This window comes from Alnus glutinosa, chromosome 1 (genome assembly GCF_958979055.1).
Source record: "Alnus glutinosa chromosome 1, dhAlnGlut1.1, whole genome shotgun sequence".
In the NCBI taxonomy this organism is placed as follows: Eukaryota; Viridiplantae; Streptophyta; class Magnoliopsida; order Fagales; family Betulaceae; genus Alnus; species Alnus glutinosa.
Window position 1 is genome coordinate 31919440 of NC_084886.1, and position 144179 is coordinate 32063618.

The window sequence follows — 144179 nt, forward strand, 5'->3', positions numbered from 1 at the left end:
AATCTTCTCAAACTTTAAATAGTGTCCGGACGAATGCAACCTTGAACAGTTCGAAGCTTTTGGACACAGATGGCAGTCTAGACGGTATTGACACTTCGTCTGGACGGATGTTGCTGACTGATGAACGTCCAGACGCTTTATTGAGTCGTCCGGATGAAAGCTTGGGATCCGACTTCTCTGAGTTGGAATCTGAGCAGAATCTTCCTTGAACACTGAAATAGCCTTCTTGCAGCTTGTGACACTAGAACTTGTCATAATAACGCTCTTTCCACATTAGAGAAATAAAATCTGAATATCTGAAGACTCTAAAATATACTGCATCCCTATGAAACCAGCAACATTACATAATAATGATTTTGTCAACAGAATGCAACCAATCAAAAACTAATAAACTCTCCATTTGTCCATTCTAGGACAAAAATCACTAGACCAGTTAAAAATACATTCCCAGTCCAAAAACTAACATACTCCCCCTTTTTGTCTCAAAAAGACAAAGGGTAAACAGAGTATAGAAAGACCACAGTAACAAAAGACTCCCCCTAGATGTCTCAATAGAACGAGGGTAAACAAAGTATGTAAAATCCACAGACAAAAAAGTTCTAAAATCCAAAACAATAGGAAACTAGAGAAGAGTTTGCAAGTGGCCCAAAAAAGAGGAACAAAAATCCTCCAAGTACCAAATCCTACTGATCCACTAAAATCAAGTAATGGAGAGAAAGCCGTACAAAAGGCTGGATTTGAACTACTTCGGCTTCTAGCTTCGGAAGCCGGGAACCATGGACTGAAAAACCTTCAGTCGCTTGATTTTGCAAAGCCTGAACTTGGTTATCTGCAGATTGACATCCTCTAAGCAACTGGTTTGTAAGATAAATGAGGAGATTCACCATTGAACCTCTAACTGATACAGATCTGAGGGAGATGCTACAGAAGGCTCTACATGAGTGGGGGAAAAGCTCATCTAAAACCTGAGACCTTTGGAAATATGAACAAAGGACTTCAACAACAGTTTGTTTTCCAAAAGATCCATCTGTCAAACACTATGCTGGGAGCCGCTGGATGACATATTCCTAAACCAAGATTAAATAAAAATATCTCCAAAAATACCATTACCAAGAAAAATCAGATCCTGTTAGTTCCAAAAACAATGTGGTATTTATGACGGATGTCAAATGAAAGCCAAAGGAAAATATAAGCAATGCAGCAATTCATAAGGCAAAAATCAAGATCAACCTAGCACACAGACATAATAGGTTTTTCATGCACAATATCTCAAGAAAATATTCCAATCAACAAATATTATTTTTATTATATATATGCCAAGGTATCCATCCAACAAGTCACCCAACTTCACCCAAAACATTGACGAATACACAATCAGGTTCATATATCATAGCTCACAAATTATATGCTAATGTGCTTGTGATAGTTTAGATTGAAACAAATGAATCCTTAGATGCCAAAGTAAGTAGTAGGACTTTAGAATCAATTTCAAATGATCATGTGTTCAACATTCTAAGCTCACCAATGAACTTTAAATCACAATTTTTTTAGATCAACCAAAGTCTTAAAAATAACATGAACAAGCAATTTCAATTGTTTTTTTTTTCTTATTTTTTTTTTAAACAAAAAGTGTGTGTGTCTCATACCCCAAAACTTAAATTACACATTGTCCTCAATGTGTAGATAGAATGGAAAGATCATACCCGAGAGATAAGAAAACTGGGTGGACTAGGAATGGCTTGTAGCATACCCCCAAACTTGAATGTAGACACCATTTTCCTGAAAAACAACACTAGAAAAACAAAACCAAGGAAAGGAAAACTAAAAAGTAAAAAAGAATATAAACTAAAGTTAACCACAATAAAACTAAAATTAACCAAATAAAATGAACTATAATAAAAAACAAACCAGAATTCTTTAAAGGATATAGATTTTTAGTGCATGCAATGGCCTCAGTACCACTAATCTGGGAAGATGTGCTTGAGCTCCTTGACTGCTCGAGCACTTTTGGTAGTAGCTTTTGAGTTTAAACTTAAAGCACCAATCTTTTCTTCTCTTGGACCATAGAAAGCGAATTCTACCTACAGAAAGGTAGTTCCTAATTTTCACAGACCGGGGTAGATCACTCTGAGAATTCTCAAACAGTTTCTCATCCGGAAGGGAATAATGAACTAGAATACTATGAAGAGAATACTTAGAGAGTTTTTCTACTTTGATGACTTCAGTTTGCTTGTCTAATAGCAGTAACAAATTATTCTCATGGCCTCTTGGTAATTCGGGAATAAGAGTTGATGCTGAAGAAGCCTTAGTGCTCACTTCGTTGCCTTTTTCCCAATGTGGATCCTGTGTGACCTCAATTTGCTCCTCCTTCCCCTCTTCCTCATGATTTTCGACCGCTTCTTCACTCCTCAATGTTGTGATAGCTTGCTCATGATAGGAAGAACTCCAATCCTCCATGTAATATCCACTAGGATTACCCACTAACTGACTTTGAAGCTCTTCTTCTCTTTCTCTTTTGAGGTGGTTGATGATTTGTTCACAGTCAGCTTCCATTGGGAATTCGCCCATTTTTCTCTCAGTTAATTCTTTGGCCAACTACCCCACTTGTGTTACCAATCTTTGGATAGCTTGACTTGTAGTAGGCTCCAATTTTTGAATAGCTTGACTGTTCTGAGTATTGCTCAGTTGTTGTACAATCATAAATTGGAGTAGAGCACTTTCGAGGTCATTCTTCTTTGGCTCTGGATTTGGTTGGACCGCTTGTGGTGGAGCTTGATAGTTATTTCCTTGCTGGAAATTTCTTTGCTGCCCTTGTGGATTCTACGCATTCTGATTGTTACTCCATGAAAAATTGAGGTGGTTTCGCGACCCTGCATTGTAAGTCTTGGAGTATGGATTGTTCTTTTTGGAGGGTAATTATTCTGGCCCACATAATTTTCTTGCTCCTGATCTGTAGATGAAGACATGGGGCAAGTCTTAGTGGTGTGGTCAAACTGGGAACATATGGCACATACCTCCATTTGTGCAATCTGTTGAATGGAAGAGATGTTATGAGTAGTCATGACTTTCACTAGCATATCCAGTTTCCTCTCCATGGTAGCCATCTGAGTTTGAACTCCATTATTGTCATTCACTTCATAGACGCCTTTTTCTTTGAGTCCCTGCCTCAAGAAATTAGACTGTTGGCTCCATGCCGGGTTATAGGAATCAGAGTTGAAGTCATTACCCGGTCTAAAGAACGATGTGTTCATATGCTCATAATGATAATTAGAAAATCGTCTCATTTCAGGACAATATCTAACATGATGATAAGGATTAAAGCAATATGAATATGGTCCATGGGGTGTAGAAATATCTCCCCATATGAATAAAATAACAAAAGGAACACAAAAATTAAAAATTAAAATTAAAGGAAAAGAAATCTTTTTTATTTTTATTTTTTTAAGATTATCATAAACAGAAATAACTAAAATAAAAAGAAAAACTTTAAAAACACAATTAACACAATACCCGGCAACGGTGCCAAAAACTTGTTGTGCAAATATCTACCTAAATAAATAGGCAAATACTTGTACAACAAGTTTTTGCCTATTTATTTAGGTAGATATTTGCACAACAAGTTTTTTCAAAAGTGAGTTTGCTGACTTTGTTAGAATCTTGGAATTTGATGGATTTTTTTTCCAAAACCTGTAAAATACAAGAAAACACAAAAACAACACAAAACATCAAACAATAACAAAACTAAGAGCTTAACATATATAAATTAAGGGGCTTGAATGTGTAACATTCAGCACTTATCACACCCCTAAACTTACATATTGCTAGTACCTTAGTAATGCAAAACTTAAAATGAAAGGAAAACTAAAAGAATAACTACTCTACCTCCTCTGTCGCAGGAAACACGATTGCATTTATCCACCTAAATAAAATAGATAAATATTTGTACGTTTTACTCGCAAGTGCGCAAGATCAAAACGATAGTATAGTAGGCAAATACAAGATCATTCCCACAAGAATTGGTAAATTATGCTTAAAAATAGTTCCTAAATAATTATGATGAGTGAAAATAAATAAAAATATTTATAAGATCTAATAAAAGAAAAGAGACAAAAATATTGTGGAAATATAATAGGAGATAATGTAGGGCTTCGATATCCACCGCTAAGCATACTCAATTAAGATTCATAATGACATTGCTACCATCATAACTTAATACTTAATGCTTACCAGCCACAAAGGAATGGTATCTTCTAACTCTTTTCTAGAGCAATGAGTTAGGCATGGTATCTATTCTAACTCTTTTCTTCCTTGAAGGATTTAGCATAGTATCTACTAAGTTGTTCTTCAAGAAAGCATAAATCTATAGAAACCGGCAAACACACACAGATTGGAACATGGTATCTATTCCAGTTGTCTTTATGTTGATTAATCAAAGGACCTGTGATAAGGTTCTTTTGTTACTTTATTATGCCCAGTACTCGGTCATCCAAATTGACATAAATAACAAATACATACCACATGCATATGATGATCAATCATAAACATGAGAGGAATTCAAGAAAGTAGGAAATAATCAAGTTAAGCATCAATATATGAATTGTAGCAAAGGCGCCAATTGAAAACCTTAACGAGACATAATTAGGGCCTCAATCGAGCCCTAACTAAAGTATTAGTTACAACTAAAATAAACTAAAATTATATACATACAGAAAATAAATAAAGGAAGAAAGAAAATAAAAACTAGAAGAACCTCCTTCTTGATGTAGCCTTTGATTCTTCCTCAAAGCTTGTGTGTCTTTTTCTTCAAAGGTCAGAGTCCTATTTATAAGGATTAGAGAAGTTTTAAAAGATATAGAAATCCTAGAAAAATTACAAATAGGTCTCCTAGTCTGAATAGAATAAGTACAAGTCTTTTCCTTTTCTTAAAAGGATTCCAAAATTTGTACAGATTTGAGATTCTTTATTGAGGGGCGATTTTGGCATGGTAAACTTCTAAATTAGGAAAAACCTATTTTTGACATATTTGTTTCATTTTGTCTTATCTTTCCAACGCCACTAATTTTGTTGCAATCCAATACTTGACCCGAAAGTTATGATTAAATTTTTGAGACATGCTCATTCTGAATTCTTTCCAAAAATAACGAATTTTTGCCGACTTCTCTTTCCTTAAATTCAAAATTGATTTGGAGTTGAATCTTTCCAAAAGTGAGTTTGCCAACTTTGTTATAATCTTGGAATTTGATGGATTTTCTTCCAAAACCTGTAAAATACAAGAAAACACAAAAACAACACAAAACATCAAACTATAACAAAACTAAGAGCTTAACATATGTAAATTAAGAGGCTTGAATGTATAACATTCAGCACTTATCACTTCTTCTTTTTTTTTAACACATACTTAAAAACTCACACACAACTTACTGACCACTCACGTGCACAACACATTCACTCTTACATCTTAATCAAACACACACACAAAGCACCCGTACGCAACATATATATATATATATATATATATATTTCTATTTTCATGGCTATAACTCTCTCACAAGAAGAAGAGAAGCAGAGCATGATTTCAAAGGAAATGTATATTGAATTCTAGAGAGTACAAAGGAAGGATTTACTCACTGGAATTCGCACACAGCAATCTAGAGAAGAGAGAGAGAACGGGTCCAAAACAGGACACTTAAAAGTGAGTTGAAAATTGCTGGTTTTTGGATTAAAAACAAGGAAGGATTTTTGCTGTTTGTTTTCTAACGTTTTGCTGGAAAAAGAGAAGTGATTGAAGGCTTTATTTTTGGTTTCATGAGTGCTGGAAACATAGAGAAATCAAGAGAATTCTACCACTCAAATTTCTGCACTAACAGGAAATAAAACGGAGGATGATATTCACATAGAAGCCTTGTTGAATTTTTCTTGTTTCTTCATGAAAACCGATTGTCCAAGGCTCCCTTATATAATGATCTTGAATGGTTGAGATTATACCCGTATATATTCCTTCAATGGCTAGATTTATGATAGCTAGATTGAGAAAATCTTCAACAATCTTACATAATATATTATGTAAGATTACATATCATATTTTACGTAATAATTACACTGTACAACCAAATTTAGTTCCTTTTGAATCAAACTGAGTTAACTAAACTAATTAGATAGATTTTACTCATTTGGAACCGATTACATGAAATGGGTTCAAAAATTAAAGGACACTTGTAGCTTAAACGTAAACTGTATCGCACTGGATAATAAAATCGCTTAATCAACTTCAATCCCCAACATCGCTTGATCGACTCTAAATTGCTCGATCAACATCGAACATCGACTCCAAAATCGCTCGATCGACTATGAAGTCGCTCGATCGATTTTGGCAGAATTAATAATGCTTAAACGACTTATGTATGTATGTGTGTGTGTGTGTGTGTGTGGGATTCTATTTAATCTATAACTAAAATAATTAAATCCTATACTCATGCACACATATGCATATATTTATATTTATGCATTATTAACCTAGGCATGCTATTCCCTGGGTGTTACAGCATGTCATTAGATATCTGAATCTTTTGACTCGGTCTGTTGGATTTGAGAGACATCACTTGTTTGAATTATTTATCACAAGCACATTAGCATTGGTTCTGTGAGGTATGAGATTTGAATTGAGGAATGCGTCTCTTAACATTTGTAGGATGATTTGTTAATGAAACCTTGGCTTAAATTCTGAAAAACAAATAAAAAAATAAAAAAAATAAAAAAAAAAATTGAAGAAAAAAAATAATATAATCAGTTTGAGTTCTTATTAAGTAACCGGACCTCTTGCCTCACTAAGTGTTGAGCGTTGGAGTAAAAAGATGAGAAATTCAATTTGGTTGATTGTATGGCTAGTTTGACTTCGTAATCTTTTTGACTTGAGTAATTAAGCCATTAGGGATGTCTCTATATTTAGTCCCCCAAAACCATCTGGTTTGGGAGTCACTGGTCCAACACTCGTTACATAGGTCAATTAGAAAATTTAAGGGAGTCAAGCATTGCATAGAGGCACAGACAAAAAAAAAAAAAAAAATTTAAGCCTTGTTTGTTTTCATTTGGCAAGAATTCTTATGAATTTTGGGGTAAACAAGCTTTGAGAAAAAATTGAAACCTTATGAGTCTATGTTAATCTCATTTTACACTTATTTGAGCATGTGTTGTCTCAATTTTTCAGCTATGAGTTGATTGATTTTTTATGTCCTGGTGATAATGTGATGTTCACCTTGTTAAACTTGCTCATGGTGTCTGAACCATGTGTTGGTGTGGAAGTCTTTGTTTGACAACAACATAGTTCTTTAAAATGTTTGTGCATATCATTTCTGGCAAACCCTCACGAGACTTCATTCGTTCTCTAGGGAGTCCTAGAAGTTTAAAAGGCTTGTTGTATATGCTAAATGCAATCGTCTTTCCCACAACAACGGACTTATGTTTCATACTTTGATTTTGTTTTTCACTTTGTTTTGCTAAGGGACTAGCAAAATGTAACTTTGGGAGTATTTGATAAGTGTCAAATATTATATATTTAGACCCCTTAATTTGCATTTGCTAAACCTTTAGCTTTGCTATTTTCTGACATTTTTTGTTAGTTTTGGTGTTTTAGTATTTTGCAGGTTATGGAGAAAAAATAGCGGTATTTTTTGTGAAATTGCAAAGAAGCGGGAAAATAAATTTTTAGAGCCCATATATGCTAGCACGACTGGATGTCAAGATCGAAATTGAGTGCATGGCAAAAACATTTTCAATGGCTGGGATTAAAAAAATGAGAGAGTCATTTTCAATAGAGACACGCGTGCAGTGCGCGAGTCATCGCGATGTCGCTTGAGCGCACTTACAAGTAACTCGAGCGCAATCGCGTAGGCGAAGACAAAGACGAACTTCTTCTCCTAACGGCTGCTGACACCCTAAACCTTTGCATTTTTTCTCTCGTGTTAGGGTTTTGAGGGGAAAATGCGCCATTATGAAAATATGGCCATAAATCCTAGCATTCTTTTCTCCTATTAGGGTTTTGAGTAGATGTGCCATTTTGAAAATATGGGGTTTAACCTAATGTTTTGCTATAAAAACCCCATGATAGACACAACTTTTTTATTCAGAACATTGTATATACACATCATTTTTCAATAGCATGTTTTTAACTCTTTTCTTTCTTTTGTAATTTAGTTTAATTTCTGTCTTTTTATCATCTCCATTTCTTTAAGTTTCTTTTATTTTTATGTTTTCATAACAAGTTTGTCCGATGGTTTTTATCATATGTAGCTAAATTCTCAACTAAGGTTGAGGATGAAACCTTATCATTGATTAGCAACAACATTTTCATGCAAGTTTATATTATCCGATTTTATGCGTTTTTGGTTTCTAATTGTTTTTCTTCAAGTCAATTATTAAGATGATTCCTAGATATCTATTGTGATTTCTGAATACATGTAATGATTTAGGATAGTTTTATTTAATTGATTGCTTGAGTTTTTATTTATCAAATCGTTAGATATTCATTGTGTTTCGTTCTACAGATACATTTGATGATTTGGTTTAAACTAGATATCTTCTGTGATTTGTGCAAAGAACGGAATTATTAAATGATTTAATTAATTTTTGAAGCAAAGTAGAACATATATAAGATTTGTATGGTGAAAACTTCGGATATGTATTTGATGAACATGAGAATATGTTGCTATGATTTGGTGAATGTGAATTCTAAAACCTTAGTACATTTTCTTTTGTTTTACTTTATTTTATTTTATTTTTTCTTTTATTCATAAAAACCCCAAAAATTGGAACTAGGTTAAAATAAGATTAGTTTAAATAGAGATTAATTTTCGCAACACAATTCCATGTGGATTCGACCTCGCACTTGCACACACACTATATTGCAAACGATTCGTGCGCTTACGAGTACTTTTAAAACTCACAACAGTACACAAACTTTCAAACTTCGCTTGACGAACATTTGCGAATGGACAAATTCAGTTGATCCTTATCCACTCCAACTTTTCTCTTATAAATACCTCCACCCTCCCACTTTTCACCTCATTTCCGCCTATTTATTCAGTGTAATCCTAGAGGAAGAGTGAGAGAGTGTTTTCGGGAGAGAGAGAATGAGCTCTCTTGGTTTTAGATCTTCAGGGGAGGTAACGGTCTTTAACTAACTCGTTTGCGTTCCCAATTCCCTTGCGTTTTCAACATAACAAATCAAGGACCAAAACAATAAAGAGAGGAAAAAATTATAAAACTTTTGAGAAGACAAGCAGTGTCTTTTTTATAAACAACAAATTTATGAACTTTGATAGATATATAAAATAAAAGATAAAAAATAAAAAATCATCAATGAGAATCCATGCAGAACACGAGACAAAAGATCGTTTAAATTTCTCCCCCATGTAGAGAGGTACATTAAAAAAGGATCATGTAAATTTCTCCCCCGTTGAGATGTACATTAAAAAAGGATCATGGAAACATATGCTCTCTCTCTTGTTTTAAGAGAGAAGCTCCTCTAGAAGATTTTCTTCAGTCTCTTCTGAGACAACTACTCATCCGTGAATTTTCTAAGGGAGGAGATATGGAACTTGTCTCCATACTCCTCGCTTCCCTCTTCTTTCTCATTTTTTCATATCTCCTTGCTTTCTGTTGTTTTTCTCCGTTTTTCTTGAGGTTTTCCCTAAAACAGTAGAACCCAACTTTGGTTATGCCGTTCCCTTCTCCTCTCCGGCATAGATCCACCGTCCTCCTCTAGTAGCCCACCGTCATGTACATCCTCGGTTTGGACGGCTTTCATGGACCTGGTTCTTTCATAGCCATATCTGCTCATCTTCGCCACTCCAGTCCCCCTACAAGCCTCACCAACATCTCCACCAGTTGTTCGGCCTTCACGCACCTTCTTGCTACCACTCTCCAGCATGTTGAATTTTTCTATGTTTACCTGTTGTATTTTTAGATTTTCTATATTTCTTTTTTCTTTGTGTGGCTTATTGTCTCGTTAGTTCTTGTTGTTTTATCTTGTGGTGGAGGCTTCTGTTCCTAGAGTGTTTTACTCCTTAACAGTAAACTTTGTTCTAATTTCAACAGTACTTTCTCCCCCTCAACCTCTATTAGGAGGTTGTTGTAATTTCAGCCTTAACAGAGGTTTGGGTAGGGTGAAAAGCTCTCTCTCAATGGTCATGCCCTTATCTTTCTCTGCTTTGGTGCTTATACCGCTTTATGCGGCCTATTCCTTGGCTTTTGCACAAGCTATAGAGGACGGGGAGATTTATGACCTCTTCAGGGTCATAAAAACATCCATTTCCTGTTTCCTGTTTACAAACTTGGCATTGTTTCTTTGGTTTGGGTGTTGTTGTTGGGGAGCCCACCCCTTTTGAACTTTTTGTTGTTGCTTGTAACCCTTCTCTTTTAATGTATGAGATGTATTTTATTTTATATTTTTTTAAAGAGAAAAAAAGAAAAGAAAAAAAGATCATGTAGATCTGCTTTTAAGAACTATAGATTCATTTGAAGATGCTTTGTAAGTGCTAGGAGAAGAGGTACACAACAAAATTGGCAAAGTCCGCAAGTGTGAGAATACTGCTTGCAAAACTTCTCTTAACTAAAATACCTATGAGCCAAAATAATGAAAACCAAAGAGACAAAATACAACATATAAAAAGGGGACGTAATTCAATAACACCAAGAGTACACAGTACTTATCCGGCATCAGTATCAGAGTCCAATTGCTTACAGCTTACACGAATACCTTGATCCCAAATCTCAAGAGACCTGTAAATATGCAGATTGATAAGACAATGGATCACTTAACAGGAATTCCTAGTCCGTAGAGGAGCACAAGACTACTGAAAAAAAAAAAAAAAGTGAGCTGGAAAGCTGTTTTTGCAAACACAGACCTTGTCCCATTGATATCGATACAAAGGAATTGGCCATGTCGCCATCCATCTTGGAAATGGCCAAAAAAGACATCACCAGACTTCGAATAGAAACGGCCTTCACCATTGGCCTTTCCCTTCCAAAAATTTGCAAACCATCGATCCCCCGTGTGAAAATAAAACCAACCCTACATAAGTGCAGAAATTTACATTCTTAGGATAACCCATAAAGAATTATTCAAGGTACAAAATCTACTTATGCTGGCAACCTCTGGTAAAGATAGGAAAACAATACTCTATTTTTCATCTCCAGCAGTGAATAGGATGCATAGCTCATGATGTTTATTTCCACCAACTATAGAACCAATAAATGCACCGGTTTGAAATATGTATGGCTTGTGGACCTCATGAATAGACCAAAAGAAATATCCTTCTGGTAAACAGAAGTATAATAAGGATAGAACATGTACGCTGGTTATGCATGTCAACATGCCATGAATGCTGAAAGGAAATAAAAGAAAATTTTCATGGACAAACATAATTCACACCAAAGCAACGGTGGTGTAAGCAGCCAAGGCAGACATCTGGAAGACAAATAGGATAAATTTTTATTCTTTAGGTTGAAATGTTCACAGGGGTTCCACTTCACCTAGTATTGACCACAAAAAGTACTACAAAAATCCTAATGATTTATGTGCTTCAGCTCCATTTAGCATGTATTTGCAACTGAGATAGAACAGTTTTAGGAAAATTTCAAAGTCCCATTCCAGTTAGGGCCACTTCAACAAGTTCAAAAGAATGTTACATTTTTATGAATTCTGGTCAACCAATCTTGCTCAATTCTCACCATGATTAATATTTCATTTCATTGTCTCCTAATCAATTTCAATTAATTTCTCATTAGTGATCACTTGAGTAATAGGCAGGGATGAAAGCATTTGAACCCGTGACATGTTTGTATTAAGGTCACAAAATATTTATGAAGCTCTCTTTGTTTAACCAATTGTTGTAGGCTTAATCCTATAGAGCGTGATTCCATTCTTGTTCTTCTAAGTATGCATAAACTTTACAGAATGAGCTGCATACCATATATTTGAACTCAAATCCATAGCTACATGTCCAGATCATGTGAGTCCAAAAAGTAATCAAAAACCACCTAATTAGAATTTATGGTGCTAGCAAGCAATCTATCTTACAATCTCCATCATACTGTTTGATTACTGTGCCAAACATGCATTGACTATCAATAAGACAGATTCTTTGTCTCCAGTTCTAGACTAGTATTAGTCATTACTTGGAATAGTTTCATGGTAACAGTCGTGCCTTTCAATGTGATCAGAAAGAAATGCTTATTACATAATCTGTAAATAAATTGCTAGGCCTACCTTTGCATTTAAATAGGTGTTTCTTTCATGATCCAGGCATTCATTTCAACACTTCATAATCAAATTCCAAAACATTTCCAATATTTACATTTCTGAATTCACTTGCTGAAACCAGATATGACCAAAAAAACTGATTTAATGGAAATATGATATGCAGTAGTGGAGTGGAACTTATCCTATCGCCCAGAAGGTGGTCTCTCAAGTCAGAAATCAACTTTATTTTGAAAAGAAAAAGACAAACCTTCCCATGCATAACATCTTCCCTCCATGAGCCCTGGAACACATCCCCGTTACTGAAGTAGAATGTACCTAGACCTGATCTCTTACCATAGTGCCAGATACCATCATATATGCTTCCATCTCCAAGAACCAGACGTCCCTGTGTAATTTCACTCATAAACTGAGATTACATTCCCTTCGTACAATGCAACAAACATAATCAAGAAATGGAGTTTTACAGCACCTTTCCTTCAGGAAGACCTCCTTGACATCGCCCCCTGTAAAACCCTCCTCTATATGGCATCTCTACAATAGGACTCCACTTTTTCGGTGAATCTCTTTCAGCTTCCTGTATGAAAAGCATTCAATCAGAACTGAAAAATAATTGTTGTTTTGGAGAGCATAGGAACAGGTCAACTTAAGATTGAAGGATGGACTCGTACTACACTTAAATCACCTTAAAGATATATGGGAACGATTTTTTATCATTTCCAGAAAGTACAGCAAGAGATCATTGAAATTTTCAGTTTCTTATGCTGTCACCATAATATACAGATTATATTAGTGGGACTAAGGTTTCAGTTCCAGAGGTGAACCATCAACCCCCGAGACTGACCCTGCTCTTTTTCTTTCTAATGCTGTATAAAGCATGGTACAGCACATGATTATAATAAAGAACAAGTCCCAAACTTCCCTCTTCAGAAGTCCTTGGATATGAGGATTCACAGCAGCAAACTAAAATAAATAATGCAGCATACCAGTAAATTATTGGAAGTGGTTGACAGCCATGGAACCATTTCACTTTGCATACACGAGAAACATATGACTTCTGTTAAACACTATTCCACAAATTGCACATTATTCATATTCCCAATTCAAAATTAAACTGCAACTGTACATTACTTAAAAACAGTAAATATGATTTTGCCCATGCTTTAGTATTCTAAGTATTTTCTTCGTTAAATTCTAAAATACAAACATACACTTATTTTCCCCTTTTAGGTTTGAACTCAGTTATAACCATTTTTCATTTTCAGATGCATCATCTGACTTTGTGGACTGGTCATTAACAAATACTAATCTAGAAGGATGATCAATTCCGAGGTTCAACCAAAATAAAACAAATAAACACAACGCTCGGCATAGAAACAGAGAACTTTCCAGAAAATTATAGTATGGCTTGCAACTTGAACAAAGCCTGTAGAACAATATTCATGAGTAGCATATTACCAACATAGATGCTGCACGAACAGAGAGATCTCCTTGCTTCTTTGTAATATCAACATAATTTCCCTTAAATGAAGTAAATGTGTTATTACAAAAGTCCTTCACTGCTTCAAAGCCTGCATCAGTCAATTCACTCCATGAAGAAATGCTTGAATTAACAACTGGTTCTGTTTTTGCATCACCCTCAGTTTCTGGATCAAGGGTTTGTGTTGTAAGTGAGATATTGGCATTGTCCTTTAACTCCTCTGAAGGTCGTACACCAACTGGAAGGTGGAGGATGCTGAGGTTATCATGCAATGGACTAGTTCCAGTCTCAGCAGCTCTTTCTTTGGCCCACTCCTTCGCAACCTCATACGCAAGCCCCAAGTTCCAACTCATGAGTGGCTCCCTTTGGAAAGCAGGAGTTCCTAGACAATGAAATTTAAAAATGATTACTCGGGGACAAAAAAAAAAAAAAAAAACTAGGTGAGCACAACTCCTTCAAACTGTAAATTAAGTGATTCGCGTCTAAAAATGATAAAGAACCTAAGGTGTGCTACCTTCAGTAATTGCATTGTAAAATCTGGAAGACTTGGCACTGGTTTCTGATAAACCAACCTCACTTTCTTCAGATTCACAATCACAATTCCTACAGAAGCAGAAGAAAAAAAGAAAAAAGAAAAAAAGAAAAAGACAAGGTTTAGATCTTTATATCATAAGTGAAATAAAGCAAGGGGGGGGGGGGGGGGGGGGGGGGAAGCCCGGGGGGGAGGGGGGGAGAATCAAACCTTGAAGAATAGAACAAACTGTCATTGCTGCTGCTCCCCACTGTTTGGAAATCTTCAGGGTGCTGATCGTTATCTTCAGCTATATTGTTTACATCAGTACCATTTCCTCCGTCATGAGAGTCTCCTGAATCTATCTCTTCATAAAGAAATGCATTTTCATGTAAATGGTTTCCCTCAGTGCCATTCAACTGCGGATGGTGTCTCCTTAGAAGATCAAAAACGAAAGGGATATGCCGGGCCAGTGCAGACAATATGCTGCTTTTCTGAGAGGACTGTTGCCTGGTATCGCTGGTAATCACATGAATCATACCTCAGAATTTTGAAAATAAAAGTTGATTAGCAGGGAAAAATTCGAGGCATAGCCTTGATTAAACAAATAGCATTTACTATATGAGGCACATGTTCCAAGAAACCCCAAGCACGCAAAAGATTACAACTAAAATATAGCAGGCAGTATGAAAATTCCAGCAAAGCCTGTATTTCATGAGGAAATTATTTATTTATTAAAAGAAAAGCATCCTCCGTATTCTCATCCACAAATAGAGATAAACTTCACACATTCACAATATTTTATGGCAGGGAAATGGAGTAAGCTGGTAGTTAATATCCAAGACCACTAGTAAGTTAGTCTAGTTGTCATCTGGATATCCCCACTCTCAAGGCCATACTCAGATTAAAAGCCACTGGCTGCAATGTATTGGATTCCCCAGAAAATCTCCAAAACCACTTGCAACAGAGCCTTTATTATATTATCCCCAAGGGCCAAGGCACCAAGCTACATAAGCCTTTATCCTTGGCACTTCCAGAGAAAATCCATTTGATGCTCTTCTTTAGGTGAACCACTTTGATCACATTTAAACAAGGAAAGACAGTAAACTAGAAATTTATTTGAGATGCGTATAACGAGATAAGTCCCTCTCCTTGAGGCAACAGAGAGTTAGATATTAGAGGGGCAAGCCAACCATTATGCAACCAAACATCCTAGATAATAGACCAAAATCTCTCATCATCAACATTTATCCTTGCTGCAATACACATCATCCCAAACAGAAAAAACATATTGGAGCATGGGACATATTCTGTTGAACATAATTGAAACTCAAAAAGAAGGAAGCTAGACCCTGGATAGAAAATCTTCTACACCAACAGATATTGCTCTGGTAGTATATAAACAAGAGTTTACACTACAAGCTCCTATCATAAACAGTAATTCTGCTCCGTGATCACGAAAATTGGATGAATCTAAATATATTTTGGATGTTATTAGAAGAGATTGTTATGGTTAGAAGAATCTGTTGCTGATTACTTACAGGGGTATTTTGGTCATTGTTATGAGTTTAACAATATATATAAAAGAGGTGAGAGAGGCTACGTATGTGTTCAAGCCTCCTCTATCTCTATTTGCTTCCATTGGAAATTAAATTTTATCCATGGAGCGTCCACATGGGTTAATGGAGCCACAATTCAAATTAGGATAATCTTTTAGAGGTTATCAAGTAGTGGGTGGGTGTTAGGGATAATGCCCTAAAACACCAATTAGTTCATAACATATTTTAATTTAAATTTAAATTAAATAAAGTTATTTATTTACTAATATATTTATTGAGCATTGATCATAAAACTTTATTTAAATGCATTTTCTTTATCATTATTATTTATCATATGCGTGTAAATGGTCCTTAGATTACATTAAATATAGTCTATAGTTGGAGTAATGAGATTATCAAACTGAAAATCTTAGACCATAAATCTTGTAGTCTAAAACCTTATGTTCTCAATCATTAATGGAATTGAGCATTCCATTGGATAAGACTGTAACAAATCAATCATGATGATCTATCTTGCTCATGTGAGGTGTTGACTTCCGATTGATGTGTCGGTACGGATACAATGTGTAGTACCCCAATTATTAATTAGAGTTAAGTGAGCTTTAATTAAATTAATGGTATTGTTAGGGTTTGTTAAGAGGGAGTATTTTGATTTTCTGTCCCAGCCGAATGTTCAAATGAGGAAGCCAAACGTTCGATCAGAATAGTACACCAAACATTCGACCTATGTTGTGTAGCACAGCCCAGACGTTTTAGACCGTAACGTCAGAACAATACACCGAACGTTCGATCTGAAACCCTAAGACTATTGGTTAAACAGTGCACTGAACATGCAAAAGAGCAAACCAAACTTTCGATGTCTGGCTGTGCTGAAAAGGAACGCCTCAGACTTATCCATACTACTTTTTGAGCCTATAAATACCCCCTCTGGCTTGCCCTTCAATTTATTCGGCCCTTTTGTTCAACCTCTTCTGTCTGAACGTTCGAAGGTCAGGTAGAAAACCTATTTTGAGCATATTATGCTTTAGGGCCGGTTTTAGCTCGGGTTTATCAAGGTTGTGGAGCCTTAGGTGGATTTTGTGGAAGAACCCTACAATGTGAGTGAGTAAAAACTCACATAGATACTTGTTATTATTTTTTCCGCATAGCATGATTATTTTACATACCAAACATGCATGTTTACTACTCACACGAAATATATTTTTGATTACTGTGTACTCTATTTTGTGAAAAAGAGTGAAGAATAACAAGATAACGAAAATAATGAGTTTATAAAAGCATGCATATAAAAGATGGTGAATGTTAAATTGCATCGTATGACATGATACACTAATACGTGCAGGATAACGACTATGGGCTTACTATTATATGGGTTAGCCCTATGGTCAAAGAGATTTACTTTTATGTTTGAACTATAATCTAATGGTTCTTTGTGACCGGCACACTATATACGGATGGGGTTACCATTACACATTTGCTAGTAGCATAGGCTACCTGAGGTCGGACTCGGTTGGGCTGCTAGAATTATTTGTATCCGGGGCACTGGTATTGTACTACGGGTCTCTCGGGACAGCACCAACCATACCAAGAAGGGGTTAAGGACTTGGATAGACCATATGGAATTGAATTATGACATGATTCTCATACTACAACATATATTATATCTATAGTACTTTCATGATATTGTCAAATGATCTAACATTACAGCATGTGATTTATAAATATTTGAGTTCACCATATAATAACACGTACATCATGATGTTATGTCCACCTAGAAGACATAATTCAAATCATTTTTTAGGAGCTAGATCCTGTGTGGTTGAAGACCATGTGGGATGGTGATGAGGACACCCACCACGATATGATCGAGATCATACATTTACTTTATCTTCTTAAGACTATGCCTTGATATTGATGATGACTCTTAGATTTAGCTTGTAATATTTATGTTAAGTTAATGACTGGTCTTTGACCGTAACATTTAGAGAGAATTATCTATGTTATGATGTGTTAGTTTTGTTCTGGTTGTTTTTGAGATTGTGGTTTTAAATTAGTTGCTATCTCTGTAAGTAAATGAAAAGTCTTCCGCTACAGGCTCTCTACGAAGAGTGATATCCTTGGGTCTTATTCCTTATAAAATGTGGCTGGAAGGCGAACCATGAAATTAATTATTAGTTAATTAATTTTAATGGGGCATTACACAATGCACTGAATACGACCACCGGAGTTGTCATTCCTTCAAAACACTGTCGAAAGGTTATGATGAAAAACTCCAAGGTTTCTTGTGATATTGATTCTAAATCCTGAGAGATTCGCGGACTCAAATGTGAAGTGAAGGTCACTAGAGGCATTTAGGAGTGAGACATTATGCGATAAACAATCTTGGCACGTTGGGTGGTCACACATAGCATTGTGGGAACTCTATGTTCAAGAAGGAATCCAAGTCCATTGATTAATTCAAATAGACAAGAAATCATCCTCTTGAGGTTTAATGGATTATTTTCTTCGTCCCTAACAAGGAAATTTTAGTAAGAGATACTAAAAATACTTTTTCTTGGTGAAATTTAATTTCACAAGAGAGAGAGAGAGAGAGAGAGAATAAATATGAGATTAAATTGGGTACTCAAGGATAAGAGCTAGTCAATTAAAGTGACAATCTAATTGACTTTAATTCTACTAAGGAATATTTCATGGAGGAATTAAATATCAAAATAAGAATTGCCTTAGGATTAATTGATTAATTCAAAATATTTATTAGAGTGCAATTACCATTATTTTGTATTTTTTTTTTAATAAGTAATAAAATTTTATTGAAAAAAATGTAAAACGCCCTTAAGTAAACAGGAAGTATACACATGAATAACCAAACCAACCCACAAAAAGAAACCTAACAAGCTCGAAGGACCTAAAGCCCTCAAAACCGAAACTTACAACGGGCACTCAACGCTACAGCACATGAGCCTTGCATTTCCCTTGCCGAGAGGATACACTTGCATCGCCGTACAGCTCCCTTCTACCTTTGGTCTTTGGACGCGCAACCTTTACTTCCCGATGAAAATCTTCAATGGCATCCAAAATCGCCAAGGACAGATCCTTTTCCTCGTCACCATCCAACACCCAATCCAAGGGCATGTCCGGAGGAAAAACACCTAAAGGGTAAGGGGAGTTTCCATCCTCCCCTTCCTAAACTTCGTCGCTCTGATCCCACACAACAATCTCCCCAGACCGACCAAAACCTACCGGCCACTTTTGAGATTTGATCAAACCATTCAACCTGAAACTCTAACCCTTTTCAGCGGTTGGAATGACGCAACCACCCAAAAGGGAGGGAGCCCCTTCCACCCGATCTTCCTTTACAACTAGAGTCGACGATGACGCGACCGACACTTTAGGGGAGAGATGAGGAATAACTTCCACTTCCGGACTCGGTTTGAGAAGCTCCCACCATAGGAAATCCCTCACCGGAGTAGAATGTTTAACAACAGCATTCACTGAAAGCGCAGCAGCCAACGATACGTCCTTAGCAAGACAATCTTCCACCTTCGAGAGCTGCAATGGCTTAGTCTCCATCGGGATCAAGGGTTCCAAACCAACCTCTCCAAAGTCTGAGCAGGAAATTGGCGGAAGCAAAAATTGGAAGTAGTTTTCACAAACTGCGACACAGTCGAAAACTAGAGCATCGACTCTGTCGCAAAGGCATCGCCCCAGAGAGCAATCTAAGAGACCCCACCAGCGATATCTGTCCTCATCGATGCCACAGAGAGGAATTAGTGAAATTAATTGTAACCTATATTAGACCAGATATATCTTTACCTTCGGATAAAGATAAATCTATCCAGAATTAAAGGATTTGTTTTATCTTATTATCTTTTGGCTAGATTATCAGCAATCACCTAGTACAAGTTGTATAGCTTTAGGAAGTAGTATAGCTTTAGGTTTATTCTTCTTTGCTAGTGATACGCTTAAGTCTTGTACAGTCCTACTAAAGGACTAACTCTATTGTTGTTATAAATATAGCATCACTGCCATACAGTTTAAGTAGGTAGATTATCAAAATAATATAAATCCTATATGGTATCAGAGTCATCTCAAGACTAACGTCTATGGCCAATCCAACCACTGAAACCGACTCCTCCACTCAAACCTCACCCCCTCTTTCGATCCTTACCCTTTCCGCTACACCAATAGCACTTCAAAATGTGCATCATCATATTTCTGAAAAACTCAACCAAGATAACTACATCTTATGGCACTTTCTTATGGTCCCCTTCTTAGAAAGACAAAATCTTTTGGGGTATGTCGATGGAACGCATCCACGACCCCCTTAGCTTACTCTCGACTCCACCGCCGACCTCCTTGTTGCAAATCCAGCTTCTCAAACCTGGTATCATCAAGACAAAATGATCTTAAGTGCCATCATCTCCATCTTATCCGTTGAAGCCCTACCCCATGTCATTGGTCTTTCCACTTACCGGCAAGTATGGCTCACCTTAGAGACTCGTTTCTCCGCCCAATCTCAATCTCGAATCCCGCAACTCAAGCAACAATTGGCCACCTTAAAGAAATGAGCCCTATCAATCTCCGCTTATTAGCAAAAAGCGCAGGAATTCTCCCATCTCTTGGCTGCAATTGGAAAACCCATTGAAGCTTCAATCCTTGCTGGTCTTGGTCCAGAATTTGATCCTCTTGTCACCTCTGTGACCACACGCCAAGACTCCATCTCTCTCAATGAACTCTGGTTTTATGCTCTATTATGAGATGCGTTTAGAGCAACACAAATCAGCAATTGATTTGTCGATCTCCACTGCCAATATTGCCCAACGACAGAACCCGTCCTATCCACATAACAACCGTGGCTACAACCGTGGCTACAACACTGGCCAGCGCAACACAAATTTTTCCCGCGGTAGAGGCCATGGCCGAGGAAGAGGACCATCTCAGAACTTCTCATTCTCTGGCCTGGCCAATCTCAGCGTCCTACTTGTCAGATTTGCCCAAAACGAGGTCACACTGCAGCAACATGTTGGTTCCGACTTGAGCAAGGATATCAATCTGATTCTTCTCTGCTGCATGCAAACATCGCCTCTGCCTCCTTTGCATCTGATTCTTCGTGACGTCTGGATACTGGCTCCAATGTCCATCTCACTAATGACCTATCCAATCTCAACTTGAATGCTGACGAATACACTAGATTCGAGTAGGAAACGGCCAAGGTATGGAAATCTTACATTCTAGTCGTGGTATATTGCCTACACCTTCACACACTTTTCATTTATTTTCACTCTTCCATGTTCTTGAAATCCAGAAAAATCTTATATCTATAAACCAATTTCCTCGTGACAATCACGTTTTCATTGAATTTCATCCTAATTTTTTCTGTGTTAAGGACCTTCAAACCCGCCAGCTGCTCCTCCATGGCCCGAGTAGTTTCGGCCTCTATCCATGGCCCTCCTCCCATGCTCCTTCTTCCAAGTCTCTTGCTGCCTACATTGGTGAAAAAGTATCCTTGCATAAATGGCATCTCCTGTTGGGTCATTCATCTTCTCCAATTGTTAGTCACGTCGTCAAGTCAAATAAATTGCCCGTGGTTTCCTCCAAGTTATCCTCAATTTGTTCTTCATGTCAACAGGGCAAGAGTCATCATCTTCATTTCAATTTCAGTCCTATTTCTCGTAATCTTTTGCAATTGCTTTTCATTGATGCATGGGTCCTGGCTCCAATAACTTTTGTAAACAATAATCGTTTCTATCTAAGCATTGTGGATGATTTTAGCAAATATACTTGGCTCTATCCTCTGCGATTAAAATCTGATGTTTGTGCTACCTTTCTCCGTTTCAAGCAACTTGTTGAAACATATTGTGATACAAAAATTATGTCAGTCCAAAGTGACAATGGGGATGAATTTCGCCCTCTTCAAACCTCCCTCACTGCCATGAGAGTGTCCTATCGTCTAAGTTGTCCACATACTCATCATCAAATGGGATCTATCGAAAGAAAGCATCGCCACATTGTTGAAACAGGCCTCACCCTCCTTGTCACTTCCACTGTACCATTCACATTTTGGGACTCGGCTTTTGATACTGCAACTTATCTCATAAATCGGCTCCCATCAAAATCTCACCTAATTACAAATTTCTAAAAAAATTTGGCTGAGTGCTGGCCATTCCTCCACCTTTATAATTCCACCTAACTTGCTTTCCAATCTCGGTCTTGGGTCCTCATTGGATATAGCAAGAATCATCTTGGATACAAGTGCCTTCATACTCCATCTGGCAGGATTTACATTGCTCGGCATGTAATCTTCAATGAACAAAACTTTCCTTTCTCCAAATCAGTTCCCAACCGATCATCCACTCCTTCTCTCATTCATCCCTCCATGTCTATCCCTCTTGTTGTACCATCAAACAACTAAACTAATGACAACAACAGCCTCTCTCTAGAGCCCCATCCAACTACATTCACTCCCTCACCATCCACAGCAACAAACACAGACACTTCAGATAACCATGCTCTAGTTCCTTTAGATTCTCTACTCATCTCCCAGCCCCCCCCCCCCCCCCCCCCCCCCCCCCCAACCACCAATAGTGCATGGCATGACCACCCGATCATAGAATCAAATTTTCAAGCAAACAAAATTTACAGATGGCCGAATCCGATATCCACCTCCTCAAGCACTCACGGCACTACTCCAAGGACAGGAAATTGAGCCAACCTGCTACACTCAAGCAAACAAGCACGCTGAATGGCACAAGGCAATGAATGAAGAGTTCAACGCCCTTCTCAAGAATGGCACTTAGTCCCCTGTCTCCCATCCCCAACTATGAACATAGTTGGGTGCAAATGAGTTTTCCAAATAAAGAAAAAGGTTGATGGTACAATTGAGTGGTATAAGGCTTGTTTAGTAGCCAAAGGGTCCCATCAACAACCCGGAATTGATTTTTCAGAAACTTATAGCCCTGTCATTAAGCCTATAACTATTAGAACAGTGCTCTCCATTGCTGTTTTTGCAAGTTGGGCCATCCATCAAGTTGATGTAAGCAATGCCTTCCTCCATGGCAACCTCCAAGAAACCGTGAATATGGCACAACCTCCCGGTTTTTAACATCCTTCACACCCTACGGCTGTTTGCAAATTGCACAAAGCCTTATATGGCTTAAAACAGGTGCCAAGAGCATGGTTCTCAAGACTAAGTACAGGGCTTCTAGAACTGCATTTCAAAAGCTCCAAGGCTGATTCATCCCTATTTATCTACAATGCTCATGGGATTCAAATTTTTGTGTTGATTTATATTGATGATATAATCATCACAAGTTCACACACGAGCCATTTCTAGACTTATTCATTCATGATCTAAATTCATCATTTGCTCTCAAAGACCTTGGACCTCTACATTTCTTTTTAGGTGTTGAAGCCACTTGGTCCTTAGATGGCCTCCATCTCTCTCAACAAAGATACATCCTTGATATTCTGAAGAAGACCAATATAAAGCTTGCCAAACCTGTTTCTACTCCAATGTCCTCCTCTACAATTCTCAGCAAGTTTGAAGGCTCTACAATTACAAATACTACACTCTATCGCAGAACTATTCGATCACTTCAATACTTGTCTCTTACTCGTCCAAACATTGCTTTTGCTGTCAACAAGGTATCTCAGCTTATGCACGATCCAAGAGAACCTCACTGGTCTGCTGTCAAGCGCATCCTGTGCTCTTAAAGGCCACAGTTGACTACACCTTTTGCATCCACAAACTCTCATCACATCAACTCATTGCATTCTCGAATTCTGATTGGGATGGTTGTCCAGATGATAAAAAATCAACATCTAGATATTGTGTTTTTCTTGGTAAAAATTTGATCTCCTGGAGTTCCAAGAAGCAGCCCACTGTGTCACATTCAAGCACGGATTCCGAGTACAAAGCACTTGCAAATGCCTTTGCTAAATTGATTTGGATTCACTCTCTCTTAAGTGAACTTCGGGTTTCTCTTCCACGTGCACCAATCTTATATTGTGGTAACATTGGTGCAACCTATCTCACTTCCAATCCAATCTATCATGCACGTACAAAGCGCAATGAGATAGACTATCACTTTGTTCGGGATCAAGTTGCAGATATGTATCTCGAGGTTCGGTTTATTTCTGGGAAAAATCAGCTTGCGGATGTACTAACAAAGCCTCTTCCCTCAAGCAGATTTCTTCAGCTTAGTTTGAACCTCAACATCAAGTTGCCTACGTCAAGTTTGAGGGGGCGTATTATACCAAATATATCTTTACCTTCTGATAAAAATAAATCTATCCAGAATTAAAGCATTTGTTTTATCTTATTCTTGGCTAGATTATCTCGGCAATCACCTAGTACAAGTTGTATAGCTTTAGGAAATTGTATAGCTTTAGGTTTATTCTTCTCTACTAGTGATAAGCTTAAGTCTTGTACAGTCCTACTAAAGGACTAACTCTATTGTTGTTATAAATATAGCATCATTGCCATACGGATTAAGTAGGCAGATTATCAAAATAACTCTAAATCCTATAACCTATGACAAGTCATGAGATGAAAAGTGTCACATTCCTATTTGAGCTAGAAATATTTTTCTTTTGGGTCCCTCTTCAAGTTGATGTAGTTGGGTCATGTTTTATTTTAAAACATGGATCACTGTGAGGCAGTGGTTTAGGCTTGTGTGAGACACAATCTAAGTGGAGATTAAAAGGATTGGGCATAGGATAAGAATTGGACGTATCTTGTAAGACAAGCAAGAGATCCGACTTGTGGAAGATCTGCTCGGAGTGAGATGTTGAATAACTTTCCATTAACATTGGTATCAGAGCTTTATGTGCTTGTTTTCGCCCTTATGAAGGTGATTTTATAGTATCTAATGTGTTCGAATGGGTACATATCTACGAAAGAGATAATATGCCCTTTTTTCTTTCCAAAATCGGATTTAATTCTGGAGGCTATGTTACAACATGTATTCGTTTTTTACATGAATATGTTTCTTATGATGTCTGTAACATGATCCTTAAATATGGTAAAGTTGTGGCATGTATAGAGTATTTTGAAACCCAAGTTTTGTATGTTTATGTTAGGGCCAAACCTTTCAGCTTAATTTAGACTCATTAAACGTTATTTTCCGGAAATAAAATCTATATTGTTAGATACTTGGTTTCATAAGCTTTAAAATGACATATTACACACCTAATTTCGACTTAAAATGAGTGAGATATGGCTAATGAAATTTTAAGGGTCGAAAATCATGAAAAAGCCAGAAAATAGAGCTAGAGGTTGAATACGATGAACAGTGCTCAACGAAACCCACTCCCAGTAGAGGCGCGTGTGTCACTACACCACTTGCTGCTCAATCTGAGCTTTGGTTTAGCCTCAAAACGTCCCAGTAAGTGATTTGAGTGGGTCCAGAGTTGTCAGAGGACAGAAATAGGGCAGCGGTGTAATATGTTGAAGATATGCAGCTCATATGATTCAGATTTTATTTTATTCCAAGATTTGATTTTTCCAGATTCACCTTTCCATTATCTCATTTATTGTAATTCCATATCAGTTTGTGTTGCTTCTATTTGGCGTAGATGTATCATTGAATAATCGAGAAATAGTAAGATCGAATTCTTCCTTCCTATCTTTCAACTATTCAACTTCGTATCCGAGTGTTTTGTTCCTTTCGTTTTGCATCTGTGTCCTTGCCACGATAACAGATCCTTTTTGTCCTGCGGTTGTTACCATCGCAGACCCATCCTCACAACTGTTCAGGAAGTCTGAAGTTTTGCTTTATGTGGGTCTATGCCAGCAGCGCACCTGGGCTATCGATGTCCCTGTGCCGATCAACTACCACTCTTCCCAATCGGTGTGGGTGGATGACAAATGATCATATGAGGGTAAAAATAATTATCTTTAGTGCTTAGAAAACAAGCAAGTAATTATCTTGGGGCTTTAGGAATATCACCTTATAGCTTGGCTAACGTGAGACTTATAAGAGTCGCACATTAAGTTTTTACACAACTTTATGAAGCTTGAATAAAGCCAAATGTGGGATCTTTAACAGGCGCTCGACAAGCAACTATACTAAGAAACTCAAGTTAGGGCGCCTTTACGTCATGAAGTGGATACTCGATGTCACTACTTTAGCATGTTATCTTTCTTAGGACCATGACTAATACAGTCATGCGGAGCATGTATATGAAAACAGTCGGGTCTATATGAATTAAAATTAGGATTAGGGTGGATTATTTAAAAATACACCTTTATTTTATGGCTCATAACCAGCAATTATGTCCCATTTGTATGTGATATAATAATGAGCATATTAAATGGTATGAGGTCAAGCATTGCTTTGAGCGGTAAACTCGTGAAGGATTTTTTTTTTATAAGTAATTTCAAATTCATCAATAAAGCGCAGAGGGGCGCAACCTTAATACACGGGAAGTATACAAGAACGCCCCTAAAAGGGAGGAACAGGTAATAAATTTAGAAAGTCTACAAAACTAAAAACACCTAGGTGGCAAAGACTGGACGCTAACCAAAGAAATAGCGTGTTAAGCACATGCTTCCTTAACACTACCATTACAGTCTCTACATCTTCAAAAAGCCTCGCATTCCGCTCCCGCTAAATGCTCCACAAAACACAGTGAGGAACTAACCGCCAAGCTTTTTTAGCTAGGCCATGCCCAAAAGACGCACCCCAAGTAGTCAACAAATCCAGCACCGTTTGTGGCATGACCCACTCAACTCCAAATAAAGAAAACATAAAGCTCCAAAGCTCACGGGCGGTGTCGCAGTGAAGTAACAGATGATCAATAGCCTCCCCCTTCTTTTTACACATACAACACCACTCAATAACCACAATATTCCTCTTTCGCAGATTGTCATGGGTCAGTATTTTTCCTAAAGCTACAGACCATACAAAGAACGCCACCCTTGTCGGAGCCTTAGCACACCATATATTCTTCCACGGAAATGAAGGGCCTTCTTTCCTACTAAGCACTTCATAATAGGAACTTACTTCAAATAAGCCCCTTGTAGAGGGATTCCAAACTAACCTATCACCCTCTCCTTGTCGAATCGAAGTGGAGTACAACCGCTCGAAGAAGGAAAGCACCATCTCCATCTCCCAGTCCTGGAGTTGCCGCGTAAAAAGAACATTCCAATGAATATTTCCATTATGAACTGCCAAGTTATCCACCAACATTGCAGCTTTGTTCCTCACAATACTATACAGAACTGGATAACAGTGCTTCAAAGATCTCTCTCCACACCACCAATCATACCAGAAACTGATATGTGACCCATCCCCTACCGCAAACCAAACAGAATTGCAAAACTTCTCCCATCCTTCTTGATCTGGTGTGATCAAATAGTCTGGGGCATGGACAAGATATTACTAGTCATATGGTATGATTGTTAGATGTCACTTAATATAGCACTCCTACCCCCTGTCTTCTTGTCAGGTCGCAGGCCTCAGTTTCTGTATGAGATGATTGGATGAGAGATAGGAGGAGATAGTTTGGAATGGGCAGCATAGATCCAGCAAGAGCAGTAAAAAAAGAGGAAATTTGGTTTCAGCTGAGTCCAGCCCAAAACAAAGACTGGTTCAAACCCATTTAAACTCAGGCCCAAAATCTAGTAAGACTCAACACCTGTCCGGGTCAAATCGGGTTTTATCAAGTTGAATAGATACCCATTCGGGTCGACCCGCATCGGCGATTTGCATCAATCGGTTTGGTAATTTCAGTGCAATTTTGACCGCTTCCTCTACTTTTTGGTGAGTTTCAGTAGATTTCGGCTTGTTCTGGTCAATTTACGGTATTTTTCAGTGAGGGATACCTCTGGTGAGTCTGATAGTGGTGGTGTGATGTGTGGACCTTCACGCCACCCTATCAAGGCACCTGCACTTGGAGCAGCCACTAATTAACACCTTCACTCTCCCCAACTTCTCCAAGATCTCTATTCTTTTCTCCACCACCAAAGAGAGGAAAGTCAATGACGATCATCTCATGCTGTCGTCGGTGGCATCTTGAAGAGGGATTGGCTGCTCAAGCACTGCATTAGGGACATTTTATACCACTGGTGAATCTGATAGTGGTGGTGGGATGTCTAGAGCTTCGCACCACCCTATCGATGCACCTGCACTCAGAGCAGCCACCAATTAACACCCTCACCCTCCCCGACTTCTCCAAGATCTCTCTTCTTTTCTTCTTTTTTTAAAAAGTAAGAAAGGTTTTATTAAAAAACCAGCCCACAAAAAGAAACCCAAATAAACCCACAAGGACCTAAGCCCTAAACTTGAAACCCACAAAGAGCACTCAAAGCTACAAGAAAAAAAAAAAAAAAAAAACCCAAACAAACCCACAATGACCTAAGCCCTTAAACCCAAAACCCACAAGGAACACTTAACGCTACAACACCTGAGCCTTTCCTTTCCTTCGCCTAGAGGGCACGCTTGCATCGCCGTAGTCAATTGAGCTTTTCAAATTCAACACTTCTCTCCTCCCTTTGATCTTAAAGACGCACACCCTTTTTAACCTAATGGAAATCCTCTTCAATGGCATCCAAAATCGCAAAGGACGGATCTTCATCTTCAACACCATCCGACACCCAATCCAAGGGCATGTCGTGGGGACAGACACCCAAGGGGTAGTAAGTGGAGTTTCCTCCCTCCTCAACTTAAACCTCATCCCCCTGATCCCACACAACAATCTCCCCAGACGGACCAAAACCTACCGGCCACTTCTAAGATTGAGTCAAGCCATCCAATCTGAAATTTGCACCCTTTTCAACGATCGGAGAAGCGCAACCACTCAAAAGGGAGGGAGCACTTGGGATAAGGAAACCTCGTCGAAGAAAGCTAGACGGAGGAGACTTATCGACCACTCCCCCACCTGGCTTTGGCGAGGATTGGCCCACGGTTCCACCCAAGACCTGAGAAGAAACACCTAAAAGCGGTGTCGTCGGAGCACTGAGAGCTATCACAGCCTCGTCAAATAGAGAAGCATCCATCTGAGCATTTCTGCCTACCTTCGATTTTCGATTATATCTCGAACCGATTTGGACTCGAATGGGTAGATGGGAGCCCCATTCTCTGCCATAGCCGAAAGAGATAAATGGAGCCTTTTCTCCACCACAAAAGAGAGCAAAGTCGACGACAATCATACTCATGCTGTCGTTGGTGGCATCTTGAGGGATTAGCTGCTCAAGCACCACATTAGGGAATTTTTATTTTTTTTTTGGGTGGGCAACCAGGGCAACTCTACCTAGGCTCAATAAATTTTTAGGCGGGCCAATGGGATCCTTTGCACTACTTTTTGTTGCAATTTCAGTAGATTTCAGCCTGTTCAGATCAATTTTTGGTATTTTTCTACCAACGACACCACTAGTGACTTGGATAGCGGTGGTGGGATATCTAGAGCTCCATGCCAGCCTATTGAGGCACCTTCACTCAGAGCAACCACCAATCAACACCCTTGCTCTCCCCAACATCTTATAAAGCGTAGTTGCTATTTTCGTCAAAAAACTTAATAGCCCGCCACGTCAACCTATCAGTGAATGCCATGTGTCCTATATGGCACATTAGTATTGTTAAAAAATAATAAATAAAAAATAAAATTAAAACAAAATTTACGGGGTGGTTCAACCATCCCATGGTTTGAACAAACCTCAATAGTGAAAGGGGATCCGTCGGCCACCTCAAGGCCTGCCAAAGGGGGTGGCTAATGTTTGTTTAAATTTCTTTTCAATTTTAAATAATACTAATGAGGCATACAGGACGTGGCGCTAATAGGATTAACGTGGCGGGCCGTTAAGTTTTTGGATAGAAAATGGATAGAAGTACCAGTTGCATTTATAAGACATCCACAGGTACCATTTGTGACACTTTTGCAAACAGAGGTGGCTCTTTGACGAGGCAAAGCACATGTACTCAAAAAGTATTTACCCTTAAATTTTTAGGCAGGCAAAGGGGGTTGTTTGCTCTCTCTCGCCCCCTAGCTCCGCCGTTCGTTGGTAATTTGGCTTATTTGTTGTTGTTGCATTGATTGGTGAGTTAGACCAGCATTACAACCACTAAATCAGTTAGTGTTCCTTCCGCTCCCCTAGTTAATGCTCCTATGATATTGTGAAGCTGAATGGAAAGAATTATGTTTATTGGGCCAGATCTGTATTATTTCTCAAAGGAAAAGGCTTGTATGTCACTTAACCTCAAAGAAGCCTAAGGACACTAGTTCCACTAGCCTTTGAGAACAGGAAGATAATCAAATTATCACCCCCATGTTGAACAGTATTGAGCCTCACATTGGATTCTCCTGTATCTATCTTCTTAGTGTAAAGGATATTTGGTATTGGGAATATCGCTCGGATTTTGGGCTTGAGCAAGGTGCTCAGACTATGGACGAGTACTACAATCAGGTCATGACCATCTGTAAGGAGAGGAACATGTATCAATTGCTCTCCAATGACTTGAAGACTATGGAGAAACAACATCAAGATGTGGATGTTGTTTGGTTTCTTCTCAACTTAAAACCTGAGTATGAAACTGTTCGTCTGCAGATTTCGGTGGTTCAGAACTTCCCTATCTTCCTGAGCTTTTTTCTCGAATTCAGCACGTTATCCTTTCTGATAGTGGTTCTCAATTCAGCTCTGAGCGTAATGGGAATCTCCCACTTTTACTGCCTCCTATGGAGGTTTTGGTAGTTCCCGTGGGGACGTGGAGGTAGACGTTACATACCTATGTTAGGAGGCATAAACGCATGCAGGACATGCAAGCACTACAAGCAGCCGATTCAGCCAGAGAAGAACATGATGAAACCCTAGCCGCAACCAATCCTAACCCTAGTGGCGGCTGATCCGAATTTGGCAAGAGGAAGTGGACAAGTTGGTGCTTGGGGAGCACAACTTGTGGGTGGGGAAATTCCTAGAAATAAGGGATTAGTATTTCTATAGTTAGTAGCTTCCTAAGAATAAGGGATCGATATCCCCTTTGTAGATGGAAAGCATTCCTAAGAATAAGGTTGTTAGATGGAAAGAATTCCAAAGAATAAGGCACTAGCCATTATGTCCTTATTAGCATCTTGTAATTGTAACCCTATTAATAGGGGTTTGTGAAATAAACAAGTATGCAGAAAATTATCAACAAACAACTTCTATAGTTGTTAGGAGGCAGGGGTACCCTGAATACCCCATTATCTATTCATCACCTTCACCATAGGTAAACCCAAGAAGACCGATCCTGCGGCTTTGCCCCTCACCAAACCCATCACTCGCTCACAAACACAATCCCAAACACAGGCACATAACATCTTGGTATCAGAGCCAAGTTTCGACATGGCAGACCAAAGATTTGATCGCATTGAAAGGGAGTTGAAGGAGTTAGGATCCATGGAAGAAAGGATGACCAGAAGAATGGAGGAGATTATGGCCACTTTTGCTGTCAAACTCCAAGGGGAAGGTCTAGGCAACTCCGCAGGGTCCTCCCGATCCTGGGCAGGAAAGGATCCTATACGGACAGAATCTGGCAACTCGTTCCAGAAGGTTGCTAAATTGAATTTTCCAAAGTATGAGGGTACCAAAGACCCAACCAGTTGGGTATGTCGTGCAGAACAATTTTTTGATTTTCAAAACACGGCGAAAGAAGATAAGGTGGTCTTGGCGGCTTACCATCTTGAGGGCGAGGCGCAGCTGTGGTACCAGCTATTCAAGGAAACTGAGGGTGCATCATGGGAAAATTTGCAAAAAGGATTGCATATCCGGTATGGCCCAACGCAATTCGACGATTTTTTTGGAGACCTCACCAAATTGCCGCAAACTGGGACTGTAAGGGATTATCAAGGGCAGTATGAATGGCTGTTGAGTAGGGCTGGTAGACTTTCGGTGGCCCAGCAGGTTGGAGGCCTTGTGAGAGCATCAAGCTGGAAGTCCAGGTTTCCCGACCCCCCACCCTCATGGCAGCAGTAGGTCTCACACGACTGTATGAGGCGAGATGGAAGACCCAACGCAGAGCCCAAAATTTTTCCAAGCCAAGAAGAGCCTCGGGTCCAACAAACACGCCCCCCCTACCTTCCGCAAATTTGGTTCGAAACCGAACCCCGTGGTCCAGAAGTTTAGCCCAGCCGAGTTGAAAGATCGAAGAGACCAGGGTCTTTGCTTCAATTGCGACGACAAGTTCTCCCCTGGGCACAGGTGCAAGAAACTTTTCTTAATTGAAGGAATTCATGAAGATGATGCGGAAAATCCAAACGAGAAAAAGGAACCAGACGAAGAGATTGAGATCCCGGAAATCTCCCTTCATGCAATATCCAGAGTACCCACCCCCCAGACAATGCGGATTACGGGCATCATCAAGGAAGCTCGGGTTGTCTTGTTAGCCGATATAGGGGTACCCACAACTTCCTCGGCACTGAATTAGCAAAACAATTGGGCCTAGAACCCGATAGGTACACTGCCTTTGAAGTGATGGTGGCAACAGTGAAAGATTAGCCTGCAAGGGGAAGTGTTCGGCCGTGCCAGTTTGGCTGGAGGGCACACTATTCACGCTAGAATTTTTCCTCATCGACCTCTAGGGGTACGACTCGGTCCTTGGGGCACAGTGGCTCAAAACTCTCAGTCCTATCCTTTGGGACTTCTCTGCCCTCTCAATGACCTTCATGTGGGGTGACCAAAAGGTGACTAATTGGAATGAATGCCCCCAGCAACCGGTTGTTAGAAGGATCAAAGATGCAAAGGGAGTTGTGTTGTTGTTCAGAGGGTGTTCTACTCCAACTCTTTGCAGTCCAATTGGGGGTAGAACAACAATGCCCCAGTGTCACAGGCCCGGGCTTGCAACAGCTTCTGGAGGTCTTACAGAACGTCTTTGAGGAGCCCATAGGCCTACCGCCGGTGCGTCTCCACAATCACAAAATTCCCCTACTCGAAGGCTCTTCCCCCGTGAATGTGCGTCCATACCGGTATCCCCATTATCAGAAAAACAAGATTGAAAAAATCATTATTGGGCTGCTCAATTTTGGGGTCATTTGGGCTAGCACCAGCCCCTATTCATCCCCGGTTCTGCTAGTCAAGAAACAGGACGGCTCGTGGAGGTTATGTGTGGACTACCAAGCTCTCAACTGGATCACTATCAAGGACAAGTTCCCCATTCCGATTATCGACGAGCTCCTAGATAAGTTGCATGGCGCCCAATATTTCTCAAAGCTGGACCTTCGCTCCGGATATCATCAAATTCGGATGCGCGAGCATGATATGGAGAAAACCGCCTGCCGAACACACCACGGGCATTTCGAATTCCTGGTCATGCCTTTTGGCCTTACGAATGCCCCATCTACCTTCAATCCTTGATGAACGATATCTTTGGCAGCATCTTGCGTAAGTTTGTTCTCGTCTTTTTTGATGACATCTTAATCTATAGTCAATCTTGGGAGGTTCATCTTCAACATTTAACCCGTGTATTTGAAATTTTAAGAGCTAATCATTTATATGTTACAAGAGACAAATATAGCTTTGGGCAGCCAAGGGTCCACTATTTGGGCCACATTATTGACAGGGAAGGTCTTGCGGTGGATCCAGACAAAGTGCAAGCAATGCTGGATTGGCCGAAACCACATACTCTTAGGGGACTTCGGGGTTTTCTCGGCCTCACCGGGTACTACCGAAAGTTTATTCAGCACTATGGCCTCATTGCTCGCCCCTTGACACAACTCTTGAAGAAAGATGCCTTTATATGGAATGAGGAGGCCGAAGATTCTTTCGCTCGACTCAAGGCAGCCATGACTCAAGCACCAGTATTAGCTCTTCCGGACTTCTCCCAACAGTTTGTCAATGAGTGCGATGCATCCGGCTTGGGCATAGGGGCAATTTTGATGCAAGGCCACCAACCTATTGCCTATTTCAGTCGAGCCTTATATGGCCACAACCTCAGCCTTTCCACCTATGATAAAGAGATGCTTGCCCTCATCACCTCCATCCAGAAGTGGCGACCTTATCTCTTGGGCCATCGGTTTGTGGTAAGAACCGACCATCACAATCTTAAGTATTTGTGGGGTCAAACAATAGCCATCGAAGCGCAGCAAAAATGGCTTATTAAAATCATGGGGTACAACTTCACCATCGAGTACAAAAAGGGGCATGACAACCGAGCAGCCAATGCTCTCTCTTGCCAAATGGAGAGGGCTCTTCTTGCATTATCTGAACCGGTTCCTCACTGGATTGAACCAATCCAGCATGAAGTCCAGCACAACCCCATCCTCATTGCCTTGGCCGACCGGATCAAAAAAGATGCAGCTCAAGGCCCCTGGAACCTGCATGCCGAACTCATATATTTCAAAAACCGTGTATACCTCAGGGCAGAATCTCCAATCACTACAGCTATTATCACCGAATTCCATAACAGCACCCATGAAGGATTTCAGAAGGGTCTTAGGCGCATTCAGGCAGTATTTTATTGGCCCCGCATGAAACAACTTCGTAGTTTTATTCAGAACTGTGACACCTACCAGGGCCTTAAAGCAGCCAACACCCGACCTGCAGGGTTGCTGCAACCCCTGCCCGTGCCCGAGCATGTTTGGACAGATATCTCCATGGACTTTATTGACGGCCTCCCTACCTCCCATGGTGGAACTACCATCTTTGTGGTTGTTGATCGCCTTTCCAAGTATGGGCACTTCACCCCCCTCAAGCACCCGTATACAGCCCCGCAAGTGGCTAAAACTTTCTTTGAGTTAATCTTCCGGTTGCATGGTATTCCTTCTTCCATTGTGTGTGACAGGGACCCGGTATTCACTGGCATTTTTTGGCGTGAACTCTTTCATCTCCGTGGAACTAAGTTCAACTTTAGTTCTGCATATTACCCTCAAACGGATAGCCAAACCGAAGTTGTCAACCGCACCATTGAAATGTACTTGCGGTGTTTTACAAGCTCTAATCCGAAGCAATGGGCCAAGTGACTGCCATGGGTGGAATATTGCTACAACACATGGTTCCATTCTGACACCAAACACACTCTCTTTGAGATAGTTTATGGGCGTCCTCCTCCATCACTGTTATCGTACATACTGGGTACTACCCGTTCACCTGCTATGGCCGATGCTTTGTTGACCAGGGATGAGCTGGTTCGAGAGGTAAGACAGCTCCTGGTGGCAGCCCAGAACCGCATGGAACAGGTCTATGATAAGGACCATGTTGAACAAGTCTTCTCGGAGGGCGAGTGGGTCTATTTGCGGCTCCAAGGGGACAGACAGCATTCTATCCAGAAGCGTCATCATCACAAGCTTGCTCCTATGTTCTATGGGCCCTACAGAATTGTCACAAAAATAAGTCCGGTTGCCTATCGCCTGGCCCTCCCTCCCAAGGCTAAAATTCATGATGTCCATGTCTCAATTCTCAAGAAGCGGATTGGTGATGGAGTACCGGTTCAAGATCATCTTCCTTTAGTTCCCGAAGACAGAAAGTTGATTCCCCAAGCTATCCTTGAACATCGGCAGTCTCACAGCCATGCTGAGGTGGTGATATATTGGAAGGATTTTTCTCCTGCAGATGCCACGTGGGAGTCTCTCTCCGACCTCCAGCTCCCCTTTCCAGATTTTGCCCTTGTGGACAAGGGCCATTTTAAGTGCGGAGGAGTGTTACGTACCTATGTTAGGAGGCATAAATGCATGCAGGACATGAAAGCACTACAAGCAGCTGATTCAGCCAGAGAAGAACATGATGAAACCCTAGCCGCAACCAATCCTAACTCTAATGGCGGCTGATCCGAATTTGGCAAGAGGAAGTGGAGAAGTCGGTGCTTGGGGAGCACGACTTGTGGGTGGGGAAATTCCTAGAAATAAGGGATTAGTATTTCTATAGTTAGTAGCTTCCTAAGAATAAGGGATTGATATCCCCTTTGTAGATGGAAAGGATTCCTAAGAATAAGGTTGTTAGATGGAAAGAATTCCTAAGAATAAGGCACTAGCCATTATGAACTTATTAGCATCTTGTAATTGAAACCCTATTAATAGGGGTTTGTGAAATAAACAAGTATGCAAGAAATTATCAACAAATGACTTCTATAGTTGTTAAGAGGCAGGGGTACCCCGAATACCCCATTATCCATTCATCACCTTCACCATAGGTAAACCCAAGAAGACTGATCATGCAGCTTTGCCCCTCACCAAGCCCATCACTCGCTCACAAACACAATCCCAAACACAGGCACATAACAGACATGGTCATGGTTCACATTGTGGACGTGATTCTTGAGGAGGTGGTCATACTAGGAGTCATGAACCTCAAAAATGTACTCATTGTGGCAATAGTAATCATTCTGTGGAGTATTGTTGGGATTTACATGGCAAGCCATTTGGGCCTGCCAATCAAATTTCTTCTAAGAAGGATTCTCTAGCGACATCTGGACCAGCTAGTTTGAGTCTACCTCTAGATTCTGATCTGATCCCCACACCGAGTTATGAGTATACTCAGTTCTTAGCCCATAAGCGGGTATCTTCCTCTTCCACGACTACTCTTGCTCAGTCAAGTATTGCATCTCATCGTTTCTTATCCTCCACTTGCAACCCGAGGATCGACGATTTTGGAGCAACTAAACATATGACTGGTTAGTCTACTTCCCTCTTTGATTATCATCATGTTGATTCACCATAGTTATCGGCTCCGACACTACCCATATTAGTCCTAGTCTTGATATTGAGTTATTGTATGTTCTACATGTTTCTGGTTTTCCTTTTAATTTGTTATTCATTAGTAAAAAAAAAAAAAATTATAGGTAAGTAGATAAATTTATAAAAGGCGTAAAGGCGCCCCTAAGCATACATGAAGTATATAAAAAAGACACCAAAATATGTAAAAGAAAGAAAAAAGAGAAAACACCAGCAAAACTCAAAAACAAAAGGAAACCCAAACACCCCAATAGGAACCAGCCGACAAAACCCAGAGACCATTACACCACAGCAAGGGCACTTTTCCCTTTGCCCTAGCATCATAATTAATCAAGCACACTAAGTTTTTCACCTCTCTACTCCCTTTAAACTTAGGAGTGGAGACTGAAACCTCTTGATGCTGCGCCACATCAATTTGAGCCAATAAATCCAAAAAGCCCCTCACATGCCCCTCGTAGGAGACCCCAAAATATGGAAACAAAAAACATCTATCGCAGCCCTGGGAGAACCACCAACCCCTTCAAAAAATCTTCTCTCGAAGATTCACCCATCTCTAAGGAAGACGACAACAGAGAAGAGCCCCCAAGCCTTGGCGGGGCACCAACGCCCCTCATTTTCACTCCCACGAACTTAGCCGACGAGAGAGGAGACCCACCCACTCCTCTCGGGAGAAGGAAGCCACGCCGAAGAAGGCTGGTCGAGGGAGACTTACTGACCGTTCCCCCACTAGGCTCTAATAAGGGCTGAGCACCAAAAGGCAGTGCCATCGGAGCACTGATTCCCGTCAATTAGAGAAGCGTCCAACTAAGCTCCTCTACTTACCTTTGATCTACGGTAGTATCTTAGCACTGATTTGGACTCCGATGGGTAGATAGGAGCCCCACACCTCGACATCACCGAAAGAGAAAAGCTGAACCTTTCACCCAAAGCGGCCGCCTCCGAAGAAGTGGCACCCAAGGAGACTCCTAACAGAGAAAGACCCCTCATTAGCCGAGTCTACCTTAACAGCTGAGTCAACCCCCAAAAAGAAGGCTTGCTCAATGGGTTGTCCAGAGGAAGCTTGATCAAAAGGGAGAGAGGCTTGCACAGAAGATTTCGGCCCAGAAGACTCTAGAACAGGACCAAAGGAAGTCAGGACATGACCAAAAGCAGCCATCGATGACGCTGAACCTCAAGTCGCAGAACCCGTAACCATAGAAGCATCTGATCCAAAGACTTGCACAAAACTCAAAAACGGACCATCGGCAGCTGCCGACGACGACAGACCAGGAATCGCACAAGTAACCAAGACCCACCCATCAGCCGCTCCAAAACCCGACAAAGACACCAAGCTTGAATCCACGACAGCATCAGAACCCACCAAAACAGCCTTCTTAGTAATGGACTTGAAACCCAAGCTACTTCCTACCCGAAACTGGGCCCTTCTTAAAACCACCTTAGCCCTCTTGAGCATCCAGCCCGCCGCTAAGCGGCCAGCAATGGGCTTAAGCCCAAAACACTTAGGCCCACTATCGGCATAAGCCTGCGAGCCCAATCGATCCACTCCCCAAAGAGATCGAAAAGCTTCCTGATAACTCCATACTTTTCCTGCGCCGAGGGGTCAACATCACCCTCTGTAACCCTGCAACTCGTTGAACTGAACTTGGAGCCATCGGAAAATTCTCCTCCAAAACGCCCCAAGCCACCGCTCGCCGCGTTTCCATCACAGACACCGTATGCACCAACACGCTTCTTCCCACAGCCCTTGACAGAGACGGGAGCCGCCGTACACACCACCTCCGCGAACAACATAGACCCATCTGCCCTACCGATCTTCCTGATAAACCCCAAAGAGATCGAGAAGCTTCCTGATAACTCCATACTTTTCCTGTGCCGAGGGGTCAACATCACCCTCTGTAACCCTGCAACTCGTTGAACTGCACCTGGAGCCATCAGAAACACGAAGGGTATTACCTAGGGGAAAAAATGATTGCTTCTTCAAAGCAAAACAATCCACCGGCTGCCAAACCACTGCGGAGCAGTCAAGACCCATTGGATAATTCTCCTCCAAAACGCCCCAAGCCACCGCTTGCCGCGTTTCCATCATAGACACCATATGCACAAACGCACTTCTTCCCGCAGCCCTTGACAGAGACAGGAGCCGCCGTACGCACCACCTCCGCGAACGACATAGACCCATCTGCCCTACCGATCTTCCTGATAAACCCCAAAGAGATTGAGAAGCTTCCTGATAACTCCATACCTTTCCTGCGCTGAGGGGTCAACATCACCCTCTGTAACCCTGCAACTCGTTGAACTGCACCTGGAGCCATTAGAAACACGAAGGGTATTACCTAGGGGAAAAAATGATTGCTTCTTCAAAGCAAAACAATCCACCGGCTGCCAAACCACCACGGAGCAGTCAAGACCCATCGGAAAATTCTCCTCCAAAACCCCCCAAGCCACCGTATGCACCAGCACGCTTCTTCCCGCAACCCTTGACAGAGACGAGAGCACCTCCACGAACGACATAGACCCATGTGCCCTACCCATCTTCCCATCATCTTCAAAAAATGCCAAGACTTTAGATAGCTCGCCTGAAACATGGCTCCAGCCTCGCCCATCACATCCTTTGGGGAACAGAACCAGACCTCTCGGTGTAGACCGCCACCTCCAAGAAACAGCCAAACCTATTCCCACCTCTCCACACGATGGTCACCTTAGACCCCTCCCTAAAAGACTTAACGAAATCTTCAACCCCAGGATTTCGCAAAACCTCTTCCACCATCGACAGCAGCCATGCAATACAACGTGAGCCTAAAAGGACTACCCTTGCAAAAGCTTTCTGCTTCTTCGCTACCATGAGCTCTACAAATCCTTGCCCAACCGAGAACAAAAAAGATTTAGCCTCCACATACAACCGGCTCTCCATACCCAGCCACAGGCGTAAACCCCCGAAGGAGATCGAAACAAACGCACCACCACGCATTGCTCACATGACCGCTCTCCAAGTTCTTAATTGTTCTATTAGTTTTCACCCATCTTTGAGCATTTTTCAGGATCCCGAGACGAAGAGGATGATTGGTATGCCCATGAAGCTGGTCGATTATATTAGTTTGGATCTCGCACTCTGTAGTCATCAGTCACTGCTCTTTAGTTGCAATGTTGTCTTGGCCATCCTTCACTTTCTACTTTGAAGCTTATCATCTTAGCAAGCATCAACGTGTCTCTTTTCCATCAAGAGTTGTTAGTAGTTAGTTCATTCTGATGTATGGGGTCAAATCAATGGAGCATTAAATAAATTTCACTATTTTGTGATCTTTGTTGATAATGTTTCTCGTATGGCATGGTTATTTTCTATTTTCCAAATCTTTTTGTAAGGCCATTAAGACTCGATTAGATTAGAAAATCCATATCTTACGTTTTGATAATGCCAAAATATATACATCTAGTTCTTTTGCATCTTAACTGTTCGATAAAGGCATTATCCATCATACCTCGTGCATTCACACTCCACAACAAAATGGTGTGACAGAATGAAGGAATCATCATTTATTAGATGTTGCTCATGCTCATTCATGTTGCTCATGCTCTCTTATTCATGTGTTAAATCACCACTTATCTCAAAAGCTTAAACTCATAGGAAGGAATGAATTTAATCATTTTATCTATATTCTAACACTCCCTCACATGTAGGTTCAAACTCCACTTTAATAAGTGAGGCCTAACCCGTAAAATATTTAATTGAAATGAGATGTGAATAACAGAGATAAGGTTCGAACTCAAGGCCTTTTCTCTGATATCATGTTAAATCCCCGCTTATCCTGAAAGCTTAAGCTCATAGGAATTGATGAATTTAATCATTTAATCTATATTCTAACAATATGCACATCCCCAAACCATTTTGGAGTGATGTTTTCACTACTTGTTATCTCATTAATCAAATGACCTCCTCTATCTTAGATGTTGTCTCTCCTCATTCTCTTTTATTTTATTCTTCATCTCCTATTTTATTCTTCATCTCCTGTTCTCCTTGTTGCTAAAGGTTTTTAGGTGTGTATGTTATGATCATAACTTGGGTCCAAGTTTTGATAAGCTTAATCCTCATGCTACTAAATGTGTCTAACTTGATTATTCACAACGCAGAAAGTTTATCGTTGCTATAGTCTTGTTCTTTGATGCTACTTCATTAGCACTGATGTCACATTTTTCAGCTCCTACTCCTACCCCATTGTGTTGTGATAACTAACATGCTCTACAGATTGCGTCTAACCTAGTTTTTCATGAAAGGACCAAACATATTAAGGTTGATTGTCATTTATTCGAGATAGGATACTCAGTGGAGATATATTTACACCATTCGTGATGTCTGGAGACCAATTAGTTGACATGTTTACCAAATTCGTGTTGCTTTCTAAGATATATATGCTCCAACTTGAAGGGGAGTGTTAGAAGAATTTTTTAGGGTTAGAAGAATCTGTTGGTGATAGGGATTTGTAACAGGGGTATTTCGGTCATTCTACTGAATTTTACAATATCTATAATAAGAGATGCGAGAGACTCCGTATGCTTTCAAGCCTCCTCTTTCTCTATTTGCTTACCATGCAAACCTTTCAACAGATGTTAACAACCAATTACTCCAAAAACCAAAGCTTTTATTTGCAACCAGCAGTCAATACGGCAAAAGACCTTGATAAATCTTTAGTCCAAACAGTTTAAATGGCCGTGCTCAAGCCTTCAACTCCTCAAAACAACATGGTATCAGATCCTAACTTTTTTCTCAAGTTTAAACTGGCACAATATAGAATAATGACAGCTACGAATCTTGCTGATATCAGCAAACTCTGCCCTGGAAAATTTGGCCAACAACCTGAAATGATTTCCAGCCAAATCCATTTACACATCTCAGATGATTACTTGGTCCTTCAATCAATTTATCAAAGAAGATAGACAAAGATATATAGGAAGAAAAGAGTACGATGACAACAAAGAAGAGAGAAAACAAGTGAAATAAGAGTCGGTATATAAATTGAATCAGCACTTAAGAGAACCTGGCTATCACAGGTTCAGCAACAATCAATCAACAACAACAATGACAAGCTGACAACTAACTTGCAAACAGACATTTACGAATGGTCCTTGCAGATTCTCAATTTCTAGGATTACTTGATGTTGACAACTATCAAGGAAACAGTACAGCCTATTAAGGAACAAATTAACAGCGACAAAACCAAGAATTAAGGCCCTATTAGTATGAATTCTTATCTAAAAACAAGAGATCTCACCCTACTATAAGAACCGTAGTTAATAGCAGGTTGGGCTCCAGATTAGGCTCATGAATCATAGATAATATAATGCTTCCAGCATATTCTGTAGTTTGACGGAAAGTACGCAGAAAGGCATCACTTTTATCAACAGTGTTTGAACTTGCAAGGACGCATATAACCAGGCCATTCAAATCCTACCCAAAAAAAAAAAAGGGCACAGTTAGAGTTGTGGAACAAAATCATTACAAAAGGTGCTTGCAGGGGAGGGGGGATTGTGGGGTGTTATTATGCCCTTTTCTTTTTAGCCACTGAACATCCAATTTTAAGCAACATTCTTTAGCCTAAACTTTACAAATTGTTGCAATGTCAACTCTCCATTGCTCATATTTAATTTTGTTAACAGGATGAGCACATAAACAATCCAAGTGAAGACACCAATATTGGCAACAGCAACAATGGTGAATGGACATCTTTCACCTCCATTGCTGCTGCTGCCGCTTTCTTCCTCAAAGACCAAGACCAAGACACAATGATGAACCAAAAACAATAGGAGGATCTGGTAAAAAAAGTGAGCCAACAGCAGATCACAAAACAGCTGCTCAACGGAGTAAAAATTCCGTGGAGTAAGTGGATGTTGTAGTAAAGAACGCAAACAATGTTTTGAGGGTTCAGGTTAGGAATTGAATAATCAGTCATGACCTAATTTTCTCAGTCATGAAACTGTAAAAGGTCAATCTTGTCGACCCAAAGGTGATTTCACCTCTTCCCATCTGTAAGGTCAAGTTCTCCCAAATCCTTTTCTTTTTCATCCATTCCAGCCAATTAAAATTCAATATTCACCAATACAAACTCCTCCCAAACTTCAAGCCCATTTAATTTGTAATTTTAATACATGCACATTTTAAGTTTTGAAATTGTTTTTGTTCTTGATTTAGTTCTTGTGTTTACATCTAACATTGCAATTCCTAGTTTTGAGGTTCCAATTCCTTGGAATAATTCTTGTCTGTTAATTTCCTTGCACGTAATGTAAAGGGACTATTGATGGAGTTCAGGAGAGGAGTTAAGGCAAATTCATTTGGCTGCAAGAAACCCGAACAGACCGGTTCTTTTGGCCGATTGCACCTAGCTGGACATTCGCCTGCTATATCTGGCAGGGAAACAACTGTCGTCACCCCTCCTCATGGCTGGAATACCCCCATTTTTTGTCCAAACCCATTTGGCAACCCATACCCAATTTGACCCAAATTGGTTAATTCATCAAATTGATTTTTTCTGGGTATAACTGTATTTTGATGTTTATTTTAGTTTTTTTTTTTTTTTTTTTTTTTTTTCTTATTGATATGAATTGAAGAAAGTGGGAGTTTAGTTATAGCCTTACAGTGGTAATTGCATGAAATTGATGATTTATTTATGAAATTGTGGGTCTAAAATTATGTGCTTGAACATTTATTTGATGTTGGTTGTGATTTAATTTGAAAGAATTGGAATTTAGGGTTCCGAGTAGGCCCAAATTTCGGGTTTTTTGTTTTCTCTAACGTAATTGTTTTAATTGATAGTACAATTGTGCAATTAGAGGCCTGAATTACATGTATAAATATCCAATTAAGATTGATTCTGATGAAATTGTAAGAAATGAACAATTGGGGGGGGAAATTGGGGATTAACTAAGACTGGTTGTGATATTCCCAAATTGATGGCTCAATTGTGAAATTCAGTTTCCTAATGGACGATTAAAAGCCTTAATTGGCTTTGATCATGTTTAGAGTATGATTAGCTTGAAAATTTGAATCTTTTGAGCAGTATGTAATTATGGTAAATTTTGGGTGTTACAACTTGATTGTAGGTGTTAATGTTTAATCTTGTTATTGATGAAGATCAAGTTAAATTTATTGAGACACGTGGTGGCAATTCTTGGTTATCGCCGGTGCTCACAAGGTAGACTTAATTTGGAATGTTGAAAATAACCAAATATATGTCCTACAAAAAGGAAGTATGAATGCTGGAACATTTGAGTATGTTGATATTGAATATGTGATGTGGCAAGGAAAAATTAGATCTACTCCAGTTCTGATATGAACTAACCAAAGATGACATCTTTCATGGAAATTGATCGTATTAGGTGTAAGCAAGGCAATTTACTCTCAGGCACCAAACCTTTGGCAATCAACCCCTCGACCTGTCTTTGCATCGCAACTCGCTGCACAGGTAGCATTCTATAAGCAAACAGATTTCGCAAAACTACTCCTGGTACTAAATCAATAGCATGCTGAATCATTGGGGGATAATCATCAAACTTAAAGCCCGGAACTTCCTTCCCAACCTTGCAAACCAGTGCATACATAACTCTCATATCCTGACTCTCAGCTTCAAACTTTGCAGCAGTCAAGAAGCCATTATCCTTATAGTGTTTCGAGGAACTAGTGTCGACTTCCCTAAGAGAATGCAAGGTATAGTTTTTGTTACCCCTTTGGAATGAATAAGTGTGGGCTCTAGTGGGTGGATCATGTCATTAACATATAACCATGGTCTACCCAATAGAATGTGGCATGCATCCATAAGCACAACATCACATAGCCTCACTATCAATATTGTCACCCAAGGAAAAATTGACTAAACAACGAGATGTGAACAACACTTCATTAGCTTTTCAAAACCACACAATTTTGTAGAGATGAGGATTTTTCCAATAGCCAATTTAAACTTTTCGACTCCCAAAATAATGTTCTCACAGCTACCCCACCGAGATGAACATCGCACACCTTCCTACCACAAAGAGCTCGTTCGGAAGATATTATACTGCCTCCAATCTTCCTCCACTCTCAGTGTTGTATAACTCGTCGTACCACCAAAGACTCACCTTTTACTAGGTAAATATCAACATCCTCTTCCTCATCATCATTGTCATCATAAGTCGGTTCCGGTAGAACTTCTTCCTCTTCAATCTCTACAAGGTTCACCCGCCGCTGTGGACAGGCAAATGAAGTGTGTCCCCTCTCTCCACACGGAAAACATCGCACCTGTGATCCAGAACCAGCCATGGAAGAGGCTGAACCAGAATTTCTTTGTGCTCCATATCTTACTACATCCTTTCCCTTTTCATTTCTGTCAATATTGACAGTATTTCTACTCATTCGATTCATTATAGTAGTATCTGTGACCAATCTTTCAAGCTGTTTGGTCATTACAAACACTTCGAACAAATGTTGAACCCCTTTGTGTTGCACCCTCAACTCTGCCAGACAAAGGTCTCCGTGCATCCTAACGCAACACCGATTTTCTACCATTAAGGCATATAGTCGAGCATCTTCAAGATTAATAAACAAACCACTCGTAATTCACCTCTAATGGATCGGTTCAAGCCAGCAAGATAACAAGATATCATCTACTTGTTAGTCTCATTTAAATCAACTTGAATAGAGAGGTTGTTGAACTCTGAAGTGTATTCCTCCACAGATATTCCTATTTGTTTCAATGAGAGGAATCTATCATACAATTCCATTGCCTAATCAGCCGACAAAAATTGCTTCTGTAACTTCACTTTCATGTGCTTTCATGTGCTTTCATGTGTTGATTTTTAGCTGGCCTTGTCAAGCACGTTGCTCTTCAACTCTCTTCCACCATTGAAGCGTAGTACCTTTCAGTTTAAGGTTCTTTCTATCTTCACTTATGGGCTCACACTCTAAACAAGTCTCCAAACTAGCTTCCCAATCTTAATAATTCTTTGCATGCATCTTTCCAAAAAAATCATCAACTTCTGTCTTGATTCCTCCCCCATTTAAGTCAAGCTTACACAACAACCGATCCTCTAATCTGCCTCATGCTGCATGTTTTAAGGGTCCAACATCATGAAAGGGGTTTTCATCTTCAATGTCATCACTCTCATCCTCAAGACCACCTTCCGGTATGTCCAAGTGTCCGCGGACACCTTCCGGAATCTCCAAATGGGCTCCCTAGTTTTGTCGCTGAAGAGCTTGTACAGCTCATGAAAAATCTTAAATCATACACCTCATCTCAGCCACCTCTGCTGCCCTTTGACTCGCGAAAAATTTTCCTCTACCCCCACGACATACCATAGCTCAAAGTTGCAACCTTTTACTCGGATCTGAAATAAGATTGAGGTTGGAACAATAGAGATCAACTTCGAGGCTCCAAAGAATACAAGAACTCAGATCTGAAACTATTTATAATAGTCTTTAGTAACCCTAGAATCCTAGCCCTTCATCTTTCATAGAACAAATAAATCTTAATCATCCAACATCATTAAAAGTCACATGCTAGTCACATTACCTTTTAAAAATGCCAAAAACACATTAATATAAAGCATAAAATAATAATAAAAGACTGGTCTTGATAGCTAATGGACTGGATACATTAGACTAGGGTGCGTTTGCTTTGGGCTTAGATGCTCCTGCGTCAATATGTCTCCATTAAGCACTTTATTTTCAAATGATATGCGAAGAAGCAGACTGAGAAGACCTATTGATACAAGCAGAGAGAACGTAGAGTATGATAGCTCGACTGATGAAAGGGAAGGCACATCAGACTAGAAGAAAAAAGTATTTACAACGGAATTCGTTAGGACAGATGGATTGTCCGAGCTCAAAGGCACGAGAGATCTTGAATAAAGAAAAAGCCGGGTACTTATTCTGACTGAAACAAGGCCAACTGCAACTCGATTGGAGGAAAGGGCTGCAAGGTGACCCCCAAAATCCCAGCTAGTTTGGGCTGGCACTTTTCATTCTTCAATTCAGCAAGAAAACTACTGAGGGTTAGAGCTTCAATAGTGGTACCGAGGGTGTCTTTCGAGTATACACAGTCCTGTTCCAACCCAAATGGGCATTACTCTTTCCACTATTTTCTTCAACCCACAACTCCCCTTAGTCCCCCATGTCCCCTACTTGCAAACGGCGAGGAAGAGTCACTAAGACAAGAGCTAGGTAATCATCTTGGCCCCAATAAAGGATTCACATTGCCATGGGTTCCGATGAAAGGAACACCATCAACATAGACTCCAAAGAGAGGACTACCTTTTCTTAAGCTAAAGAAAGGGTCCCAGCTCTAGGAACGAGACAGCACAATCCAATCATATGGTATGACAAAACATAATAACCTATTGGTGATGTGTTGGTAATGTATGTGAAAGATGACATGATCAATTGATATAAACTGAATACTTTATTTTGATATGCATATTCTTGGAAGGCATGATTTATAAACTATCACATATTTTCTGATACTGTTTACAAAAGGAATTTTGTACTATTTTGTGTTAATTTTTTTTATTGTTAAGTTTCTTGTAGTAGCATGCGTTTTATACAGAAAGGTTAGTTGTCTAAAATAGCTTGAACTTAAAATTAAAATAAACTACTACTTGTTAAGATAAAACTTTTTTGACAAGTACTTGCTTAGATAAAACTCATTAAAACTTATATCGGCATTTTCAAATAATTTGTTTTTTGATAAGTAATTTAAATTTCAATAAAAAGCGCAGAGGGGCGCAACCCTAATACACGGGAAGTATACAAGAGAGCCCCTAAACAGGAGGAACAACTAATAAATTAAGAAAGTCTACAAAAGTAAAAACACCTAGGTGGCAAAGGTGGGGAGCTATCCATAGATATAGCGTGTTAAGAAGACGCTTCCTTAAAACTCCCATTACAGTCTCGACATTTTCAAAAAGCCTCGCATTCCGCTCCCTCCAAATGCTCCACAAAACACAGTGAGGAACTAAACGCCAAACATTTTTTGCTAGGCCATGCCCTTGAAAAGCACCCCAAGTAGTCAACAAACCCATCACCGATTGTGGCATGACCCATTCAACTCCAAATAAAGAAAACATAAAACTCCAAAGCTCACGGGCGGTGTCGCAATGAAGTAACAGATGATCAATAGACTCCCCCTTCTTTTTACACATACAACACCACTCAATAACCACAATATTCCTCTTTCGTAGATTGTCATGAGTCAAAATTTTTCCTAAAGCTGCAGTCCATACAAAGAACGCCACCCTTGTCGAAGCCTTAGCACACCATATCTTCTTCCACGGGAATGATGGACCTTCTTTCCGACTAAGTGCTTCATAATATGACCTCACTTCAAAATAGCTCCTTGTAGAGAGGTTCCAAACTAACTTGTCACCCTCTCCTTGTCGAATCGGAGTGGAGTACAACCGCTCGAAGAAAGAGAGCACCATCTCCAACTCCCAGTCCTGTAATTGCCGCGTAAAGAGAACATTCCAATGAATATGCCATTATGAACAGCCATATTATCTACCACCATAGCCGCTTTGTTCCTCACAAGACTATACAGAACTGGAAAACAAAGCTTCAAAGAAATCTCCCCACACCACCGATCATGCCAGAAACTGATATATGATCCATCCCCTACCACAAACCGAACATAATTGCAAAACTTCTCCCACCCTTTCCTAATATATTTCCAAACCCCTACTCCATAGGAACCCGACACCTCAATAGAGCACCACCCACCCTTTAGGCTCCCAAATTTGGCGTCAATCACCAACCGCCATAGAGCCTCTCTCTCCCTACCATATCTCCACAACCATTTACCTAAAAGAGCTTGGTTAAACAGGGAAAGGTTGTGAACTCCCAACCCACCTGAATGCAACGGAGTACAAATCCTGTTCCATTTCACAAAATGAAATTTGGCCTCATCCCCTATGCCACCCCATAGGAAATCCCTCTGGATTTTTTCAAGACGATTAGCCACCCTCAAAGGAATAGGGAACAGCGACAAGAGATACGTGGGGATATTGGACAGCGTGCTCTTAATAAGAGTCAACCGACCGCCCTTTGACAAATACATACGCTTCCAACCAGCCAGTTTCCTTTCCATTTTCTCAATCACCCCTTTCCAAGTAAGAACGGACTTGTAAGAGGCACCCAAAGGCATACCCAAATATGTCATAGGCAGCGATCCAACCCTACAACCCATAAGTTGGGCCAACCCTTCAACATCCTCCACCTCACCAATAGGAACAATTTCTGACTTTCCTAAATTAATCCTTAATCCCGAAACTGCCTCAAAACAAAGAAAAATGCACCTCAGATGTCGAATTTGTTCTTCTTGCGCTCCACAAAAAATCAACGTATCATCAACAAACAATAAATGATTCACTACTATTGCCTCTGTCTCACTATGTCCCACAATAAAGCCTGTCATCGAACCCTGCTCCATCGCAGCAGCCAGCATCCGACTCAAAGCCTCCATAACCACCACAAATAATAAAGGCGACAGAGGATCACCTTGTCGCAACCCGCGAGAGCTAGTAAAGAAACCCGTCGGAGTTCCATTGACAAGGATGGAGAATCTCACCGTAGAGATACAAAAACGAATCCAAGCTCTCCATTTCTCCCCAAAGCCACAACGTTGTAATAAGTAAAGTAAGAAGTCCCAATTCACATGATCATAGGCCTTTTACAGATCCAGCTTACACAACAACCCAGAATCCCCTGAACGAATTTGACTATCCACACATTCATTAGCAATAAGCACTGAATCCAAGATTTGTCGACCACCAATGAACGCATTTTGGGTGTTTGAAATAATCTTACCCAACACTGATTTAAACCTGTTCGCAAGGACTTTGGAAATAATCTTGTAAATTCCCCCAATAAGACTGATAGGCCGAAAATCACTCACATCCACAGCATCATTCTTCTTTGGAATCAGAGAGACAAAAGTAGCATTGAAACTCTTTTCAAACTTGCCTCGAGAGTGAAAATCTGCAAAAACAGCCATAATGTCATGCTTTAAGATATCCCAACACTTCTGAAAAAAAGCCATAGTGAAACCGTCGGGGCCCGGAGCCTTATCTCCATTGAAATCTCTGATGACCTCCCACACCTCCTTCTCCTCAAACCCTCTCTCTATCCAGCTACTCTCATCTTCATCAATTGAAAGAAAAGAAAGGCCCTCTACCCTTGGCCGCCAAGAAGAATTCTCAACATACAAGTTTTTGTAAAATTGAACTATATGCTCCTGAATTTCCTTTGGATCTTTGGAGATATCACCATCTATACTTATAGAATCCACTTGATTAACTTTGCGACGCGAGTTGGCCATCCTGTGAAAAAAATTTGTGTTCTTGTCCCCCTCCTTCAACCACAAAGCTCTGGATTTCTGTCTCCAAATTATTTCCTCACACAGAAGAGTTTTCTCCAGCTCTCTAGACATATCTATCTTGCGAACCTTCTCTTCCTCCTCTAGGCCTCGGCCTTCATCAACTGCATCCAGCTCACAAATGCCCTCCAATAATTCCTTCTTCTTCTTCCCTATATCACCAAACACTTCAGCATTCCATTTCTTCAAGTCCGTCTTCAATGCCTTCAGTTTAAACGCCAAAATGTGACTTGGAGAACCCGAACACTCATAAGACAACCACCACTTTTTGATTTGCTCAACAAAGCCCTCATAATTCAGCCACATGTTCTCAAATTTAAAAGACCTTTTTCCTCCTCTTGGTGCCCCACAATCCAAAAACAAAGGGAAGTGATCGGACAGAAGTCTTGGAAGCCTCCTTTGGACTACTTCGGGATAGTGTTCCTCCCACTCCACAGAAATTAAGAATCTATCAATTCTAGACCATGTGTGGTTATTCGACCATGTAAATTGGCCATCTTGAAGAGGTAGATCCACCAAGTTCTGCATGAATATGAAGTCTGAAAATTCTTCCATAGCAGCTGAGAAACTGGCAATGCCCGACCTCTCACTCGGAAAACGAACAACATTAAAATCTCCCCCAATACACCACGGCACCTCCCAACAACTCATCAATCCAGCTAACTCAATCCATAAATCCCTCCTATCCTTGTCATCATTAGGGCCATAAACCCCCCCCCAAACGCCCAAGAAACATTATCACCAATGTTGCGGAAAGAACAAGCAACCGTATATCTACCTATACATTCCTCCAATTTCTCCACCACTCTCCTATCATTTGAAAATCCCTTCAAGTTAGAGATCTCAAGGTAGTGATGGTCTTGCTGACCGAGTACATGAGAACTTGCCAATGTGGTTTTAGTAGAATATTTATGCATGTCGTAATGATTGAGTGGTGTTGTATGTGTAAGAAGAATGAGGAGTCTATTGATCATCTGTTGCTTCACTGCGAAGTTACCCGCGATCTTTGGAGTTACATTCTTATCTTACTTTGGATAGAGTAGGCTATGCCACGAACGGTGTTGGAGTTGTTGACTAGTTGAGGCACGTCGGCTGGGTATGGTCGTGCTAAAGAAGCTTGGCGGTTAGCTCCATTGTGTTTATTATCGTGTATTTGGCAGGAACAAAATGCGGGGCTCTTTGAAGATGTAGAGATATCAATGGTGGAGCTACAGAAGCGTCTGCTTAATATGTTATATATTTGGATAGCGTCCCATCATTGCTTGAATGATTTTACTTATGTAGACTTTTTAAATTTTTTTTTTATAAGTAGAGAATTTTATAAAAAGCGTAAAGACGCCCCTAAGCATACAGGAAGTATACAAAAGGACACCAAAATAGGAAAGAGAGGGGAAGGGAAAAAAACACCCGAAAAACCCAAACAGAAGGAAACCCAGAAAACCCCTACAAAACCAGCCCACAAAACCCCGAGACTAATACATCACATTAGGCCGCTTAGCCTTGCCCCTACTAGAACCAAAACCTCTAGCATCATAATTAATCAAGCACTTTAAATTCTTCACTTCACGACTCCCTTTAAACTTAGAAGAGGAAACTGAAGCCTCTAAACGATGCTTCGCATCAATTAGAGTCATGAAGTCTACAAAGCCCTTCACATTCCCCTCGTGGGAGACCCCTAAAGTATTAACACAGAAGCTAAGATCAATCGCTGTCCCGGGAGGATCACCAATCTCTTCAAAACCACGTCCCCGCGAAGATTTGTCCACCTCTGAGAATAAAGGCGGGCACCCAAGCACAGACTAGACCGAAGAGAGTGGAACCACTCCCACTTCTGACGGAGGAAGAGCCGTGCCGCTTGGGAGAAAGAAGCCACGCCGAAGGATAGGCTGATAGCCCTAGTCTTGAGCAGCCGTAGAGTGGACTATATTTGGTTTTGTTCTTGATGAATTAGATTGGAATTGCATGTGATATTTCTTTTGGAGATATTATTGTCACATGGGTTATTAAAGGTTGACTTGTAACAATGGGTAATTTTTTTGACTTTATTCTCAATTATTGCTATTGAGGTATTATTATTTATTCTATTACATGTTTGGATGTGTTGGATATTGTGTGGAATGGGGAATGGACTTTGGGACTTTGTAGACTCCAGGTATGCAGGACCTAGATGCTGTTGCTGGGGGAATACACTTAAAAGGGTTTTGATTAATGTTGGAGTATATGTTACGTTCAATGTTGGGAGTATATGTTCCATATATGTCACATTTACAGCTGTTACCAAACCCATTTTGGGTTTCGGACGTGACATACCACCCTTGTAAGACCAGGATGGAGGGTAAATCAATATTCAAGACTTATAACGTGCATGTATAACATACCAATAACTTAGAAAAATATATATATATATATATATCCAACTCCTAATTAAATTTTTCTAATTTGTGTTATTTATGGTTTTGGGTAGAGAGAGAGAGAGAGAGAGAGATTATTTGAACGCATCCATGTAATCAGACGCCTAGGCTAAAGAAAATCACGTGATCGGTCACAATTTCACTCTTTTAGCAAAATTAAATAGATGAGTAAGGGGGGGTGTGGGGGTGGACCTTGATGATTGGTAAAGTTTAGACTGCTTAAATTAGAAGCTCAAGGACCAAATAGAAACCAACCCCAGGGTCCGAGGATTGTAATTGTGGTTTCCCTATACTAAATGAATACATGATAATGATGAAAATATTTGATACTAAAAATTCTAATACCAAAGAAAGCTATCAAAAGGAACCAAAACATGTTTATGACACAACCAGTGTTACTCAGACTTCACTTTGATCATACCTTTACACCAACACCAAGGAAAGGGCAGTCATATAGAGATTGTAAAATTGAAGTTTTGGCATTGTAACCAGCTCCAAATCCAACCTTTGCTTCCTTATAGCTTTCTAGAATCTGTAAATGGTTGTGTCAACCATAAAAAGTACTAGAATAAGCAATAAACGGAAAGAAGAAGATATGCAATACAGGAACTTGGGGAGTAAAAGACATAAATTTTGAAAGTTCCTCCAAAGGAACCAAGTTAGAACAGAAAATAGCGCAACAAAAAATGCAATAGCTAGAAATTTATAAGCCATGAAGAACAGCCTGAGTGACAAATAAAACGTGAATAATTAAGTGTTTAATTTAATCCATCAATAATCAATGCAAGAGGGGATGGCTTAGGTAACTTACTTTAATAAGTTCTGAAACTTGGACTTCTTTCACATCATTATGTGCTACATCTATAAGTTTTCTGTGTGTTTCCTGAAAAATATAATCAAGTGACGGCAAGGCTCGTAAAATCTGAGAGCCAAACAGATATCTGAGAAAATTAACTTACAGATATAAGAACAGATATGGCATTAACAGCCAATAAAACAGCATTATTTGCAGTCTTCACAGCCTCATCAAGTGTGACCAAGTCCTTTCTAAGTAGCATGTCGGTGTCAACATCTGTTGATAGGAAATAAAATAAAAAATCACAAGCCACTTAAAGTTTAGCAAGTCCATTAGCAACATTATTCATTAAACAGTCTATTGTCAGCAGCCAAAAAGAAGAGTTAAAAAAATTAAAATTAAAAATTAAAAAAAAAGGGGGCAAGTGTTATGCTAGTGAGAGGTATCTTTTCTTCTTCTTCTTCTTCTTCTTCTTCTTTTTTCCTATTTTTCTATTCTAGTGAGAGGTATCTAACATTATTCATTAACAGTCTATTGTCAATGGCCAAAAACAAGAGATAAAAAAATAAATAAATAAAAGGGGGGGGGCAATTGTTATGCTAGTGAGAGGTATCCTTTCTTCTCTTCTTTTTTTTTTTTTTTTATATATATATATTCTAGTGAGAGGTATCTACCAACTTCACGTGTATGTCCATGTCTAAAGCCTAATAAACTTGGGAACATATTTATGCAAATTCTCTCCGTTCTTCTCTTCTTCAAGAACTTGACTAAATCAACACTACAATATAATAATTCCCTTTTACAAGTTTAACAGATATCTTAGGCTCACTTGTATTGTACCAGCAGCTGATTGGTCAAGTTGAGCTTTTGTTTGTTTGGTGAAACTAGCAATTGGTCTTTGTTAGAGGGAGAATCATCAAGCGAGTCCACCAAGAGTACAAACCCCTCTAAGATTAACTCAATGGTACAATGGCCACTTCCAAAGACAATTAAGGCCTTGAGGGGATTTCTGGGCTTGGCAGGGTATTACTGGAAATTTGTTAAGAGGGTATGGCATTATTGCCGCCCCTCTGACAGAATTATTAAAGAAAAATTCCTTCAATTGGACTGATCAGGCCACTAAGGCATTTCATTAACTCAAAACGGTAGTCACTAATCCACCAGTCTTATGACTGCCAGATTTTACAAAGTGTTTTACAATTGAATGTGACGCGTGTGGAAGTGGGATTGGTGCAGTGTTAATGCAAGAAGGCCAACCCATTGCTTTTTACAGTCCAGCTTTAAAAGGCAGGGCTTTATTACTTTATTACTTTCTACTTATGAGAAAGAATTACTAGCCCTAGTTACTTCTGTTCAGAAATGGCAACCCTATTTACTAGGGCAATCTTTCATAGTCCATACTGACCAGCAGTCACTTAAATTTCTTTTGGAGCAAAAAGTGGGGACAAATTCCCAACATAGGTGGGCTTCAAAACTGCTAGGATATGACTTTGCTTTTCAATATAAAAAAGGAAAAGACAATCGTGTTGCCACTGAAAGGTTTAGACTTAAATTGACTGAAGTTGAAGAGAGTAAATACCTGGACATTGTGAAGGTCGAAGAGCTGGTGGGTTCTCTTCAAACCAATGAACTTTCCTTGCCTCAATCCAAAAGAAAGAACATGGCTTTAAAAACTGTAAGGGAAGAGGCTAGTGACTCCTCTGATGAGGACTCCTCCCAGGATGAGGAATTGGCTTTATTTGCTAAGGAATTTAGAAAGTTCCTCAATATTAGAAAGGGAAACAGTAGGAACAAGTCCTCCAAGTTCACTGATAAATCCAAGAGTAATTCCAGTGGAGCGTCACAAGGAAAGAAGGAGAAGAACTTTCAAGGCATTCAATGTCATGAGTGTTCTAGTTGTGGGCATATTCGGGCTAAATGTCCAAATTACAAGAAATCTTAAGTGATGAATCAAATTCTTATGACTCAGAAAAGCCCGTTGACAAAAATGGAAATTTCGTGACTTCATTGCCTCTGTGAAGAGTGGTGGTGAGTCTAGTGAGTATGCCTCACATGATTTGAGAGAGTCATCTCAGGTGATTATGATGGTGGGGATGACCTGCAAGTTGCATATACTGAGCTTTTTTAAGAATGCATTAAGCTGAAAAAAATTAAACAACAAAACCTTTAAAAAGCTTAATGAAGTGGAACTTGAAAAAGAGAACTTGCTTGTTAAAGTTGAATGACTCACGTTTTTTGGTGGATAAGTTGAAACTTGACATTATTGTGCTGAATGAACAAAACAAATCACTTGAAAAGGAACTTAATGCTTCTAAAGATCAGTTGAAGAAATTCTTCAGTGATAAGCTTGATAAGATGTTTAGTGTTCAAAAGATTCATGGAGATAAATCTAGACTTGGTTTTGTTGGTAATTGTTCGTTCCTCCTACTATAACTGATAACGGGAAAAAGGTTGTTCTTGATGTTGTGCAGGTTGTTGTCCCTCCTAGGAGACCAACTTCTCAAAAGTTCGTTCCTTCCTAAGTGTTGTCATTGTGGAAAGATCGGTTACATTCAACCAAATTGTTTTATGTTGAAACCCCATGAACATGTGAAATATTCTAGGAATAGTCATGAGGGTTTGTTTAATATGACAATTGAAACCCCATGAACATGTGAAATATTCTAGGAATAGTCATGAGGGTTTGTTTAATATGAGGGTGGTCTTGACTAGGTTAGATGATATGAAAAATATTGAGAGTTCAAAGTCACAAGTCTTCTCCTAGGGTCAAGAAAGTTCAAAAAGATGATGCCATTAACCCATTCCCTATTGGGGTTGGGGTTGGGGTTGGGGTTGGGGTTGGGGTTGGGGGGGGGGTGGGGGGGGGGGGGGGGTCAAGCCATCTAGAGTTAGGTGGTCACATTACATGCATAGGATTGCATTTTACTTCAATTTCTTTTAATAAAAATATATATATATATAAAAGTGAAAAACTGAGGGGTCCTATATTGGTCATTGCATTTGTTTTTATACGTCATATTCTCATTTATGCTTCTTTTTTTTTTGATAAGTAAGAATTCATTAAAAAGCGCAGAGGGGCGCAACCCTAGAACACAGGAAGTATACAAAGGAGCCCCTAAAAAGAGGACTGAAACGAACAAGAAAGTAAAAAATCAGCGTACGGCATACTACCCAAGCTATGCGCTGACACCCAAAGATATAACATATTAAGCACATTTCTACAAAGAGCCCCAACCTGTACCTCCACATCCTCAAAAAGCCTAGAATTTCTCTCACGCCACAAGACACATAGAGGAACCTGCTTCCAAATACGGTGAACAGGACCACGACCCAACAAAGTGCCCCAAGCACTCAATAAATCCACAACACTACTAGGCATAACCTACTCCACCCCAAACAATCTATAAAAAGAACTCCAAACAATCCGGGCCACGTCACAATGAAGAAGAAGATGATCAACGGATTCCCCATGCTTCTTACACATAACACACCACTCTACCACCACAATACCACGCCTACGTAAATTGTCATGAGTTAAAATCTTCCCTAAAGCCGCTGTCCAGACAAAGATCGCAACCCGCTTCGGAGCTTTGACACGCCATATACTCTTCCAAGGAAAGGAAGTCGTCTCGTGACAAACTAAAGCTTTATAAAAAGACTTCACTTCTAAAATCCTCCTCTTGGAAAGAGTCCACCCCGCCCTATCAACCTCCCCATGCCAAACCCTAGTAGAGTATAACTGTACGAAGAAGGACATCACCATCTCCACCTCCCAATCTTGAACATTGCGCGTAAAGAGAACATTCCAATGAGCCACGCCTTCTATCACAGACAAATTATCCACCACCAAAGCTTCAGTAAAACGCGCAATAGAAAATAAAGCTGGAAAACCAAGCTTGAGAGGCCTATCTCCACACCATAAATCATGCCAGAAGCGAATATGAGACCCATCACCCACCTCAAAACGCAAAAACTTGGCAACATTATCCCACCCCTTTCGAATAAACTTTCAAACACTGACTCCAAAAGGCCCCGTCACCGGCAAAGAACACCAACCTCCCCTCACACTCCCATACTTCACCTCAATCACCGATCTTCATAAAGCATCGCGCTCCTGAGAAAATCTCCAGATCCACTTCCCCAGTAAGGCATGATTAAAATTGATAACATTACGAACTCCCAGTCCACCAGCCTTGATTGGAGTACAAATACGATGCCAATTGACTAGATGAAATTTGGTCTCATCACCCATACCACTCCACAGAAATTCCCTTTGAAGCCGCTCTAGTTTCTTAGCTACACTCACAGGAATAGGGAACAAAGATAAATAATAAGAAGGAATGCTAGAGAGAGTAGTGTGAATCAACGTCACCCTACCACCCTTGGATAAATAAAGTTTCTTCCAAATAGCCAGCCTTCGTTCCACCTTCTCAATAACCCCATTCCAAATAGAAATAGACTTAAAAGACACCCCCAACGGCATACCCAAATAAGTCATCGGCAGAGACCCAATATTACAGCCCAGAATATGTGCCAAAGACTCCACATCTTCCACCTCGCCAATAGGGACCAATTCGGATTTGCCTAAATTGATCCTCAACCCTGACACCGCTTCGAAACATAAGAAAGTACACCTCAAATTTCGAACGTGCTCAGCCTGTGCTCCACAAAAAATTAAGGTATTATCCGCAAACAATAAGTGATTCACCACTAAAGCTTCATTACCCCTAAGACCCACTAAGAAACCTAACAGCAATCCTTGGCGCATAGACGCATACAACATCCTACTGAGCGCTTCCATAACCACCACAAACAGCAAAGGAGAAAGAGGATCACCTTGCCTAATCCCCCGCGAGCTCTGAAAGAAACCAGAAGGGTTACCATTAACCAAAATGGAAAATTTTACTGACGATATGCAAAATTTAATCCATTTCCTCCACCTCTCCCCAAACCCACACCTCTGAAGCATGTAAAGAAGGAAATCCCAATTCACGTGATCATAAGCTTTCTCCAAATCCAGTTTGCACAATAATCCGGCCTCCCCTGACCGCAATTGGCTATCCAAACATTCATTGGCTATAAGAACTGAATCCAAGATTTGCCTTCCACCAATAAAAGCATTCTGAAAGTTCGAAATAATTTTCCCCAACACTAATTTGAGCCTGTTAGCAAGGACCTTAGAAATAATTTTGTAGACCCCTCCCACCAAACTAATAGGCCTAAAATCCTTAACCTCCAACGCATCTGCCTTCTTAGGAATAAGGGAAACAAAAGTTGCATTCAAGCTCCTCTCAAACTGGCAACTATTATGAAATTCTGAAAATACCGCAATAATATCTTTTTTGAGAACCCCCCAACATTGCTGAAAGAACGCCATAGAAAAACCATCTGGACCCGGAGCCTTATCCCCGTTCATCTCCCGCACCACCTCCCACACCTCAAGTTCCTCAAAACCTCGTTCTAACCAGAGACACTCGTCCGCATCAATGGAGGAGAAAGAAATCCCATCCACCCTTGACCGCCATGAACTCTGCTCGGTGTACAGTGAGTCATAATAATCCACAATATGATCCTTAATTTCCACCGGATCCGAAGACAAAGCCCCATTGATCCTTAAGACTCCCACATGGTTGAACCTCCGATGCGAATTAGCCACCCTGTGAAAGAATTTAGTATTATTATCCCCTTCCTTTAGCCACAGAGCCCGAGATTTTTGCCTCCAATTAACCTCCTCACACAGGAGAGTTTTTTCCAGCTCCCTAATCATGTCTGACTTCTGAACCCGCTACTCCTCATCTAGCCCTTGAGCTTCTTCAAAACACTCCAGCTCATTAATACCTTCCAATAATTCCTTCTTCCTCTTCCCCACATCCCCGAAAACCTCCGCATTCCATTTCTTCAAATCCACCTTTAAAGCTTTCAACTTGTTAGCCAGCACAAAACTTGGCAGACCTTGAAAAACATTAGACTCCCACCAACGTTGCACAAGATCTACAAAGCCATTGGATTTGAGCCACATGTTTTCAAATTTGAAGTATCCTTTCCCTTCTCTTTGCGCTCCACAATCCAACATCAAAGGAAAATGATCCGATAAAAGTCTAGGCAAACGACTTTGAGACACATCAGGGTAATGTTCTTCCCATTCCGGAGATAAAAGGAATCTATCAATTTTAGACCATACCTGATTATTGGACCAAGTGAACTGCCCTCCTTGGAGAGGAATATCCACCAAACTCTGCCCATGAATGAACTCTGAGAACTCTTCCATAGCAACAAAAAAACCACCAGCACCGGAACGCTTACTTGGAAACCGCACCACATTGAAATCTCCCCCAAAACACCACGGCCTATCCCACCAACTCATCAATCCAGCCATCTCATTCCACAACACCCTCCTCTCCCCATCATCATTAGGCCCATACACACCCCCAAACGCCCACATAAAATTATCATCAACGTTACGCAGCGAAACAGCTAACGTATATCGACCCACGCAATCATCCACCTTCTCCACAACCCTCCTATCCCACATAATTAGAATCCCACCTGACGCCCCCCTAGCCCCCATAAAACACCAATCCACATGATGGCAAACCCATAAACTTCGAACCACCTCTCTAGAAATGACTTTCATTTTAGTCTCCATCAAACACACCAAATCAACCTTCCAATCTCTAATGAGCCCTTTAATACGCAATCTCTTGTCTAGCTCATTAATCCCCCTAACATTCCACGATAGAATTTTAAGCTTCATTAACACCAAACAAGCCCCTACCCTTACCTCTCCTTCTATAAGATTGCTCCCCCTTCTTGTCATAGTTAATGGAACAATCCAACCGCTTAATCTCCCTCTGACCTTTCACTCCTGACGCAATGGGAACCATAGCCAAAGAATCGGCCCGCCTGGCTTCAATTAGTTCAAACAAAGCCAACAATTTATCTTCAAATTGGTCACAAGACACTCCTATTAGTTTATAGTAACTCTTCACCCTCTCCATCACCCATCTAGGAGACACATTCAAGCTTGAATCCTTGTCCAACTCCACTGCCAGAGGCAGAATTGATAACAGGCCCAAACCCTCCACCTCATCACCTACACCACCCTCCACTATCGCAGACCTTAGAACAGATTGAGCACCAAAAGAGGACATCTCCTTTGAACCCTCCTGCTTACAAGGAAAGCCCCCAGAAAAAACTCCCCCCTCCGGGATTGAAACAATATCCAACCCATTCCTACACCCCAAACCAGAACAGGACTTACGGGAAAGGCCAGAAACCAACGGAGAAATAGAGGGGGAAAACTCTGAAACCACCAAAGAAAACGGAGGGTTCGAACCAGTCCCGACACCCAACGCATCTTCTACATGCACCGGAGAAACACCCGAAACAAGATTGGTCTCCAGACCAAGAACGGACAACGAAATCCCAGAATTGGGTTTCGGTTGGGGGGCCAAGCTAGCCAAAACAGGGATAACAGTGGAAGAATCCGACCCACCGGAAATCTCAAGACTCACCGGAGAGAAGCCCAGCAACTCAGGCGAACCCACACCATCCTCCAAAACCGCTGCCCTGTAAACAAGCCGAGGACCTCGCACGGGTTTGGGAGACCGAAGCTCCGGACCAGATAGACCAGATGAAAGCGACATAGAACAAGACACACCGGAAAACTCAGAGACTGCCAGAAGTTTCTCTGACCCACCGTAACCCGACATCGGCGACGGACCCACCTCAGGACACACAGACGAATCAGATAATGGGTCTGAGACAATGGGTTTTGGGACTTTCGGGACCCAACGCAATCTCCTCTTCTTTTTCTTGGTCTTGTTCTTCCACCCAACTCGTTTGGACTTAAGGCCAGGCCCAAACGAAGAAAGCCCCTCACAAACTCTGCTAAGAACTTGGTCCACATCAGCCTTCAACTTCTCCAGCTGGCTTTTCCACAACAAAAGAGAGGGAAACGTGTGAACCACACCTGTCAGCTGAGAATCTGCAGAGTGATCACCAAGAAAGATATCCTTCTTGCCTCGAGCAGCAGAATTTTCAGGCAACCGACTGACACCCATCCCTTCCTCCACATTTTCTGCATCACAACGGTCACAAGGGACCTTTACCGAAGGCTTCTCTAAACGGTACAGCTTCATCTCCTTCACCGAGAGAACACGCTGCTTCGCCTCTACCGGCACCACTGGGAGAGATAGCTTCTTCTCCACCTCCAGGCAATTGGCGCCCCTGCACAGAACCTCCACGAAGGAAGACTCTCCAATTTTGCCGGGAGAGACGACAGTGACTGAGGGGGCAGAATCTTCAATATCAACATCACCTGCTCTCCGCATCTTCTCTGGATTTGATGTTGAACGCAGCAAGCCATGCCCATCCGAGATATTAATAAAATCTCTGACCTTCCCCAACTCAATAACGACTTTCCTCCAGCCCCGCCCCTCATACCCTTCAGGAAAATAGATAATCCCTCTCCGGCCACCCACAGCATTAGCTGCCACTTCGAGGAATCTACCATCTGCGTTACCCCCTCGTCTAACAATAAGCACCTTAGACCCCTCTCTGCAGGACCTAACAAAGTCCTTATCCCCCGGGTACCACAGCAAACTCTCCATCGTCGACACTAGCCAACCAACACTTTGAGCACCAAGCAGTACCAGCCCTGAGAAATTCCTCCTCCTTTCTTCCAGTCTCACCACCGAGGCTCCTTCTACTACCGTAAACACAAACGACTTAGCCTCCACCCAACACCGCCTCTCCATCACCTTAAATGCAGAATTCCTCTAAGCAACTACGTCTAGATTGATAAAACTAACCAGCATACATTCAAACACACCATAATTCAGTCATACTGAACCATTGCATTTTTTGAAGGGTTTCTTCTTTTTTGCATTTCTTTGGTCGTTCAAGAAGAAAGGAACAGAGAGAGCAAGGGTATGCTTACAGGGATTAAATCACATTGAGTTCATTGTGTTTATCTTATGCATGAGAATTAACTTTTTGATGTATTGATTTATTATTGTGTATAAATGGTGTGGATTATTTAGGCTATTCTTGTTCATTTTGTGCACATATTGACTTCTAGTAGTTGAACTTGACCGCATATGTGGGGATATGACATTTTTGTTGAAGATATGTAGCTGATATGATTTGATTTTATTTCCTTACCATACATGTTCTCAACTCTTGTAATTCCATATTAGTGTGTTGCTTCTCTATCTAAACAAGTATGGATGTATCATTGGAATATTGAGAAATAATAAGAATTCTTCCTTCTTATGTTTCATCTTGGTAGCAAATTGATCTGTTCCCTTTGTATTTTGTTTTCCCATTCTTATTTTTGGATTATTGACACACAAAAATTCGGTTTCTTGGTTTCTAGTAGCTACTATCGAGACCCTTGGTTGAAACCCTTTAGGAGATCTGAAGTCGTGTTTCACGTGGGTTTGTTCCATCAGGCTTTCCGCACTGTTCTGTGCCGGTAGTGCCCTGTTCCGGCCAACTGGGTCACCGACGTCACTGTGAGGATCGACTACCATCCTTCCTTATCAATATGGATGGACGATAGCCGATTGTATGAGGGTTAGTAGGCTAGGCGATGATATCTGAGGTGTTTTATTGAGAAACCACAGTGCTATGATGCAGCGGTGAAGTTTTCCAGCAGCCCTGAGCATCAGCGGTGGAGGAGAGACTGTACTACATGTCATTTAGTATGAATGAAAGGACAGAAGGGTTTATGAAAGCCAATTTGTGATAAGATGTTTACGAAAAAGCATATTTGCAGAAAAGGATTAAGAAAGGCAGTTTAACGAAATGATGTTTTTCAAAAGATTGTTTACGAAAGAATGGTTTATAGCAAAAAATTTAATGTTTTAGACAAACATTGACGAGAATTTCGAAAGAAATGTTTTACGAAATAGAGCCTCCACATTTTAACTAAGGCTCACTACATACACTTCTCGTGATTGAAGTTTACTTACTGAGTCGTGGACTCACGTTTCCACCTATAAAACATTAGTTTGCAAAGGTTGCAGGGGACGAGCAGCCGAAGTGAGTGAAGGATGAAAGCTTCTAGGGCATTGAAATTTGGAATGTTTGGCTTCCCTATATTTGCACTTTGATACGTAAGTATAAGTAATGTAGGCGTTGTTGAAGTATGATGTTTTGATTAAAGTTGTAAGTTGATAGACTGATGCAAATATGTCACTATGAATGTACGTAGTACGTTATGGTTATTGCTATGGTAAATATTGCCTATGTGATATAATAGATAAAGAAAAAGAAAAATTTTATAGTATTTTCCGCTGCCAATCATTGTCAAGGAATAGGAGTAATGCCACATGGTTATTATAATATTGCATAATTACACCAGGGCATTACAACTTTACCATATGCAACATATATGAAAATTTTCCTTTTACCAAGTAAGCTTACAGGGACCATTGTATTAACCGATACGAGTGCCAAGCTAGAAGAGTCATGATGCTTCCAACTTGGGGCATATTATCAATAATGACAATCTTCTTCTATCCCATTAATTTATCTATCTCACTCTGCAGTGAACGTTTTCTACAGAATCAGCAAACAGACTTCTACACAATCACTTACCAATAAACAAATTGGTATGCTCCTGAAGGTTTCCTACCAAATGTTTGACCTGTAAATTGAGTTAATAGTTACAATGTTGTGGTATATAAATGAATAGTCATAGAATTATAAAGGCATATCACAAGAACAAATTTTGAATAACCTACAAATTCTAATTGGTGCACTTAAAATTCTCCACAGCTGTGAAATACCAAAAACAATAATAGATCACTAGTAAATGAATGTTTGCAGCGAATTGATAAAAATAGCAATTTAACAACCAATAAAGACTTTCAATAAAACTTAAAGGATGACACAAGAGCAGATATTGTAGTAATGAAAACTGAATTTTAGTTGCTTAGCGGAAAACCTTCAATGATGTGTTGTGTCCTTCCACAGCTACAAGAACTGTGGCTGAGTATTGGAGGATAAGCTTAGAGGCAGTATATCCATCAGCATAAAATTTCAAAAAATAAGAAATAAAGGTTGTAACAAGAGATATACTGTAGTTACTTTAGGAGGGCTAGAGAAGGCAGAGCGGTACATTTGGATCAAAGCTTATTTGCAGAGACTATGCCGGCATTGAGGACAGATATTGTTGGTGAAACCAAGTCTTTGCAGCGCTCCAAGGTGGAGGATCCCTTGAAAGCAATTTCCATGAAGACTGTTGTTAAGCAATCTTCTCTGGTGAGGGGATTCCTTCGAAGGGGGTTTCTCAATCGGTCAGTGCAACCCACTCTCTCACCTAAAGTGTCGGTCGCGTCGCCATCGACTTTTGTTGCTAAGGAAGTTGGGGTGGAAGGGACTCCTTTCCTTTTGGGTGGTTGCGGCACTCCTAATGATGAAAAGGATGAGGATTCTAAGATTAATGGTCTAATCCAATCTCAGAAGTGGCCAGTAGGCTTTGGCCAGGATGGAGAGAGCATAGTGTGGGATCAAGGTAATGAGATTTGGTATGGGGAGGATGGAGAATCCCCTTACCCTTTGGGTGTGTTACATCCCGACATGCCCTTGGATTGAGAGATAGATGGCAACGAGGGCAGGGATCTGTCCTTGGCAATCCTAAATGCCATTGATGAGGAGTTTCATTGGAAAACTATGGATTAAGTGCCAAAAGACCAAAGGTATGAGGGAGCTGTTGAACTTGAAAAGCTCCATTAACTATGGTGATGCAAGCGCACCTTCTCGGCGTTGGAAAGAGAAGGCTCACATGATGTAGTGTTGAGTGCCTCATGCGGGTCTTGGGTTTTAGGGTCTAGCGGGTTTGTTAGTTTTCTTTCTTTTTTTAGGCTGGTTTAGTTGTTCCTGTGTATACTTCTGGTGTACTTAGGGGCGCCTTACGCTTTTTTGATATATTTTTATTACTTATCAAAAAAAAAAAAAACATATGTGGAATCATAGCACATGGCCTTGAAACAAACAAATAAACTAGAAGAGGCTTCTTCACATGATTTACCTCTAGGGAGTACTTCTTAGCAAGAATAAACAAAGCTGGAGAGCTAGGACAATTGAAGATTCATATTGTTAGATAAATTTATAATCCACCAAGGAACAATGGACTATTTAATTCTTGCTTTCGTCATTTTCTTTCTTCTTTTTTCTTTTTTCTTTTTCTTTTTCTCTTTAGGTCAGAACATGAGCTGATATGCAATAGAAACAAAGACAAAGGAAGCTGCTTGCCTACTCTTAATGGTCAAAGCGAACATTTTCATTCCAAATTAAATAATTTGGAATGAAACCTTGTTGTAAAAAAAGGGCAATCAATCAGAATCAATAAAAAGCATCTTTGGTGCTCTTGTTTCTCCTGTATAGCAGCTAGTTCTTCGTGTACAAGGAATTTCCTTTTTCTTCTATAAAATTATTATTACATAAAAAAATAAAAATAAATAAAATTAAAAAAATAAAAAATAAAAAACCCCGAGAAACAGCAACTTGCAATGGGCATAGGTCATGGGGATCTGGAACTATCACAACAGAGTCAATTGTCACAAGGGGGAACGGAAGTTTACTACAATTGTGGGTAGAGTTATCCTTGTACCTGAGAATGTGCGTGATGTGACATAGGTAGCTATGTGATGTGTCATGGTTAGTGTGACCTGTTTGTGGGAAGAGTACTAGGCAGTGGAGAGCTGACATGTAGTATTAACGCACAGCACACTCCTAGTGTGTCACAGCACACTCCTAGTGTGTCTTAGTCACTTAAGACTCCTAGTGAGTGTGTTGATAAGACTCCCGGTTGATCAACATCCTAGTGAGTGTTGATAACACAACCGGCTGATAAGGATTAGATTATCTTGAGGAAGTTTACTTGTAATTAGAATTCTATTTAAGAGTCTGTGTTAGATTAGAATACCAGAAGCTAAAGCTTATCATGTAAACTACATTATCTTGTAAACTCTATGTATACTTCAATATAGGCTCACTAGATGAGCAAGCTAGAAAGCTAAATTATTGTGAGATTCTACATGGTATCAGGAGCCCCTATAGACTAACGTCTTCTTCCTTCTTCTTTTTCCACCATCATCATGACTGAATCCACGGCTTCTTCTGCCACTTCATCACTTACTCATTCTAGTTCCTCTGTGAAACAACCCTCCTCAAATCCTTCTTCCTCAAATGTTGTCTTCACCGTTCCAAATATGAACCACACCTTGAACATCAAACTCTGCAACAGCAACTTTCCCAGCTGGAGAACTCTAAATCTGGCTTTTGTTAAAGCCCAAGATGCTTATGCCTTCCTGGATGGCACTTCTCAAGCTCCAACCCAAACCATCCTGAATACTAGCACTACTCCCGCTGCCCCTGCAACCATGGTAAATTCGGAATACCTTGTCTGGTGTCAACGTAACCAGATGCTGCTCAGCGTGTTGATCTCCACGCTCACCAAACCGCTCGTTGTTCATGTCGTCAGCTATGCAACTTCTCACCATCTTTGGACAACATTCGTCTCCATTTTTGCCTCTCAAGCACGATCTCGTGTTATGCATATCCACTATAGGCTTGCCACGGCCAAGAAAGGTAGCTCTTCTATCACGGAATATTTTCAATCCTTTAAAGCCATGTGTGACAATCTTGCTGTTGCCGGACAACATCTCAATGACTTTGAAAGCATCTCCTACCTTCTTCCTGACCTCGGATAAGAGTATGATCCGTTTGTTTCATCCATCACCACTCAGTTGGACCCTCTCTCCTTAGATGAGATATATGCTCATCTTCTTGCCCATGAGACTAGGATAGAACACAACCTTTCATCCACTGAGCCTTCACTGCCAATGGCTAATCTGTCTACTCAGGCTCCCATGTTTCATGGACGAGGCCGCAACACTTATCAAAGCAGAGGACCCTCCTCCGATGGCCAAGGCAGAGGCACTTACTTCTCACAAGACCCTACTGCACCTTCTCAGCCAATCTGCCAACTCTGTGACGAGATTGGTCACACAACTCCTTGATGTTACCAACGTCCGGATCCTGCACTAGCTGCCCCACCTTCTCCAACATATCCAAATGCTCAAGCCTATTACTCCTCGTCTTCACTTCCTCCTGAAGAAAACTAGTATTTGGATACTAGTGCAACACATCACATGACAAACAATCTCCAGAATTTGAACCTCTCTTCTGAAGAATATTCTAGTCAAGATCAAATTCGCATAGGGAATGGTACAAGTTTGCCTATTTCACATTCTGGTTCTGCTTCTTTGTCACTCTCTCGTAGTCAATTCCTGCTCAAGCAATTACTTCATGTCCCTAACATATGCAAAAATCTTCTTTCAGTTCATCAATTTGCTCTTGATAATTCTATTTTCTTTGAATGTCACTCTTCTCATTTTATTATCAAGGATTGCAAGACCAAGACTCCAATTCACCAAGGCCAGCTTAACAATGGCTTCTATCAACTCTTTCCTTCGCAAGTGCCTTCATCTCCAGCTCAAGCACTCGTTGGTAAGAGGACTACATCACATCGTTGGTACAAACATTTGGAACATCCAGCCCTTCAGATTGTCAACATTGTTCTTTCTAAATTTCAGCTTCCAGTTTCAACCAATAAGGCACAATCACCCTGCACTACCTGTCCTCAAGCCAAGGGTCATCAATTGCCCTTTTCCCATTCTACTACTACTATTTGTAATCCTCTAGACTTGGTTTATTCGGATGTTTGGGGTCCTTCCCCAACTCTTTCAATAAATGGAAATCATTTTTATGTTTCTTTTGTGGATACTTTTAGTAGATTTACTTGGGTGTATCATATTTCTTCTAAATCCGATATTATGCCTATTTTTATCAAGTTTCAAACTATAGTTGAATGTCTACTCAATACCAAAATTAAGAGTGTCCAATCTGATTGGGGTGGCGAATATCGCAACCTCAACAAATATTTTCAATCAATCGGTATTGTTCATCGTGTCTCATGCTCGCACACTCATCAACAAGAAGGATGTGTTGAGCAAACACATCGACATCTCATTGATCCAACCTTAGCCCTCTTAGCTGAAAGTTCTCTTCCCAAGAAATTTTGGGATGAAGCTTGTCTAACCTCTTGCTATTTAATTAATCGGTTGCCAAATCTCTTACTCAAAAATATTTCTCCTTTAGAAAAACTTTTCTCTCAGACTCTTGATTATCATTTCCTCAAGGTTTCTGGCTACGCTTGTTTCCCTAATCTTAGACCTTACAATTCTCACAAATTCTCTCTTCGGTCTAAACCATGTGTTCTTGGGCTATAGCTCCCATAATAAAGGCTGTAAATGTTTTCATCCAGAAACTGATCGTATTTTTATCTCTCGAGATGTGATTTTTCATGAAGAGGTTTTTCCTTTTTCTCACAAAAAACTCCAGCTCAAAATCCTCCCCACCAGATCCTCCCTCCTATAGTTCTGTATCCGTTTCACTTCCATTCTCTACTCCACGTGATCTAGACTCTTATTCTCCAATCACCTTCCCTTCCTCTTCTCCTCCCATCTTGCCTTCCACTTCTCCTTCCTCTCTCCCTCCTACTCCTAGTTCCTCTCCTGCAGAACTGGATGTTAATCTAGCACTGACACCTCCTCATATTCACCCTATTGGGACTCGATCTCAGAATAATGTCCAGAGAATACGGCAGCTCACCGATGGGATTGTTAGATATCCCCTACCTCAGGCCTTACTTGCAAAACCTGCTCTTATTGAGCCTACTTGCTTCTCCAATGCTGTCAAGGTCAGTGAATGGCTCAATGCCATGCAGGTAGAGTTTAATGCTTTACTCAAGAACCAAACTTGGTCTCTTGTTCCTTCTTCGGCAGCCAATAATCTTATTGGCAGCAAATGGGTTTTTAAACTAAAGCAAAAGGTTGATGGCTCTATAGAACATCACAAGACAAGGTTAGTTGCTAAGGGTTTTCACCAACATGCCGATATTGACTATAGTAAGACTTTTAGCCCAATGGTAAAACCAACTACTATTCTAACTGTTTTGCCGGTTGCTTACTCTGCAGGCTGGTCCATGAAGCAAATAGACATTTAGAATACATTTTTACATGGCCTCTTGATTGAAGATGTCTACATGGCACAATCGCTGGGTTTCACTCACTCATCTAATCCTCATCATGTATGCAAGTTACAAAAGGCTATTTACAGCCTGAAACAAGCACCACGAGCCTGGTTTTCTCGTCTCAGTGGGAAGCTTATTCAGCTCGGTTTCATTGGTTCCAAGGCTGATTCCTACTTGTTCATTTATCGTACAACAGTTAAAACTATGTATTTACTCATATATGTTGATGATATTATCATTGTTTCATCAATTCCTGCTGCTATTACTGAGCTTTTACAGCTGCTAAACATTGACTTTGCAGTTAAAGACTTGGGTCCGTTACACTATTTTCTTGGAATTGAAGTTCTACCCGTGAAGGATGGTCTCCTACTCTCTCAACAGAGGTATATTCAGGACTTACTCAACAAAACCAATATGACAGATGTAAAACCGATTACATCTCCAATGGCCTCTTCCTCGGTTTTGTCTACATTCACGGGTGATCCTATGGAAGACCCATCTTTATACCGCAGCACGGTTGGTTCTCTTTAGTACTTATCACTCACGCGTCCAAATTTGGCGTTTGCTGTCAATCGCGTCTGTCAATTCATGCATCGCCCAACAAAACATTGGCAAGCTGTCAAGCAAATCCTTAGATACCTCAAGCATACAATCACTCACGAATTGTTGTTGCACAGGACTTCTTCAACGTATCTTCAAGCCTATTCAGATGTTGATTGGGCAAGATGCCCTGATGATTGACGCTCTACAGGAGCTTATTGTGTTTTCTTTGGCAAAAACTTGATTTCTTGGAGTAGAAAGCAGCCAATTGTTTCCCGGTCTTCCACAGAAGCTGAATACAAGTCAATTGCCAACACTGCCGCTGACTTACTTTGGATTTGCTCTCTTCTCAAAGAACTTGGTGTTACACTTTCTACTCCACCAAATCTTTGGTGTGACAACATTGGTGCCACAACATTGGTGCCACTTGCTTGCCCGTCAATCCAGTCTTCCATGCACGCACCAAACATGTGGCCATTGATTTCCATTTTGTTCGAGAAATTAGTTGCTTCCAAGTTCTTAGAGATTCACTTTGTTTCGAGTTCTGATCAAATTGCATATGTGTTGACCAAGCCTCTTGTTTCCAAACGGTTTCAACTCCTTTCCTCCAAGCTCAACGTCTGCTCACTCCAGCTGAGCTTGCGGGAGGAAATTAACGCACAGCACACTCCTAGTGTGTCTCAGTCATTTAAGACTCCTAGTGAGTGTGTTGATAAGACTCCCGGTTGATCAACATCCTAGTGAGTGTTGATAACACAACCGGCTAATAAGGATTAGATTATCTTGAGGAGGTTTACTTGTAATTAGAATTCTATTTAAGAGTTGGTGTTAGATTAGAATACTAGAAGCTGAAGCCTATCATGTAAACTACATCATCTTGTAAACTCTATATATACTCCAATATACACTCACTAGATGAGCAAGCTAGAAAGCCAAATTATTGTGAGATTCTACATGCAGTTGCCGCGACTCGAGCAAGAAGGGTCTCTGAAGGTGTTGGATAGTGTATTTCGGTTATGGGTTGTGTCTATTGTGTGGGGAAGTGTATTGGTCTAATGTTTCTTGTAAGTGTGTGTGCAGAGTGTTGCATGATCTGTGTGGAGTATTGTATGTGACTTGGAAAGAGATGGTATTGGGGAGAACTATGTCTTGATCATGGAAATGAAGACAAAACTGATTGATATGTTGGTGTATTTGGAATACACTAAACTAGCCTCCTGTGAGTTATTATTCATTTTTTGATAAGTAAATAAAACTTTATATAAAGAATAAAAGCGTAAGGCGCCCCTCTAAGTACACTAGAAGTATACACAAGGAAACGCCTAAGAAGGCAAAGAAAAACGAACAAGAAAATCAGAAAAGCTAATAGACACAGGTGACAAAAAAGCCTCCGTCCAAAGATACAACAAATGTAAAAACGATGCAACAATATTCTCCATGGAATTCTCCAAGTCTTCAAAACACCTAAGATTTCTCTCCTTCCAAACACACCAAAGAATGCATATAGGCACCATCTTCCAAACTGCAGCACTCCTTGACCTACCCGCCTTCCACCAACAAGAAAATAAATCGACAACTCTCCTAGGCATAACCCAAGACATACCAAACCGAGAAAAGACATGATTCCACAAAGTAGAAGCCACATCACAATGAAGAAGAAGGTGGTCCACAGTTTCCCCGTCTCTTTTGCACAAGTAGCATCTATCCACAATGATGATCTTTCGCTTCCTGAGATTATTCGCTGTAAGAATCTTACTAAGGGCTGCCGACCACGCAAAGAACGCCACCCTCGAAGGAGCCTGAGTCCTCCACACACTCTTCACGTGTGATAATAGCAGTGACTCTTAATCCTGGGAGGACTATGAACTTAAGCATAAAGTGTAAGTTGCTTTAATGTACCTAGGAGTCAAAACCTCAATACGTTGGGTAATTGCATTTAGCGTTGTAACAAGACGAACCTTCAAGGTGGAATCTATAATCTCTATTGAGACAAGAATATCCCCTTGAAATATTATTGCCTCTAATGGGAATTGATTATTTAAGTCTCAAGACTCAGCATTTTACTATATCAGTAGTTTCCATCTTCAATAGGTGGTACTTCGGAAGATCTTGACATTGGATAATTTGAGGAAGAGGAACATCATAATAGTGAATTAGTGTTGTATGTGCATGAGAAGTGAGGGGAGTCTACAGATCATCTTCTTCTTCATTGTAAAGTGGCAAGAGAATTATGGGTTTCGATTTTTCATCTTTTTGGTTTTTTGGTTTACAATGGGCTGCCTAGAAAGGTAATTGAGTTGTTGGCAAATTAGAGAGGTTAGATGGGAAGCTGTAACATCTTAGAAGTTTGGAGGATGGGAAATGAATTATTAAGAGATTACAATCAGAATAATAGAAATAAATAAGAGAATAAAATCATGGCAAATAGGTAGTCTCCATCTTCAAAAGGCGGCACTTGGGAGATCTTGACATTGGATAATCTAAGGAAGAGGAACATCATAGTGGTGGGTTAGGGTTGTATTTACATGAGAAGTTGGGGGAGTCTATAGATAATCTTCTTCTTCATTGTAAAGTGGCAAGAGAATTTTATAGAATTCAATTTTCCATCTTTGTGATACCTTTAAGCCCTTAGGTATATGAACTTGGAATTTCTTTTGTTTTAATCTTGTCTATCTACACTTCAGTTTCATCCTTTTCCCAGTCTTTGTAGGCCTTTCTTGAGTTGCTCAGGAAGCCGCTGGAGGTTTGTCTGCTGGTTTCTACCGGAGTTGGTAGGCGCTCCTTCCTTCTAGTGATTCGGGTCTATTGTCTCTCATCTATGGTGGTTCTTGGGGGGGGGGGGGGGGGGGGGGGGGGTCTATTTAGCTAAGATCCCCTATTCTGACGACGATGTGAGCGACGCGTGTAGGTGCATCAGGAGCGTCCACCTCGGAGGTGGTTGCGGGTGGTGGTGGACCTAGTGGTTTGTATGCGAGGGTATGGAGTGGCGTTTCTTCGTCGAGGTGAAATCCTTTCTCTTCTCAGTGAAGGAAGATGTGGCGGTGGTGCGGTTGGAAGAGAGAAGGAAGGGTTTTGCCGGCGTCTTTGGGTCTTCCATGTGCAGTCTAGTTGGTTGCAATGGCGGTGGCAGCGTTGCGCAACATTGGGATGAAGGATTTCATCAAATCCTTCCGAGAGGTTCAGCAAGTCTTGATCATTCGATGAGGTGAGAACAAGGCCGGCCGTTTCTTGGAACTGGTGGTGTATGCTGAGGGGGGTCGGCATGGGCTTATCACATTGCTGGAGGGTCGTGACGAGAGAGGTTGGGCTCAATTTACAGGAGAGTTGAGTAAGGTGGTGGTGGTGGCTTTTCTTGAAGCCATGGCTGCTCCCCCTCTTTCTTCTTCTTCTTCTGTCTTTCCTGAGTCAGGGAAGAAGTTCGGTTCGAAGTTTCCTTCATACGCGGCAACACTGCAAGCGGAGGCTTCTACAGCTATGCCTCTTGGTCCACTGGGTATTGAGTAGGCTTTTGATGGAGATCTGTGGGGTAACTTTTTCGAATCACAGTTGGGGTCCAATTCTCGAGGGATGGAGAAGTGTGCTGTTGGAGTTTCAAGGTCTGGTGAGAAGCTCTTTGATCTAGGTTTGCAGCGCTTTTGTTTTAATGCTGAATCTGAAGGAGTTGGATGTAACATGGGAAAGGAGAAGAAGCTTTCTCCCTTTTGGGCGAGAAGGGCGAATGCTGAAGTGGAGGGAGCTGTGCAGCGATTTCTTGCGGGGCTTTTGGAGTTGGGCTTTTCGTGTGGTAGGCTCTCCCGAAAACGTAGGTCCTACTTTGGTAGGCATTCAAGGTGCTCTTTTCAGCTTAAGCCCAAGAGCAGGTTCCTCTTTAAGCCCAACAAGCCATTTTCTGAGGTGGTTTTGATGGGTCGAGGTTTTAAGGGTCCGGAGCCCTAGCCCAATGTTGGAAGTTCGCTTGTGTTGCAAACTAAGTCTCAACGTGTTCCTTTGGAGATGGTTTTGAGTCAGGTGATTCATTCCCGATCTCAAAAGAATGTCAATGGCTCAGCATCTTCTGAGGCGGCTGAGCAAGGTGATAGACTCTGTTTCTCTGTCCCTGTGATGTCAGAGTCCGGGACGCCTATTTACCCGTTGAAATCTAAGAAGTTGTTGAGGTTTTTTTTTTTTTACAAGAAGAAGTTGAGGTATTCTCGGAAGCTGAAAGGTGCGAAGATGAAAGAGAACTTGATTGCCGAGGCTGTGGTGGCAATCAACGTCCCTCCTTCATCTCTGGGTCCTCGGTCTTCTCTGGCGCCTGCGCCTTTTCGTGATGAGGTCTATAAGCCTCTTCTTCGGCGTGGCTTCCTTCTCCCGAGTGGTGTGGTCATTCCTTCGACTAAAGTGGGTGGGTCTTCTCTCCCGTCGTCCCAGTCTGTGGGTGAGAAGATGTTGGGCGTTGGTGCCCTGTCGATGCTTGTGGTCTCTCCAATGTTTGGGTGCCCTCCTCTATTGTCGTCTTCCTCAGAGGTGGGTGAACCTTCGAGGGGAGGTGATTTTGAAGGGGTCAGTGATTTATGTTTTCACACGCTGGGGGTTCTCCCACGAAGGAAATGCAAAGGGCTTTTAGGACTTAATGTCTAAACTTGATGAAGAGCAACTTCAAGAGTTTTCAGTCTTCATGGCTAAGTTTAAAGGGAGTAGAGAGGTGAAGAACTTAGAGTTGTCGATTAATTATAATGTTAGAGGTTTTGGTTCTAGCCGGGGAAAGGCAAGAGAGCCCTTGCTGTGATGTATTGTTCTCTAGGTTTTGTGGGCTGGTTCCTATTAGGGTGCTTAGGTTTCCTCCTCCTTTTGGGTTTTGCGGGTTCTGTTTTCTTTCTTTATTCTTTCTTTTTCTGTTTTGGTGTCCTTTTTGTATCCTTCGTGTATGCTTAGAGACGCCTTTACACTTTGTATAAAATTTCTTTGGTTACTTATCAAAAAAAAATAAAAAAAAATCTGTCTTTTTAGTATAGAATGGGTCATGCCTAGAAAGGTAATTGAGTTGTTGGCAAGTTAGAGAGGTTAGATGGGAAGCCGTAACATCTTAGAAGTAAGGGTGTAAACCCGGAGCGGGCTCCCGGTTATTGCCCAATAACCAGGAACTGACTCCAGGGTCCCCGGTTACTGAATTTCAGTAACCGAAACCAGAATTGAGGACCCCGGTTAACCGGTTTTTACCCGGTTATCCAGGTGGAAACCGGTTATCCGGACCAGGTAAAAAAAACCATAAAAAAATCAAAAATAAAAAAATCAAACAGCAACAAAAATTCTAATTCCATTCATTTCCCACATTTTCTCACCAACCTAACAGAAAAGAAACAACAAAAGCAAGAAAAAGCGTATAAAGCAAAGCATAGAAAGTTACAGACCAGGCGGATCGGAGGGACCAAATTTTTTTTTTTTTTTTATAAGTAATTGCAATTTATAAAAAAAGCGCAGAGAGGCGCAACCCTTATACACGGGAAGTATACAAGAGAACCCCTAAAAGAGACGAACAGAGAATAATTTTAAAAAATCTATATAAGTGAACATTCAAGCTATGATGGGACGCTATCCAAATATAACGTATTGAGCAACCACTTCCATAGGTCCACCATATATGTCTCTACATCTTCAAAGAGCCGCGCATTCCACTCCCTCCAAATACACCACAATAAGCACAGAGGAGCTAACCACCAAGCTTCTTTAGCACGACCACACTCAATCGCCGCCCCCCAACTATTCAACAACTCCAACACCGTTCGTGGCATAACCCACTCTACCCCAAATAAAATAAGAATGTAGCTCCAAAGATCCCGGGCGATTTCGCAGTGAAGCAGCAAATGATCAATAGACTCCCCACTCTTCTTATACAAACAACACCACTCAATCACTATAACATTCCTCTTACACAAGTTATCATGCGTTAATATTTTGCCCAATGCTACTAACCATACGAAGAAAGCCACCATTGTTGGAGCCTTAACACGCCATATATTCTTCCAGGGAAAAGATGGAAAAGATGGGCCATCTTTCCTAATAAGCTCTTCATAGAAGGATCTCACCTCAAATAAACCTTTTTTAGAGGGATTCCACACTAACCTGTCATCCTTTCCATGTCGAGCCGAAATGGAGTACAGTCGATCGAAGAAAGAAAAGACCATATCCATCTCCCAATCCTGGATTTGTCACGTAAAAAGAACATTCCACTAAATAACACCATTATGAACAGCCAAATTATCCACCACCATTGCATCTTTGTTCCTCACTATACTAAAAAGAGCTGGAAAGCATTGTTTCAAGGATCTATCCCCACACCACCAATCATGCCAAAAACTAATATGTGATCCATTCCCCACTTCAAAACGAACAAAATTGCGAAACTTCTCCTACCCCCTCCTAATATGTTTCCAAACACCCACTCCAAAAGAACCCGACACCTCTTTCGAGCACCACCCACCCTTTAGACTCTCAAATTTGGCATCAATCACCAATCGTCATAAAGCCTCTCTCTCCCTACCATATCTCCACAACCACTTACCCAGGAGTGCTCGATTGAACTGGATGAAATTGTGAACTCCCAACCCACCTGCATACAAAGGAGTACAAATCTTGTTCCAATTCACTAGATGAAATTTGGCCTCATCCCCAATGCCACCCCAAAGAAAATCCTTTTGAATTTTATCAAGACGATTAGCCACCCTCATTGGAATAGGAAACAATGATAAGTAATACGTAGGAATATTGGAGAGCGTACTATTAATAAGAGTCAACCGGGCACCCTTCGACAAATACATTCGCTTCCATCCCGCCAACCTCCTTTTCATTTTCTTAATAACACCATTCCAAATAGAAGTGGATTTGTAAGAGGCACCCAAAGGCAAACCCAAGTATGTCATAGGCAAAGATGCAACCCGACATCCAAGAAGATTAGCCAACCCTTCGACATCCTCTGCTTCACCAATAGGAACAATTTCTGATTTTCCTAAGTTAATTCTCAAACCAGAAGCTGCCTCAAAGCATAAGAAGATACATCTCAGATGTCGAATTTGTTCTTCTTGAGCACCACAAAAGATCAATGTGTCATCAACAAACAATAGGTGATTCACAACAAAGGCCTCGGAATCCCTGGAACCCACTAAAACCCTGTCAAATTACCTTGATCCAATGCAGCTGTCAGCATCCGACTCAAAGCCTCCATAACCACCACAAACAACAAAGGAGAAAGAGGATCTCCTTGTCGCAAACCACGAGAACTACTAAAAAAACCCGACGGAATTCCATTTACAAGAATAGAAAATCTCACCGTAGAAATACAAAAACGTATCCAATCCCTCCATTTTTCCCCCAAACCACATCGCTGTTAAAAACAGAAACTACTACAAGTGAGTGCTCGTGAGAGAGAGAGAAAGAGGGACCTTCAGTCTCTAGGGAGAAAGACGACCTTGCTGTACTTGTCGAAGAGAGGCAAGAGATCATCTGTGGTGGTTCCTAGAAAAAGAACAAAAGCAAGCATTAGGGGATTGAGAGAGAAAGGGGGAGGGGAAGATTGAAAATTAATGAGGACGAAAAGGGTAAATACAGAAAGCGATGTTGAGGACGAGGAGGGAGTAGGTGTCTCTGATGTCTGGAGGGCTAGATCTCCCAAAGTGCGACATCTCACCGCTGCAAGTGCGAGTGAGTGAGAGAGAGCGAGCGAGAGGAGAAGTGGTGGACTATGCTAGGCGGCTAGGGTTTCGAATTTGAGTCTTTGAGATACAAAATTAGCAGTGGGCTATGGGTCTCTAGACCCTTCTTCACAAAAGAAATGCTGAGAGGGCAGTGGGCTGTGTGCATAGTATTGGACCGTGCAAATCCCAAAGAAAAGCCCATGTCCATGCCCAATATATATATAGGCCCATAATAATACATATATTATATATACACACACCCGGAGCCGGTTACCCGGTTATAACCAGGTGTTTTGAAACCAAATACCTGGCTCCGGGTACCTGGTTACCCGTTTATAAATAACCAGCTAACAAACCGGTTTCCCGGTTACCCGGAGTCGGTTATTGCCCTGAGTCGATTTCCCTGCTGGTTATAACTAGTCCGAATTTACACCACTACTTAGAAGTTTGGAGGATGGCACATTTGTGCTTAATGTGGTGCATTTGGAGAGAGCGAAATGCTAGGAGTTTTGAAGATCCTGAGATTTCGATGGTCGAACTAAAGAACATTATGATTAAATCCCTTTATATATGGACAGCAATGTACAATAACCCACATTTTTCTAGATTTTCTGAATTTTTGGATTTTTGTTCTTTTTCTCCTTTTTAAAAGTCTCTGAACGATCATGAAGCATCAACATCCAAAGCAAATGTTGACAACAAGGGCAAAGGCAAAGCCCGAGTGAGTAGGCAGCGCCTACGGAGAGGGTGCTCGTAGATCAGGCAAAGCTCAAAGTTGGACCGGGAATCAATATTTACATAAAAGAATTTGTGGACCAAGCAAGGGCAGATGCAGGCAATTAATGATCTTACAGGTTTTCTGAATTTTTGGATTTTTGTTCTTTTTCTCCTTTTTAAAAGTCTCTTTTGTATACTTCCTATATACTTGAGTTGCGCCACTCTACGCTTTCTAATAAGATTGATTTACTTATTAAAAAAAAAAAAAAAAAAAAAAAAAAAGACCGCATACTCTTTATTACTAATTTTTTTTTTTTTTTTGGGTATGAAAAGTTCTAGTCCTTTCACATTTGCACTGACCTTCTCTCTTCACACACCCCCCCCCCCCCCCCCCGAAAAAAAAAAATAAATAAATAAAAATAAATAAATAAAAAAAAATCCCTGAGGCCTTTAGTGAAAACACCTCAAACTTTCAGCCACAACTCATTCTATTTCCAATATGTATGTGACCAGTTGCGAATGTAATAGCCATGTGGAACTTCCCCATTAAACTAGGGAACTGTTTCAAGCGAATCAGCACCCTTCTTTTGGGTTGGTGAACATACTGTAATTATATATTTCATATATAATTACATGAAATATATAATTACTTATCAAAAAAATATTTCAACAAACAGAAAACCATATTAAACATTCTGAAATATACCAGCACAACTTCCAAACAACTTAAAAGATTGAGACTGCACTATACTAAATCTTGCACACAAGAAAAATATAAGACAAAAAGAATGACGTTTATGAATGATTACCATATAATCTGAATTATTATTAGCTTTTTATATAAAGGAACATGTAATGTCATGGTTCCCAAGCACATTCTACCTCCTCTTGGCGCCTCTGTCCTTCGAAGCTAAAAGGCTTCAAAATAACCACAATGGTAAATCCATTTGCAGACTTTATTGTTCGAAGAATATCAACTGCTGCAATGTGATCCAAGCCATATCCTGCACTAGCCACCTAGAGAAGACAAAATAAGCAGGGAAGTATTCATTGTAATTATTTTATAGAGCTGATCGTTATTTTTTAATGAAAAGTAGACACAGAAAAAATAAAAAATATATAGCCTCTATATACAAGAGAAATAGGTAAGGAATGTACAAACAAGGATAATAGCTTTTGGACAAAATTTTATGGATAGTGGAGCTTCAAGAATCCTTGGAGTATGATCTGCAAAAGTAATCCAGAGGAGCAATAGATAAGATGAAGTGATGAATATGACATTCAAGAAGCCAAGAAGCCAAAGCAATTTTCATTAATAGGTCCTGCCATAGGTTCTACAAGCTTAAGGAATACTTTTTGTTGAGTTTGGTTAAATTAATTGACTTCTAGCATCCTTAAATTTCTTTGGAAAAAAAAAAAAAAAAAAAAAGGAGAAAGAAAGAAAAGAGCGTGAGATCTGAAATTCTATTTTTGGAGTATGATCGATAGGAGTTTCAGTTATGTCAAACTGTTTCATGATTTTGCTTCTACATAAGCAGTTCTAGCAAAGACAATTTGAGAGCTTTGATCGGTGAAATTTCCAGAACATTTGGCTCTCTTTTTATGGTGACTCTCCACCAGTTTAGGGAGTGTAATACTAGTAGGACAAGGGAGTCTCCCTATCTATAAATACATGGTCAATGTCTTCAAAGAAGTAGAGATTTGATTAAGGGATATTGATTGAGTGTTTTGAGTATCGAGGCATGTAAGCCTTAGTGTGTGCTTCTCTTTTCTCTGTGCACTGTTACTGTTCAGAGTCCATGAACAGCCCTTTGAACTTCTCGTCCTGTAGATTATTTCTCTTAAAAGTTGACGATTATTTCTCTTAAACATCACTTGTGCAATAGAAACAAGACTCTTTGCGCTAGCGGTGGAGAGTTGGTCCTCCTTAGATCTTCTTTTCTCATGGAGAGCTGATTTCAGGTGAGCCTTGAGATGGAAAGGAGGTTCTTAGTGGAGTCGAAATCTTTTGTGCTCTCGGTCTTGGATGGGGCGTCGGTGTTGCAGGTGGAAGAAAAGAGGAAAGGCTTCTTCGGTGAGGTCCTCCTAAGCAACCAATGCACCGTTTGGCTAGCGTCAACGATGGAGGTTCTTTTGGGTTTCCCTAGAGATAAAGAATTGTCAAATCTTTCAGGGAAGGGACAAAGGTTCTAATCGTACGTAGAGGTGGGAACAAAGATGGCCGGTTTTTAGAGGCGGCAGCTTATGGGATGGGCAGACGGAGAGAGATTCTACTAATCCCTGAGGGTCGTGGAGGGTGGGGCTGGCACAAATTTGCCGGTGAGCTAAGAAAGGCAAAAGACCTCCTTTTTGCTACGGTGGGGTGTGGGTGTGGGTCTTTCTTTTCGGCGGAGAAGAAGGGTGGGAAGGAGGAGGGGCCAGGGCTGGGAATGGTTTTGAATAGGACAGAGCCTTCATTTGCGGAGGTGGTGAAGTCGGACTCGTGCCCTGATGCGACAGTGATGCCCATCGTGGGTGGTGTTCCATCATCGTTCGCGGAGGTGGTGCGGTTGGAGCCATTACGTCATACCAGGTTGTGGGCTCCATTGGCGGAGCAGTGTGCTATTGATATCCTTCCAGCGGTGAGGTCTATAAACTGTGAGGTTGTGAGATCGGTGGTGGATTGCTCTGTGTTGGAGATACCTTCACTTAATCCGATGGTCAAGGAGAAGCTGATGCGTCCGTTGGGTAAGAAGAATCTCGAAGTTGGTCTCTTTGTTCGAGGCTCGGCAGGCTCTGCAAAGATGACAAATTCGCATTTGAATTTGCGTACGTGGAGTAAGTTACTCGTCAGGTTCAACTTAGTTGTGGGCCGGGTTGTTGGGAAGTTGTTAGGTCCATTTGTTGGGTTCAGTCTGGGCCATAAGATTAAAGGATTTCGTTTGGGCCGATTAAAGAGAGGATGGAGGTCTCTGAGGTTACAAGTTGTGTGTCGAACCCTGAAGTGGGTCTCGTTTTTGGGAAGTTTTTCAACGTCCGACGATTGCCCATGGGAGTTCTCATCGGCCGAAGACGACTTCAATCTATTTCTGGGGTGGATCTAGGTCTGTCGACTTCTAGGGGTGGGTGTGTTTCTGATCCTGCGGTTGATTCCGCCAAGTTGTCTGCATCTTCATGACTCATCTTTCCCCCGTTGCTGACACCAAAGATGTTATCTTCGGTGTCACTAGATGCTCCTCCAGCTCCGAAGACTTCTTTTTCTATGCCGCCGATATCTAAGTCATTGCAGAAATACTACCGAAAGGCAAGGGAAGGTCAATCAATGCAGTTGGATTGAACTACCATTTCCATACCAAAACCCCCCTTCTGTCAGTCAAATTCGTAAAAAGACTCAAATACCCTAACTCAAGTTTCAAATTTACATATAATACCTTAAAATTAAGCAATTAAAAAAAAATGGAAAAGGAAAAGAGAGGGTGGCTGCTGGTGGCAGAGGGGGTGGCCCAATCCAAGCCTGGGTGGCCAGTGAGCCACCCCCCAAAGGTGGCCGGCAGGTGGCTACTAGTCTATTTTTCCTCTTTTTTTTTCCTTTTTTTTTAATTAAATTATTGTTTGAGGGTATTTTGTCTTTAAACAAAAAAAATTTTGATAAGTAATTGCAACTTAATTCATTGAAAGCGCAGAGGGGCACAACCCTTATACACAGGAAGTATACAAGAAAGCCCCTAAATGGGACGAGAAGATAATAGATTTAAAAATTCTACATAAAAAAAAAAAAAAAAAAAAAAAAAAAAAAAAAAACTATTCAATCAATGATGGGACGCTATCCAAAGATATAACATATTAAGCAAGCGCTTCCATAGTTTCACCATAGATGTCTCTACATCTTCAAAGAGTCGCGCATTCCGCTCCCGCCAAATACACCATAATAAGCACAATGGAGCTAACCGCCAAGCTTCTTTAGCACGACCATACCCAACCGACACGCCCCAACTAGTCAACAACTCCAACACTGTTTGTGGCATAACCCACTCTATCCCAAATAAACTGAAAATGTAACTCCAAAGATCACGGGCGACTTCACAGTGAAGCAATAGATGATCCATAGACTCCCCATTCTTCTTACACATACAACACCACTCAATCACTACAACATTCCTCTTACGCAAGTTATCATGTGTTAAAATTTTACCCAAAGCTGTTGACCATAAAAAGAAAGCCACCCTTATCGGAGCCGTAACACGCCAAATACTCTTCCACGGAAATGATGGGCCATTTTTGCTAATAAGCACTTCATAATAGGATTTCACCTCAAATAAACCCCTTTTAGAGGGGTTCCAAACTAACTTGTTGCCCTCTCCATGTCGAACCAAAGAGGAGTAAAGCCGCTCAAAAAAAGAAAGAATCATCTCCATCTCTCAATCCTGGATTTGCCTCATAAAAAGAACATTCCATTGAATATCTCCATTATGAACGACCAAGTTATCCACCACCGTCGCATCTTTATTCCCCACAATACTAAATAGAACTGGAAAGCACTGCTTCAAAGATTTATCTCCACACCACCAATCATGCCAGAAACTAATATGTGACCCATCCCCCACCTCAAAACGAACAAAATTACAAAACTTTTCCCACCCCCTCCTAATATGTTTCCAAACACCCACTCCAAAGGAACCCAACACCTCTTTTGAACACCAACCACCCTTAAGGCTCTCAAATTTTGCGTCAATCACCAATCGCCATAAAGCCTCTCTCTCCCTACCATATCTCCACAACCATTTGCCCAGAAGTGCTCGATTAAACTGGATGAAATTATGAACTCCCAACCCACCTGAATGCAATGGAACACAAATCCTATTCCATTTCACTAAATGAAATTTGGCCTCATCCCCAATACCACGCCAAAGAAAAGCCTTTTGAATATTATCAAGACGATTAGCCACCCTCACTGGAATAGGAAACAACGACAAGAGATAAGTAGGAAGGTTGGAAAGCGTACTTTTAAGAAGAGTCAGCCGCCCACCCTTAACAAATACATACGCTTCCATCCAGCCAACCTCCTTTCCAATTTCTCAATAACACCATTCCAAATAGACATGGACTTGTAAGAAGCACCCAATGGCAAACCCAAGTATGTCATAGGCAAAGAAGCGACCTGACATCCAAGTAAATGAGCCAACCCTTCGACATCCTCTACCACACCAATAGGAACAATTTCTGATTCTCCTAAGTTAATCCATAAACCCTAAGCTGCCTCAAAGCAAAGGAAAATACACCTCAGATGTCGAATTTGTTCGTCTTGCGCACCACAAAAAATCAACGTGTCATCAGCAAACATTAAATGGTTCACAACTAAGGCTTCAGACTCCCTAGAACCCACTGAAAACCCAGTCAAATTGCCTTGATCCAATGCGGCACTCAGCATCGGGCTCAAAGCCTCCATAACCACCACAAACAAAAAAGGAGAAAGAGAATCTCCTTGTCGCAAACCACTAGAGCTATTGAAGAAGCCCAACAGGGTTCCATTCACAAGAATAGAAAATCTCATTGTAGAAATACAAAAACGAATCCAAGCCCTCCATTTTTCCCCAAAACCACAACAATGCAGCAAATATAGCAAGAAATCCCAATTTACATGATCATATGCCTTCTCCAGATCCAACTCACACAGCAGCCCAAGGTCCCCTGATCGAATTTGACTATCCACACATTCATTGGCAATAAGCACTAAATCCAAGATTTGTCAACCACCTATAAACGCATTCTGAGTGTTGGAGATAATCTTGCCCAAAACTGATTTAAACCAGTTCGCGAGGACCTTGGAAATAATCTTGTATATCCCCCCTACAAAACTAATAGGGCGAAAATCTCTCACATCCATGGCACCAGTCTTCTTTGGAATCAGAGAGACAAAAGTAGCATTAAAGCTCTTCTCAAACTTGCCTCAAGTGTGAAATTCTACAAAAGCATCCACAATGTCAGTTTTTAAAATATCCCAACACTTCTAAAAGAAAGCCATAGTGAAGCCATCAGGACCCGGCGCCTTATCTCCATTCAAATCCCTGATCACATCCCACACCTCCTTCTCCTCAAACGCTCTTTCTAGCCAAATGCTCTCCTCCGCATCAATGGATAAGAAAGATAGGCCCTCCACCCTAGACCACCAAGAACAATTCTCAAAGTACAGATTGTTGTAATATTGGACTATATGCTCCTTAATCTCCACAGAATTCCTGGAAATTGCACCATTTATAGTCAAAGAGTCCACTTGGTTGAATTTACGATGTGAGTTGGTCACCCTGTGAAAAAATTGTGTTCTTGTCCCCCTCCCTCAACCACAAAGCTCTAGATTTCTAACTCCACTTCATTTCCTCAAAAAGAAGAGTCTTCTCCAACTCTCTAGACATATCAACCTTTCGAACCTTTTCATCCTCCTCTAGGCAACGACATTCTTCAACTAAATCCTTCTCTCGAATACCCTTCAATAATTCTTTCTTCTTCTTCCCTATATCACCAAACACTTATTCATTCCATTTCTTCAAATCTGTCTTCAAAGCCTTCAATTTATTAGCCAAAATGAAACTTGGCAAACCCGAAAACTCATAAGACAACCACCACTTTTTAACCTGCTCAACAAAACCCTCATATTTCAACCAAATGTTCTCAAATTTAAAATACATGTTTCCCCCTCTTGGTGCCCACAATCCAATAACAAAGGAAAGTGATCAGAAAGAAGTCTTGGCAATCTCCCCTGTGTCACTTCAGGAAAGCTTTCCACCCACTTTGGAGAAACTAAGAACCTATCAATTCTAGACCATATTTGATCTTCCTAATTATTAGACCAAGTAAACTGGCCATCTTCAAGTGGTAGATCCACCAAATTTTGCGTGAAGATGAAGTCTGAAAATTCTTCCATAGCTGCGGAGAAGCCGGCACCACTAGACCTTTCACTAGGAAAACGAACCACATTAAAATCTCCCCCAATACACCAAGGCATCTCCCACCAACTCATCAATTCAGCTAACTCAACCCACAAATCCCTCCTATCCCTGTCATCATTCGGGCCATAAAACCCCCCAAACGCCCATATTGCATTATCATCAGTGTTACACAAAAAACAAGCAACGGTATATCTACCAACACAATCCTCCACTTTCTCCACCACCCTTCTATCCCACATTAACAAAACCCCACCCAACGCTCCATTCGCTCCCATATAGCACCTCCCTTGAAATAACTGTCATCTTTGTTTCCACCAAGCAAACAATATCCGCTTTCCACTCCTTAAGAAGCCTTGTAATCTCTAATCTTTTCTCAATCGCATTAAGCCCTCTAACGTTTCACAGTAGTATTTTAGGCTTCATAAGAGCGAGATAGGCCTCTTTCCCTCTGTCGTTCTCTAACAGATTGTACCCCTTTCTTCTCATAGTCAATGGACCACGCCAGCCTATTTAACTCCCACTGCCCTTTCACCCCTTGAGAAGATGGATGCTTAGTCTTGGAACCTTCCAAAGAACGGTCTCTGGTAGCTTCAAATCTCCTCAAATATTGCAAGCAATTTATCCTCAAAACCTTCACAAGATAATCCTATAATTTGATAAAAATTCTTGACTCTTTCCACCACCCATCTAGGAGACACCCTCTGCCCATCTCTTCCTTCCACTGCGAGCAGTGTTAATACCATCGGTTCATAACTCTCCACTTGTTTTTCCACTGGAAAATCTTCTATTGCATAGCCACCCACTTTATCCTCTTCTGACCGACAGACCACAAGCTCAAGATTGGATTCTTCTTGCCTCTAATCCACTAGCTCTGTAAACACAAGGTACAACGACAAGCTGGAGGACTGAGGAGCCATCAAAAGACCTCTACCAGCTTCTGATAAAATCATTGAAGATCTCTTTTCAACAACAGAACTGAACTCCACCAACTTAGTGCTCTCTCCAACTTCAGGTGAGCCAAACCCAGACTGGCGATAGTAATCTAAGACCAACCCACATGAAATAACCGACAATACCTCCGGCTATCTCAAAGCAAACATCATGGCCTTTGGTTCTCCTCCCCCTCCGCAAGACTCAACCTCAGACACCGAAATCATAGGACAGCTCCGACTAGCACCCGCATCAAGCTTAGTTTGCCTCTGCTTTACTCTCCAAACCACCATAGATTGTGGGTATGCTACGTTGCGACGCTGATAGACCCGGCCCAAAAAACCTGGTTTGGCCGCAGAAGTTGAAGCGCCAGAACCCAGCCTTTTAGTCTCCGCCCGCACAACGGAAGTAGAAGCACCGGCGTCCAACGAGGACGGGCAAATCGCAAAGGGGCTGGAACCAGAGCTAGCCTTGGCCTCGACAAAAAGCTTGGGTCTCTTGCAGGGGCTAAACAAAGGGGCTTTACCTTTTGAGTCTTTTGGGACTAGGGCTGGCTCTGAAGGATCTTAGGCTAACAAAGGTCCTGAGTGCTTTTTGGAAATGGGCCGGGGAACTCTAGAGCCCAGTGAATCAGGTTGGGTCTTGGGTAAGGAGCTAGAACCAGGAGACTTAGGTCCGTTACCCAACAGACCATCTTCCAGCAGGTACAAATCCGATAGACAATGCCCAATTTCCGCATGCAGTCTCTCCAACGTCTTCCTGAAGCTACGAAGATCGAGGCTTTCACCGAAATGTGACTTGCGTGTTGCAGAGGTTAACGTATGGGAGCTTGAACCAGCCGTCCTACCCCTTAGACTAGAACTGGACACTCTTCCCGGCGAAGCAAAGAGAGACGCCGAAACTGTCTTCGACAGAAAAGCCTTTGCCGAAAAATCCTACACCAATGTAGCAGTCTTCGCCGTATCAGACTTTGCCGTTGCTTTTGCCGGAACACAAAGTCCCTTTGCCCGAGACTTCGCCTAGATGTCTTTCTCTATAGCAGAAGATGAGGACGTAACCCCGGCAACCATAGGATCAGTGAGCCCTCTTGGGACCCTAGCAAGAGGGCGGTTGGAAGGACCGAAAGTTTCTTCTACCTTCGGTGAAGAGGACCTCAGAACCTCAGCAAAACTCCTCTTCAACTCGGGTTTAGGCTTGGATTGTGTATCATCTGTCAAACGTGGCTGCTTCAAATAGCTTGAAGGTCCAGCAAGAAGACGATTGAAAGCTAAATGAAGCTCCGCCCCAAAGTGCTCCCAACCTTCACCAATTCTCCCTTTTGGCACCAAGACAGAACCACTTCTTCTCCTTCCCTCATATTCTTCTATGATAAGAAAAAACCTGTGCCTATTAGAGCATTGTTGCGCAAGAATCCGAGGGAAACCGGAAATGGATTGGTTCCAGAACACTATACGGTCTTGAACTGTTACCAAATCCTCGAAAAACTCGAGCAACCATGTAGCTTCGTCTTTGTCTAAAAGGATGGACCTCGTCACTCCTTGATGTTTCTCTTATATTCTAATGCCTGTGAAGCCCCCAACCACTAACAAAGCGAATTCCTTAGCTTCGACAGACCACCAGCACAAAGATCTCACCATCGAGAGACAAATCTAAGGATTCTAAAGCTAACAGAGAAGAGAGAGAGAGAGAGAAAGAGAGAGAGAGAGAGAGGGAGAGATTTGTTGGATAAATATTCATTCCATTATGTTTTATATAACACCCATAAGGTAACTCTAAAATCAAGTTGTCACTAAAATTGAAATAACATATTACACAACCACAAGAAATGATCACTCTATCACAGGCAAACAGACTAGTGACTGAAAAAGTGAAAACCTTCAAATGGGTGAATCTGTGAAATAAGAAAAATCGAATATTCCATCTTATGCTTTGAGGCAGTTTCTGGCTTGAGAATTAATTTAGAAAAATCAGAAATCGTCCCTATTGGTGGAGTAGAGGATGTCGAAAGGCTGGCTAATCTTCTTGGATGTAGGGTTGCTTCTTTGCCTATGACTTATTTGGGTTTGCCGTTGGGTGCTTCTTACAAGTCCACCTCTATTTGGAATGGTGTTATTGAAAAAATGGAAAGGAGGTTGGCGGGTTGGAAGCGGATGTACTTGTCGAAGGGTGCTCGGTTGACTCTTATTAATAGTACGCTCTCCAACATCCCCATTTATTATTTATCATTGTTTCCTATTCCAATGAGGGTGGCTAATTGTCTTGATAAAATTCGAAAGGATTTTCTTTGGGGTGGCATTGGTGACGAGACCAAATTTCATCTAGTTAATTGGAACAAGATTTGCACACCTTTGCCTACAGGTGGGTTGGGAGTTCACAATTTCATCCAGCTCAATCGAGCTCTCTTGGGTAAGTGGCTGTGGAGATATGGTAGGGAGAGAGAGGCTTTATGGCGTTTGGTGATTGATGCCAAGTTTGAGAGTTTAAAGGGGGGGTGGTGTTCAAAAGAGGCTTCGGGTTCATTTGGAGTAGGTGTATGGAAGCATATTAGGAGGGGGTGGGAGGAATTTCGTAATTTTGTTCGGTTTGAACTGGGGAATGGATCAAATATTAGCTTTTGGCAAGATTGGTGGTGTGGGGATAGATCCTTGGAGCAATGCTTTCCAACTCTTTTTAGTATAGCAAGGAATAAAGACGCGACGGTAGAAGATAATTTGGTGGTTCATAATGGTGTTATTCAGTGGAATGTTCTATTCACGTGACATATTCAGGATTGGGAGTTGGATATGGTCATTTCTTTCTTCGATCGTCTATACTCCAGTTCGGCTCGACATGGGGAGGGTGACAGGTTAGTGTGGAATCCCTCTAGAAAAGGTCTATTTGAGGTGAGATCCTTCTACAAAGAGCTTATTAGGAAAGGTGGCCCTGTTGTCCCGTGTTTTCCTTGGAAGAATATTTGGCGTGTTAAGGCTCCAACTAGGGTGGCCTTCTTCGTTTGGTCAGCTGCTTTGGGCAAAATTTTGACGCATGATAACTTGCGTAAGAGGAAGGTGATAGTAATTGAGTGGTGTTGTTTATGTAAGAAGAGTGGGGAGTCTATTGATCACTTGTTGCTTCACTGCGAGGTAGCCCAGGCTCTTTGGAGCTTTGTCCTTACTTTATTTGGGGTCGAGTGGGTTATGCCACGTACGGTGTTGGAGTTGCTGAATAGTTGGGGGGCGGCGCTTGGGGGTGGTCTTGCTATTGAGGCTTGGCGGTTAGCTCCTTTATGCTTGCTGTGGTGTATCTGGAGGGAGCGGAATGCTAGGCTGTTTGAAGATGTAGAGACATCCATGGTGGAGCTTCGGAAGCGGTTGCTCAATACTTTATATTTTTGGATAGCGCCCCATCATAGTTTGAGTTCTTTTACTTATGTAGAATTTTTAAATTTATTCTCTGTTCGTCCCTGTTAGGGGTTCTCTTATATACTTCCCGTGTATAAGGGCTGCGCCCCTCTGCGCTTTTTATATAATTGCAATTACTTATCAAAAAAAAAAAAAAAGATTCTCTAACGGAATGGAGGTTTTGGTATGTAAATGATAGTTCAATGCTCTCTTTTGGTTGAGGTGTTAGTTCATATTGGCATATTGATAATGGCCGGCAGTTGATAGGGAAAAAGATAACTAACCCCTTTTTTATGAATAATTCAAATCTTCTTGAGAAAAAAAGGGTTAAACCCTCGTACACGAAAAGTGTATGATAGGGACTCAACTCTATAAGCTACTACAATGTAAAAAGCTAATCAAATCAACCAAATTTGTAGCAACAACGCTAGGAACATTAACAAGAACCCAACCCAAGAGAGATCTCTAAAAAAAAAAATTAGAAAGAGTACGTTTGTCTCATTATCCTCGAAAATACGATGATTCATTTCTCTCCAAATGCTCCACATTAAGAGGGCAGGAATAACTTTTCAGATAGCCTCTTTGGGATGTCCCCTCTCTTGTATTATCCATCAATGAAAAAGTTCTTGGATGTTGCTAGGCATATCCCACGAGACTCCAAAAAGATTAAGAATCAATTGCCAGAGAGCCGAAGTATACTCGCAGTGGATGAGAAGGTGATTAGTCGTTTCCTCATTCTGTTTACACAGTCAACACCAATTAGCTAAAGAGAAGCCCCTTTTTCTAAGAGTATCCACCATGAGAATTCTATCAAGCGTTGCTGTCCATAAGAAGAAAGCAATGCAAGGAGGTGCCTTGACCTTTCAAACACTTATCCAAAGGAAAGAACTGTGCTCACCTAACTGTAACAAAGTATAATAATTCTTCACTTTAAACTTTTGGCTGCTAGAGGGAGTCCCCAACAAGTTGTCAACTTCCCCCAGATGCGTCTTCGATGAATAACTAAAGAACAAATTAAAAGATTCAAATTCCCAATCATGTGCAGCCCTAATAAAAGTATGATTTCATAATTTTCTTGATCTTTTTTCTTTTTCTTATTAGGTGAATCTCTTGTATGCTTCCTCTGTCCTTGGTTGCACTCTTTTGCATTTTAATGAAGTTTGATTACTTATAAAAATAAAAATAAAAAAATAAAAAACAAGCAATTTTTCATTAACTAAATGATCGAACTCACCATTTTCCATTAAGCTTAAGCTTTTAAGAAAATTGTTGATTTAATACGGCTTCATTGTAGAGATCCTATCTTCAAATTCTGACTCTACAGCATCTTCCATTTAAAAAAATTAAAATCCTACATATTAAGCCCCACTTATTGAGGGAGAATCGAGGCCCACATGTGAAAAGAATTATTAAAATATTAACTAAATTATTAAACTCACTCTTTCCCATTAGTTTAGATGTTTGGGCCAATTGTTGATTTAACGGATTGATGGAGAGGTTGCAGGTGCAAGGTGGGTACATGGGTAACTTAACAATAAAAATAAAATAAAATAAAAACTTAAATAAAAATCTGAGTGCGAAGTGAGACATCCCAAAGTGGCTGAAACTCTAAAATGTTATTGAAAAGGAAAAGGTATGATAGAACTCTTAAGATTTAAGTATAACTTGAAGAAAGAACTAACCTTTTTCGAGGAACTTTTGTTGTAATTGCCCCTTCATTGAATCTTTCATGAGAATACTCCTGCAAAAAGTTGATCAAGATGGCTATCTCACATAGAAAAGATCAAGAATGATTGTTCTGGGATAATTGACTGATCCTAGCACATTTCAAAAATATCATAAAAGATAATTTTACCAAATGTCTACTTCTCTATGTTATAAAAATTTACTAAAAGCACAAAGGGATGCAAACCATGTAGGTGGAGAACCCCAAAAAGAAATGGAGAAGAAAAAGTAAGAGGAAATAAAACTAGATCCTAATGTTTACATCATTCAAGAGAAAAAATAGGTGAAGGAATGCAAGCTAGAAGAGAAAGACATGCACACAAAAAGAAATTAGGGAATACATCCTTCAGCCATGTAACACCCTAGAAATGTGCTAGGAATAGATCCCCCCTAGGGTAATTTTATGATGTTGTTGGCTGTTTTAATTTTTTTAAATTTGTTGTGTGGTAGCTATTTGTTTTATTATTTCTTTTAATTTTGTGGGTTTAATAGGGGGTATGTTAGAGGGCTGAAAAAGACTTGACTAAAAATGTCAATAAAAGTTAAGTCTAAAACTTAAAAGAATCTGGTCAGCTTTATTTTTCTCCAAAAAGGAAAGTTTTCTTTGTTAAAACAAGACCTAAGTGACGTGACGTGCAGTTGACAGGAGGAGGGACGAACCCAGAGCTGCAAGGCACGGTGGCAGCATCAAGACCATGTCCACCGAAAAAACCAGACCCAACAAGGGGAATCGCTTGAAACGTCTGTGTAACCAGCAAAGGAGGGAAGGAGAAAGGAAGGGACAGCTCGACAGTGGCCTCCTAAGATAAAGCGATAGGATTGGAGCAACTAGGCAGAGGGGCCGGAGCAGGAACCAGAACAGGAGACAAGCTCAGAACCAACCCACAAGCTGACGGCGATGAGAGCTCCGACTGAGAAGACACCCAAGATCAGCAGTCGACGTGCCGTTTTGTCCCTGTCGGCCCGGAACCTGCAAACTACTAGACCCACTCCCGGAAGAATACAAGCTCGAAACCAAGCCAAAAGTTTTAGGCAACGAGAACTCCTGCTGAGAAGATCGCCCAAGATCGGTCATCGACACCAGACCCGCATCCTCAGAGGCAATCGACTGAAAAGGGACTCTGAGTTTGGGTCCCAGAATGGGATTCGACAAAAGCCGACCCAAACGAAACCCCCTGCAGTTAGGGCACAAACCAAACCCAGCAGTACGGCCCAGAAGCTACCGAATAACCCAGCCCAAAGCCCAGTTAGAGCTGACGAGTTTGCGGATCCACCCATACAAATTCAAATTCAAACGAGAAGAAGACACGCCTTCTAGCTCTGGGTTCGTCCCTCTTCTCTCCTTGTGTTGCCGCCTTCTAAGCCCTTCCAGTGTTACTACCGGAAGGCTAGGGATCTCAGGGAAGGTCAAGTGAAGTGCAATGATGGGCTACTTGCAGATTACATGGAAGCTTCGAAGAAGTCTGGCGGCTTATGTAATAAGGCTTCGGTTGCAGAGCCTAATTCTAAGGAAGATTCTAAAGCGCCCCCTTTGAAGTCTTCTGCAGGTACGACGAGCAATGAGAATAAGGAAGCGAGCAATCCTTCTGGGAGGTCGTGGTGTGGGAGCAGGATGAAGAGTTTTGGGATAGGGTGCCTTTGGATTGGGAGATGGATGATGGTCTTGAGGTGGAGTCGTTGGCTATTCTCGATGCTATTATAGAGGATTTTTATTGAGATCAATTGGTAGCTCGCAAAAAGACCAAAGGCAAGAGGGAGCTTTTGAATTTGAAAAGCTCCGTTAAGTATGGAGATGTGAGCGCTCCCTCAAGACGTCGAAAAGGAAAGGCTCCCTTGACGTAGGGTTGTGTTCTCTTTGGTGGGTTTTGTGGTCATGGGTTGTTCGGTTTGTAGGGTTTGTTTGTTGTGTTTGTTTGGGCTCCTTTGGGTTTTTTTTTTTGGTTTTTTTTGGCTCTTTTGGCTAGCTTTTGGTTGCTTCTGTGTATACCACCGATGTACTTAAGGGCGCTTTACGCTTTTTAATAAAACTTTTCTTACTTATCAAAAAAAAAAAAAGCAGCCCTAATTCTATGCCAACTAGTCACTAGTTGGAGTAGTTTCCGAACTAATTTCAAAAATAAAAAAAAAAAGGTTTTATTTTACAAGGAAACCTGAATAGTTTCTACTACTAGCTTGTATCCAAAATAACCCTACATTAACAGATGTGAGGTCTCTCCGTTCACTCTGTTCAGATTGGGTTCCTGGGTCTTTGGGTTTTTCTGCTGGTTCAGAACTCAATTCCGGTCCTGCCCTGCCTGAGACTTCATCGGGGGCTTTCCTAGCCGTCTCCAGGGATTCTACTCTTCCACAGTTAGGGTCGACGGCTTCGGTGGTGAGTTCTATTGATGCTAGATTTCCCCACCCCCCCCCCCCCCCCAACGGTCACCAGAGGCAGTGTCTCCAGAGCCGGTAAGTAATGTTGTTGTGGGTGCCTCTTCTTTGGCTGGTGCTTGCTCGGTTTTTAACTCCTCCGACATGCTGTCTCTGCAAGCTCCTCAGCCTTGCCTCACTACTTTTTCAGGGGCGGCAGAGTTGGGCAAGAGGTTGTGTTCCTCTTCTCAAAATACTACCGGAAGGCTAGGGAAGCTAGAAAAAAAAAAAAAAAAAAAAGGAATATGTACGAGAATCTCTTTGCTGAGTCTATGGAAGCTTTGAGACCCCTAACCCTCCTTCAAAGATCGGAGAACAAATTTTGGACCATCTTATTAAGTGACATTTGAACCCGTCACCTAACCCACCCCCAAAGCAAATCCCCGTTGAAGCTTTTCTATTCGGTTTGTAACACTCGCGGGAAGATGAAAGGAAAGAGGGACATAAAATACATAGGCAAATTGGAAAGTGTACTATAAGGGTAACCCTATCATCCTTAGACAAATACATTATTTTTCTAACTAGCCAAGCGACACTCTATTCTTTCATAATGTTGTTCCAATTAGACTTGGCCTTATAAAAGGCTACCAATGGAAGACCAAGATATTTCAGAGGCAGAGGGGAGACCCCACAACACATAATACCTGCCAACCCATCCACATCAACAATGTCGCCCATAGGAACCAAAACTGACTTAGCCAAGTAAACCTTCAAGCCCGAGACAACTTCAAAACATTAAAAATAAAAATAAAAAAGCACTGCACATGTCGTAGATGATCTAGGTCAGCCCTACTGAAAATTAAAGTATCATCCGCAAATAGAATATGAGAAATATTAATCCATGTCCTTAGAGAGAAGCCAAATAATAGTCCCCCACTCACTACAGCAAAAATTATCCTACCCAACGCTTCCATCACAATGACTAACAACATAGGGACAAAGGGTCCCCTTGTTTCAAGCCGCGGGAGCTACCAAAAAACCAGTAGGAGTGCCGTTCACCAAAACTGAGAACCGCATTGTGGGAATACAATGAGCTATCCAGGAGCACTACTTCCCCCCAAAACCACACCTCCTCTGCTCCTCAGCATGTACATCAAAAAATCCAAATTAACATGATCCTAGGCTTTTTTTAAGTCCAACTTGCAGAGTATACCCCGCTCTCCAGATCTTATTATACTATCAAGGCATTCATTGGCAATAAGAAAACAGGATCTAGGATCTGCCTACCTCGGATGAAGGCTTTATGCGACTTAGAGATAATCTTCTCCAACACCATCTTTAACCTATTTGCCAAAATCTTAGCATTAATTTTGTAAATGCCACTCATAAGGCTAATTGGGCAAAAGTCTTGAGATCAACAGCCCCAAGAATCTTCAGAATGAAGGCAATGAATGTAGCATAAGGCTCCTTTAGAACTTACCACTAGTATGGAAGTCACGAAAGACCTTCATAATGTCTTCTTTTAACAAATCCTAGCAAGCTTGGAAGAATGCCATAGAGAAACCATCAGGGCCCAGCGCCTTGTAACCATTCATTGCTTTCACTACCTCCAACACCTCCCTTTCCTCAAATCCTCTCTCCAAACAAATAGACTCAGCCTCCCCAATAGAATTAAAGGAAAGGCCATCCAACAAAGGCCACTAGCTGAATCGCTTGGTATACAACTCTTTATAAATTTGGACAATGTGCTTGCTTATCTCCACCCGGTTAGAAGAAAGTGTGCCATCAATCAAAATGAAACGAGGTAAGTGAGATTGCTTATGTTGTGAATGTTTGCTTAGGTTGCTAAGTGAGGTGTGCTGAATTCTTAAAGCTTAGGAACGAGGTAAGTAGATATGATCGTACCTTTGCTTTCTTCAAAATGTCAATGCCATGTTGTCTTAAAATTGTTTTCAAAGTATGTGATATAATGTTAGCCTTTATTTAGTAGCCCCTCTTATGCATCCAAAACTGTATGTTTGAAATAGGGTTCAAATGTAAATGATTTTATGCACATGCTTCTGCTATTTTACGAATAAGTTATGACACGTGATGAAAAGTAATTGGCAAGAGAAAAAAAAAATGATTGTATGAATGAATGAAACATTTAAAATTGTTTTCTTGGCCACATGAAATGATATGCAATGGTAAAGAAGTCTATGGGCGTGGGCAGCCATCTTGTATGGTCCATCGGGAATGGCTCACTTGAGTGTACCATCATTTATCAAGTGATGCCGGTATCCTAGACGCAGCTCCACCTGTGGCCATGGGAGCGGAGTTAGGATCCATGTGATCGCCAACCTTTACACACAAGGAGTAATTTTGTGTCGGCCAAAGATTAAAGGAAAGAGAATGTTTATGATATGTGTGAATGTTTTACTTGTACTTGTTGAATGTTTTGAAGATGAAAATTGTTTCCAATTTCATTTATTGTATGATGAATCTATTTACTGAGTATTCAACTCACCCTTTGTTTTTATGTTTTAAAGCAACCCAAATGATGTCATGGATGGTTCTACAGACCAAGGAAACTAGAATCGGAAGCCTTCACCTAGAAGCGGATTAAATAAGTGCATGACGCACATTAGTTTGTTTTGTTCCAGCAGGCTTTCTACGTTAAGACTAAGGGTTTGGAGGTTAAGTTTTAATGGGATGAGTTGTAATAACAGTAATATGATGGTTTAAGTTTTAATCGTTATGAGACGTTTATTTTAATTTAATTTTCAGTTTATGGAATTCTTGTATCTTTATATTTCTTATTCGAGTGATGCATACTATCGTCTTCCTACAGAAAGGGGATGTTACAAGCCAAGGCACAAGTAGTTCAATGGCTTCAAACCAACATGAATTTCTTTCACAAAGAGATGCTCCACATTTGGCACAAGCAAGAAAACTTTTCACTCTATGATTGCCATACCACTATTAGTGCATGAACCACAACGACAAACTGATATTTTTGCTCAATTAGAAGAATCAATTTATATTCATTTATATTTTTTTAAAACTAAGAATTTATTTATTATCATGTCCTATTTCTCCAAATATCTTTTTTTTTATATAAGTAATAGTCCAATCTCATTAAAAAAGCGTAGGGCGCCCCTTAGTACACTAGGAATATACAAAGGAAACACCTAAGAAGAAATATTTCTCCAAATATATCTACCATGGATTGTCATGCTTTCAATGTAAATCAAAATAAGAGACTCAGTATGATGGAATGTCCTATATCTCCATTTGTTTCGATGTAAAACATTTTCTGGCGTAAAAGGTTTTCCGTTGAAAAAAAAAAATTATTGATTTTCTATTATTTTGGCTATCATCCTGAAAATGTTTTCCTCCATCGTTCGGTTCGCATTGGAAATGTGAAACATGAAAATCAAAATTTTCAAAGTAAACTTGCTTAAATATTCTCAAAGCCTTCTCATCGTCACCCAACTGAGCATCCCATATAATTATCTCATTCCAATAAACCACATTTTTCTCAAGCATTTCACCAAATAATTTTTTAATATACCCGATTTCATTGCACATTGCAAGCATATAAACCTAGATTTCCCCAATAAAACAAAAAAGACGCAGCCAAGACAATGAAATTGATTATCATAGTCTATATCTTCTCTTAATATACTTTTTTTATAAGTAATCGGAATATCATCAAAAGCGTAAGGTGCCCCAGGTACATAGGAAGTACACACGAGAAAACACCTAGCTATGAGCAAAAAGAACAAGAAAATCATTGATTATAAAAGGATAAACTAAAACAACTATCCAAAGATACAGAGTATTGAAGAATAAAGACTGAAGTTCCATCAAGTCCTCGCATGGTCTTCAAAATTTTTGTCGTTCCTTTCCCTTCATAGACACCACAAAAGACACGAAGGCACCATCTTTCACACATCAGCACTCCAAGAGCTGCTAGCAGTCCAACAAGAAACATACAAGTGAACTACTTGTCTAGGCATAACCCAAATCAACTGAAGAAGGCATTCCAAATGGATTCTCTTAATATACTATTATAGTATATCATTTTATGTAGTATAGCTCCCAAAAGAATCTCAAAATTATAAAGAGAAAAAAGACGCAAATGACTCAACACTACCCCCTCGTCAACCACATGATTATATAGGTCAACCTTAACGCAACTCATTTAATTAAATGGGTTAGATCCCTCAATCCTATCCCATTAATTTTGTGTTATGTTCGTATCGAGTCCGCGGCTCATGTCAAAAATTGTCAGTCTTAATTGGCGGGGATGACTCTAGTAGGGGTGGCAATTCGGGTTCATAGGTCATAACAAAAATTGCCAACCCTAGACTCTAGTAAGGGTTAGTGCCAATGAGAGAAAAAGTAGTGTCTTGGGTGTGTCATGGTGTGGGTATTCACAAAGGGTATGAGAGAGGAGCTATGGGCGAAAAATGTTTTGCGCCACCAAAAAAAAAAAAAAAGTGCCATTTTACGAAAAATATGGGGGGCTATGTTTGGTAACCCATTCTTCTACTTTCTCCTAAAAAAGTCAACTTTCTTTTTTTTACATTACCAAACAACTTCCTTCACTTTTACATGGAAATAAACAGGCTACAACATAAGATAGTTCAACCATCCACATCAAACTCTATCTTGTTCCTTGCATTCAGCCACGAAATATTTTCCAATTATCAATTACTACCCCCAAAAAGAATTGCTGACGTGCAGGAATCCATGCATCTCAACATTCCTATGGAATTGCAATTGACACTTCGTAAACAAAGAATTGCATTTAAAACCATAACAACCAATAGCGCTCACCCCAATCACATAACCAAGAACCATACAGCAATATTGCAACAAAACATTATCACAAATGTATATCAGCCATTTTGACAACCAATTCCCCATTCAGCAACTACATATCCCCTATTCACCCTAAAATTCGCAACTAACGTAGCAAATTAAAACCATAACTACAAAGAAAGGTTTCTTCAGCTTACCAAAACCGCATCGACGACGACTTGAAGGGCGAGCACAAACAGAAATCAAGAACCGCGTCCTTCCTACTGCCAATGCCAATAACCTCAACAAAGTCGGAGTCTCCCCATATATCCTCGTCATTCACTTCGCCCTCATCAAATCCATTCGATGAATAGTCTCTGTCCGAACTCACTGTAATTCGAAGAAACTGCTTTGAAGTGCTTTTAAGCTTCAATCTTACCCCAAATTTTGTGAAGCCTCCGTAGAAGATTCGCTTCGAAGAATGAGAGCACAAGCAGGCCCGAAACACCGATTGGAAACTAGTGAACACAGGAAGCTCCATGGAAATGGTCATAGTTTGGAACAAGTTTTAGCGCTGCCGACTCTCAATTTGGGCCTGAAAGTTAAAGCAGGAAGAGAAGCAGCGGTTTTGATTTTGGACAGTGCAAGACAAAGCAGGGTGATGACCGAATAGTGAAGGTCGATAAATGATAAATGATAAATGATAAGTGTAGTTTCAAATACAAATCGCCAACCAAGACATAATAATACTATTATTATATTCCAATCTAATTTTAATAAGATATTTCCATGTAACCGTTACTCATTTTATTAAAAAAATTAATTTAAGCCACCTATATGTATATATATATACTTTCTTTTTCTTTTTTCTTTTTTCTATTTTCTATTTTCTATTTTCTTTCTGGACACCACAATTCACATCACTTGGCCACCTCTCAATTTTTGCAAGACACCACATTTCATGTTTTATGGAATAACGAGCAAAAGAAATTTTTATTTTGTTTCTATCACATCGCACTACGCACAAAAAATATCAAAACGGGAAGTTTCATGTAGATATCAAGTACCGCGAGGAAAAAAGAGAAAATAGGTTGCCAAGTAAGAACGAGAATACGCGTCAATCTTAAGCAACGTAACCTTATCCTTTGCAATTAGGGGTGGGCAAAAACTGTGAAAATCACCCCGACCCGCGTGCAGGCTGGTTCTTGCGTTTAAAATTGCGGCCAACATTTGGTTTTTTGTAAAATTGTGCTGGGTGGGGCGGGTTGCAGGTTTATGAATTTTAATCCATTGGATTCCCACCCCGCACTACACCGCACCCTTACAAGACCTAAAAAAAACCCTAACTCCTTCCTCATTTTTTGAGCCGCATAAGTTCTTAACCTAAAAAAACCCATGCGCCACCTGCCCCTTCGTCTTCTTCCTTTCCTCTGATTTTGATTTCTGAGCAAGAGACCCCTCCTGACCACACTTGCCATTTTTCATGGCTTCGGCGGCAGCTTCAGGGCCTCCGCCAATGGAGAATCACCACCACCACCAATTCTCACCTGAATTCGATGGCCGCTTGCAACTCTGCTACAGCGATAGTAGCCGACACTCAAACCAAAAGGGGAAAGGCAAGAATTGAGTTCCTGTAAGAGCAACATTCCTCTTGGCCCATCTTCTTCCTGGTGAGTTACGGTGATGATTCTAATCCTCATTTTTATTTATATTTTTTTATTTGCGTGCATTGCTTCTCTGTGCATTGCTTGTTTGGTACATTGCTTTTTATGTTCCTGTGCTTGTTGAGTTCCTATACATTCTCAGAGTCTTCGGACTGTTCATGTGCTTGTTGTGTTTTTTTTATTATTAAAAACCCACCCCGCCCCATACGGATGTAAGTGATTTTTTGCAATTCACGGGTGAAATTTCCTAAACCCACATGGTTGCGGGGTCAGGGCAAAAATGGCAGAAATTCAGCCCGCCCCGCCCCGTGCCCGCCCCGCCCCGTGCCCGTCCCGTGCCCACCCCTATTTGTAATAACATTTCTCAAACTTTCATGTAAATCTTAACTAGCATTAAGAATTTATGACATACCAACACTAACACAACATTAAATATTGAGTGACACCCATGTTATACAAAAGCTTAAAGCACTGCTTTATTTTCATTTTCTTTTCTTTGTTCGTCAAGCTCTTCACTCTATTTTTCTTTATTCTTTATCCTTTTGCAATAGAGAAAGAAGAACGTTGAGAAGGGTCGTGAGATGATTACCTAAGATTTGGAAGTTGAGAGGCAACAGGAAATGGCGAGTATGATCCGCACGGCAGTTAGGGGCAAAGCAACAACAATGATGTGAACGAGTATGGCTGTAAACGAGCTGAGCTCACAGAGCTCGGGCGAGTAGTGCATGTGTAACGCCCCAACTTTTATATAAGTCGTAAAGCAGAAATATCATAATTTCCACATGGCGCTACTACATTTACATACACTGGCAGCGGAAGAAAATATGTATAAATTCTTTTTGTTCAAAAGGATCGCATCTCACTCTTCATCACATAATACCAGAGCTTCTATATGATCTAACATATTGTAAATAGAACATAATATTATTACAACAACATGAAATTACTATTGTCTTGCGATAAAATCAAAGATGCCACAACGGCATTTACACACATAATTATAAATGTTGACTCAACATGAGCCAGTCCTTCAAAAGGTGAGAGGCCTCTTGCAAGCCTCACGAACAAAATCCTAAACAAGCATGAGGGTCATCATTTATCTCCTCCTCAGTAGTATCTGTAAAATTACCACAATTTTACAGGGGGAATATGTGAGTCCACCACTCAGTAAGTATAAAATATTCTGACCATACATGTGTGATGTGAGCCCCTCTTTTATCTTTGAAAGTCTCTATCTTAAATTTACTAAACGGTAATCTTTGTAAAGTTTTCACAAAGGTGTTTACTTTCTAAAATTTCATAACCGTTTTGTAAATCAAGCCTAGAGTTTTGTTAATATATACCTAATAAACACCCAAAATGTTTTTCTTTACATTTAATACCTATCAAACCAATATCTCATACCATGGAGTATTAAAACACTTTATATCAACTTAATGAAAAACGATAAAAACATAAAACTATTTATATCATACCACATACTTGATTCATATAATAAATGCATTAACAAGTTCATTTATTACATTTCATACTTTTAAATATTCATATTTCATTTCATATTTATATATGTCAAGCGTACACTCCCACTTGACCGCTGGAGTTTGCTAAGTGTACACCCCCACTTAACCGCTGGGTTTCTACCAATTTATTCTCTTAGAAACTATTGAATAATCTTGTTGGGATTTGCTTCTCTCATGATTTGTCTTTTTTGGTTCATTTGTTTGCCAAGCATTAATGTAGCCTACCTTTTATTTCTCTCCTTGTCTAAAGGCTTTTGGCTTATTATTATTATTACATAAAGTAAAAGTTTATGTAGCTTTGAAAGCTACACATTAAAGCTAAAAGATAACTTTGAAAGTAGACTTATAATAGAGCTTCTTACATGTAGTTATGCATGCTACAAAAGTCTCCTACCTATAAATAATTTTTTTATTTTTATTTTTATTTCTTATTCATGTCACTTCTCTTTAATGAAAAGAGCTACAAAGTCAAGACTTGCTTTTCTAAGAAGAACCCACGTGAACCTCTCTTCTTCTTCTTTTCCTTCAAACTTTCATATTTACAAGGCTAGGCTTTAGCCTTGTTTCCTATATGTTTCCTACACCATTTTATTTATTACTCATAGACACTTTTGTTGACCAAATCAAATGTTTATTTCTTTTAATTTAATCTTCTAGTATTATCTTCTAAATCACTTATATTCGCAATTATTTTATTCTGGACGTTACAGCATGTGTGAGCTTGGCTCATTTGCAGTATACAAGAGCTCGAGCTCGTAACGAGCTTAGGGACCCTGGCTCGGGTTTGGCTCTTTAAAGGGAAAACTTGTGCAAGCTCGAGCTTTAGCTCATCCATTAGCCGAGCTGAGTGCCTTTCACAAAGCTTCTATGGCCAACGGTCAATATGTTGCTTCTCATCAACATCATCAAGGGCTCTCCTGATGCCATGATTTTCTTTGTAGAAATGAATGAATCAAGAAATGATGAAGATAAAACAAAGCAAAAATAAATGGTTTCTTCTCAAAGTTGCAACAATTTCAGAAGTTCTTCTTGTGGCCAAAATGTTATGGCTATCAAACATTACCTAGAGATTTGAATAAGTTGCAGAGAAAATGAAAGTTTCAAAAGAAGGAAGAAAAGAATGAAAAAAGAGTCAAAAGAAGAGTGTTGACTGAGGAAGAGAAGACAAAGCACTAGCAGATCACGTGGGGTGCAAATTCTGAGGCTTATGTGTCACTATGTCAGTGGTGGACTAATTGAAAAGGCAATAGATTGTATGAGAAGGAACTGACATCCATTGATATGTGTTGGGGCGTTTTATGTGTAATCGTTTTGCGTTTTGATATTTTGTTAGAACATGTGTTTTGTAACAAAATAGTTGGGTCTTGTATTAATTAGAATTTATGAGTGCTGAGGGGTAAAGTGGATAATAAGGTTAATAAAGGACTAAAGTGGAGGCCAGCTACAATTGTTTTTGGTTTAATAAAAATAATATTGACAGGTATTATAGTAAGATAGTTAATTAGTTATTGTATGCTAGCTTCCGTCTTTGTTCCGAAAATCATAAGTAGTTATTAACTTATTTCATATACTTGTATGTTATAGTAAAGTACAAAAATACGAATCACAAGTAGTTATTATATATTTATATGTTGATTGGTTGTATGTTATGGTAAAGTATTAAGGTATTGGGAGGGAAGTTACCATTTGTAATTTATAACATGTATGGAATAATATGGTATATTAATGAAAATATGTTTGATTTAATAAATTAGTCTAATATATATTGCTAATTGACATATTAATTTATATTAGTAATATTAACTAATTAACTAGTAATATAATAGGTTAGTAACACATGTTTAGTTATTAACTAATTAATGTGTTATATGTTAGACTATTAGTAATATATTTACTAGTTGATATATTAACATATATTAGTAATACACTATCATATTAATATGTTAACAGATCTTAGATTATCAATCCTTGTATAAGTGTCTAGATACTTAATTATTGTATAAGTATGAATTCATATACTTATTTGACATTATGTAATTATAATTTATATTTATAGCTTAATTTGTAATTATATATTTATGAATTATAAATCATATGATAATATTATTTATGATAAGTATGAATCATATTTGTCTTAAATATCTAATGATAATACTTAGATCATATGATTATATAATCTAAATAATATCATATGATTATATGATTTAACGATTCATATAATAAAGATACGTTGTGTCATATGACCTAAGATTTAATATCATATAAATTGTTAGATCATATGATCATTTGATATAAAATCTAATGATAATACATATAATAATATCATTTTATGATATAAATTCTAATGATAATACTTAATTTGTGATTATAAGAAACACATTGTTGATTCTAATTAGGGTTGACAATTTTTGACACGACCAGCGAATCCGACACGAACATGACACGAAATTATAGGGTTATGATTTAGGCTAAACAAGTTAGCGAGTTGACCCGCCAACCCGTCTAGTTTTTAGGTCACCTTCCAATCCGTCAACTCGCAGGTTGACCTGCCAACCTTTTTACTTAATTTTTTTAAAAAATAAAAAATAAAAAATTCAGAAATTACTATACTTAGAAAACAAATGCTCTTAAAAAAAGAAGTAAATATCTTAAAACAAAAGCCATGATTCCCCGGCATCCAGGGAAAGAAAAAATGAAAAAATCTTTTAAAACAAAATCTTTTCTTTTCTTTTCTTTTTTTTTTTTTTTAAAAAAAAAAGTGAAAAAATCTTTAAAAAAGTCAAGTCATGTCTGTCGTATTGTGTCGGGTCAACATGACCCATTAATTTAATCGTGTTGTGTAACCCAACAGGTTAGTTGTGTTGTGTTTGAGTTGCGGGTTTCAACCCGATTAATAATCCTGTTGGGTTCGGGTTGGTGGGCCAAGCTGGTTGACCCGAATCCGACATGACAACCCAAATTGCCAACCCAAATTATAATGTTAATCACTTAATTTGGGATTATACAGTATACCAATCACATTATCATTATATATGACTATATGAATAATAATAATCACGCTTGTTTATTATTCTATACTTAAGCTAAAATAAGCTATAATTATTAATGAAAATTATGTGCTTAGAATCTTAGATGGTACTTAAATTTAATCAAATAAATTGTTAGATCATTCTTAATTATACAATTTTACAAAATAAGTATTGTTGATATGATTATTACATTATATAATAAAGATACACTGTGTCATATCACGTAAGATTTAATATCGCATAAATTGTTAAATCATATGATAATACTTAGATCATATGATCATTTGATATAAATTTTAGTTATAATACATATGATAATATCATCTTATGATATGAATTTTAATGATAAAACTTAATTTTTGATTATAAGAAATACATTATTGATTTTAATGCTAATCACTTAATTGAATTTTTTATTATATGAAATACATTGTTGATTTTAATATTAATCACTTAATTTGGGATTATACCAATTAATTGGTAACTGACTGGTGGAATTACCCATATACTTATTAGAGTAGAAAACATGCAAAAAGCAGAAATCATGATCTAAGACTTTTAGCAGTAATCATTTACGAAATAATCATGTATCATCAATCATATACTTATAGCCTACACACAGACATTACTATGACAATAAATTACTAACTACCCAACCTGACAATATAAGCCATACGCTTGGTGTCATGCCCCCATTTTGGGAAATAAGGGAAACGTGAACTTTGAGCAAATAATAAAAAAATAAAAATACATGCATATCCTTGAATATATATAAATATATATATATATATATATATATATATATATATATATATATATATATATATATATATTCTTGTTAGCATCCTTGATATGAAGTTAGTACAAAGCAATGCAAGGGGTCAACAAAAGGAAACACTGTACAATATAACAAAAGTTGGTCCGGTCTATGAAGATCTTCTATATTGGGGAGGTCTTCACTATTGTTAGTTTGTGTTGACTGCATTCTGTTTGACAAAATCACTATCTTGTAAAGCTGTTGGTTTAATCAGGGATGCCGTATATTTCAGAGTCTTCTATGTAGTAAAGTGTTTCAAGATGTTTAAAGAAGATTCTATGCAGATTCCAACTCAGAGAAGTCGGATTCCAAGATTCTGTTCAGACGGCCCAGTCATGCGTCCAGATGCCCATCAACACGTCAGGACACACTTCAGGGTTCGAGAAGAATTAGGTTTTCCTTCGCAAACACGTATATGGGAAGACAGCTGCATTCGTCCGGACGATAGGGCAACATCGTCCGGACCTGCCCTATCGTCCGAACGAGGTCCTTAATAAGGCAAGACGTGGAGAAGAATTGCAATCGTCCGGACGTTAGGACAACACTGTCCAGACGTGGTCCTTATTATGGAAATTACGTGCAGCAGAGTTGTAACCGTTCATACGCTAGGGCAACACCGTCCAGACGCTAGGGCAACACCATTCGGACGCAGCCTTAATATGGAAACGTGTGGAGCGCGTTATGGAAAGTCGGTTGCACAGAAGACCGTCTGGACGCTCAATGCTTCCGTTCGGACGCCACTTAGAGAATTCAAAGACAAATTCGATTTAGGTCTTCTTAGCGTATAAATAGAGGCATCTAGGCATGTATTCTTTACAAAATTCGGTATTGAATTCTTTATAGCTTAGAGAAGCTGTTTAGGGAGAAATTGTGAAGATTCGCTAGCTCTTAAGTTGTTGCCGTTGTCCTGTTGCTGTGCTCATTTTTTAAGTCTATCTTAGGGAGGAGCTCTAAGGTAAATGAATCCATTGAAGTCCCCTTCAAGTAGGAGACTTGGTTGGGAGGTGCTCACGTTGGGTTACGTGTCAGAGTGCAAAGTACGATCACTGCGCATTGGGTATACAAGTATTACTGTCTTTGTACTAGCTTTGTCTTCTAACAGTGGATTTCCTGGGTTTGGCTACCCCAGAGTGGTTTTTCTCTTAATTGAGTTTCCACTTCGTTAACAAAATATTCGTCTCTTTTAATTCCACACTTTTTATATTTTGTTACATGTTGCACACACACACACACGGTAAATTAAGTCAATTTACTTTTTCAGCTATAAAATACTATTATTCAAAACAGACGTAAACCCATTGGTCTTCATCAATGAGCCAAAACTCTAGGTCGTTATACGTTGTGACCCTAATTGAAATTTGGGTTAGGAGGACGATTATGAAAAGAGCCATCCGAAAGGTTTAGAGAGGAAATGGGTGGGTTCGACAACTCAATAAGTAACACAACACAATAATGGTAGTATAATATTTTAAACTAGATAAACCTTTTGAGTCACCGGTTAGGGAAAAGCCTATATAGTAATACTTTTGAGTGCAACAACAAACTTTATAGATAAAAGAATTTATTAGATCAAATAAAGAAGAATATAATTATTATTTCTTTATCACATATGTTTTAATCCTTTTGACCCAACTCCGCTTTTAACCATGAGTGCACATGTTTGGCTTCCTGTCATCATAGGGGAGAGCTTTACTAGGATGGGGTTTCCCTAAGTGAAGGCCACCCAGCTTATAGATCACACCTTCGCGTATCCGTCCTTCTGTGTGGTTACCATGCTATCAAGATTGTTCGTAACATTATGGTGCTCTTTATTTATATAGTGCACATGTAACATATATAAATTTTGAGAACTCATTTATAACTATGTATAATTATACAAATTCCATATAATCAAATGAGATTCTAATCCCATTTTAACAAGAAAATTATCATGACTGAAATAATAATAATAATTAAAAAAAAGTGAATTTAGAAACATAAAAAAATAAAGGAGTTTAGAGAATTTCCGACTTTTTCTTATAGTAGTTTAATAAAATTTATGTCGGAGTTTTTAAGGTTGTGTTTCCTTACCTAGTGTGTCTGAGTGAAGTTTAGCTACCTTCTACCTAGATTGGATTACAATAATATACATTAAGAGAATATTCATATAATATGATCACTCTAAAATGTAAAGAAAGAATATATATATGAGGATATATTATGGTCATATACTAAGGTCACCGGGAGTACATAATGCCATGTTTAATGTTATGTTGACCGAATACTAATTTTTTAGGAATAGTTACAAATAAATACTAATAAATGGATAGAATCACATGATCATACTCAAAACACTAAGTCACGGCCCATACTAATATTTCAAAGCTTCTCATCAACATTCTACTTACTTATAGAGATATGCAGTGAGGGACTTTATTGTGATATCAGAATGTAGTTGTTAATTGTTTGTTGATGATTATTGTTATGAGATTTTGGTTGAAAATGTGGGTATTTCCACTTATGAGAGAAGTGGGTCTTGATATGTAAATTAAGATTTTTGAGTATTTGTTGGGTAAAGTTGGATTCTTTATTATGGTTCATTTTGATGTAGAGAATGTATTATCAATTAATGGTTAAAGTCCTTATTATGGTGTTATAGGTATGTTGACTAAGAGATTTTATTAGATTATGGTTGCAAGTAATAAGGTCCTTATCTTGGTACTAATTGAGGAATGAGACAAGTGGCTAAGTAAAGAGCGTAAGATGGATAGTACGCGAATAAATAGAAGATAGCTAAAATAAATTCTAAGACCCATCTATGCCTATAGGTTTAATAAGGGGAAAGTATGAAATGCAATGGTTAGATTAGGAGGTCATAGAGTTGTAAATTATCAAAATAATCTTCAGTCGATAAGTATAAATTAGTAAGATTATAGAAATACATAAATATACTTTGAATCCAATTATGAGATAACTAAGTAATTAATTCATCTATTCATGTATACAAAGTACTTGATTTGATCTTTTTAAAGCAAAAATATATCAATAATAATTATTACTCGTAATAGGACAAATCATATAGGATAAGGCTATAGAAATGGTGTCGAACCTCAAGGACTTTAGGGGTGTTGTTATCAAGTTTATGAAGATTAGAAATAACTTAAGAAAATATTGTTGATTTTTGTTGTTGACTAAAGTGCATAAAATAAATGCGAAAGAAAATTGAAATATAAGAGAGAGAGAGAGAGAGAGTGTGTAATGCCCCAGATTTTAATTATTATCGACACAATATTATATTAATGTTGTCAGTGATATAATATTATTGGGTTAATAATATTTGCAATAAAACGAACTAGACACTAATTTTACAAAACTAATTACTAAGTTTTGTATGAAAATATCTAATAATAATAATATCTAAAAGATTAACTTAAGATATTTTGTAGATTAAATCTTGTAATAACAATACAAAACCTATCAAGTAAGTTAAGTTTACTTGATCAACAAGTTGTAGAAAAAAAAAAAAAAAAACTTACAACTTGATGTGCAAGTTGTCTTCTTCTTTTATTCCTTTTATTCTCTTCATTCTTTCTTCTTCTGTTCTTTTTCTTTCCTTTCACCGGGACACGGTGAGGCAGAGGGTGAGAGTGGGTTCGAGAGGGGGAGATCGGGAGAGAGAGTGAAATAGACAGAGAGATGCTGTCGTAGAGAGAAAGAGAGATGCCGAGAGAGAGAGAGAGACGAACAGAGAGAGGATCCGATCGATAGTGGGCCAATGCCAGAGGAGCAAGAGGCGACGTCCTGTTCTGGGTCGCCGACCGGTGGCCAGAGGTGCAATTTTTCGGTGCCCAGAACCGACTTCTGGCGAGGCAGGGACGGTCCAGCAGTTCTTGTGGAGCGGGGTTGGAGCCGATCGGAGCTGAGAACGCCGGAGATGCGATTTTCGGCCGTTCAGTGGGGTTTTTCGGCGGGTCAAGACTGGGCTTTTCAATGGGCAATTTTCGGTAACTCCCAGTGACGAATTTCCTGTGGATTTATGAGAAATCCCCAAAGTAAGTAGTTTTGTAAAACTAGATTAATTCTTGGTTTAATCTTGTTGATTATTGTGTTTTGATGGGCCTTGATGTTTCGGCCAATTGGGTTTGCTCTGTTCTTGGGCGGCTGTGTGTGTGTGGGTTTTGGTTTACTGACTGTTGGTGTATTTGGCTAGATGATTCTCTGACTATGTGGGTGTATATGGATTTGGGTTTTGGGTTGTTTGCGATATTTTGAATTGAGGTTGTGATTCAACCAATTTGTTGGGTGATTTATGGATTTGGGTTGTGAGTTGGTTGAACTGATTGGGCATTTTGGATTGTGTATTTCGGTTGTTTTTCTTCCCTGTTTTGAAATGGGTTTCGGCAGTAGTCGTGTGTAGTGTTTTGGGTTGTGGTGTTGATAGTTGAACATGTACTGATTTTGAGTAGTACCCAGTTGCTTGGTATTTGGACTGATTATCCCCTGTCTTGACCAAATTGGAAGAGTTTGGAAGTTAATTATTGTTGGTATACGGCTGGGTGGGCGTGTTTCTGCTTGGCTGGGATTATTGGGTTATGGTTACTGTTTTGATTGTGAGTGATTTCTGGGATGATTTGCCATGGGTTTGGGATCTAGTTGAATTGGTAGGCTTTGTATTCAAAATTGATAAAAGTATAGTTTTATGATATGTTGTTTTGCTAACCGAATGACTTTAGTAGTGGTTTTGTTGATATATTTTATTGTAAAGGATTATTATGATTTTGATGTTTAAAAGAATTCTAGATTGTTTGTGATTTGGTTGAGTGTTATAATTTTGGAGTGAGGGTTTTGGATTGGGTACCCGTGTTGGCCGAATAGTGTTAAGTGTGTGTGTTTTCTTGTTGATTCCATGTAGTTGATTTATTGTTTGTGTGTTCTTAGTTCTGGCTGTATGGATTGCGGATTAAGAGTATTTGTGGTGATTGAGGATTTGTGGCAGATTATGGGTATTTTATGGGTTTTGTCTTATTGTTTGTGATGTTTGGGTTATGTAGTGGCTAAATGATATTTGTGCTTGGACTATATTCGATTCGACTTATTAGGTGCTAACATGATATTGGGTATTGATTTCATAGTTGGTTTGGATGATTAATTTTGGACAATGGCATTAGTAAATGATTTTTGGTATGGATTATAGATTTGGTGATTTAAGAATTATTGCAGCTGAGATTTTATGGATGTCTTGTTGAATCAAGTGCTAATGTACCCCGTGTATTTCCTCTTTTGATACTTGCTAGATTTTATTGTCCTAAGTTCGATTTACTGTTAATTGTTTTTGGGTCATGGAGTGTTGGATTATGGGTTAGGTGATTCAGGAGAAAGTTGATATTTATAGAGGTTTTTCTATGGATATGCCAAAGGAATTTTTGTTTCTTTGAAATTTCTAGAGTGTCGACTTTTTAAATCTACTAGAGTGTGTTGATAGGAAGTACAACTTAAAGATCCATGGTTACATATTATGCAGAATATATGTATAGAATACCTTAGTTTAAGTTTTAGGCTTCAAATCTCAAAATATTTCTCTAAACTTCTTCTTGCAATTTATTTAGGTAGAGGGACGACTCTGACGCTAATGGCAAGTCCAGGTAAGGGGATACAACACTGAAAAACTCCCAACAAGATTTTATTACAAATCCTTTGAGAAAGTGTTTTACAAAGCATTTACTTATATAATTTTAATTATTTCAATGTCAAGCTTTTATTACTCATATGTTATTATTCAAGAATTTTGTGCAATAATTACAGTTATGATTAAGAGCATTTTAAAGTTATGATTTATGCAAAATTACAGTTATGATTAAGAGCACTTCAAAGTTATGGATTATGCATACTTACAGTTATGAATAAGAGCATTTCAAAGTTATGATTATAGAGCATTCCAAAGTTTATGATTGATACATGAATACAGTTTTGAAAGAAAAGAACATCTAAAGTTTAAAATCTGCGCATGACTATAGTTATGAAAACGGCTCTTATAGTTTTAAAGTAAAGTGTACAGTTATAGCAGAGCCTACAGAATTACAGAAAACGTTCATGTGCAGTAATTGTTTAATCCTGAGGCACTATTATAGTTATGATCGGTACCATATAGGGTAGAATGGCAAGCACACCGAAGGACGGTTACGCGAAGGTGTGTGCTACTGGCTGGGGCTGGCCTTCACCTAGGGAAGTTCCCCAACCCGCCGACTCTCCCTTGTGACGACAGGCTGAGTCTATAGGTCCTTTGGACAAAGCCAATGTGCTTCGCTCACGGGTAATAGGGGTGTAGAGTCTATAAAGGGGTAAACCACAATTACAGTTTTTAAGAGAAAATAAATGAAAAGAATTTACTTGATCATTCACGTTACTTGTTCATTTATTTTCTTTTTTTAATTGTGAATTATATTATAGCATGTTTTATTTCACTGGTGTTGTAATTTCCTTACTGAGTTGTCGAACTCACCTCTTTTTCTCCCAAATCTTTTCAGATGACACAGTAAGACGGAGTCATTTCTTTGTAATAGCGTAGACCTCGCTAAGAGCAATAGATCGTTGTGGACCGACCAAACCTTTATATTGTATAGTATGTCCCTTTTTGGAGTTCATGACAGTGTAAAGAATTATTAATAGAAAGGAATAATAAAATAGGAAGTTACAATCTATATGTTGTAAATGCACGCTTCCATTTAAATGTTTTTAGCACTGAAGTTTGCGTTTCCCCTTTTATCCCAAAACAGGGGCGTGACAGAGAGAAAGAGAAAGAGAGAGAGAGAGAGAGTATTGACTTCACCGCAATCCACAAGAAACTACCTTATTAAAAAAATAAGTATAATCCATCTTCGGTTGGCACGGACTATCCACGTAACCACTAAGATGCAGTATGACCATTCTTTCCTTCGTATGGATTATCTAATTCTTTTATAGGATACACACATTCAATGGAATAGTATAACCCATCTTCGGTTGGCACAGACCGTCTACCTAAATTACACTAAACTAGGGTGTAGTACGATCCGTCTTCCCTAAGTATAGCCTATCTAACCCTCTTGATCATATGTTAATTAAACACGTTGTATAATCATCATTCTCATAATAACAGAAAATAAGAATGATTTGAGTTCAATAGAGGTAAAAAGTTTTCTAAGACAAGAAAAGAATTTCCCCAATATTGATTTTGAATTTAAGAACAATTGCATCTAAAATATTAAGAATAATATCAAATCGTAGCAATTCTCATAATTATACAATCAACGTGCATAAAATGAAATTCTCTAAACTAAGATACAATCAAACCATTGTGCTTGGATAGGGCTACATCAATACCCTACGAAGGGTTTTAACCATTCATGACGTTGATAAAATGGCCTCCTGCCATGATTACTCATCTTCAACTTTTTAAGCCTTCAAGAAGTATTTAATTGAATTTACTCTAGGTAGCAAATGTGTCTTTCTTCAATGTTTAGAGGCCTATTTATAGGGATTATGAGAGCCCTAGAAGCCCTAGTAATCTAAAGAAAATCGGAAGTCAGTCTCCTAGTCCAATTAGGAGACTGAAAACCCAATCCTAGGTGGAAAAGGGTTGCCCAAGTGCGCTGAGCCTAGGTGATATGGCGCTCGAGCGCCAGTACACTCGAGCCTAGCTGGTGGGGTGCTCGAGCGAAGGTGCGCTCGAGCCCTTCTGCTGGTGTACTCGATCCCATGGCCATTAGGATGCTTCCAAAGTGTCCTTTTAAGCTCAATTTCGACTGAAATTCTTGCAACTATCATATAAAACCCTAAAATATGAAAACTGAAAAATTAAGAGACTTCTAATTTACGGTGTGTGTGTGTGTGTGAACAATGTGTAGCAAAATATCATAAGTGCGAAATTTAGATGAGACAGATATTTTGTTAACGAAGTGGAAACCCAATTAAGAGAAAAATCACTCTAGGGCAGCCAAACCCAGGAATTTCACTATTCAGAAGACAAAGTTAGTAAGAAGACAGTAACACTCACATACCCTTATGCAGCGATCGTATCTTACACTCTGACACGTAATCCAACGTGAACGCCTCCCAGCCAAGTCTTCTACTTGAAGGGGTATTCAATGGATTCCTTTAGCTTAGGGCTCTTCCCTAAGCTAGACTTCTCACGAACAAAGTAACCACACACCGGCAACAGCTAGAGAGCTAGCAGATCTTCATAATATCTCCCTAAACACGCACTCTAAGCTATAGAGAATTTAATTCCAAATTCTGTAAAAAATACATGCCTAGAGGCCTCTAGTTATAGGCTTAGAAGACCTAAATTGCCACTGATTCGAATTTCTCTAGGTGGCGTCCGGACGGAGTCATAGAGTGTCCGGACGGTGAACTGTGCAACCACCTTTCCATAATGCGCTTCATCCATATCCATATTAAGGCTGCGTCTGGACGGTGTTGCTCAAGCGTCCGGACGGTTGCAAGCTGTCTTTCCCGATCCGTATCTGCAAAGGAAAACTAGATTCTTCTCGAACATTGAAGAGCGTTCGGACGGTGTTGCCCAAGCGTCTGGACGGTTGCAAGCTGTCTTTCCCGATCCGTGTCTGCAAAGGAAAACTAGATTCTTCTCGAACATTGAAGAGCGTTCGGACGTGTTGCCCTGACGTCTGAACAGATGCAACGCTGAGCTTGTCAGAATCTTCTAAACACTGGAGGGCATCCAGACGCATGACTGGGCCGTCCAGACGGAAACAAGGGATACGACTTTTGTTGAGTTGTCAATTGCGCAAAATCTTCCTGGAACTTCTGAAATTGCCTTCTTGATGCTTGTGACACTGAACTTGTCATAATAAGACTCTTTCTATCTTTAAAGAAATAAACTCTAATAAATTGGCGATTTTGAATAATATAGTAACCCTGTTTACAATAGCAACATTGCATGATAGTGATTTTGTCAACAAAATGAAGTCAATCAAAATAACAAAAACAAAACAAAATTAAACAAACAACAATGCTAAGGAATTAACATATGCAAGTTAAGGAGCTTGAATGTGCAACATTCGGTGCTTATCAGTACTTAAGTATACTATTGAATTGGGATTAAGTTTAATAAGCGTTTTCCACACACACACACACACACTGTAATACCCGGGAAAGACAACCCACTTAAGTTATCAATATGTGCATAAATATAAGACTTAAGAATTGCTCTTAGTTTAATTAAGTTACATAGTTATGCATGTAGAGAATTGGATCACTGAGGTTAGTCGATCGAGCGACTATAGGTCGAAGTCGATCGAGCGACTTCGCCCAGTGCAGTGCAGTTTCTGCCAGCTGCGAAAATTGATCTTTCCACCTAATAACTTGGGACCCACACGTGGTACTTGATGCCAAACGATCATGTCCACATTTAGTTAGCCTAGTTAGTCCATTTTGGTTGAAGCCCAACTAGATTTCCTTAGATATCATGCAATCATGGGCCAAGATATGAAATAGTAACCTAGGAGATTTGAGCTATGGATTTGAGGTGTTGGTTGGCTCAAATCTGGCCATTGGGATGATGATTTGTTGGTTAAATCTCAGCCCTTCAAGAGTACTATATATAGGTTGCATGGGGAGTTGATTTTCATGAAGGAGAAACAAAACTATAGCCAAAACTCTCCCTCACTCTAGTGCTGAAAGAGTAGCACGAAAATCCCCCATTTTCACCTCACTTTCCAGCACCTAGCAAACCCAATTAAGCTCCAAAAACCACCCTTATTCTCCCACAAATCAATAGTAGAGTGTGAGTGGAAAACCTCCTTTGTTTTGAGATCAAGAAGCCAAGCTTTGCAAGTGGAACTTTCTTGGACAGCAACTCTCCTTCACTCTCTAGGCCATTGAGGAACTTTGGGTGAGTATTTTCTCCCTCAAACTTCTCATAAGATCAAGTAGTTCAATTGCTATTTGAAATCATGACTTGTTCTTGTTTTTAATTATGCATGTTATATGGAAAGTTGGCTAGCTTACATGTAAGTATATGTGTAAACATATGGATGAGTATTTACTACATGAGATTTGTAATTTAGAATGGATAAATTGTGTTTTAAAAATGGATCAAGAAATATAAGTGTGAGAGTAATATGTTGAGGTTTTGATATATATATTAAGAGAAAAGAGGTGAGCAATATTTAGGTGTGTTATAAGGATGTAAATTAAAGAAGAGTAAAATCATATGTGTGCTTGATTGTATGACAATGTATTCTTATTTTTAAAGTATATTATGTGATGGATAATTCTAGTAGTACAAGAGTTGGTGTGTAAGCATTAAAATAGATAAATAAGAAATCATGTTTAATTCGGTAGCCGTTGCGATTTCTAGGAAGAAATATGGTAGTAATGATGATTTCATAAGAATACTTTGTTAATTCGCTATCATCATATAATGATTGTTATGCAGTTGTAAAGGAAAATATTTGGAGCAGAAACTAGTAAGTATCTCTATACTTACTGAGGACGAAGCTGGTTGACTTTTCCTATAATATTATGTTTACTATTTTATTTACTTGTTTGCGCATGTGATTTTGCATATTTTATTATTTCTAATAACCTGTCTAATAACAAGCTGTTGGATCAAGATCCACGGTGGGTATGCGAGGCTTCACATGAGTTCCAAGGTTCTCAGTGAATGAGGAGATACCTGAAAAGAATAATAAATACAAAAAATGGTGTACCAAGGTCACCAGGGAAACCAAGGTTTCCAGGAGCCAAGGCTCCCAAAGATTATAATTAAAAGTTAAGTGAGGAAACCAAGGTTTCAAATAACACGCTAACCGTGCCAAGGCCAACAGAGTAGTGGAAAAAGGGAAATACCTAAAACTCTACACTTAAGACTGTCATTGCCCTATGATTACATTTATGTTCATTTTATGTCTATGACTCGCGATCATGGATTATATTTTGTATATACATGTGATTACATGGCCATTGCATTATGTTGCATTAACTAAATAAATCAGCACTCATATTATTATTGGAAACAGCGGACTTACTTTAGTGTTTATGTTGTTTTCTTCTCTTTGTATGGTACTTGTAATGGTTCAGGCTTTGAAGAAGAAGAGGATTATCAGGACTATCCCGACACATAGATGGTTCCTGGTTCAGTTTTGTAAGGCTGGATAGCCTATATTTTGGGACTACCCTGTTATAGTCCATTAGCCTAACTTAAAACGATATTTATAATTCTCCGGTTATTTATATAGATATTTGGCTTGTATAATTATTTAGCCCTGTGTGGCATGACTGGTATTACTGTCTGTATAATTATGCTGACTGGCTCATTATATATATATTTTGAGGTATTTCAGTAGTAGCTCTGAAGTGTCATCCTATTCCCAGTTTATATTACATTCATTCCGTTGCCAATAATTACCTCTGATAAGTTAGTAATGTCTTGTGGAAATTCGAAAATTTTCACTGTCGCTTTTTGTAAAAGCGGGGCGTTACACACACACACACACACACACACACGGGCCAAATATACTTGTTACCTAAAGTAGGTAAACAACAAGCTATACAAGCGTTAATAACGATAATGTAATATAATAATAATAGATAGGCAAATAAAATAGTAAACGTACCTTAAAGTCAATAAGCGAAAGAAAATACGAACCTAGAATCAAGGCTTGACCTAATAAGAGTCAAAGACACTTAGCTAGCTTTAGAAGTGAGGAATGTTACGTGTGAGCATGCGGGGGACTTTAGGTGTCATAGAGTATAGGGTTCGGTAGCTAGTTGAGTCTAACCTCATAATTGTTTACAGGCGCATAACCTGAGATTGGAGACTTCAACTTGTTCTCCGATGTAGAGTTTGAGGTAACTAGAACGTGGAAGAGTGATTGAGTCCTCAGTCCTATGCAGTCTACCAAAAGTGAGTATTTAACTCACTGACAAAAGATACTATGTTTTGATTTTATGGTATCGCTAAATGATATACTTGTTTTAACCCGAGCCGATGATAGTTTATAATAATTTGTGTTTTGAGCATCCTTGCATTACCTTCAAATATGATTTGATAATGTTCCAAAGAGTGTTTATGTATTTGAGAAACGAAATATGTTTTACGAGCTTTATGGTGAGTATTTTGCTCACTGAGAACTTTATGGTGTTTTATGCAAAGAAAATAATGTGATTTAATAACTTCGAGCCAATGTTATTTTGGAAGGTTATATGCATGTGGATGTTTTCAATATTTTGATTTAATTATGCAATGCTTTGAATATGATTTACGAGTTTTGATGACATGATTATGAATTGATGATTGGAAATGGTTTATGAGTTTTCAAGTATGTTTATGAGATAAGAAATAGGATATGATTTGATAATGTTTTAAAAAATGATTATGAGATTGAGAATTGAAAAGTGTTTTATGACCTTTATGATGAGTTTAAGAGTTGTGATATGTTGAAAAGATCATGATGGGAATGTGATGTTAAAGTAATGCATATGTGTATGATATCATGATCACGATGGGAAAAATATAATGGACTTCTAATTTATGTGTGTGTGATCAATTGTGTAACAAAATATCTAAATGTAGAATTGAAAGAAGACATAATTTGTTAACGAAGTGGAAACTCATTTAATAGAAAAGCCATTCCTGGGTAGCCAAGCCCAGGACATCCACTATTCAGAAAACAAAGCTAGTAACAAAGTACTCTCACTCACATACCTTATGCAGTGGTCATACCATGGACTTTGACATGTACCTATACACAAACGCTTCCCAACCAGGTCTCCTACTTGAAGGGGTCTGCAATGGATTCCTTTAGCTTAGGGATCCTCCCTAAACTAGACTTCAATGGGTTGATCAAATTACACAATAAAAACCCTAAGAGAGCTAGCAAATATCTATGTTTCTGCCTACATGTAACGACCTGCTTTTTACAAAAAAGCGTAAGTAATTATATTTGGATAATTACGTGTCATTAACCATTCAGAGACGATAAATCTCGTAGCGGAAAAATACGAATATCTTTTTTTTCTTTACAAACATCAGGGACAATTCCCTTACAATACATTCAGAGTTTTGACTGAAATTCCTCTAGAAATACATTAAAAGTTCTTTACACTAATTACAAAGAAACATATGTCACATATGACACAAAAGCATACATGGAAACTTACTAAATACAAGTAAATTCCTAAACATGTTACATACAAAATAGTATAAACATTTACAAGTACAAAGCACTAAAATCCTAACTACATAGCTTTAAATCTCTTAAGCTAGCAGTTAATCCAATCCATAATCTTTAGAACCTACGCAAACATCTATGAGACGGTGGTTATTACCACAACCCCATAATTCCATAAGTGAGCTAACTATCATTCAACAATATCATGATTTATGCGTTATTTAAGGAACAGAGATAACATAATGTTAGTTTGTGATTGGCTACATTCTGATTGGACAAAATCACTTATATGTAAAGATGTTTTTTAATAGGGATTCCGATATTCATAAGTGTTTCAGAAGATTCTGCACTGTTTGCAAGTCAGAGATTTCGGTTCCCTGCCAGCCGTCTGGACGACGTGTCATCCCGTCCGGAAGCTCATCTACTCATAGTTCCTAGCCGTCCGGACGACGTGTCATACCGTCCGGACGTCCTTCAGACTAAAGCATCATCCGTCTGAACGATGTGGTTTTCCATCCGGACACTCCTCTGTATCGAGAAGCTTTTGTTCCAGCTTGCATCCGTCCAGACGTCTCTCAGTGATCGATCAAGCTTCATATTTTCTTTCCAAAAGTAAATATGGGAAGATTGATGCAACCGTCCGGACGACGTGGATTCTTGTCCGGACGCGCTACTCCTTAAGGCAAGTTTGCAATTCAAACTCAACTGTCCAGACGCCGGTCTACCATGGTCCGGACGCGCGTAGAACAGATATGGAAATTGCGTGTAGAAGATCAACAGTTCGAAAGGCCATCTCCATGGTACGAACGCACGAAGCCTTTGTAAGGAAATTACTTGCAGCGGACGTGCGACTGCCGGACGACAGTACCTCACTGTCCAGACGCGGCTATCAAACAGGAAAGATTTTCAGCTAAAATCTTAGAATTTTGGTCGCACAGTTGTCCGTCCGGACGGGCCATGACCACCGTCCTGACGGCGCCAAGCTTTATCAAGCCATATGCTCATTTGAGTCCTTAGCCTATAAATAGAGGCCCCTGTGCTTGAGAACTGCAAGGATTCGGTATTGAATTCCACTAGAGCTTAGAGAGTTATTTTGTGAGGTTATTGAGCTGATTTGTTCTATCAAGAGCCGTTGTTATGTGTGATGTTGCTGCGCTTAAACTGAAGTCTATCTTAGGGGTCGGCCCTAAGGTAAAGGATTCCATTGATGACTCCTTCAGGTAGGAGACCTAGTTGGGAGGCGTTCGTGTTGGGTTACACGTTATAGAGCAAGATACGACCACTGCAACGGGAGTATGTGAGTGTTACTATCTTGTATCTAGTCTTGTCTTCTGAATAGTGGATATCCTGGGTTTGGCTGCCCCGGAGTGGTTTTTCTCATCTTGAGTTTCCACTTTGTTAACAAAAATTCTTGTGTTATTTATTTTCCGCATTATTTTGTTAACACATTACGCACACACACACTTGCCTTTATTTTAGAAGTCAATTTCATTTTTCACATAATGATGAGATGATAGTTTTCTATGCAAAGTTTAACAGTTCAATATAGTCATTGCACTCCTCTCGTTTAGAGCAGTCACCCGATTAGCCTCTTGTTTGAGACGTTCGACGACGTGTCTCCTACATTACATTTTGATTAGCTTATTTTCGCACTAGCAGAGTACGTTCCACGTCACTCCACTAGCACTTTGAGAGACGTACCAATCAATTGAATTATTGGGTTTTCGGTTTCAGGCACTATTCCCATCCTGAACCTTTGGGAGACGTAGCGCCCAATATTAGTAGGTTGATTATTAACAATATGCAATAATTAGTCACACGCATCCAATTAAAATAAAACATAAACACAACACTATTGAAATCCAGTACTACCCTCAGTAAATAATTTATACTTACTGCCTTTTTGTGCTGTCTCAGTTCATCATCTGCATGAAATACATACATATATGTGCATAGAAGGTCAATAACATTTCTTTTAGAAATTCATGCCTAAACATGAATCTTAATCACAAATATATATATATATATGTACATAGGAACAACTATCTTTGGAACATCATCTACATTAATTATTACTTAACATAACATGGTTAAGTCTCAATATTAACACTTAATACTTCTAACAAAACCTAATCATTTTTAGGGAACATCAATCCAAGCACCAAATCAATTAACAAAACATTCGCTTTAAAACATATTAACTCTAATAATTATTTCAACCAACATATATTAGAAATCACAGCAAAACAGCATACTCAATTTCTATAATCAATTTCATATCAAACCATATAACAACTCAATAACAATAATCATATATTTTCCTTAGATTATAAAATTCATTTACATAATATTCAACCATTTTCATTTTAAAAGAATTCCTTTTAAAACATCAATATCAATTTATTAACTACCAAACATAATCTATCAAAACCACATATAGGCAACATGGGTCATAATAGTGGTACATATGATAATTTCCATAATACATGTATTCGGCTATCCCAATTAAAATAGAAATACACTCAAAACATAGAGCACAATCCAAAACTCAATAAATTCACAATCATCCCAATATCCAGTCTTCAAATACCACTAAACTTCCAATATAACTTATCAACCTAATTAGCCAACTCAGTACCAATCAGCTAGCAAAACATTTATTAAATATGTTAATCTTCAATTAACAATTCAATCCAAAAAGAACCATAAAACTCCTCCAACCCATTCGGCCACTCCCTATAGACCACATAAAATAAATATCCAACAACTAGTAAAACTAATATCCATTCAAGTATGTCTAAACCAAATCAACATTTACACACACACCTAAAATCATCAATACACTTAAACATCACACGGTCAGGATACCATCCAACCTTAAATCCATAACACCCAATTTTATCTAAGCATCACAGCAACCACTACCATAGCCCAACAAGAACAGGGACTCCAAATCATTCAGCCATCAACACAATTCCAAAATATACATCCAGCAATCCAAAGCCTCTCACACATACTGACAGAAATAGGGGACCTAAAATACTCAATCCAAAATCCATACAATCAGTTCAAACACCTAACCGAACATCAACCTAGTATACATACACGGCTGGAACATCCAAATACTACCCAAAATCACCTCAGCCGAAATACACACACAACAAGGTAAATCATCAACAGGAAATATCACAAGCAGTCAATCCCATGCATAGCCGGTCCAAAACACACAATCCAACCACCATAGACAATCGGCTAACAGGAAAAACATAAAACACCCACAATCCAAAATCATCAAACCAATCAATAGAGAATCCCCAAAAATCATCAAACCCTAATTCAACAATAAGTAAATCAATCCACAAAATTATAGGATTTATATACCTTGGGGATTTTCCTCAAAAACCCATCAGAAATCGCCTCTGATTTCGCCGGAAAAGTCGCCGGAAAACACACATGGAGGATCGGGTCTTCCTCACGGGTTCAGTGGGTTGCGGGTCATGGGTCTTCTCCCCCGGGTCTGGCAGTTGCTTGGGTCACCGGGTCTCTTCGGGTTGTGGGCTCACCGAAAATCGATCGGGTTTCACCGAATTTTGACTCTGGCCGCCTGTCATCGAGGATCGGACCTCCAACTCTCTCTCTCGATCTTTGTCTCTCCCTTTCTCCCGATCTCACTCTCTGCTCTCAACTCTCTCTCTCTATGTCGGTGGGTCTGTGTACACGGGCGAAAAAGGAAGAACAGGAAGAAGAAACGAAGAAGGAAGAAACGAGAAGAAAGAAGAAATAACGAAAAAAGAGTGGTGTGGGCCGGTTATAGACTGAGCATGGGGGGTGAGTCATGTGGGTGAGTCACGGGTTGAGTCATCAATGTAATGATGACTTTTGATGATATTTTATTAACCTATGATTAAGTTTTGTCTTAGTTAATATAACCTAGGTTAATCTGTAGATATTTATTCAAAACTTACTAATTACCTTTTTACCATAGATATTTTCATATCGAATCTTTACCATTTTTATCTAACTTATTAAAATTATATTATAACTCTGTTTTGAGTCTAGTTCATTTCATTGTTAATATTATTATCTCAATAATATTATAACACCATAAATTTATACCAAATATATTTATATAATTTACACAATAATATTACATAACAATATTACTCATCGTTATTATTATATCAATTAATCCACTGGATAATTCAGTCTGTCTATTAAATAGTCCTGTAATATTATTAGAGTCTAATAATATTATTCTTTATTCATAAAATTATGATTTATAAATAATAAGACCAAGGAATATTTATTTTCATAAATATTCATGTATTCCTTTTTATTTATCGGGGATTAAGATATCGTGTTTAAAGCCCGTATTTTATTCACAGTTGGACGTGAATATTGTTTCCTATAATATTAAGTCGTTCGAATGTCGAGTCTTGAGAATCGAACGTCAATTCTAGACTTGTCTATTTTACTCAGTCTTAAATTCTAATTTAAGATATTTTATTTAATTACTTAAAATCTGGGGCGTTACACTACACACCCCTCTCTTAGTACAATAAAATTTAATACCGAATTCTTGAAGAATACATGCCTAGAGACCTCTATTTATAGGCTATATAAAACCTAATACAAGTCTGAATCGGAGTTTTTTGGGCGGCGTCCTGACTTAGGTAATAAGCGTCTAGACGGCAAGCAGCAACTAACTTCAAAATACGCGATTCTTCATTAATCTTTAGTCATCGAGTCCGGACGGTATAGCCCTAGCGTCTGGACGGTTGCTTGCAATGTTCATTGTTCCTAGCCTCCAATTTGCTGATTGGACACCTATGCAAACAGGTGCTCTCGGGAGTTGCTGTTCGTTGGGCTATCTCGACATCAGTTCAAACATGAGTTCACTCTGGTTGGTGTTTGCTGAGGTGTTCGGACATTCTTCGAACACCGATGGGCGTCCGGACGGTAAGTAGGGAACCGACTTTTATTAAGCTATAAACTACGTAGAATCTTCCTGATGCCTGGAAATTGCCTTTCTTGAGCTAATGACACTGATATTTGTCATATTAAGGCTTTCCATGTTAAGTAAATTAACTCCTGAATATTCTGAAGACTCTATAAAAGACGACATCTTTGTTAAGGCAGCAGACATACATAATAGTGATTTTGTCTACAAAATGCAGTCAATTAAAAACTAACAAACTCTCCCCTTGGCCATTCTAGGACAAAATTCACTTGATCGGTTAAAATACAATCCCAGTCTAAAAATTTAAAAACACTCCACATTTTTTTTCTTCTCAAAAGGACAAAGGGTAAAATAGAGTATTAAAAACCATAGTTATAAAGTACTAATTATCCAAAATAATAAGGATAAAAAGAAATGTCTCAAAAAAAATCCCGAATAAACAGAAGTTTATGGAAAAATAAAAACCACAAACAAATGAGTGATTAAAGCACTCAATCATCCTCATCATCCTTAGGCTCCAATTTCTGAGGCCTGTCAACAACCACCACCAGGAAGGCAGGTATGGCTAAAAAATGATGAAGCCATTCATCCCTTGCGGGGGAATGGACTCACCTAGATGGTGAGGGTACACATGCCTATAGGATTTGGTTCCTAATCTTAGAGCATCAGGTTTGATTGCATTTCATTATTCTCTCCCTGACATATTATTGTTTGCTTTGCAATCTAGGGACCATTATTGTTTTATCCCCATTGTTCTCTCGTGCTGTCTTGAGAAACTTTTGCAGGTATTATTTGGGGTTGACAGAGAAAGCACGTCAAGTGGCTGTTTTTCTGTCTTGGTAATTTTGAACCTCTTTCCTTGAGGACATGTTTGATTTTACCACACATGCTAAGTTTAGTTTTTGTTTCTTTACCATTGAAGCATGTTTTTATTGTTTTTCATAATAATAATAAAAAAAAATGGGGGTGAAGATACAAAATTTTGTTATTTATTTATTTTATTTTCCTTTTGATGGCTTTTCAGATATTACATGTGTTTTTGCTTGATATCTTAGTTTATTGTGCATTGCTTGAATATGCTTTTATATGATTGAGAGTTTATGCCAGATATTTGCTAAGTTTTCCTGTGCATCTTAATATTAGATAGTTACTTTTCTCATGCGATAAAAAATTGTGCACTATCCAAAAGCTCCCCTAAGGTACATTTTTTTCCCCTCTGATTTTTAGCTTTTGAATTCTTATGAGAGAGATCTTTTTTGCTAAGATGGTCAAATTGATCAACTCGCTAGTTGAACTTAGAACCTATAAATTTTGGCATTCTTTTCTAAGTTGCTGCAGCAAGTGTGATAAAAAGCTTTTAAATTTCAGTTATATGGATATTAAAAAGATCCATTGCTTATTGTGCTATAAATCTATTCTTAATCTTGTCCTTAAAGAAATAGTCAGTGACCAAATCATTGCGGAAATAGATGGTCACTAAAGGACTAAGTAAAAGCAAAAGTGTTACAGCTTACGGGGAATGTATTAGATGAGGGTGGCTAGAGACCCTACTAAAATAAGGTTTGACTTTTGACTGATCTATCATTGATTTTCTCTCTTGTTTAGAAAATCCAGTTACTTTAAATCATATCCGTGAACTTCATACTTTATTGAGAAAATTTTCACACACACACGCATTGCATGAATTGAGTAATCTATTTAAAATTTCTATCCGCAGGAAAATTTCTGCTAATTGAATTCTTAACTCTCAATTATATCTTGGCATATTTTTGAAATGCTATTTGACTGCTTTATCAGTTGATTATACATGCGTGTTCTGAAGCTAACCTTAAGGAACAATATTTTTCTGCAAGTTTTCCTTCGGTTTTAGATTTTCGGTGTGAAGCGTCCGGATAGACCTACTCTTAGGTCCGGACGGGTGCGGTTCATTTGTCCGAATGGTTAAGTGACACGTCCGGATGCGTGGTTCTGCCGAGTGTTGATATGGCAGTGGTCGTCCGGACAGGTAAGTTGCGCATCCGGACGAGTACCCTACAGGTTTTAAAACCACATCTCTTCCCCCCCGAGCTGCACAACTTGCTTTTCTCTATTTTCTCTTGCGATTTTTTTTTTGCCTCTTCTCGTGTTTTCTCACAAGTTCTAATCATATTTTGTCTTTTTCTGCACTTTATCTCCATTCCAGGTATTTTGCTCTATCTTTTATATTCTTTTTAGTTTTTTTAACTGTTAGAATATTAGGATTATCTTTGGAATTTCTTTTTGAGATAAAATATTGTTTGAGGCTTGTTTGTTGCTGAGATTGGGTTTATTGATCTGTTTAAAATATGTTTGGGATAATCATTGCATAGTGTGTATTTTTGGGAATTCCAGTTTACTGTTGTTATAGTGCCGAATTTTTTTTTGGGACTAATAAAATTTCATTGGTATTATTTTTGGCAACTATTGGGATATTTTTTTGCAGAACTATGTCTACTAGTAGTTCTCAACACAAAGTCCGTCAAAGGACATAAGAAGGCATAGCTGCTACCAGGGCCAGAATAGAGAATAGACAAGCTATCTTTGAAAGGAATGTAGTCCGAGCAGATGTCATGGCGGCTCCTCTGGACATTATTGCTGATATTATCTAGACATATTAGGATCGCGTCCTGACGGTGTAGCCCTATCGTCCAGATGGATGTAGCTATCTTCCCATATATGTGTTTGCAAAGGAAAACCTAATTTTTGTTGAACTTTGAAGAGCGTCCAGACGTGTTGCCATGACGTCCAGAGGGATGCAACCTTAAACTATTCGAAGCTTCTTGATACTGATGGGCGTCCAGAAGCATGACTGGGCTGTCCTGACGAAAACTTGAGATCCAACTTCTCTGAGTTGGAATCTGCACAGAATCTTCTTTGAACATCTTGAAACATTTTTCTAAAATGAAGACTCTGGAAAAGACGGCATCCCTAATTATGTAGCAACATTACATAATAGTGATTTTGTCAAACAGAATGCAGCCAACACAAACTAACAAACTCCCACTTTGGCCATTTTGGGACAAAAATCACTTGACTGGTTTAAAAATAAATTCCCGAACAAAAAATAAAAATACTCCCCATTTTTGTCTCAAAAGGACAAAGGGTAAATAGAGTAGAGAAAAACCACATTTATAAAATACTCGCCCTAGATGTCTCAACAGGATAAGGGTAAACAGAGTATATATTAAATCCACAGACAGAAAAGTTCTAAAATCCAAAAATAATAAGGATAATAGAGAAGTGTCTACAAGTAGCCCAAAAAAAAAAAATCAAAAGTTTGTAAAACAATTGATAGAGAGAGGAACCAAAATCCTCCAAGTACCAAATCTTGTTGATCCACTGAAAGCAAGTGACAGAGAGAGATCCGTACATAAAGTTGGAATTGTGCTACTTCGGCTTCTAGCTCTTGAAGACGAGAACCATAGACTGTGTTGATTTGTAATTGGCTGCATTCTATTGGACAAAATTACTTTCATGTAATGATGCTTTTTATCAGGGGTTCAGTATTTTCAGAGTCTTCATATTCAGAGAAATGGTTCTAAAAGATTCTGCACAGATTCCAAGTCAGAGAAATCGGATCCCTTGCATCCGTTCGGATGATTGACTGTCCAAGCATCATCTGTCCGGACGACGAGAACTTTCTGTCCAAACCTTCCTTTGTGTCGAGAACCTTCGAACTATTCCAGCTTTTATCCGTTCGAACGTCTCAGTAACACGGTTAGACGCCTCTCAGTGTTCGACAAGGAAAAGGACTTCGTTCCAAAGCACAGATATGGGAAGACAGCTGCAACCGTCTGGACGATTTGTGTTCCTGTTCGGACGCTATCCTTGATAAGGCAAGTTGTGCATTCATAGTTCAACTATCCAGAAGTCAGACTTCATGGTTCGGAGGCTCATAGCCTTGATATGAAAATTGCGTGTAGCTAAAGTGCAACAGTCCGGACGCTAGGGCAACACCATCCGGACGCGTCCCTATTCAGGAAAGAATATCGTGCGAATTTGGAAAGCTGGTTGCACAATTGTCCGTCTGGATGCCCTCAGCTACCGTCTGGACGCCGCCTAGGAAAATCGAACTAGACTCGATTTTGGATTTCTGTAGCCTATAAATAAAGGCCCCTAGGCATGTAATTTGTAAGAATTCGGTAGTGAATTCCATAGAAGCTTAAAGAGTTTATTGTAAGAGTTATTGTGTTAAAGCGTCTTCTCTCAAGCCGTTGCCAAGTGTTGTTGCTGTGCTGAACTGAAGTCTATCTTAGGGGTTGGCCCTAAGGTAAAAGATTCCATTGAAGACCCCTTCAAGTAGGTGACTTGTTTGGGAAGCATTCGTGTTGGGTTATACGTCAGAGTGCTAGATACGATCGCTGCATCGGGTATGTGAGTGTTACTGTCTATGTACTAGCTTTGTCTTCTTAATAGTGGATATCCTGGTTTTGGCTGCCCCGGAGTGGTTTTTCTCTTAATTTAGTTTCCACTTCGTCAACAAAATATCTGTCTCTTTATTTTCCGCATTGTGATATTTTGTTGCACACTATTGCACACACTTAATAAATTAGAAGTCCAATAATTTTCAAACTGAAAAACCTTCAGTCGCTTGATTTTGTAAAGCCTGAAATTGGTTATCCGCAGATTGACACCTTCTAAGAAACTGTTCTGCAAGATAAATGAGAAGATTCACTATTGAACCTCTAACTGATTCAGATCTGAGGAAGATGCTACGGAAGGCCCTGCATGAGCTGGGGGAACAAGCTCATCTAAATCCTAAGACCTTTGGAAATTGAATATATGACTTCAACAACAGTTTGTTTTCCAAAGGATCCATTTGTTTGAAACTTTGCTGGGAGCCGTTGTGTTAGTTTGTGATTGGCTGCATTCTATTGGACAAAATCACTTCTTTGTAATGATACTTTTTATCAGGGATTTAGTTATTTTAAGAGTCTTCATTTCAGAGCTATGTTTCTAAAAGATTTTGAATAGATTCCAAGTCAGAAAAATTAGATCCCTTGCATCCGTCCAGACGACGTAATATTCCGTCTGGACATTCAACTGTCAAAGCATCATTCGTTCAGACGAAGAGAACTTTCCGTTAGGACCTTCCTCTGTGTCCAGAAGTTTCAAACTGATGCAGATTGCATACGTCCGGAAGTCTCAGCAACACGGTCGGATGCCCTTCAGTGTTCGACAAGAAAACGGATTTCTTTCCAAAACATAGATATGGGAAGACAACTGTAACCCGATGCAGCCGTGAGACCCGAGAAACCCAGAAACCCAGTCCTCCATGTGCGCTTTCCGGCAACTTTTCCGGTGGAATCAGTGGCGAATTTCGATGGATTTTCTGAGAAAATCCCCAAGGTATAAAAATCCTATGATTTAGTTTAATTTGTTAATTGGATTATTGTAGTCCCTGTTTGTTGTTGGATCGGCTGAGCCGTGATTATGTGGTTGATGTTTTCTGTTTTGGGGGTTTTGATCGGATGGGTGTATGTAGTGTTTTTCCTCTGTTTTGGCTGAGTCGTGAGTGTTGTATTGATAATTTTGTGGACTTAGGCGATTGGGTACTATGCTGTTTTGATGAGTATTGCGTATGGAATTTCAGTGTGTGGCTGTGAAGGTTTCGGCAGTGAGTGTTTCAAATAGAACCTGTGTGTGTGTCGGTTGTCAATTTTGGATATGGTATTCTTCCCTGTTGTTGGCCGTGAGTTAGGTTGTCCATTGGTAGATTTCTTGATTGAAGCTATAGGTTGATTTTAAGTGTATTTCTATTTTAGTTGAAATAGCTGAATACATGTATTTTAGAAATTGTCATATGTACCTCGATTATGACCCATGTTGGCTATATGTGGTTTTGACAAATTATGTTTGGTAGTTAATAAATTGATATTGATGTTTTAAAAGGAGCTCTTTTAAAATGAAAATGGTTGAATATTATGTAAATGAATTTTATAATCCAAGGAAAATATATGATTATTGTTATTGAGTTGTTACATGGTTTGATATGAAATTGATTATAGAAATTGAGTATGCTGTTTTGCTGTGATTTCTAATATATGTTGGTTGAAATAATTGTTAGAGTTAATATGTTTTAAAACGGATGTTTTGATGGTTGATTTGGTGTTTGGATTGATGTTTCCTAAAAATGAGTAGGATTTGTTAGAAGTGTTAGTATTTTTGCAGAAAATGAGTTTACGTGTTATTGTTGAAAAATAATATTGGGACTTAACCTTGTTATATTAAAGTATTAATAAATGTAGATGATTGTTCCTATGTGTGTGTGTGTGTGTGTGTGTGTGTGTGTGTGTGTGTGTGTATGTGAGATTAAGATTCATGTTTAGGCATGAATTTCTATAAGTAATGATATTAACCTTTTATGCACATATATGTATGTGTTTGATGCAGATGATGAACTGAGACTGCACAAAAGGGCTGGAAGTATTAATTACTTACTGAGGGTAGTACTGGATTTCAATAGTGTTGTGTTTATGTTTTATTTTAATTAGATGCGTGTGACTGATTATTGCATATAGTTAATAATCAACCTATTAATATTGGGCACAACGTCTCCCAAAGGTTCAGGATGGGAATAGTGCCTGAAACCGAAAACCCAATAATTCATATTGATTGCTATTGTCCTTCAAAGTGCTAGTAGAGTGACGTGGAACGTACTCTGCTAGTGTGAAAAGATGCTAATAAAATGTAATGTAGGAGACACTTCGTCGAACGTCTCAAACAAGGGGCATTGACGGGTAATGGCTCTAAACGAGAGGAGTGTAATGACTATATTGAACTATTAAACTTTGCATAGAAAACTATCATGTCAGGATTATGTTCCTTAAATAACGCATAAATCATAATATTGTTGAATGACAGTTAGCTCACTTATGGAACTATGGGGTTGTGGTATAACCACCGTCTCATAGATGTTTGCGCAGGTTCTGAAGGTTATGGATTGGATTAATTGCTAGCTTAAGAGATTTAAAGCTATGTAGTTAGGATTTTAGTGCTTTGTACTTGTAAATGTTTATACTATTTTGTATGTAACATGTTTAGGAATTTACTTGTATTTAGTAAGTTTTCATGTATGCTTTCGTGTCATATGTGATACATGTTTCTTTGTAATTAGTGTAAAGAACTTTTAATGTATGACTAGAGGAATTTCAGTCAAAGCTCTATATGTATTGTAAGGGAATTGTCCCTGATGTTTGAAAAAAAGAAAAAAAAGAAAAGAAAAAGATATTCGTATTATTTCGCTGCCAGATTTATCATCTCTGAAAGGTTAATGACAAGTAATTATCCAGATATAATTACTTACGCTTTTTTGTAAAAAGCGGGTCATTACAGTATGGTATCAGAGCGGTTGGCTCTGAGACCTAGTGAACCTTTAGTGACTTAAGGTGACCTTAGTAAGTTACAATTTAGTATCAGAGCAGTTTGCTCTGAGGACGGGTAGACTTGACCCTAGAAGTCTAAGAGTTACCACAAGAGATATAGGAAAAATAAACTTTTATAAACTCCTTAAAAGCTTTTGTATGAAGTTAAGTAGCATAAGAAAATAGTAACTGTCATTTACAGTTAGGATTCCTATGCCTATGTGAATGTATGCGTTGTATGATTCTTATGGTTATATGTTTCCCTTGCTATATGTATTAGGTCATATATTGATACGACTTGCTATGCAACTTGGGAAACATATTAATATGATTTAATATAGATACATGCTAAAGAAAGAATGTACTATGAAACTATGTTGATTAAGAAATGATTTCTATAAATGCTTATAGAAAATAAGATTTCTAATTGTTAGTCACTGTTAGGATTCTTTGAGTATGAATATTTATGCTTTTATGAGTATTGAAAAGTGTATGTACATGTGCACTTTTGATACTTTTGATAATGAATGTTCATATATATTTTCAATTCTTGATAAAATATGAAAGTATATATTTTAAATGCCTTGTGGTATGTTAGAGAACATGTTGATTTGATTTGCATGTTAAGTCAGGGTTATATTACAAAATGAGTAATATGAAACCATTTTTGATTAAAGAATAATTTTGAAACAAGAGTAGATGTGAACTTTCAAATGTTGTCCTAACTCCTATTGTTTACAAAATGTTTTAAGTATGAACTTGTAACATTGGTACACTGTTTACAAATAAAACTTAGATGTGATGAAAGCATCTTAAAAATAAAGTGTTGTAAAAATGACAAACGTATTCATATTGTATGCATAAATGAAACTCTAATGTCTGCAATTAACTAAATAAACAGAAACTAAACTCTTATTCAGATTGATGATTAGTATTCATTTATGTGTTATTAAAATGTTTTCAAAGATTTTAGAAAACAATGAGATTTCTTTACAAAGAAATAAAATACTTTGGAAACACCTACTAATAATGTGTATGCTAAAATATGTATGGTGGTAGTGGTGTATACTTGATAAAATAGTACACAGCATTACTATCGATAATTCGATCATACCTTTAAATGTATGCCTTTAGTTATTGGGTGATCTCTGAGTTATATGTAGCTTTATTAAGCTAAGTATTTATTCGCCCTAACTTTAAAGCTATTGATAAATGTTTGAGCTATCATTTGATTAGTATAGAGTTGAATAGATATGCCTCCTTTGAGATTAACAAATTGGGATGTTTCAAGTACAGAAGGATTTCATCATGATCATGATGATCTCAGCATGATGTAAATACGATTCTTGGTTATGGCATTGGGCAGCAGCGTGCCTATGATAAACAAAAGATTTGAGGTATGAAAGTATAAATGATCTCATGATTAGAATGATTGATGCCTAGTATTATTTTGAGGTATAATCATGAAATGATAATTTTGGAGATATAGATTACATAATCTTGATGCTTGATACCTTTGTAGATATATGGATATTAAGTTGATAGATTGATCTAGCACTTTATTGATTTGCTTAGAATTGATAGCTGTCCTATGTTCATGATAAGGATAACCTTAGAATCAAAAGAGGAAATATTGAGATTTTGAGCTATACCCGATTAACCTTAAGAAGTAAGGAAAGATAAATCTTATGGATTAATGATTCATGACTAGCTGAGTATTGAGCATCTATAATATCTTTGAAGATAGCTATACAAATAATAGATTGATGGATCATATGATTTTGAGGATATATATGTATGTCATTAAGATGTGTTATGATTAACAAATATCTGTCATCTTGTATTGGATATCTTTTGAAGATAGGTGCATAAATTACAGATTGTAACGCCCCAAATTTGAGCCTGCAAATTCGTAAGCAGAAACCTCCGGTTTCCACATGACATTACTACATCAGAGATAAACTCTTGCAGTGGAATATATATATTTTTTCTTCTAAAGACTTAGGAATTGATAGCATAACACATTAGAGCTGACTGAAATACCTAGATACGTTTATTAAAAGTTACTTAGGTTTATCTTTACATGCCATATGCACACTAGGTGCATCAAAATTAGTGCCACAGACGGCACATAAGCATATAACATAAAACATGCCAAACATGACATCGTTATAAATATTTACATGCCGTAAAACAAATCACACATAAGTACAACTAGTAATTTCTAAACTAGCACATAATAGTTAGTTGATGGTTTCAAAAACCATCAAAACTGGCATATGGGTCCATGCCTTCGTTCTCCAGATCTGCATCAGTAACTATGCAAATATGTCGTTATCATATTTACATAGACAAACAAGTAAGTCATCCATTTTGTAAAGACCAAGAAAATAAATAGGACATTTAGCAATTAATAAATTGTATTTATTAAATAGATAGGACAAATAATAAGTTCTAAGTAGATAAATTTAAAGTATTGGAATGAAATTGAGTTTAAGATAAAATAATGGAAATTTGAATAATAAAATACTACTAACGGGCCTTTAGGAAATAATAAATAATTAATCATATTAGTAAAATGTAGTTGGAATAAATGTGGGGTTATATATTAATTGTTAAAAGATAAGATTTTAACATAATGGGGTCTTGTAGTGATTTATAAGAGTTGAGGACTTTGAAAATAAAAGGGGGATTCTCTTGCCACGTGTCAGCCATTGGTTGGCTTTGAAGGGTATCCCATCCTTAACCTTATCTTTAGTAAAGTAATAATAATAAAACAAAACAAAAGGGCAGCCCCATTATTTTGACCGAATGCCCATTCCTCTTTTTCTTTTCTTCTTTCTTTCGGTGGACAGCAACAGCCCTCTTCCCCTTTTATTTTCTTTCTTCTTCTTTTCTCATTTCCCCTCTCTTCATACCCGATCTCTCCCCCTCACCCGCACGATCTTCTTCTCTTCTTCTCCCTTCTTTCTCTCCTTCGATCACGCCCAGCCAGCAGCAAGCAGTTGACTCCTTCTCTTTCCCTTTCCTCTCCTTCTTTTTCTTCTCGTCTCTCCCTTCATCTCTGATCACACATGGCCGTGAGAGCTCGAGACACCAAGGGACCGTGAGAGCTGAGTTGTGAGAACCCAAACGTGCGGAAGTCGGATTCTTGGCAGTTGGAGGTGCGATTTTGGACTAGCGGGGGTTGAGCCACCATCGTGGTGTGTGGACAGCTGCTGGGCCGTGTATTTCGGCTAGGTTCCGGTAAGCTCTAGTAGTTTTTCGGAATAATCTTGCTTGTATGAACGAGTATTTTTGTTTAAGATGATTTTTTGTTGAGTAGGTTGCTGGAAATTCTGTATGGGTTTCCTTTTGGGTTGATTTAGGTTGAAATCTTAGAGTTTTATGGGTTATTGATTATGCTTGTAAATTAGGGTTTATGCTAAGCAAAAATAGTTTGATTTGGGGTTTTGGTTTGAGATGAAAACCTAGGGTTTTATTGTGATTTTGGAGAGGATGGTTGAATATATGTATGTGGATTTATGGAGTATTGGTTGTGTTAATGGATGGTTTTGGTGGTAGTTTAGAGGGGTGTTTTGTTTGGTGAAATCCAAATCTGATTTTGGGTTGATGATTTTGATGAAGGAGTTCTTGATGTTTATAATTTAAAGATTGTGTTAAATGAGGATGAAAGTTTGTTTAGGTGTTATATGGAGATTAATTTTTAAGAGACTTTGTTGAGGATTATCGAATGAGTATCCTTGGAGTTGGTTTTATAGATTTGATGGGTGAGTTCTTAGTTTTGATTTGTATTATTTTGATGGGTTTTGATAGGAATCGGTTGATTAAGTTTAGGTCTTGGTGGTTATTTGTTAGAGAATGAGTTTAATACTTATGGTAGCTTATGTTAGTTAAAGTCTTGATTTGGGTAATTGTTGACATTGATGTTTAATGGTTGAATTTATTTAGATTGGTTAAGTTGGTTGTTAAAGAAGAGTTGAAGTTTTAATGTTGAAGTTAGTGTATATAGGTCTTTGTTATAGGACTAACTATGGATAGAAGTTTAAATTGGATTACATGATATTGGTAAGGCCGAATGAGATGAGGGTTAAAATCAAATACATAGATTCACATAAATTGCAATAAGGGTTATTAAGATAACATGTTAAATAAGATTGGGCTATATAGTTTAAGTACTCAAGTATTTATGTAATGAAAGAATAAGAGTTTCATAGATAACTAGTAATTAGCAAGGATTAAGTGTTAAGTGTAATGCTTAGATGAGAATGCTTTAAAATGGTAAATTATCCAAATAGCCTTAAGACAACAAATATAAAATACCTAAGTGCGTTATGAGGTTATGCTTAGCTTGATAATATATATATATATATATGGACCGAATGCACTTAGCTTAAATGGATAAACAAACCATAAGCTTAATGTCTAATAATGATAGTAAGGTAACTTGGTATCCAATTTACTTATCTATGTACACTAAGTAATTTAGTGTATTAATGGACTAGGTTTAAGTATTGTATATGTATATGTATATATGTACATACATGTTAAATATATATTGTTAACTTAGTAAATAAGCAACAAACCATTAATGGATTCACAATGGTAATGTGATGTAATAATAATATGTAGGCAAATAAAATAGTAAATACATCTCCTAATTAATAAGCAAGATATAATAAGAACCTATAACCAATGATTAGCCTAATAATAGTTTAGGATACCTAGCTAGCTTTAGAAGCGAGTGATGTGACGTGTGAGCACGCGGGTAGTTAGGATGTCATAGAGTATGTGATTCAATAGCATAGTCTAATGCTACCAATGTTTGCAGGATCATGTTCGGATTGGAGACTTTAATTGGTTCTCCAATGTAGAGTCCAAGTGACTAGAGTCCAAGGAATGTTCAAGTTGGAGTCTAATGCAGCCAAGGTGGGTATTCCACTCACTGAGAAAGTATATATTTTTATATGTATTGGATTGATAAAAATATATATATTGTTTATGAAACCGAACCAACCATATGATGAAATGTATATGCTTTGAGATGATTTGTTTAGTTTTGATTATGTTTAAACTATATCAATGATGTTAAAGAGATAGTGTATGAGTGAAAAGTATTGAATAGATTTAAAGTGTTAAGTTCTGCGGTTGAGATTTAAATTATGCAAATTGTTTGAGAACATGTCATGTTGAAACTGCGTAGATTTGATAAAGAAACTAAGTTTTGAATGATTTCAAAGTGTTGGGTAAAATGCTGGATTTGTTTAGTTTTAAAAGGACGTGATTTAACAACTGCATGATTTGAGCATGATACAGTAGTGAAATATATACTGGTCAAGCACGGAACATTGAGCATGTAGTATAGAGCATACATCAACAGTAGTACAACAGTAAAGGAACATGATACACAGTAAAACAGCAGTTATCAGCATCGTGGGGGACCGAAGCCCCAGTAGACCCAGTCATGCATATCATGTATAGCATTGTTTAATGAGTGATGTTTTTATGTTATGAGTAGATTTTACTAGACGTGTTGGTATGCATAAGTGTCTTAAATGAAAAGCGCTTATGTATATTTCTATCGGATAGTCATGTGTTAAGGTCATACATTGAACTTGAAAGTACATGGATACATGATTGCTCGAGTGCGAGTAATGGCATGTCTATGAGTAGAAAGGATGACTGTTCTTGTTCTCCAGGAAAGACGTGTTAGCATGATTGAGTTTAGCTCTAGTGCTCTCATGATCTACTGGCGTCAAGGCACGAAGCTGAAATACGATTAGAGATGGTGTTGCGAGTGTTTTGTTGACAGATGTTGTCCTAGTACGGAAGAGTAAGATGCCATGTTCTTTGCTTAAGACTTATGTGTATACGTGATATCTGTGATGGAGTGATCGTGTGCACATATGTCCAAGCGACCGATGAAAAGTATTATTATAGAGGGGTCTATATGTAGAATCTTCCAAGCGGTAGATTGGAACTTCTACATATGTTCACAGCTATATAGTATGTTTTAAATGTTTTCTGAATAGTCGGTGTTTGCTGCATTAGCTGTTGGTAAATTGTGGCTAATATAGTGCTCGCACGACTAAAAATAAAATAAAGGTTGGTTCTTTGTGAAAACTCAGTTAGTCTTATACCACTGAGGTCTTAGTATGAGGTATACTAAGGCGGTGAACTCATTATTTCACCTATGCGGATGTAGATACCACCACAACCGTGTAGATGATATTTCTTTGGCTGCAGGTACTTCGGTATAGTCGATGGGTCAGTAGCAGTGTGCTTGGGATATTATGACTGAAGCTCGCCGCGACAGTTGTAATTGTCGGACCACGGGTTGTCCACTATTTTATAGGTTTGGTATGGCTTGTGACGTTTGTGTCACTTATTCTTTGTTAAACCATTATTGTTATAGTGTTAATAAGACTCAAACAGATAGATGTTAAATGGCTCTTTGTTGTAATTAACTTGTGATAGATGTATAAGTTGTAATTTTCGCTATTTAGATTTATGTTTTCCGCTGCATAGATAGATGTATGTTATACTCTGATTATCAGGTACATGTTATGGGGCATGTGCCATATGTTGGCTGAGCGACACGTAGTCGTGCCACTGCGATGACTCATTTTATGTTTGTATAAAAAAAAAAAAAAAAAAAAAAAAAAAAAAAAAAAGGGGGGTCGTCACACATTTTCATATCTAAGTTACCATCAGATTAATAACAGTTCATAAATAATACAAATGCAAAGGTTGTATGAATGTGCATCATAGTAACCATTTAGTTTGGTGTTTTATGATCATCTTTCTTCAGACCTCTCGTTCTTAGGTATCCAAACCCGTTCATGTCCTTTGCCTCACACTTAAAGTCTTACCTGTTTGCACTGGAATCCTACCGGTCCCAGCATTAGTTATATATTAGGACTTTGGACTCATCCTGGGTCAACTGACTAGCCTTCCTTCCACTTGCTACTACATCAGCTTGTTGATGGCTATCTCATTAGCCGTTATATTAATTGGACACAACATGCAATGCATGAACAACCACATGCAATAAACACACACCACACAGTCCTAATGAAACATAGAATCATTCCTCAGTAAGTACATCCATACTTACTCTCCTTGGTGTAGTTTCTTAGCTCCTTTTCAATTTGATTTGGAGAGAAAAAATAACTTCAAGGACACCAAAGTGGTTGTGTGGTAGAAGGAGAGAAAAAAGGAGAGAAAATCAAAGCAAAAGCTTTCTTGAAAGTTGTCTATGATTTTTGTGTGGAAAGACTAAGACCCTTGCATGCTTATTTATAGGAGGAAAGTAGGGGTATTAAGGTGTAAAATGTAATAAAAGAATTAGCTTATTGGATAATGTCTTGCAAACTAGTCCTTTATTATTTATTTGGATTTTAGAATTTTCGTCCAACTAGAGGGCAGCCTACTCCGAGAATTATTTTGATGGTCAAACCTACTCCGATTGATGTGAAATTTTGAGGGTAGATAGAGGACTTTAAGACAAACACTTTATCTTTTTAGTTCGACTCATTTCGAATTCGTTTTGACTTAGTTCCGATCAATTCAAAGTTTCTGTCTATAAAGCAAAAATATCTTTAAACCACTTTCTGCGTTCACACTTGCTTTATTGATTTTTCTTTCTTGTCAAGATTACTCTTGAGATATTCTGTCCTTTCATCATTACTCTTGTTTTTTATACATAAATGTTTCTAGAAGCATGAAGATATTTTTCTTTGACAGTTTTTCGTTTAATATCGACAGTTGGGTTATTTAGGCACCAATTTTGGATAAAAAGTCAACTGTTACTAAATTGAATTCTGACTTCACAGGATTCAAGTATAAACTATATATATACTATATTGAGTAATTATAAGCCATAAAAATATTTTTATCAAGCCTAAATTTAAAGGTCAAAGTTTAACCAAAAGTGCCACTTGGCACCTAAATAGTCAACTACAAATCCAAAAGGTCAACATGTAGACTTTTCACAAAATTTTACCATGTGATAGATATTTCTATTGTGAGCACCACAGTCTTTGAATTAATTAAATCTGAGTCTGTTTGACCTGTTTTCGGTTCAATCAAAGTTTAAAGCTTATATATTACTTTTATGTTTTTAAAGGGTTTTTAGGTTTTGATCTTTTAAGTTTTCAAAACAACTTTAGGTTTGCTTATAAAAACATGTGGATATTGTCTCTTCAACAATATCAATGATTTCTTTAAGAGTTTGAAATTACTAGGCGTTACACAGATGGTTGATTATCTAAATATATATTTGAGGATATATAAGGAAATGAGTTGATTAAATAACTTGACGATATTGGGATAGACTATATCATTATGCATCTGATAAACTCTAGTGAATCTAGAATTTATTAATCGATAAATTGTTGAGGTTTTCTAAAGCTTAAATTAATTCATACAGCTGATTTGATATGTGATGCACATAAGATGAATCTCTTGTAGAACCTAATTTTGGGAATAGGAATTCTATCTATCAGATCTGAGGATTGATCAACTGCATGATTAAATTGAGATAGAATAATCTGATCTAACGATTCTCGAGGATAATAGTAATTATGTAGAGATAAGGAAAAGATCATGGTACTATATAAATGTTATTCATTTGCATCTCTTTGATAAGATTGATTAAGTGTGATTAAAGAAACATGGTAAACTCATATAAAGGACTAAAATGCCCGAGGTATGTACCGATAATCTTTTAAGTGTTTGGATTCATATTACTATGATTTAGTAAGAATGATGATATATGATACTCAAGAGAATGATTTGACCATTGAAACTTTGAGGTTATATAAGCAATGGTATTGAAAGTTATATAAGCAATGGTTATACCAGTAAGGGTGCACTCGCTCTCACTGAGCAACGTTGAAGACGGTGCAAATGCTGTCAATTCTGCAACAAGTACAATATCCTTATTTTGTGGCATTGCTTGCATTTGATTAGATTTAATTTGATTTGATATGGTTTGGTGAGTGTTACCTACCCTTGTGTCTCATATGTATTGGTGTAGCTAGGGGTGTGCAAAACCCGCAATCCCCGCCCCGCCCCGCCCCGCAGCACCCGCCCCACCCCGCCCCGCAGAGGACCGGGTTTTCAGGTTTTTTTGCGGGTTAGGATCTTAATTTGAGAAATTTATGCTGGGCGGGGCGGGTTTAGCCTTTTAAAAAATGAGGGTCCCCGCCCCGCCCCGCACCGCACAAAGGAGAAAAAAAGAAAAAAAAAAAAAGAAATCATGTTTCTTAGAATTTTATCTATAATTAATAGGGTTTTTAGTTTAGTTTACGAGGCTAATTCCATGGAAAATGTTCTTGTATGGAAATGAACGATTGAAAGATATGTGTCAACATGTCGAAGGACTAAATTTAAGGAGCTTTGAAATTATAATTTTTTTCTTTAATGAAATAGAGTTGATTTCCTAAAAATTTGACTTTGCATTCATAAGATTCTGTGAAAAATTAATATGAATTTAATTTTTTTATTAAAAAAACCAGTATTTTTTTCAATTTTTATTTTTTACAAAATAAAATCAAAATTACATAAATGCCACTCAAAATACCCGCCCCGCCCCGCCTCGCAATCCCCGCCCCGCGCGAACCCGCCCCACAATGATCCACCCCGCACGGTTAGTCTTTATCAAGTGCGGTTTGCAGGTTGGAAATTTCCAACCCGCAAAGGTGCAGGGCGGGGCCAAAAAAGGCGGAAACCCGCACCGCCCCGCCCCATGCACACCCCTAGGTGTAGCTATGCATGATGAGCGTTGAACCCTTAGAATAAAGTGTATGCGTGACCAATCTTGTTGATGGCGCTGAAACCTATAGGAAAGGTACGGGCAGTTGTCAAATTATAGTGAGAGAAAAGACCCTACCAACGAGGCTAGCAGTGTTGTACGTGTAGAACTTTGGTGTTCAGCATGATGAGCTTCATTGTTTAGCATGTTGAACTATTGTATTAACATGTTAGGGCTTTGATGTCATTCTGGAATTGATTGACTATAAAAGTGTAGAGCGAACATAGATTATCGCGAGTTGGAAGTTAGATTCCGACTTCACGGCAATGGTAGAGTTAAAATTTTGCGGGTCTCGGATGCGAGCTACTTCGCTATTCGTCTTCGACGTTCCACAATGATGAATATCTGAGAGTATACACTAGTGTGTTTGGCTTATACCTAAGCCAAGCTCAAAGTCGAGTTCGAGTTGGGAACATTTCGGTGGTATTTCACTATTCGGATGTTTGCGCTATAGTCACGAGTCTATGTGATTGTGCATAGATTATCGTGTGCAAACCCAAGTGGTGACCTAGGATGAGTGATCCGTTCCTTATTGAGAACTGACGGCTTGTTCAGTCAACTCTAAGTAGCTTCAGTATTCTTGGAGATTGACGTTCTTCTGAGATACCATTGACTTTTGGTGCATAAGGAAATGTGCCAAAGTCAGCGATCCATATATGATATGACTATTACGAGTTTTTAGTAATGCTATTTGGAATGACAAGTACCCCGTTAATATTTATAGACTTGTTAAATCAAGTATTCCATAAGTACTTGGGTTTCAGTGTAGTAATGTTTACCTATGACATGTTAGTCTTTCCGACTAACCGTGCCGAGGCTCATGAGGGGTGAGCTTTGGTTGAGGAAGTGTCATTCTTGGTTCATTTAATGAGCATGAACGAACTTGTAACCAACTCGTTAAAGCTAGAAATTGCAAATGCGCCTGTGCTTATGCTACCCAGGGGAATTGTTGGGTATGTGGTTCGCACAGATACATCACAATAGGGTTGGGATGCGTCCATATGTTGTAAAGCTAGGATGTGGCCTATGCTTCTGGGCAACTGTGAATCATGAGAAGCACAGTCCTATTCATAATTTGGTTAGCGACAATAGTCTATGCCCCCTATTGTCTTACTGGCAATGTCTCTATGATGAAATGTGTGAAATTCACACTTATCACCCAAGTCTTGATGCACTCCTGTGTTGAGAGACTGGAATGGAAGACAACGATGAAGGCTTATAGTGCAGGAAGATCGTGAATGCAAGATGTTCCATTATGCAGCTTAAGCCAACACTGTGATTAGTACACAAGTGGGAGTCTTGTGATGACGAGATTAACTCTCTTAGCATTCATTGCACAGCTAGCATAACAATTTGCAATTATGCAAACTGTGGATGTGCTAAAATAAGCAAACCTATAGCGCACACAGTCGTGATGTCTTCTATTTTGGTCGGCATTCATCACATTTCTCATGCCTCTCAGTTGTAAAAATGTGCTCATGATCCCTCGCATGTGATTATCCTTTTCATATTCGACAGAAATTGAATTATGAAGAGTTGCCAAAGCAAGTGTTGGATCGCAAGGAACACTAACTGAGGACCAAATCCATCCCGTTATCGAAAATTCTTTGATGAAATCACAGTGTTGAGGAAGCCACATGGGTGCTTGTGCAACAAATGCAGGAGTAATTTCCACATTTGTTCGAGTAAACCCAGGTATGATTGCTTTGTCATGCCACTTTTACACGTTAGTTTTGAGTAAAATGCATGCTTGTATGTATGTAAAACGACTTAGAGTCTGAAATTTCGAGGACGAAATTTTTATATGGAGGGAGGGATATAACGACCAAGAAAATAAATAAAGAGTTTAGCATTAATAAATTATATTTATTAAATAAGGTTGGACTAATAATAGATTCTAAGTGATAATATTTATATCGCCAATATATAAATGGATTTAAGGTAAAGTAATCTAATTAGGAAATAAGTATTAATAGTGGGTTAAATAACAATTAACAAATGAAAATTAGAATAGTGGGAGGTTTAAAATAAAATGTAAACTTAACCAATGCCACATGGCGGGTTAGGATTGGTTAAGGGTATATATTATCCCTTATTTTTATTTTATTATTTGATGGATAAAAAGAAAAAGCAAACAAATGAAAATAAAGAAAAAAAAAATATTGGGGCAAACCGGTCAACCCCATTTTTCTCCCCCCACCTCACGACACCCAACCTTCTCCCTTTCCTTTTCTTCCTTTCTTTTCCCTTTCCCGATCCCTTTCTCCTTTTCCCTGTAACACGTGTTACCTTTCCTTTTCTTTCTTTCTTCTTTCCTTCTTTTTGTCACCAACTCACGCACGGAGAGAGAGAGAGAGAGAGAGAGAGAGAGAGAGAGAGAGAGAGAGAGAGAGAGAGAGAGAGAGAGAGAGCTGGAAAGAAAGGGAGAGTTGCCGAGGAAAGGAAGAAAAAGAGAAGAGAAGAAGAAGAAAAAGAAGGGGAATCCGGCCATAGGTGATTTGTGAGGTAAATCTCCAATCTTTGTCATGATTTTCATGATACCCATTGAGATTGGAGCTAGAAAAACATGTAGATTGTTAGAAATTTTATTAGATTCAAATCCTAGGTTAAAATGTTAATGGGTTTCGGTTTTTGGGTGATTATTGTTGATTTTTAGGTTGTTTGTTAGGGCATTTCGTTCCTAGATGCTAAAATGTTAGGGTTTGAAGTTTTTCATGTGATTTTAATATACCCATTAATTTTTAGAACTAGAAAGTAGTATGGATTGCTATGGTTTTTGTAAATTCGAATTTAAGGCTTTAAATTTGGGGCTTTTAGGTGTTTAAACCTTAGATTATCAATTAGTCGATTAATTGCATTTATGGTGTTAATTAATCCTATGTTACCTATGGGTTTCATGAAAAATAGGTATTTATGGGGTTAGGTCCTAATGATAGTAATTTGTATAAATTGGAGATTTTGATTGTAAACCTAGCATTGTTTCTATGTATAGGTCTAATTAATTAGCAGATAATAAAAGTTAACCCTAAGATTTTCTTATGGGTTAATATTGTTTTAAATATGTTAGTAATTTATGTGGTTAAGATAGTGAATATAATTTATGGGTTAGTGTTTATATTATAGATATGTATTTGGAAACTCTAGAAATTCTATTGGTTTTCCATGAGTTAGCTCTTTAGTAATTTAATGGCTAAATATAAGTAAAGTTTTTAGGGAATATTAAATAATTGCAATGTGTTATTTTTACAGTAGCATATTGCGAGAAGTCGACTAGGAAGCTTGATATCCGAATAGCCAGGTGAGTATTCTACTCACTGAGGGATTTTAGGAATTTAGATATAAGAATTGCTATGTTTAGTTTAATTTGATGTTAACTCTATGATGATGATTTGGTATATGTAATTATGAATTATATTGGGAAAAATAAAATATGTTGAAGAATTGATATTGAATAATGCATGAGATTTGTGTTGTGAATATGATATATGTTGATGAATTGATATTGAAGATATGCATGAAAATATATGTGAATGAGTTTGTGAGATATTTGAATTGAGAATTGTACGGATAAATGGATGTTGATGAATCTTGGTTGTTTATGATTATGGAATTTGTTGATGAAATTGTTTGTGATTGAGTTGGGACATATTGGATGGTAGATTGTATGGATA

At 39.0% G+C, this 144179-nt stretch overlaps 1 protein-coding gene and 1 long non-coding RNA gene across 5 annotated transcripts in view; one reads left to right on the forward strand and one right to left on the reverse strand.

Moving 5' to 3' along the window:
• Positions 1 to 10467: 10467 nt before the first annotated feature.
• LOC133878530 (protein ACCUMULATION AND REPLICATION OF CHLOROPLASTS 3, chloroplastic) lies at positions 10468 to 98870 on the reverse strand. Its single transcript, XM_062317092.1, has 16 exons — positions 98387 to 98870; positions 90989 to 91047; positions 79236 to 79300; positions 78956 to 79090; positions 63644 to 63692; positions 53202 to 53314; positions 53054 to 53125; positions 52664 to 52774; positions 41708 to 41883; positions 14479 to 14766; positions 14251 to 14339; positions 13715 to 14118; positions 12729 to 12833; positions 12507 to 12644; positions 10902 to 11068; positions 10468 to 10776 (listed from the first exon to the last, which is right to left on the reverse strand). The coding sequence occupies exons 1-16, from the start codon at positions 98719 to 98721 to the stop codon at positions 10704 to 10706; spliced, it is 2379 nt and encodes a 792-aa protein (XP_062173076.1). The 5' UTR covers positions 98722 to 98870; the 3' UTR covers positions 10468 to 10703.
• A 34647-nt stretch (positions 98871 to 133517) lies between these two features.
• Positions 133518 to 144179, forward strand: part of LOC133878539 (uncharacterized) — a 17496-nt gene continuing 6834 nt past the window's right edge. For 2 of the 4 annotated variants that reach the window (XR_009901930.1, XR_009901924.1), the window contains exons 1-3: positions 133518 to 133937; positions 135523 to 135620; positions 143758 to 143806. This is a non-coding gene — a long non-coding RNA (uncharacterized LOC133878539). Of the gene's footprint in view, positions 133938 to 135246; positions 135621 to 136916; positions 137195 to 143757; positions 143807 to 144179 lie in introns of those variants that run through there. The other 2 variants (XR_009901926.1, XR_009901925.1) reach the window with 2 other exon arrangements.

Coding starts and splice junctions, on each gene's coding strand:
- LOC133878530 (XM_062317092.1), bottom strand. CDS start 98,721: ATGACCATTTCCATGGAGCTTCCTGTGTTCACTAGTTTCCAATCGGTG. Junction 79,091..79,235: donor GTCCAAAAGCTATTATCCTT/GTTTGTACATTC, acceptor TGTCTTCTCTAG/GTGGCTAGTGCAGGATATGG. Junction 10,777..10,901: donor ATCGATATCAATGGGACAAG/GTCTGTGTTTGC, acceptor GCATATTTACAG/GTCTCTTGAGATTTGGGATC.